This window comes from Phalangium opilio, unplaced genomic scaffold, assembly GCF_054372755.1.
Source record: "Phalangium opilio isolate 3A_F unplaced genomic scaffold, DU_Popi_V2 ptg000329l_1, whole genome shotgun sequence".
NCBI lineage: Eukaryota > Metazoa > Arthropoda > Arachnida > Opiliones > Phalangiidae > Phalangium > Phalangium opilio.
This window is the reverse complement of record NW_028324226.1, coordinates 9,126,957-9,271,135: the sequence shown is the minus strand read 5'-3', so window position 1 is coordinate 9,271,135 and position 144,179 is coordinate 9,126,957. Positions and strand designations below refer to the sequence as shown.

Sequence of the window (144,179 nt, the reverse complement as noted above, 5' to 3'; positions counted from 1 at the left end):
GCGTATGAATTCTACCTTCCTTTTTTAAACTGAACAAAGTAACAATTTAGTTATTTAGCTAGCTTTTTTAAACTAACTAAAGGATCAATCTACCATTACTTAGCCCAGCTTTTGATACTAAATTCAAAAATAACATAGCTCAATTTTTGATATTAAATTCAGAGGCAATTACACATAAACAGCAAGAATTAAAAATATTTTTTAAGGTTAATTTCCACTGATCTTTCACTCTAAAATTATATTTAGAGCTGTATTTAGACGCGACTCTGACGCTAAAATAAGCTAAATCTCCCTATCTAACCGACGTAGTCCAATGAAGAAATAATTCTGATGTCCAATAATGTTTTCCTAGTTAGTAAACCTGACGTGTGAAATTCCTAATCATCGTTGCTGTTTCGTTTTATGACACACTATTTCCCTCCATGCTTGTAAATCTCCTTAAAGATGTCCATGCAGTATCTCCAAAAGGTTTTCAGATTCAGTGCATTATGTTAAAAGAGTGTCACAGATGAAATATGATATGGATTATGATTAAATTAAAACTTCTTGATAAGAAATATAAAAAGACCAAACTTACACGGACGCGGCACTAGAGATCGGATTGGGAGCTGGCCAAGTTAATAATGCCCAATAAAATGTTTTAACTTTTAAACGAGTCTTAACAATCAAACGCAAATAGTGATAAAGATGGGATCAAATAACGAATCAATAAAGAGTTCGCAAAACAGACCTTTTCTCACGATGTCATCAATTACAAGCCCAAAAGCTTTTGATCCTGGAACAGATTCAACATCTGCATGTAAGAAGGATTTCAATACTTCGCCTTTAGCCGCGAATTAAGTAGCCGAGTTTCATGGGATCAGCAAGTCAGACGAATCTACACGACATTAGAATTAACAGGAGCGACCTAGGATCATACTTTGAACGTTATTTTGAAAGCATTTGACAAGTGCTTGCCCCTTACAAGACAGATCGTTTTCATCAGTACGCTTTCATAACGACCAGACTACCTCCTAAGCAGACGTTCGACGACTTCGAGGCGTATGTGGACCTCAAAACTGAAGCACAAGCCTGTGAACTCTTAAGACTTACAGAAACCTCGACTACGCACCATAGCTGGAATTAACAATGAAGAATTAAGGAAACATTTTCTCAACAAGGGTTACACGCTAGACCTCAACTACGGCGAGAAGGGTTCTTGTCAAACTGAAAACCGTGCATCGAACTAACAATGGGCGACCGTGCTTCAAACTTTTTAGGGGTTCTTGTCAAACTGAAAGCCGTGCAAAGCGGTTCTTGTCAAACTGAAGATAAACAATGGACAGTCTCTTAAATTTTGTTTCCCCGACTTTTTGCATCCCCCATTTAAGAGACTGTCCATTGTTTATCTTCAGTTTGACAAGAATCGCTTTGCACGGCTTTCAGTTTGACAAGAACCCCTAAAAAGTTTGAAGCACGGTCGCCCATTGTTAGTTCGATGCACGGTTTTCAGTTTGACAAGAACCCTTCTCGCCGTTTCCCGGCCTTTAAGAAATCGGAAATTCTTGAACACAAGTAATGTCCTCATCCCAAGCATCGAAAACAACGCATCCTTCAATGCAGTCAATCAACGTAGAGCAGCGAACAATCCACATCCAAGAAACCACTCCTCTCAAAATCGTCACCCGCATTACATACCAAATCGATCCACTCAACCTATTCAATACTCTCAATGACATCAAAATGAAGGAAATCAGCCTCCACAACGTAAACCCAACCAAGAAGGATATCATCGACAAGGGCACACAAGCGGATTTTGTGGTCCTGCAAGGGATACCATGCCCTCCATTCATATGCATTACGTAAAGCATCAGGTACAACCACTTGAGACCAAATAATGCAACTTACGATGTATATTACAACGATTTCCAAGGCGACAACGGAACATTTCTCACATATAGCACAAGTCTAGGCCCTCTCTGCCAACCTACTACGATTCTTTCACATGACCCCTCATGTCATACCAAAACTTCTCGACCATCAGCCTCTTTATCAGACTACTGAACGATGAACTAAACAAATGACTTATACCTCTGCAAAGCCCGTCACAAATTCAAGGTAGAAATTGGATCCCAGGTTAACATAATCACCAGAAAGATGTACCAAGCTCTACATAAACAGCCGACACAACAAAACCACTAGACACAGTGTCATCGTATATCAGCCATTCTATACCAATTGACGGAGTAACCTACCTTACTACCACATCTGGAGTCGCCTGCTTACCCGAATGACCATTTTACGTTACCCCACCAGACCATACACCGATACTTGGAGCACGCGGCTCACAACAACTTGATCTTATTCACCGAACGCTATCACCACTAGGAACGAGGCCTTCGTCATTCACCTCAAAGATAGCCAAGATTCACGCGACATTGAATACGCAAACTTCAACGGCTGTTCAGAAACTAGTCAATCAATACCATGTGCTATTTGACACTATCGGGAAATTTCCAGGGGCAGACGAAATCAAACTTAGAGCAAACGCAATTCCATTTAGGTCCGCACTTGCATGGATGCTCGAACAAAACATAATAACACCAGTCACGGAACCAACAAATTTTATATGCATCGTCGTGGTTACAAAACTTACGAGTAAAGAAGAAGTTCGAATATGTTTTTACCCACGAAATATAAACCGAACTATCAATTCTAATCTGCAAGATTTGTAAAGCATTTACAGTTTTCGTTGCGCCAAGTGCTATCAAATATGGTAACATTATAGATTATAATAGATTGATTAGAGATATAAAAACACCGAACTTAGACGCGGCAAAAGAGATCGGAACGCGAGTTGGTCAACTTAATTCCTAATAAAATGTTTTAGCCTTTAAACGAGTTTTAATAACCAAACACAACAGGTTTGTGTTGGCAAAAGTTCGTGGAACTATGCACAATAAGTCAGTCACTCTTCCTCTTAAATATCGTGCCTTGTATTTTGCTTCTCATTTCTTGAACAGACGACTAAAATCGACTTCATTGAGTAAATTGGGTTTTACCACGAGTTTTCCTTAGCCAATCGTCAATCCTAAAAATTACAACTGTCGAAAGTAGTGATTCTGTCTTCATTTTCGAAAGATTTTGGTTAGTTAGTTTCCATGCCTAAATTTAATGGATATTTAAAATAACTAGCGTAATAAATTATTATTAAGGCCATTTCATGTAAAATGTGTTCCGAAGTTAAGAATTACAAATTTTGTGTATTTTATGAAAAAAATTCTTAAGCTTCGTCAGAAATGTTTTAAGTTTCGATTTTTTTGAACAGTGTGAGCATGATCCCTCTATCAATGGAAAAGGTACAGGATAAATGACGGTTAACGTAAGAAATATAGTTGCTGAACGAAACAAAAACCGAGCTGAACGATATAATTGTACCAACTCTTACTCTCTCAGTTCAAACCCAACCATTTCCTTTCTATGCATTTAAGTATAATACACCATGGATCGTTAATAGAGTAGTTATAGAATGTTACTGATCAGAAATGATAGATTTTGGTTAGGTAATAACCAAATGGAGGTATGCGCTCATTATTTCTATGTTGGTTTGTCTGTCTGTGTGGATCCGAGTACAAGAAGAACCCGTACGTCAATAACTAGCTTTGAAAACTTCTCAATTGGCTTCCAACTCGTATAGGTTAATAAAGAAAGATGCTAAATGTCGTGTTCCAAGACGACTGTCATTCTGTCAAAAGTAAGTTTAGGACTAACGTGCTAGCTTCTCCAGTGCCAATTTCAGTTGAAAATAAAAGTACATCAGTACAACTTTTCAATGATACTAAATGAATGATACCTTTTACTGTTAAGCTAATAGTTTCGGAAAGTTTGCTTTAGAAATTCCACAGAAATCTGAAACACCTTCAATATGGGTATAGTTTTTGGGCAAATCAAAATTGAAATTTGTTAATGTAGGCCTAAGGGTTTATTTACTCTTTTTACGATTTTATTGAGTTTCTACAATCAAAGAGAATGTACCAAGAGGAGCAGAGTTTAGCCTTTCACAAGGCTTTTGAATAGCCCGGCCACGATTTTGTAGTAACTAGATCCGGTTTTTGGTTTTTGGCGTAGCAGCGACGCCTTTTATTGGTTAAATTATTTCGACAGCTTACTTTTGGTGGTGGCAAAGGGTTGATCTCTGGGTTGACCGTTGACGTACAAAAGGTGATTTTTAAGCAGACGGCAGGGTCACGAGAACAACCGGAACTAGTTTCTCCAAATTCAGAGTCGGTCCCTATCTCGAAAGTTTCTGCTCCTCTTGGTATATTCTCTTTGCTACAACTTATGGGAAAAGAAAAAAATGCATTTTTTTTTTGTTCCTTTTCAGCGACGAGCTAGGGCTAAAACAGCCTTACAGCTCCAAAAATTTTTTTATATATTTATACACATATTTATATGCTAGTTTAGGTAATTAATTGACAATAGAAGGTAATTTGGGTAATTAATTAGAAAGAGATAGCCATACAACGAGCGGATTAGAGAAGACCTAAGAATTTTTTGAGAGTTAGTTTAAAGTGTCCCAATGAAGTCGAGGATACCACATCAGTAGGAAGCGAATTCCAGATGGGGATCACCCGTCGGAAGAAAGAGTGCTTCATAGGATCACGACGAGAGGGGGGTAGGAAAAGTTTACGCGAATTACCTCTAGTGACTAGGTGAAGGGGTGCCATGGTAAAGTAGTTCTGATTTTCATTAAGCAAGAGGCGGAAAAGGCTAACTAGTTCAAGATAGGTACGGCGGGTGGCCAACGATTCCCAACCCAGGGTAGATAACCGCACGTTACGAGGCTGGTGACGCAGAGTGAGCGGGATTTTAGATGCACGAGCTTGAACACCTTCCAGCATATTAATATCACAGGTCATGTAGGGGTTCCAGATTTGACTTCCGAACTCAAGGAGGGGACGGACATAGCAATTAAAGAGGCGCGTAAGGAGGCTAGAGGATAGATTAGGGAAATTTGCCTTGATTGTTGCTAAGATAGAATTGGCACGACCGCAGGTACGTTTAATATGAGAGTGGAATTTCAAGTCATGTGAGACATGTATTCCTAAATCCCGACATTCATTTACCCGTCGAATGTTGTTAATACCGAGAAAGTAAGGGGATGGTAGGGCTTCATCAACTTTTGATCTTTGGAGGGAGAGAACCATTGACTTTTGACTATTAAAATTAAGCCCATTATTGGCAGCCCAAGATTCTAAATGGTTTAGATCAGCTTGTAGGCTAAGGACATCCTTATATGAATGGATCACACGAAATATTTTTAGATCATCGGCAAAGAGACCTAGAGGTGATGATAGGACGCTGGGGAGATCATTTATATACAATAAGAATAGCAAAGGCCCAAGGACACTGCCTTGCGGAACACCGCTTAAGACAGGGAGGAAATTACTTAAGGACTTGCCAACACGTACTGCCTGGGTTCTATAAAGGAGATACGATTTAATCCACCGAAAGATGTTATTATTTATTCCTAATATTTGCAGTTTAGCCAAAAGCCGCTGATGAGGCACTGAGTCAAAAGCTTTCGCTATGTCTAAATAGATGACATCCACCCGGTGACCTTCATCAAAAGCTGATAGCCAAATGTTAAAGGCCGATAAAAGGTTTGTTTCAACAGATCGATTGTGGAGGAAACCATGCTGGAAGGCGTTAAGATGGGGTAGGATAAAATTAAGCAATGGAATCCGAAGACACCTTTCCATTACTTTGCAAATTGTCGAGGTTAAGCTAATGGGACGGTAATTACCTGCATCACTCCTACTACCCTTACCCTTATAAATTGGTGTTACATGCGCCACACACCAGTCCGATGGAAGGGCACCTTCTGCAAGGGAAGTCTTGAAGAGTGTAAGAAGGGGCCTTGCTAAGGAAAGAGCACAATTCTTTAAGAGGCGGTTAGGGATATCGTCAGGGCCCGAAGCACTCTTGATGTCCAAATTTTTGAGAGTGAGTGTAATATCTGCTAAATCAGGGAGGAAGTCTGCCATTCTGGTTGTAAGGCTATCTGGCAAGTTAGTTAGGTCAAGCGGCAGTGAACTAAAATTTTTAACTAGAGTTTCGTTTAAACAATTGGACATGTCATAATCAGAATCAGTCTTTTCCCCTGTAGAGAGGCGAATATTTAGACGAGGGGGTTGGCTTCGAATCTGGTGTTTTACAAATCTATAGAAGGCACGGGGATTATTTTTAACAGTTTTTAGTTTTCTCTTATGACTTCTATCAGTAGCGACATATATGAGTGATTTCACTAGGCGCACCTGGGCATTGTATATAGATTTCAATTGAATGTAACGAGTACGGTTTTCAGAACTAGCGGCTTTACGTAATTTTTTCCAGAGTTTTTCTTTTTTTCGCACTGCGCGTTTCGAGGAGCGGGAGATCCATGGACGTGTTTTATTGCCAATGTTGTGGTTGTAAAGAGGGACAGCCTGTTCGACACAACTAAAGAGTGTATTCTTAAAAAACGACCACGCAGCTTCAGTGGGTAGTTGACCCAAGGGGGTCCAATCAAAGGCGAAGAGTAAAGCATTAAGCTTATTATAGTCACCACGACTATAATCATAATCGCGGGTGAATTGCTTAGGAGGGCCGCAAGAGTCAGTAGTAATGAGAGGGTAGGCTGTACGTATTGTAAAGTGATCACTACCACCCACGGGGGAATGAGATGTGACAGAAGGACGCACGTTGGCTTTTGTGATCACTAGATCAAGAGTACTGAGGCTTGCAGAGGCTGATTGACTTAGACGCGTGGGAAAATTGACGTGTTGGTGCAGACCACATGAGTGTAATACATTGAGGAATTCTTTGTGAGCTGCATTTGAACCGGAAGTGGTGCTATAAGTGTCCCAACATATATTGGGAAGGTTAAAGTCGCCTGCGATAAGCAATTCTTTAGACTGAGTTGATATCAATGATATGTCATTTAACAATTGGGTTGTAGCAGTGGGCGTCGAATTTGGTGGACGGTAAATGCAACCGATAGTTAACCAGGATTTAGAGAACCGGTGTTTTACTTCGAACCAAAGAGATTCAGGGTAAGACGTTGGTATAGTTAATTTATGGAAGACATAGCTTCGCTTGATATAGATAAAGACTCCACCACCTGCGCGATTTGGGCGATCTGCCCGTAAGAGATTATATCCTGGGAGTTGGAAGACAGCATCATCGTGGAGAGGAGTTGCCCACGTCTCCGTTACACAAATACAGTCGGCATTCCAAGTGGGGGCAAGTGCGACGAGTTCATTACGTTTACCGTACAAATGTTGTGCATTAAATAATATGACTATAAAGTTGTGGTTAGGGGAAGGAGGTGGAGATGAAATTAGTTTTTTTGCATAGGATAGACCGAGGACCTTTGGTGATTATGCGTAAGAGGTATATCATTTGGGTAGGAAACCGGAATCGGTGACGTATTGTTGATGGCATATTCCGAAGTTGTAGCTGAGGTTGAGCTTATTAGACGACCTTGGCGAATGACAAGGTTAGTTTCGCCGTTTGCGCGTCGTTCGCGAAGTTCTGCGACTAATTGTCTATGGACTGAACGTTGTTCCGCCGTGCGGTCAGGTGCGGCAGGGTATTGAAAGTTTTGGTGACTGCGCCAGTAACCAATGCTTCGTACAAAAAATTGGCGGTGGTTGACCGACTGAAATACAAAAAGCAGGGGGCGATTTCTTTCTTCGTGGTAAGTGCCAAGGCGACTAACGCGTATATTATCACACTGAGAGCGACTGAATTCTAGGTTTCGTAAGATTGAGGTAGCGTATGTGAAGTCGGAATGAGGATCATCATTGTCAGGGACATGAAATAGGAGCGCGTTGTATTTGCGGCGCGAGATCTCAACAGGCGCTTGGTTTAGATTTGAGTCATTACTTAACTGCAGAGTAGGATTATAGTGGCTAGTTTTATCTTGATTCCGCGGTGCGGAGGCTTGGTGGTGTAGAGAAGCCCGTAGGGGGGAAGTTATTGAAGAGCGTTCACTCAGATTTGAAGCGTGAAGATCGTGGGACGGAGAAAGGGGTTGTTTGTCATTGACTATTGACTGTAGTTTTAGGAGCGCATCACTCTGATCCTCGAGTTGTGTTGTAAGTATTGTGTTAAATGCCTTTAGGTCCACGATTTCATCAGAGATGGACCGCAGAGAGGTTAAGTCCTTTTTAATGGATGTAGAGTCTAGGTTGAGTTGAAGAACGGTGCTTCTTAAAGAAGAAAGCTCTTGCGATAATGAGACTTGTTCTGAGTGAAGATCGTTGTAGTTTGGCGAAGCTGAGATTGAGGGAGGTGACTGAGATACTAGATTATTTAAACGCGTTGTGAGCTCGTGGCAGACAGCATCTAGTTCGGAGAGCTTTGCACGGGTGTCACGTGTAAGATTGTCAGTATTGGTTGAAAGTGTAGTAAATTCCTTTGTCATAGTGGACAATGTTTTCAGCATAGTAGGACCACTGACAATACAACTTGGGCAGAAAAAGACCAAAAATTCGCAAGGGTTAGTACAATGGAAGTCGAATTGTGAGTCAGAGACGTTTACACAACGGGTGTGACACCAATCAAGACAAATCTCACACTGGAAAGACTTGTGTGAATCCTCTACTAATTGAGTACATACGCGACAAACGGATTCATTGGTAGAAGTTTTAGATTTTTGTTGTTTAGATCGGGGTGCCAGCTTGGGGGCAGATGTAGTGGTACGGGTACACACCCTTGTAGAAGCAGGAACTGTAGTGGTTTTGGGGCGACCACGTTTTTTCTTGGGTTTCACAGTAGGAGCAGACTTATCACTGGTGACCACTGAGGCTGGTAGCCCTTGGTCATCACAAGAGTTTGGAGGGAAATTTGACTGACTAGTATTAGTAGGTAGTGGGCTTGCACTTGCAAGGAGGAAGGTAGTTGGTTCACGAATTGCACTGATCGAGGATATTGTACTATTTGGATCTTGAGTATTGTCCTGGTCTGGAGTTTGAGGTGGCGTGGTGGGAACCGTCGTAATAGTAGCGGTTTTAACCAGGAGCTGAGATTGGTTTTCAACTGTCGGAGACAGTAGTTTGACGCGGGCTTTGAGGGCTCGTATTTGGGAGAGATCATCGAGCGAGAGCCGTTGCACAGGCGGTGTACGAAACATTGCGCCGCTAAACCGTTGATTGTTGTAAGGGGAAGCACCAGAACCGCGGCGCGCTCACGCACTTAATCAATTTCATCAATGATAAAGCAATATCATAATTTGAGTCTATTTAAGTTACTCTTGTTTCGAATTTATTTGGGAAAGGTGGATCAAGAGATCTTTAGCCGATTCCGTTTGGACCATGGTTCATAAACGCGATTTAAATTAGGTTCAAAATTTAGCACATTGGGCCAAGGCTTAGCATTGACGTAGTAAAATCAGCCTTCTTGACACCTTTTTAATCTATTTCAACCACGTTAAAGATATTTTTAACACATACCGTAACTATTCACGAGTGCATTTGACAATATTACTCTAATATCGAATAATTAATTTCGTTTAAACTTAGAATTAAAAGTTCAAATCGGACATAAGCAGACGCTTCATCAACCGTTTCCAACCTGTTAATAAAGTTCAACTAACCTTTGGAAGGTGTTGGTAAATCGGAAAACAAATCCATCTGGCTTGATTCAAAACTAATTCAAAATTTAATCATTTCCGTTCCGTATTTCAAATTAAAAAATCCGACTTCCTAAATATTTCGCGAACTGAAAATTTACGACGACGCAAATTAATTCCGACGACGCAAATTAATTCGACGACGCAAATTAATGTTAAACAAGAAAGGATCGTGGCCACTGTATCGCGCCGAGTATTTATTGGGAAGGGTTTTTTTTATAGCTTTAGCGAATTGTAGGGTGTTGTACACTCCTAGCACACAGAGTAATTTAAATTATTTTGCCCGTGTTGACTTTCAGGTTGCTATTTGAAGTGGAAATTACCTAAGTATAGTATGACCGAAGTTCATAAATTTGTTATCAAATAGTAGGACCAGGGATTGATTTAATTTTAGAAGTAGGAATGGGGAACAGAGTAATGTGGGCGTGCGTCGAAGTTCCGGACCCCTTCCACCGGACGGAGGGGTATGAAAGAAGAGGCGGCCATAGCGACAGAGGTAGAAAGGAATTACGTATTTTTCGCCGTCCCCGTCAGCAACGTCATCAAAACGTAGTTTAAGTGAGCCAATAAGATAATTTAAACTTTTCGTTACGTGTTGGAGGGAGGGGCTCTATACTGGGCTATGAGTCGGACTGAAGTAAATACTAACCGTTCTCCATTCCTTCTTTCAAAAATAAATCTATCCCTGGTAGGAGATAACAAACATCCTGCTGTTATATGTTTTAGACTGTTTAAATGTTATAACAACCACGCTTTCAAACCACAAAAAATAATTAAAGAGGGAGCATTCTTTAATAAATCATTCCGATAACGTGTCCCAACTATTTAACCTAGTTTATACAGGAAATGATTTTTCTTTTCGTATTTCCGTAAATTAGATAACCGTACTTTCTCTATAGAAACCTCCAAAAAATTTAATAAAATAGCTAAAAATTAGTTTGGAAACTGTCCCTAGGTTTTAATGTCATTTTCACAAAGGTTTTTTTCAAGTCTCCATAATATAGTGTTTAATTTCCGTAGAGCCATATTATTTTGCCAAAAAGGCAGACTGAAAACTAAAACCAGGAAATTCAATGTTTCGTCTGCAATACTCCTAGAATATATCAGCATCATATTTTCAACATTTCTCTCTTTGTTAGTCGAGTAAAATGTCTTATTTTCCTCAAATTTTTTAAAACTTTTATTGCCTTAAGGAAAAATCGAATTGAGAATTTTTTCAGTGTGAAAATGATAGGTCTGTTTATCGAGGGGCCAGTTACTAAGAATAATCGGCACGCATACCGTAATTTTGATTGTGCTAAAAAACTCCTTTCAATATTTTAAAGCCCTATCCTTTGATAGTAGCCTGCTATAAATATATATATATATATATATATCTGTAACTAACTGTTGTAGACCCCGTGTTCTTGACACTTTCCACTCCGTTTGACCCAAATGACTTAACCTTTACCTTATGGCAGACTTATCAGAAACACCCAGTATAGCGGGTGAAAAGGTCCAGTCTCGATACTTCACTTAACGCTTTGGTATTGTGCGGGTGGAATGTGTGAGGGATTTACAGGCGGTTGTAGAGTATATTGTTGAGTTGCTATATCTTATAGTGGAAGAGATCAGAGCAATACCTACCTTTGTGGAAAACCCCCAAAACCCCTGACGGACTACTTCACTGCAGTACATTTTCGAGCTCGTATACAGGGTGTGACATGTGTCATTGTATGCAAATGAGAACGTGCAACAAGTGTCATAGTGAATATCGTTTAATGATACGCACTTTGAAACGTTAAAGACCTACGATTAAGCTTAGGAACTAAGGCATCACACTACAAATTAAAGGGCTGTTTGGTAAACCCATCAGCGTAAATGTTCGATGTGCCTACCGTCGTGGTGTAGGCACTCTTCAAGACGATTGTCCATGCCTTGGATTACGTTTTCTAGCATTTGAGGAGTGATTCGTTCAATTGCGCTTCGAATTCTGGCCTTCAAGTCGTCTACATTTAAAGGTTCTGTTGCATACACCTTCCCCTTAACATATCCCCATAAGAAAAAATCAAGTGGGGTTAGGTCAGGGGATCTGGCCACGGAATTGGTCCACCTCTACCGATCCAACGGTTTGGAAAGTGCTCAATTAGCCATTGACGAACATTGACCGCCCAATGTGGTGGCGCACCATCCTGCTGGAACCACAGGTCCCGCATCACTGCTAATGGTAATGCGTCTATCGCATCACTAAACTCGTGGCTTTGGCCTACTTAGATAAGGAATCCATACGAGGTTACGAAGGTCAGAGTTTTCCGCGGCACTGAGAATTCGGCACATTCAATCAAACGTACGCGTCGTTACAAGCAGCTTAGTTCGTATAAACGTTGTAAGTCCTGTGTCGTAGACGAATGGCAGCCGACTCCAACCGAGAAAAATTGGACATGACGTTTATTTTGGGTGAATGTCGCGGTAACGTTCAACAAGCGGCATTGCTTTATGCCGAACGCTTCCCACACCGACGAAGGCCGGTTCGAAGAACGTTCACGAACATTAGAGACAACCTACGAGATTTCGGGAGTTTCGTCGTGCAAGACCGTCAACGTAGAAGAGACCGTATAATTGGTAATCATGATAGGGAAGTCGACATTCTAGCACGTTTTGAAGCCAATCCTCATACTAGTAGTAGAGCGGTAGGAGAGGAGGTTGGTCTATGCCATTCAACCGTTCCTGCCATTTTACATCGGCATCACTACCGGCCCTATCATATCCACCTCCATCAAGCCTTAACGGACGATGACTACCTAAGACGTCAAGACTTCTGTCTTACCATGCGCGAGCTAATTGAAGCCGATCCATTGTTCTTAAGAAAGGTTCTTTTTTCTGATGAGGCGACATTTCACAGGGATGGTACGGTAAACCGACATAACTTACATTACTGGACCCAACGAAATCCATACTGGTTACGGCAACATTACCATCAAATTCGATGGAAGATATGTGTTTGGTGTGGCATTCTGGGGAACAGAATCATCGGACCTTTCTTCTTCGAGGACAACATTACTGGTGACAGGTATTGCACTTCCTGCGCCACGAGTTTAGTGATGCGATAGACGCCTTACCATTAGCAGTGATGCGGGACCTGTGGTTCCAGCAGGATGGTGCGCCACCACATTGGGCGGTCAATGTTCGCCAATGGCTAACTGAGCACTTTCCAAACCGTTGGATCGGTAGAGGTGGACCAATTCCGTGGCCAGCAAGATCCCCTGACCTAACCCCACTCGATTTCTTCTTATGGGGATATGTTAAGGGGAAGGTGTTTGCAACAGAACCTTTAAATGTAGACGACTTGAAGGCCAGAATTTGAAGCGCAATTGAACGAATCACTCCTCAAATGCTAGAAAACGTAATCCAAGGCATGGACAATCGTCTTGAAGAGTGCCTACACCACGACGGTAGGCACATTGAACATTTACGCTGATGGGTTTACCAAACAGCCCTTTAATTTGTAGTGTGATGCCTTAGTTCCTAAGCTTAATCGTAGGTCTTAAACGTTTCAAAGTGCGTATCATTAAACGATATTCACTATGATACTTGTTGCACGTTCTCATTTGCATACAATGACACATATCACACCCTGTATACGAGCTCGAAAATGTACTGCAGTGAAGTAGTCCGTCAGGGGTTTTGGGGGTTTTCCACAAAGGTAGGTGTTGCTCTGATCTCTTCCACACTGTATTTTAGATTGTGTTGTTTACATGATCCTATATATATAAAAAGTTACCAATTTTCATAATATCTAAAGAATGTTGTGATGTATACTATAGATAGCATTACCAGCAGAAATTTACAAATGTAATGGTCAAGCTTACGGTATAAAAAACAACGTAACTGAAGAATTATTTGTTGTGATCTATAAACCACATTCCTCTAATTTTGAGACCTTTTTAAAATTACTCGAGGCCCTATTAAAAAACCTCGCAAAAATCAAAGGCGAAAAATATATAATGGGTGATTTTAATGTAGACTTCTTGTCTCAAACCCCTTGCGCTACCTCCCTAAAGGACTTGTTTCTTAGTTATGAATTTATACAGTGTATTTCTGATCCCACAAGAGAAACCTTTACGTCTTCAACCTGTATCGACAATGTATTTATGAAGCACGACCCTCATGCTAAAGTACTGAAAGGGATTGACGCGTCCGACCACTACCCAATTTTAATACCTAGGAACCTCAGACAAAATACAACTCCCAAAATAGAAATTCGTAATTTCAGTTCAAAAAATTTGGTAACCTTTGCCGGAAAGATAGCTAAGATGGAATTCAAAGATGTATTTATAACCAACGACGTTAATTTGGCTTACGAGATCTTCGAAGAGAGCATTATCACATCCTATGAGTCCTCATTTAATTATCGAACAATTAAACCCACTGTAGAGACATGGCTCTCTCAAGATATCAGATCCGCGATTATTCTCAAAAGTAAATATCACAAAATTGCTAAGAAGTATCCCACCCCTGAGAATAGAAACAATTATATTAAATCTAGAAATAAACTAAATAACCAAATTAGAAATAAACGTAACTCCTACTTTTACAATAAGCTGAAAGATGCACACACGGTGAAAGAAAAATGGAAAACCCTAAATAGCTTATTAGGAAGAGATTCTCCTGTTGCTACAGTTAACCCAATCGCCCCGGATAAACTAAACGATCATTTTACGAACACCAGCCTATACAATAGTAGTTTGAAACCATCCGCTGCGGTTGAAATAAACCAGCGAACTATGGCACTATTCCCGTGCACCGAATCAGAAATAATCCACTTAGGTAGAACTATCAAAGGCAATTTGGCAGCAGGGATGGATAATCTGCACTCAAAACCAATGAAGTACTGCTTGCCTCTTTTGGCTAAACCCTTAACATATTTGATTAATCTATCCTTTGCAAGTGGAGTATATCCTGATAAACTAAAAAGGACTATCATAATCCCTATACATAAAAAAGGAAATCCACATGAAGTTAGTAATTATCGACCTATCTCTCTGCTCTCCTTCGTGGCTAAGATATTCGACAAAGCGTACTTTAATAGACTTAAAGATTTCTGTGATAATTTCAAACTACTGAGTGATAGACAATATGGCTTCCGTGCAAACAGAGGAACTATAGACGCAATCGCAAGCTCATACAATCAGATCCTCAACTCACTAGACGCGGGGAACAAATGCCTCGGATTATTTCTGGACTTAAGAAAAGCCTTCGATAGTGTCCCCCACATTAGTCTTATAGCCAAATTGCGTCGACTCGGAGTCCGCGGAAATGCCGGAGATTGGATAGAGAGCTATCTACTCAATAGACAATGTCATACAAGAGTGGGAAAGACTCTATCCTCCGACCGTACTTTGCTGGCCGGAGTACCACAAGGATCGGTCATCTCTCCACTCTTATTTAATCTGTATATTAACGACCTGACCTCCATTACTGAACCAAGTTCAATTTTTCTATATGCTGATGATGCCCTATTATTATATTCGGGTAAATGCGTCAATGACATTGTTGAATCAACCAATACAAGCTTAGCTAAAATTTACACCTGGTTGCTACTAAATGGACTAGAACTCAACACAGACAAAACGGAATATATCATATTCTCCAACAACAGCAACGACAAAAACACTTACGAAAAGGTTACTATTAATAGTCGTATTCTTAAACGAGTCACAAATTATAAATATTTGGGGATTTGGCTAAATGAAAACTTAAAATGGAATATTCAAGTCGACATGGTATGTAAGGGACTAGCTAAAGCCTGTGGACTAATACATCACTGCAAAAACTTAGTCCCGAGAGCTACACTATTTGAAATTTACTACTCCTTATTCTACTCAACCCTTACATACGGGATATCCATCTGGGGTTGGACTACTAATCATAACATTAAGAGAATACAAATTATCCAAAAACGCACCATAAGAAATATTTATAATGTTCCTTTCCTTGCTCATACGGAACCTCTCTTCGAAAAGTCTCGTCTGCTAAAAATAAGCGAAGTAGTAAACTTTGTAACATTAACAATATTATATAGAGATTTATTAACGAATTCCTTCTTTACGATCAGAGCTAACAAAATCGTTTATACTAGGTCTAAAGATACACTTAGTGTAAGCAAGTGTAACACCTCGAAAAAATTAAATTCCGTATTTTACATGGGTCCGATGTTATTTAACACCCTTCCCCAAGAAATACGAGATTTGGATAATATTAAACTATTCAAATTCAAACTAAAAGAACTTATATTATTAAAACTGATAAGAATTTAAATTGGGACCTCCTAGATAATAAACCCTTCATGATAATAACCCTTTTCAATTTGGATTAGCTGTTGTAGATTCAATTAATCGAAATAATATAATAGGCTCAACTTTTCTTGATTTTTTGATTTAAACTTTGTTTTTATTATTAACTTTGTTTTTAAATTAATTTATTTATTAATTTATTACCAGTTTTAAATACTAGAATTTTATTATTTGTATTGTTATAAAAATCTATGCGAAGCAGGGCTAAAAAGTCGCTAGTTGACTTAGGCCCTTATAAAACGAATCTAATGTAAACGTGAATTGGAAATAAACTTTGGAAACTTTGAAACTTTGGAAACTATTTCGCACTGGGCTCTTCCTTCATATGGTCTTAATTGTAATATGCGCCAAATTTCATAGTTTTTCGAAAATATTGTGAAGGTCAATGCCGTTGTCGGAAGTCATTTTCCAAGCTAGTGATCAAGAGTAGGGGACATTCAATACAATTTTTGTTCAAGGTCATGTAGTTGCTGGGCTATTGAAGGAAAAGTTTAGGTAAAGAACGGCCCTTTTCTAAATATGAAAGGAAAAATATTAAAAAATAACTGATATCTTATTACAAAATAATTAGAATTTTATTAGTCTTTAAAACGAGGGTTAATGTGCAGCCATTGGTTTACTGGCGTCTGTTAAGTCAAACCACTCACCCCTACGGAATTGGTTTAATTCTAACAGGCTGCGAGAGGTAAGGGTAACAGGTTTGGTTTAGCAGGCGCCACTAAATCAATGGCGCGCAGTAGTCCTCGTTTTTAAGACAAAATAAATGCAAATTAATTTGTGATAAGAGATTATTTTTATTATTATTATTATTTATCCTATTATGGTTACAAAAAGGCCGTTCTCTTAAGGTATAAAGTTATGTTACCTCAACTTTTCCTTTAAATCAATTTGCAATATTTCTCCTCTTAAATTTTGGATTAAAATATTACTCATAGCATTAAATAGTGACAATTTTTAAGTCAATGGACCAAGACTTATTTCCCTCATCTTTAATTCAGAAAACAACAAAACAAAAAGGAAATTGGATAAAAAAATATTATTAAAACTTTTTTGCAATAAAACAAAAAACAAACCAACTTAATTACAGGATTCACGTTAAACGTATATGTACTCGCCTGAGATATACATAACGTTTTACAGTGGAATATGAATAAAAAGTTATGTGTCATAGATTATCCCCGTCTTCCGTCAGATCTATACTCTGTACATTCATTAAAGACTGTAAATGGTCATGTTAGTTGGAGACATAGCGTGTTATACGCTTGGTTTCACAAGAGGCAGGTAGGCCAATAAGGAACCCATAAGTCATTGTTCTTGTTTACAACCTCCTTTCAGAAAATTTTGATCGAGTATGATTAACATCACAGCTATCACTGAAATTATTATTTGAAATTCAACTATATTTATCGCATAGGAAATTCAATTCGATCATACATTTTGTAGATTAATAAAATTAATTGGAGTGGTCATAGAGATACAATTACCAAAAACCATGAATGTTTAACCCATCCAAATGTTCTTTATTACAATATATAAATGTTAAAAGTGTCTTTGAAATCCAAATTTTGAGAATAGTAAAAGGCCTAACACAATCACGTTTAATAAATACAGCCCAATTCAATCAAGGAAAAATAGATAATCGGGATTAAAGTCATCCAGAACTATTTCTACTTCCTCGACAAGTATCCTCTATGCTAATGAAATATTTTAAAAGTGGTCACTGTCTTTTTAAATAGAGGTCAAGACAAGAGTTTGGTAATTTAAACCTGACAATTTCAATATGAATGATTTCAAACATTTTTAAGGATAAGTGAGACAATTGAATCGCAAATTTAATATAAACGTTCATATTTTTTATTTATAAAAATGGCTTTATAATGAGATTTCATTGTTATTTAAGATTTCAAGACATGTTTAAAACCATTTTTAGTGTCTTAACACGTTTACAATGAACTAAAGCATTTAGAAAGTTTTTTTAAATTAAACAAACTGGATTCCTTCCAACAACATAGCCTTCTTTCGTAACAACAAAACAATGCCCCACTAGCAATTAACAAACTTTCAGTTCTATAAATTTTCAAGGTTCGAAAGGCCGAGAATGAATTCAGTGAAATCGGGCTTCAAATCTTAAAATAGCATTAAAGCTTAAAAAACAGGTGCATGGCTTTTGTTTAAATGTAATAAAAATGTATGACGGAAATTAAACAATAACTTTCGAATACCAATCAATTTTATGTTATAAAATTGTTTTTCTAATTATTTAGAACCGAGAAATTAACAATACCAAACTTAAAATGCGAAAAGGTCGCTTTGTATTGCCTATGTTCCAGTATTACACTAACATAACGTTTCAACTTGATATTTTCCTTAAATTGATAATGTACCATTAAGTTTCTATATCTGATGGATCTATAGAGGAATACTCTGTCCCCCTGAGAGGTTAGTCACTTAAATAATCAGGTGTACAAAACCGCAAAAATCGATTACTTGATTTCTAGAATTCTTAGAAAATCATCAGTAATCAAAATCATTCTTGTGGGTAATCAACGGTAATCAGAAACCTTCGATAATAACTGGAAATCACATGAAATCTTGAGAAAATTAGAAATAATCACATGATTTACAAGTAATCTTTTGTAATCACCTCGGAAATCACACAAAATCAAACGAGGAATTCGAAAATCCAAATAAAAATCATAATCAGTTGAAATAGAAATAATCACTGCATTCGTCGAAATTCACGAAGAATCCAGAAGTAATCACGGAATTCACCAAAATCCCCAGAATTCATTGGAATTCAAACAGGAATCACAAGTAATCTGCGGCAATAACGGGAAATCAGTAAACAGATTATGGAAATCACCGAAAATAATCGTAATCACGGAAATCAAGGAATTCGTTCAGTAATCATCGGAATTCATATGAAAGTTCAGAAATCAGTAATCAGGTGAACAAAATTTTAGCGAATGACTAGCCCCTCGCCTATTATCCTTCTCACCCCAACTTGTTATTAAATTATGAGACACTACCGTCGTTAAAGCCTTTAATTCAAAGTACTCTTAGCAAAACACGCGAGAGGTGATGAAAAACCTCTTCTTGATTGCAAGCGAGGTTTTTGTTCCTTAATTTTCTCTCTCCAAATTTTCTAAACAAGAGCTGGCTCGCTTAAAAATATTACGGTAAAAACTTGTACTGTCTGCTAGTACGCCCGTTACAGCTGTCTGCTAATGCATCTAAAAATATCTATAAAATTAGTCTAATCCCGGGAGAAAGTACCCTGAAAACTAGGAATTAACCTCCAGATCTGCTTCAAATTTGTTCGTGAAATAACGTCAACTCTATCTGGTCTCTTGTCAATCAGTTTTGTTCACACCTGACTTTGGAAGAGGTTTTCCTTGTAAGTGTGAACAAGGCTTTTGTCAATTAATGAAAACTGTCATTGTAGACAAAGACCGGAAAGTTTAAAAGATAAGTGTAGAAAATTAATTGTCTAAAGTAACAGATATTCAAATTTTCACTTTTGAAGACATGATTATAAAACATCAATTATTTTAAAAAAATTGTTATCTTACTTTTTTTCACCAAAATTACTTCAGTAAAATATTTTAACATGAAACATGCGCATCATTTTAAAAATAGTACGCGTTTGCATTTTATATTCTCTCAAAAAGTAACAATTAGGTTGAGAAATAGGCCCTGTGAATTATCAGTCTTTTGGACTTAAGGAGATTTGCTCCGATTAATTAATAATTTTGTTTATTTCAAAATTTGTTCTTTATTTCCAAAAAAAACCCTTAAATTTAAATTCTAACGTAAACTCTCTTTTGGAGAGGACTCCTTACAACCTTCTTAGTCGATAAAATTTTGAAGAGTGATCTTTACCTTCGAATATTTTATGGCAGTTCTATTCCTACATCTACTGGTAGCTATATCCCTTATTGTAAGGAATTCATGATTTATAGCTATCAGGTGCTCTTTGCAAGAAGGAACGTTTTACTTATGGTGAAACGTTAAAGTTTTCCTCTCGCGAACTCTTACATTTATTTTCAAAGAGTTGGTTTTTTTTTGATGAGTCAAATAGAAATGCCTTTGAAAAGAATGTTTTTGCCATATTGTTTATTTTATTTTATATTTTGGACTATTTTTTAGTAAAGACCTATTTTTAAGAATTAATTTTTTGCCCGTTCACCAATTATTTTAAAGAAAAAAAAATACAATCAAATTTAAAGTATTTTACAAATGCAATCAAAGTTAAAGTATTTGACAGGCCCTATAAAGAGAATTAAATGGACTGAAAATCGTTGAGAGCTAATAAAATAAAACACGTTAAGAGTTATAAAGTTTTCGAAGTTTTAAAAATTAACGTGCTGTATAGCTCTCAAAAGATGACGATCAATCTATAGATCTTTTCGACACTAATAACTAAATCACAATGAAAAGGCCTATGTTATTTTCCACTTCGAAATACTCGCGAAATATTTCCAATTTTAAAATATAAAAATTTAAACTCTTCAAGCGAAATCTTTTCAGATATCCAAGTATTTGAATCTCCTAAAAGAAAATGTTAGTCGAAAGTAAAACCTAGTATCAAGCTAAAATCCCTTAAACTCTTGTAGGTGGCATTTCTCTTGGAATACTATTGAGAGAAAAATACTTGGGTAAAAAGTGGTGAAAAATATTTTGGGCAAATGAAATTTTGGTGAAAAAAAGTAAGATAAGAATTTTTTTAAAATAATTGATGTTTTATAATCATGTCTTAAAAAGTGAAAATTTGAATATCTGTTACTTTAGACAATTAATTTTCTACACTTATCTTTTAAACTTTCCGGTCTTTGTCTACAATGACAGTTTTCATTAATATCTGTTACTTCAGGCTTAATAATAATTAAAATTGTTAAGAAACCATAGGAGAGAAAAAGTCTTAGGGTCTCGCGCGTCCATCGGTAATCTAAATTAATTACCAGTAGTCGGTATTCGGGCTTAATTACCAGTCGTCGGTAATCTAGCTTAATTACCAGTCGTCGGTAATCTAGCTTAATTACCAGTCGTCGGTAATCTAGCTTAATTACCAGTCGTCGGTAATCTAGCTTAATTAACAGTCGTCGGTGATCTAGCATAATTACCAGTCGTCGGTAATCTAGCATAATTACCAGTCGTCGGTGATCTAGCTTAATTACCAGTCGTCGGTAATCTAGCATAATTACCAGTCGTCGGTGATCTAGCATAATTACCAGTCGTCGGTGATCTAGCATAATTACCAGTCGTCGGTAATCTAGCTTAATTACCATTCGTCGGTAATCTAGCTTAATTACCAGTCGTCGGTAATCTAGCTTAATTACCAGTCGTCGGTAATCTAGCTTAATTACCAGTCGTCGGTAATCTAGCTTAATTACCAGTCGTCGGTAATCTAGCTTAATTACCAGTCGTTGGTAATCTAGCTGAATTACCAATCGTCCGTAATCTAGCTGAATCACCTGTCGTCGGTAATCTAGCTTAATTAACAGTCGTCGGTAATCTAGCTTAATTAACAGTCGTCGGTAATCTAGCTTAATTAACAGTCGTCGGTAATCTAGCTTAATTACCAGTCGTCGGTAATCTAGCTTAATTACCAGTCGTCGGTAATCTAGCTTAATTACCAGTCGTCGGTAATCTAGCTTAATTACCAGTCGTCGGTAATCTAGCTTAATTACCAGTCGTCGGTAATCTAGCTTAATTACCAGTCGTCGGTAATCTAGCTTAATTAACAGTCGTCGGTAATCTAGCTTAATTAACAGTCGTCGGTAATCTAGCTTAATTATCAGTCGTCGGTAATCTAGCTTAATTAACAGTCGTCGGTAATCTAGCTTAATTAACAGTCGTCGGTAATCTAGCTTAATTAACAGTCGTCGGTAATCTAGCTTAATTACCAGTCGTCGGTAATCTAGCTTAATTACCAGTCGTCGGTAATCTAGCTTAATTACCAGTCGTCGGTAATCTAGCTTAATTAACAGTCGTCGGTAATCTAGCTTAATTAACAGTCGTCGGTAATCTAGCTTAATTAACAGTCGTCGGTAATCTAGCTTAATTAACAGTCGTCGGTAATCTAGCTTAATTAACAGTCGTCGGTAATCTAGCTTAATTACCAGTCGTCGGTAATCTAGCTTAATTACCAGTCGTCGGTAATCTAGCTTAATTACCAGTCGTCGGTAATCTAGCTTAATTACCAGTCGTCGGTAATCTAGCTTAATTACCAGTCGTCGGTAATCTAGCTTAATTAACAGTCGTCGGTAATCTAGCTTAATTAACAGTCGTCGGTAATCTAGCTTAATTATCAGTCGTCGGTAATCTAGCTTAATTAACAGTCGTCGGTAATCTAGCTTAATTAACAGTCGTCGGTAATCTAGCTTAATTAACAGTCGTCGGTAATCTAGCTTAATTACCAGTCGTCGGTAATCTAGCTTAATTACCAGTCGTCGGTAATCTAGCTTAATTACCAGTCGTCGGTAATCTAGCTTAATTACCAGTCGTCGGTAATCTAGCTTAATCACCAGTCGTCGGTAATCTAGCATAATTACCAGTCGTCGGTGATCTAGCTTAATTACCAGTCGTCGGTAATCTAGCATAATTACCAGTCGTCGGTGATCTAGCATAATTACCAGTCGTCGGTGATCTAGCATAATTACCAGTCGTCGGTAATCTAGCTTAATTACCATTCGTCGGTAATCTAGCTTAATTACCAGTCGTCGGTAATCTAGCTTAATTACCAGTCGTCGGTAATCTAGCTTAATTACCAGTCGTCGGTAATCTAGCTTAATTAACAGTCGTCGGTAATCTAGCTTAATTAACAGTCGTCGGTAATCTAGCTTAATTACCAGTCGTCGGTAATCTAGCTTAATTACCAGTCGTCGGTAATCTAGCTTAATTACCAGTCGTCGGTAATCTAGCTTAATTACCAGTCGTCGGTAATCTAGCTTAATTACCAGTCGTCGGTAATCTAGCTTAATTACCAGTCGTCGGTAATCTAGCTTAATTAACAGTCGTCGGTAATCTAGCTTAATTAACAGTCGTCGGTAATCTAGCTTAATTATCAGTCGTCGGTAATCTAGCTTAATTAACAGTCGTCGGTAATCTAGCTTAATTAACAGTCGTCGGTAATCTAGCTTAATTAACAGTCGTCGGTAATCTAGCTTAATTACCAGTCGTCGGTAATCTAGCTTAATTACCAGTCGTCGGTAATCTAGCTTAATTACCAGTCGTCGGTAATCTAGCTTAATTAACAGTCGTCGGTAATCTAGCTTAATTAACAGTCGTCGGTAATCTAGCTTAATTAACAGTCGTCGGTAATCTAGCTTAATTAACAGTCGTCGGTAATCTAGCTTAATTAACAGTCGTCGGTAATCTAGCTTAATTACCAGTCGTCGGTAATCTAGCTTAATTACCAGTCGTCGGTAATCTAGCTTAATTACCAGTCGTCGGTAATCTAGCTTAATTACCAGTCGTCGGTAATCTAGCTTAATTACCAGTCGTCGGTAATCTAGCTTAATTAACAGTCGTCGGTAATCTAGCTTAATTAACAGTCGTCGGTAATCTAGCTTAATTATCAGTCGTCGGTAATCTAGCTTAATTAACAGTCGTCGGTAATCTAGCTTAATTAACAGTCGTCGGTAATCTAGCTTAATTAACAGTCGTCGGTAATCTAGCTTAATTACCAGTCGTCGGTAATCTAGCTTAATTACCAGTCGTCGGTAATCTAGCTTAATTACCAGTCGTCGGTAATCTAGCTTAATTACCAGTCGTCGGTAATCTAGCTTAATCACCAGTCGTCGGTAATCTAGCATAATTACCAGTCGTCGGTGATCTAGCTTAATTACCAGTCGTCGGTAATCTAGCATAATTACCAGTCGTCGGTGATCTAGCATAATTACCAGTCGTCGGTGATCTAGCATAATTACCAGTCGTCGGTAATCTAGCTTAATTACCATTCGTCGGTAATCTAGCTTAATTACCAGTCGTCGGTAATCTAGCTTAATTACCAGTCGTCGGTAATCTAGCTTAATTACCAGTCGTCGGTAATCTAGCTTAATTACCAGTCGTCGGTAATCTAGCTTAATTACCAGTCGTTGGTAATCTAGCTGAATTACCAATCGTCCGTAATCTAGCTGAATCACCTGTCGTCGGTAATCTAGCTTAATTAACAGTCGTCGGTAATCTAGCTTAATTAACAGTCGTCGGTAATCTAGCTTAATTAACAGTCGTCGGTAATCTAGCTTAATTAACAGTCGTCGGTAATCTAGCTTAATTAACAGTCGTCGGTAATCTAGCTTAATTAACAGTCGTCGGTAATCTAGCTTAATTAACAGTCGTCGGTAATCTAGCTTAATTACCAGTCGTCGGTAATCTAGCTTAATTACCAGTCGTCGGTAATCTAGCTTAATTACCAGTCGTCGGTAATCTAGCTTAATTACCAGTCGTCGGTAATCTAGCTTAATTACCAGTCGTCGGTAATCTAGCTTAATTACCAGTCGTCGGTAATCTAGCTTAATTAACAGTCGTCGGTAATCTAGCTTAATTAACAGTCGTCGGTAATCTAGCTTAATTATCAGTCGTCGGTAATCTAGCTTAATTAACAGTCGTCGGTAATCTAGCTTAATTAACAGTCGTCGGTAATCTAGCTTAATTAACAGTCGTCGGTAATCTAGCTTAATTACCAGTCGTCGGTAATCTAGCTTAATTACCAGTCGTCGGTAATCTAGCTTAATTACCAGTCGTCGGTAATCTAGCTTAATTAACAGTCGTCGGTAATCTAGCTTAATTAACAGTCGTCGGTAATCTAGCTTAATTAACAGTCGTCGGTAATCTAGCTTAATTAACAGTCGTCGGTAATCTAGCTTAATTAACAGTCGTCGGTAATCTAGCTTAATTACCAGTCGTCGGTAATCTAGCTTAATTACCAGTCGTCGGTAATCTAGCTTAATTACCAGTCGTCGGTAATCTAGCTTAATTACCAGTCGTCGGTAATCTAGCTTAATTACCAGTCGTCGGTAATCTAGCTTAATTAACAGTCGTCGGTAATCTAGCTTAATTAACAGTCGTCGGTAATCTAGCTTAATTATCAGTCGTCGGTAATCTAGCTTAATTAACAGTCGTCGGTAATCTAGCTTAATTAACAGTCGTCGGTAATCTAGCTTAATTAACAGTCGTCGGTAATCTAGCTTAATTACCAGTCGTCGGTAATCTAGCTTAATTACCAGTCGTCGGTAATCTAGCTTAATTACCAGTCGTCGGTAATCTAGCTTAATTACCAGTCGTCGGTAATCTAGCTTAATCACCAGTCGTCGGTAATCTAGCATAATTACCAGTCGTCGGTGATCTAGCTTAATTACCAGTCGTCGGTAATCTAGCATAATTACCAGTCGTCGGTGATCTAGCATAATTACCAGTCGTCGGTGATCTAGCATAATTACCAGTCGTCGGTAATCTAGCTTAATTACCATTCGTCGGTAATCTAGCTTAATTACCAGTCGTCGGTAATCTAGCTTAATTACCAGTCGTCGGTAATCTAGCTTAATTACCAGTCGTCGGTAATCTAGCTTAATTACCAGTCGTCGGTAATCTAGCTTAATTACCAGTCGTTGGTAATCTAGCTGAATTACCAATCGTCCGTAATCTAGCTGAATCACCTGTCGTCGGTAATCTAGCTTAATTAACAGTCGTCGGTAATCTAGCTTAATTAACAGTCGTCGGTAATCTAGCTTAATTAACAGTCGTCGGTAATCTAGCTTAATTAACAGTCGTCGGTAATCTAGCTTAATTAACAGTCGTCGGTAATCTAGCTTAATTAACAGTCGTCGGTAATCTAGCTTAATTAACAGTCGTCGGTAATCTAGCTTAATTACCAGTCGTCGGTAATCTAGCTTAATTACCAGTCGTCGGTAATCTAGCTTAATTACCAGTCGTCGGTAATCTAGCTTAATTACCAGTCGTCGGTAATCTAGCTTAATTACCAGTCGTCGGTAATCTAGCTTAATTACCAGTCGTCGGTAATCTAGCTTAATTAACAGTCGTCGGTAATCTAGCTTAATTAACAGTCGTCGGTAATCTAGCTTAATTAACAGTCGTCGGTAATCTAGCTTAATTACCAGTCGTCGGTAATCTAGCTTAATTACCAGTCGTCGGTAATCTAGCTTAATTACCAGTCGTCGGTAATCTAGCTTAATTACCAGTCGTCGGTAATCTAGCTTAATTACCAGTCGTCGGTAATCTAGCTTAATCACCAGTCGTCGGTAATCTAGCATAATTACCAGTCGTCGGTGATCTAGCTTAATTACCAGTCGTCGGTAATCTAGCATAATTACCAGTCGTCGGTGATCTAGCATAATTACCAGTCGTCGGTGATCTAGCATAATTACCAGTCGTCGGTAATCTAGCTTAATTACCATTCGTCGGTAATCTAGCTTAATTAACAGTCGTCGGTAATCTAGCTTAATTAACAGTCGTCGGTAATCTAGCTTAATTACCAGTCGTCGGTAATCTAGCTTAATTACCAGTCGTCGGTAATCTAGCTTAATTACCAGTCGTCGGTAATCTAGCTTAATTACCAGTCGTCGGTAATCTAGCTTAATTACCAGTCGTCGGTAATCTAGCTTAATTACCAGTCGTCGGTAATCTAGCTTAATTACCAGTCGTCGGTAATCTAGCTTAATTAACAGTCGTCGGTAATCTAGCTTAATTATCAGTCGTCGGTAATCTAGCTTAATTAACAGTCGTCGGTAATCTAGCTTAATTAACAGTCGTCGGTAATCTAGCTTAATTAACAGTCGTCGGTAATCTAGCTTAATTAACAGTCGTCGGTAATCTAGCTTAATTAACAGTCGTCGGTAATCTAGCTTAATTACCAGTCGTCGGTAATCTAGCTTAATTACCAGTCGTCGGTAATCTAGCTTAATTACCAGTCGTCGGTAATCTAGCTTAATTACCAGTCGTCGGTAATCTAGCTTAATTACCAGTCGTCGGTAATCTAGCTTAATTACCAGTCGTCGGTAATCTAGCTTAATTAACAGTCGTCGGTAATCTAGCTTAATTAACAGTCGTCGGTAATCTAGCTTAATTAACAGTCGTCGGTAATCTAGCTTAATTACCAGTCGTCGGTAATCTAGCTTAATTACCAGTCGTCGGTAATCTAGCTTAATTACCAGTCGTCGGTAATCTAGCTTAATTACCAGTCGTCGGTAATCTAGCTTAATTACCAGTCGTCGGTAATCTAGCTTAATCACCAGTCGTCGGTAATCTAGCATAATTACCAGTCGTCGGTGATCTAGCTTAATTACCAGTCGTCGGTAATCTAGCATAATTACCAGTCGTCGGTGATCTAGCATAATTACCAGTCGTCGGTGATCTAGCATAATTACCAGTCGTCGGTAATCTAGCTTAATTACCATTCGTCGGTAATCTAGCTTAATTAACAGTCGTCGGTAATCTAGCTTAATTAACAGTCGTCGGTAATCTAGCTTAATTACCAGTCGTCGGTAATCTAGCTTAATTACCAGTCGTCGGTAATCTAGCTTAATTACCAGTCGTCGGTAATCTAGCTTAATTACCAGTCGTCGGTAATCTAGCTTAATTACCAGTCGTCGGTAATCTAGCTTAATTACCAGTCGTCGGTAATCTAGCTTAATTACCAGTCGTCGGTAATCTAGCTTAATTAACAGTCGTCGGTAATCTAGCTTAATTATCAGTCGTCGGTAATCTAGCTTAATTAACAGTCGTCGGTAATCTAGCTTAATTAACAGTCGTCGGTAATCTAGCTTAATTAACAGTCGTCGGTAATCTAGCTTAATTACCAGTCGTCGGTAATCTAGCTTAATTACCAGTCGTCGGTAATCTAGCTTAATTACCAGTCGTCGGTAATCTAGCTTAATTACCAGTCGTCGGTAATCTAGCTTAATTAACAGTCGTCGGTAATCTAGCTTAATTAACAGTCGTCGGTAATCTAGCTTAATTACCAGTCGTCGGTAATCTAGCTTAATTACCAGTCGTCGGTAATCTAGCTTAATTACCAGTCGTCGTTAATCTAGCTTAATTACCAGTCGTCGGTAATCTAGCTTAATTAACAGTCGTCGGTAATCTAGCTTAATTAACAGTCGTCGGTAATCTAGCTTAATTAACAGTCGTCGGTAATCTAGCTTAATTAACAGTCGTCGGTAATCTAGCTTAATTAACAGTCGTCGGTAATCTAGCTTAATTACCAGTCGTCGGTAATCTAGCTTAATTACCAGTCGTCGGTAATCTAGCTTAATTACTAGTCGTCGGTAATCTAGCTTAATTACCAGTCGTCGGTAATCTAGCTTAATTACCAGTCGTCGGTAATCTAGCTTAATTACCAGTCGTCGGTAATCTAGCTTAATTAACAGTCGTCGGTAATCTAGCTTAATTATCAGTCGTCGGTAATCTAGCTTAATTAACAGTCGTCGGTAATCTAGCTTAATTAACAGTCGTCGGTAATCTAGCTTAATTAACAGTCGTCGGTAATCTAGCTTAATTACCAGTCGTCGGTAATCTAGCTTAATTACCAGTCGTCGGTAATCTAGCTTAATTACCAGTCGTCGGTAATCTAGCTTAATTACCAGTCGTCGGCAATCTAGCTTAATCACCAGTCGTCGGTAATCTAGCTTAATTACCAGTCGTCGGTAATCTAGCTTAATCACCAGTCGTCGGTAATCTAGCTTAATCACCAGTCGTCGGTAATCTAGCTTAATCACCAGTCGTCGGTAATCTAGCTGAATTACCAGTCGTCGTTAATCTAGCTGAATCACCTGTCGTCGGTAATCTAGCTGAATCACCAGTCGTCGGTAATCTAGCTTAATCACCAGTCGTCGGTAATCTAGCTTAATCACCAGTCGTCGGTAATCTAGCTTAATCACCAGTCGTCGGTAATCTAGCTGAATTACCAGTCGTCGGTAATCTAGCTGAATCACCTGTCGTCGGTAATCTAGCTGAATCACCAGTCGTCGGTAATCTAGCTTAATTACCAGTCGTCGGTAATCTAGCTTTATTACTAGTCGCCGGCAATCTTGCTTAATTACCAGTCGCCGGTAATCTAGCTTAATTACCAGCAGTCCTTAATCTAGTTTAATTAACTTTAATTGGTAATATATTTCAATTACCTTTAATTGGTCATTTAGTTTAATTACTTCTAATTGGTAATATAATTTAATTACCTCTAATTGGTAATCTAGTTTAATTATATTTAACTGATAATCTCGTTTATATATCTTCAAAAGGTAATTAAGTTTACTTATCTTTTATTGGTAATCCAGTTTACTTATCTTTTATTGGTAATCCAGTTCAATTAGCTTTAATCTGTACTTCGCAACTAATTTAGTTGGATAGGCAATAGTTAAAATGTCCTTTAAGCTAGCTATTTGCTCTAAGAATTTGACTATATCCGCGGTAAAACGACGAAAATCCAAGAGTGGCTTTCTAAACTACAAAGTCGTAAGTTCCACAGCTTCAGGGTGAACCACGTAAATCAGAGCATGTAATTAAAACTATGAAAAACAATACTTAAACTTAGTTTTTCTTAATGAAAAAAATAGGCGCCAATTATGATAATGGGGCTTTCATTTAAGACCTTTTTCAAATCTATCAAATGTATAGTTATTTTTGTAAGGGTATAGACAAAATGGTTAAGTTTGGAAAATTTCCCATGTTATTTCTATGAAGATTTTCCAGTTTTTCGTCCAAATCTGTGATTAATTTTATGGAAATGAAAACCACCCTTAACAACTTTATTTTTTATAAAACTAACTATTAGATGGATCTCTTTGAAATTTTAACCACAAAATTAGGGTCCGAATTTTAGTTCACTGTCAAAATTTCAAAGCAGTAAACACAATATGAAAAACGTTTTGGCCAATCAAAAAACCATCCTTATACATTAGAGGCAGTATGAAGTCTTATCTAAGAGAGCTACCGCTCTCATAGAATAGATTTTGTTTAATTGCTGAAATAATTACTTTGAAGATGGTATTGTTACGAAGTCAGTTTTCATTGCATATAATGAAAGCTGGGCTCAAGTGAAATATTTGTAACATCCATTGAATAAATTTTAAAAAATGATACTAACAATAATACGCCTCCTTGAATTATTAGTCTTAGTGGCATTAACTTGGATTAATTAAATAATTAAATCTCAACTGTAAAACTATTAATAGGACTTTGAACATAAATATTTTTTTATGCTATTCAAGCGTGTCTTTAACACATTTTGGCACCCATCTTGTGAAAGTTCTCCAGATATTAGAAAAAGTAAGAATACATGCATATTCAGCTACCTAAAATATTTTTAATAAGTTTGCATAGTTGGGTTGAAGTGTAGAAAATTAATAACAAATTATAAATAATTCCGCATTTTTATCACTAATTGGTGTTACGAGAAACTTCCCTCCAGGAATTTACCGACAACTTTCTCTTCCTGTTCGAGTTCTATATTATCGATCCCCATCCCCCATACCCAGAAATTTCCGAAACTTCTTGAATTAAAGTTAAAGAATCAAGTTTAAAATCTCTTTAAAATGGATCCACCTTGTACATTAACGCATTATACTTGCTTATTAATGAAACTAACCAAGGGGACCAGCTGTTATAAACGACAGGACTTCAAAGCCGGTTTCTCTTCAAGTACTTTATATGGTCAAATAAATACAATGTGCTCCTAAAAGAATGGTAAGACTGAAGTATAGTGGGTTCTATGGGCGATTTTGAGTCAAAACGTTTCAATGACATTTTCCTCTAGGCAACACCGTTTTCAAGTTATGGTAAAAGTGTTGTAAGGATGATCCCTTACTTAAAGGGAATGCGAATTTACAATTTCATATCATATTTTACCACGAAAGTGGTATTATGTTACACTTTCAAGTTTTTACTATCAAAATATCAAGTTTTTAATATAATTGAACCAAATTTTCTATTTTTAAAATCCATTGAAAAATCACGAAAACTCAGTTTCGATATATCAATAATTTTGTCTTGTCGAGATTGTTCGCCCGTTTGATGACATCACTATGACGTGGGGATAAAAAAGCACGGGAATCCTATACCCATCTCTAGCTTCTTGCCTGTCAAAACTCTGGGTCCGATAGCGGAGATAGTGGCACCATCTCACGTGCAAGATATATCTGTGACGTCAGCCTACGGGAAACGTTTTAGCCTTTCATAAAAAGTGGATTTCGAATAATTTCATATGAAGCATTTTCAAATGCATATTGCCAAATAACCAAAAATTGGAGAATTAAAAGCTTGATATTTTTGAATTCACAGAAATTAATTCTATCTTTTGTTATATAAATCAGAGGTTTTTCAAACTAAGCTTCTCATTCAGTTTAAATATATGGGGTCATCTGTAAGCAATCCAATCATAACTTACAAAGTGTGCCCTTGACGGCAAAAGTCCATGGAATGTTTTCGACTCACAATCCCACATACTTCTGTCCTACCTCTCTTTTGGAACACCCTGTATATTATAAATTATAAATAATTATTCCTCTTCAAAAGGCGTCGAATTTTAACGTTGTCCTTTTTGAATGAATTTAGTTTGAGACGCTAGAGCGTAAGATTCAGGTCTTCGTGTCTAATATTTCTTACTAGAACACCCATATACAAATTTAATAAAAAGTAACATTCTGGGGCGTTCAGGTTGACTTGTTTAGAAAAGGAAAATCCCAGGTTAAAAATCGGACGTCTGTTAACGACGGGAGGCGTTTTGGCGGATGCACGCAGACCCATGATGATGTAACGATAAATATCGCTCATAAATAAAATTTTCCGCTTCAAATTTGATTAACTTATACTTTTGACTAGAAAATACAGAAAAGGAACAGTTATTATGAAAAGCTTAATTTTGATACAGTTATTTCGCAAGGAGAATATAAGTACCGACGTCAAACTATATAGTTTTAAAATTAAATGTCAACATCCTGTAGGCTTTAATAGTAATATATGAAACTAGCATACGATCAAATAGCTTACACTTTGCTTACACTAACTTCACCTTAAAAGTCAAATTGTTCGTTATAAAAACTAAAAGTACTCCGATTCACTGAGTCCAAAAAAAGGTAGCGGAGGGTAAAAATATTTTAAACAAGTCAGAAGCACGTGACCGTTCAAAGAAACCCTTTTATTTTTAAAATTAGCTGCAATATCGAGAAAAGAGGACTATGTGTCCAGTTCCACTTCATAAGGAGTCTTTGAATCTTATCATCATGTGGTGCCTGCTTAGGGTTCGAAAATGACGGTAATTTTGGAAAATGGTAAATTACGCGGTAATTTACCGCGTAATTTACTTTAAATTCAATAAAGCTGTATCATTAATGATCCATTATTTCTTGTTAAATATTGTGATACTCTAAAACTCTGAAAAAGTCAAAGAATTAAAATTTTGCGGATGTGTCAAGATTTTGTTTTTTATTCCATGTATTCATTTCAAACAAATAGTTCTGCAAATTTAAGTATAAAAGAGAATAAATAGCCACACGTTGACTAAAAATGGGTCTTAAATGCCGCTGCGATGACAATGTGGGTAATTATAGTCTTCCACATCTATTCAACGTTTATGTTCAAACTTATAAAGATTTAATTTATATTAACACGTGAAACTCGACCCCCTGCTATTTTAAAAATTAAAACTTAAAAATAAAAGTAAAAACTAGAGCCCGTTTTCAAATATAATGGAAGCGATTTTCTAAAATAGCTTCTGTGGTAGTTTAAATAGGCAAACAGTTGCAGTTTCTGAAAGTAGCTATATCACAACTTGTCTCACATTATTCTAAAGCTAATTAGTTAACCCAAAATAGTTCTCTTTTAACTTCCCCTGAAATCAGATAAATATTGCAATTCGGAGAATAAATTTAAACCAATGGACTAATTAAGAATGAAAACACGTGTTTCCGAAAAATCATTATATTTATTTTTGAACAATCCGTCACGGGCCTCTAGTTTTGATCACGATAAAAAATATTGAAGTTGAAATTCTCTCCGTCCGTTAAGACAACTGCTCAGCTGTGGGTTACCAATGTAATATCTCATAGCTAAGATCCAATATTTGGAGCAAAAGTCGGAAATAATTAAACCACCGTCGTTTGAGAATTTAAGCCCTCCCCCCAACAGATATTTATTTTAATTAATATATTTTTAGTTATAGAAGATGATGATACCTGAATTATCAGAGCGGAATGATAATATTGATGTGATTAAATCGAAATGTATACAGTGTACATGTATAGACAACCTTGAGAAGCGTGTACATTAATTTAATAACGAGTAGCTTTGGGTTTCACTCTTACATAGGTAGTGCTGACATTACGTGAGGTTCAAGAGTCGATTTTGTATTAAATAAATAAACTACCGAAGAAAATATTTGCTTAAATCCTTCCTTCGAATATTAATTTTAAATTTTTTTTAGATAATTTTACAAAAAAATTAGGTTTATTCGCTGTTTCGAGGAAAGATCAAGGCAGAGCCAGTCTTCATGTAGCATTTTACTTAAGAAACAAATACAGGGTGTTACAGAATGCGTGATATGACTGCTGGAGTTCCATGGGGGATTTTTAGTCAAAATTTTCTATGGCATTTTTCCGTCCGGGGCACCGTTTAAAAGTTATAATTTGAGTGTTTTACGGATGACTTATTAAAATTAATAGTTGCTTGAAGTACAGTTATTAAAATTTTCAGTTTAAAAGATATGATTATAAAACATCAATTATTTTATTTTCCTTTAGTAAATTTTCCTACCGTTCTCTTAGAATTAAAATCGGCTTACTTGAATTTAAGGGGTCATCCAATCATTACTTGTAAACCGGAAATATGTCATGAGGCATTTTCGACTCAAAATCGCCCATAGAACTCTGTAAAACTGTCGTTCGCGGTTTCGCTCCCTTAATTAATAAAACGAGTGAAAAAAATTATAATGAAACGAAATGAAATATGGGTTTATTGTACATGGAAAAAGTTGTATACAACTCACGAGAACATGCACATTTCAGAAAGAAAATCATAAAACATAAGTAACAATCACAAGTAAGTTAATAAATATGTTACTACTACAAAAATTATTCTTTGCAGCCATACAGAGGTAATACAGCGTCAATTAATTGGTCAAAAATAAAAACTACAGAGTATCATGAGAATAACACAAGAGAATTAGTAACGCGAACAAATTTAAGAATAATAAATTAAATCATTGAACTAAATTGTTTTTTGTTTGTTTAGTATTGATTAATGTCATCTCATATATTTAAAACATTAGTAACCATCTACATCCACAGTTAAGTTAAAAATTATGAAAACACTTTTCAAAAATTACTCTTTACAACCATACAGAATAAGTTGTTTGACATCAATTAATTTGTCGAAAAAAATGTCAAATTTATTAGTGAAATTATTGCATATTCTTTGCATTCGGATAATTGGATTAATACTTTTACGGGGAATATAGAATGTATGCACATTTCGTAGTCGTTTGGGAATTAAGATATTAATTGATTCTAGTAGTTTTGAGAGTGTTATACGATTATTTAATAATTTATAAACAAAGGTTATATCGTTAAAATACAAGATGTCCTGAAGTTTTGGAAGATTTAGTATATTTAACAAGGAATCATAATTATAATTTGCTCGAGGTATAAAGAATGTATGACAATTTTCGCTAAATTTCCGCTGAACTCATTCATATTCATACTTTTAGTAAATAGAACTGAACTTGTTTCTGTTACACAAATATTTTATTTAATATAAATCATGTTAAATTAATTCAACCGAAATTAATTTTCCATTTTGATCTCTGTAACAATGTTTTAATCATCTTAGGAATTGTTCATCATATACCCAAAAAAATACTTTACAGTTACAAACTGGTAAACTAGGTTAAATACGCCTATTAATTACTTTCTTGATCTGTATGATACACCTCTTAAATATAACTTTAAAGGTGGCACATTTAAATTAATTTTAATAGCCGCCCTTCTCCGCTTTAAACCGGTTAATCATAGTTTCGTACGAGAGATGGTATGTTTTGGTCACTGCGGAACGAGGGGTCGGACGTTTTGGAAAAAGTGTACGGGATTTCGAAATCCAATTTGATTTCTTCGGATTTCATTTGATTTTATCGGATTTCACTTGATTTCATCGGATATTGTTTGATTTCAGAATTCGATAAAATCCAATGGATTTCGTCGAATTTCGAGATTTTTCCCGTGAGTCCGTCGGATTTTGCTATTTTTTCCGTGATTTCGACGGATTTTTGCGATATTTGCCTTAATTTCGTTGGAATTTGAGGTTTTTCGCATGGTTTCCTCGGGTTTTGAGATTTTCTCCGTGATTTCGTCTGATTTTGTGATTTCTTTTGAGTTTGGATTTCGTGAATTTTGTAATGGATTTCACGATTTTTGACTGATTTTGTTTCTGATTTTGTGATTTCTTTACTGATTTCGTGATTTCTTTGTTGATTTTGTGATTTTTTACTGATTTTATGATTTCTTTACTGATTTTGTGATTTCGTTGCTGATTTCGGATTTTTTATGGGATTTCGAAATCAGCGTTGATTTCGGATTTCTTAAGTTGGATTTCACGGGTAGCGTACGAGATTTAATGAATGACCGACCCCTCGCTGCGGAAGCCCTAAAAGAAATCCAAGATTCTCTTTATTTATAGTCGCACGCTTGTTCCATTAGTTTAGGTGGAAGTTATTTACCCAAATTCGTGAAAGTAAGCTAACATTTATTAAGTAAGCCCCAAGGGGAAATTTCATTTTCTACGAAAATTAACAATGCTTTAAAAGCGTTTTATCTTCTTACATAGGTAGAGCGATCCTCTTTTCAAATGCCGGATGTAAAAAAAAAATTAAGAAAAAAAAACAGGTCAGTAGCTACGCCGTAGCAGTTACTAACGTAACTGCATCTCTATCTTCTTATAATGAGAGACTGCCCACTACCGGCTTATACCATTCACGTATTCAGTGGAGATACCTACTACCTATTTCTCATTTTCCTTAAAAACAATTACGAAAAATAATATAAATTTTAGTTAAAGACGGATGGTTTCAGGGCAATCCGAATCACCCGGAAATTAATTGAATTCGAAAAAAGTGCGCTGATTTTAATATTACATAAAATGCTATGGAATAAATTCCTTGATCTTGAGTATATGACGAGTTAATTATAGTTTAAGGCATAAATATGATAATTAATGATAATGGAATTTTTACAATTTTAGAAAGTGTTTAATTTGCACCTCTGCCACTCTGGCAAACTTACGTTTCGCTAATATACTAGCCAATATTAGTTGATATTTTACCATCTTAAAAAATCAATTAAACTAACTTAATTATGTTAAATATTAATTTTACTATTGAACCTTTGAGAAAATCAGTATATTAAGTAAATAAAATTTTTTTTAATTGAAATGTATTTGATCTTGCCACTACTATGGCCTCTTATACGCGTATGAAAATTAGTTTATTGTTGGCAAAGTTAATTTTTATTTACAAAGACATTTTTTATTAATTATTATAACAAATAAAATTCTTCTGATCCAGTTAGCATTATTTATCAATAATAAACCCCCAATAAATGTCTACTGATTTTACCTGTGGAATTGAAAACTGGTTTGAATATAATGCATAAAAAATGACATTGTTCATACAATAAGTTATCTTTTACGTCAAGGTTATAGTTGGGTTCATTTCAAGTTTAGTTTTTCAGAAATTCTTCCCCGTTCATTATTATTAGTTTTTATTATAATAAAAAATTAAAGCTAATGGAGCAGTGTTTCGCATGATTATAAACCGAAACGTGTTAAGTATGGTTGTGACGAATTGAAGATGTTTTTTCTTTAATTGTCTTTGTTAGCCATAAATGAGATGTTCATTCAACGAAAATTTGAATAAACCCTTAGAAATATTTTGAATAAACAAATAATAATAAACAATTCTAATTGATTGACAGATTTGACACAGGAAATCAATACAAAAATTTACAGCATCGCAAACCTGGTTCTTACAAATAGACTGCGTGATTTTATAAATAAGAATTCCTTCGTATTGTTTATATTTATTTGAATGGGAAAGTTTTTGGGAAAAACATATCCGCGTTGCTGTTTAATGGCCGATCGCTTTACGGTATCTGCATGCCAGTCAAAATAAAACTTTACCAAAAATGAAACGTTACATAGACTTTCCTGATTGATGTAATTAGTTTATACATGCCACCGTGACTAATAAGTTATTTCGCTTTGTAAGCAAACAATATTTGACTTAATCTACTTTTTTATGTGAGCTAACTCAATTTATCAAGACGGTTTTACGTTCTGTTTTTAAACAATAAACAATGGTTCAGACGAATTTAATAGAATTAGAAACCACGTAGTGTGTGAGCTTTCCAACTAATTCATAGCGAAATTGCGGGACCAACAATGCAATAATTTAAGTAGAAACAATGCAAAAAAAGAGAGTTTCTGAGGCTCTGGGCCCAACCCTTCCGAAATTATAAATCAAAAACCTTTTTCATGTGGAAAATGTTTTTGAATGTAAATTTTAAAATTGAGCTATGGTAAAATTAATGTATTGATAATAGTTCAATATTCGCTAGTTATTTTAATTCTATCACCAATTTTGATACTTGAAAACAACGTTAGGAAAAAAAAATTCCATTTTCGATTTCCAAATCGTTGTATTATTTAGTAAATCTTTAATTCAGAGATTTGTAATGATCTTATATTACAAAAAATACATGTTTTTTTCTGTCTTAAAAATAAAGGTCGGACTTATTTACTCCAGTTATAATTCGTTTCAAGAGAATTAAATTTTATTCGAAAATTAAAAATATATTAAAATTGTAATAATTAATGATCAAGGCTATGAAGCTATAAAAAGGTTTAATAAATAAAATGAAAAATGAAATGACGTTTTTATTTGAAAGTCGGGAAAGCGGTTTATCCAAAAAACGTGACGTAGCGATCCCCAGTTGAAACGTATCCGTGGTATAATTAACAATAACCTCATTCTTTCGAATAAAAACGAAAACTGTTCTTGTTTATTGGGGCTCGCTTTTAAAGGACACGCGAGGCCGCTTAGATACACCCATATACTTTTAATATAAATACGTATAGATATATATCCTTTTTTTCCTTCTTTAAAATATTCAACATTCAATTATTTCAAGAATATTGAAAGCTCTGGAGGAAATAGTTGAATCGATTAGAAAAAAATACATTCTTAAGAATGCCTGTAGGGTCAAGTTAAAGGCCCGAAATTTAAAGATAAGAGGCCACAACATATAACTTTATTCCTTTCGTTATATCTTTAAGAGCAACAATCTTCTTTTTATTTAATTTCCTAACTAAGGGAAATAAATTTTCAAAAAGTAAAGTATTTAAAATTGTTTTTGAAAAAGGTAATTTTTACTTATAAACTTGTCCAACTTTCTTTGCATAATTTATATTATACAATATAAAGTCCTTAATGTTTGGTAATGAATACAGTATGAAAAAAAAAAAGGTTGAAAAACTTTATTTTCACAAAATAAGATTCGTTTTTAGTTAGTATGCACTTTTGTGTAATATTGGCTTTTTATAGGCACTGAAATTACAAAATATCGCTTTGAAATGCACCCACATATAAATATTGAGGGTAAAACGAAAAAAAGAAAACGTATTCTCGCGTTTCTTGTTATCTTAAACCTGAAAGCGCGGCTCAAACTTCATTTGTAATTCATATCGACTTGTAGCAAAGGCTGTTGGCATCTGCCCGTAAATTGATACGACATGACTATAGAAAACGTCTTTTCACTCCCTCTCTTGCTTCTTTTCCTTTTAGTTTTTGCGGTCTTGAAGGCTTTCTGAAGTATTAGGCCAACCCTTTCAGGGTGGCTGAGAGCCGCGTCTAGAAATAGTGAAGTTATATGCAGTATTCTGAAGTCCCCATAAATGTCCCGGCAACAGTCTCTAAATTAATATATATTTTTCTAATCGTCACATATATATAGGCAGGAATACATACAGCTAATAGGAATAATTATGGAGCCATATTCTCATCGTATCTAAGCTGATTTTGTATGACTATTTTTACCCCGCCAATAACCTATACCGCTGCGAGAGTGCTCGTTGCACCTTGCGCGCTTCTGACCTCGTGTTGTTACCAACAATTGAAATCACAGCTAGAAAGACTTCAGATTTATGAGGCGTGACGAATAGTACTCAAGTTCGGCCCAGAAGAGCAGCATAGAAATTCACATGGGAGATACGGAAACACTATGATTCTTATTTTCTGTATGTGTTCTTGATACAGGCATATTAGTTAAATAATGAAACGTAGTCATTTGATGTGAAAATAACATATGTATAACTAGCATAAAGTGAAAATACATATTTAAGTAAATATACCTTTTATTGAAATAATTTAAAAATGCTAATTAAATGCTTGAGAGGCAGCACATATGTGTCATACGTATAGGGCTCTTCTTGTTAGTACTTCGAGCGAAAGGGTTTAAGTTTTTCTAAATAGATTAAAGGAGCCACAACAACAGTGAAGCGAGAAAGGGGCGAAGATAGAAAAATTTAAACCGAAGGAAAAAAAAGTATGATCGAGACCCATTTTTTTCGAGCCTGTCTGGCGCCAACCACCATACTCCCAAACTGGTTTAAGTGAAGTTTTTATATACTTCAAGCTAAGCTTAGGGCAGGTATATTGAAGTATAAAAAATTAATTAATTACTTAGAACAATACATACAATGAAGCCTGGTTGTAGAAATGACTTTAAATTGAATTCACATGCTGTTTATTTATTTTTAAATAAAAATACAAAAGATTCTAATACTTTCAGATTTCACATTGCTGTTTTATTGACACGTAAAACGTGATATGTTGCATCGGGAAAAATATTCTGTATAGACAATTAAATGGACAATATATGTATGAAGTTCATTGGCATATCTTAATTCAAGACTCAAGAGGTGTATGTTCATTTTGGTCACTTAAAAGGATGTGTCAATTGCAAGGTGATTTGATATGTATTGTTATGGCTAAACCTAATTAAACCTAAAATAAAACAATACTGATTTTGGCGTTGACCTCAAAGTTTAATTGTTTAGTTTTTAATGAAAGCCTTTTCAGAGAACGATGACATTTGAAGAAACAAAAACATAGTCTTTTGATCCCTATTGCCAAACAGAACTAGAAAAAACTGTTTTCTAATCATCGGTCGTAGTATCAGCTGAATGTGATCTCACTTTTGGTATCCACATCCCATTCTTATTCGTAGGATAAGGTGGATAATTTCAGATAATTAATCTGCCGTTATTATACTGTACGGTCATAAACTTTAACATTGGTTTCTATGTTCTTAAAAAAAACATACTAACAGAAAATATAGAATGAAACTATTTTTTCGAGCAACTTTCATAATTTTATCATATAATTGCATACTGTGATATACTTCAAATAATTGAGAGCATTAAATACTGGGGACCCTCTAAATATATAGAAGTAAGTTAAAATAAAATATTTTTTAAACATAAAAATATCATTCTACCAAAAAAAAAACGAATAAGATTTTCAAAATAATTTTTTTTAATTATGAAATTGGCTATTGCTTTATAAATCAGACCAATAGTGAGTTACAATTACAGTAGGGGTGTGCGAATACCAGTTTTTGGGTATCGAACCGGTTATCGAATACCAAAAAATTTTCCTTATCAAATACCGAATCGAATAGTTTATTCCATATCGAATACCGAATAGTTGGGCCTTGGTAATTTTTTCCTTCCCGATTAATCGGGAATAGTTAAGCCTAGTAACCGCGAATATTTAACCCTAATATTCGCGAATACTAGGCCAACTATTCGCGGTTAATCGGGTAGTAACCCTAATTTTCGCCAATAGTCAATACAAAGCAAGGAGAAGAACATTTAGAAGCTCCTAAATTTCAAAATACCTCTCCTCATTGGTGGTCAAGTATTTCTTAAAATTTTCCTATGCACTTGCTGGTAGTTTTTGATGGTAGAGAAATTAAAATTGGGATGATATTTTTTTAAATAAGGTGGGTCTCTCTAGTGCCAAGGCCCAAGGACCTAAATTTATGGTAGTCGAACTTTAACCGAATAGTCAGTTCGGTATTCGATATTCGAATCGAATAGTGAAAATGGACTTATCGAATACCGAATCGAATTATTCGGTTCGGTATTCGATCGAATTATTCGATTGAAGCGGTTAACCGCACACCTCTAAATTACAGTATCCATACACATTAGATATACTGTAAATCATCTTACTTGTAGTTCACCCTTTGTAAAAAAAACTTTCTTATAAACCACTCTGAAAGTTTTGCCCCAACTAGATCATGCCTTTCACCAACTTGTTACTTTTGATTACATCTATAGGCCTAACTTCAAAACCCATGGTTTTAATCGCTTATTAATCTCCCATCCAGGGTAAAAATGGCAAAAGGCAACCACTTTTTCTTTTTATATATTATTATTTCTTATATATATATATACATATTTTTGTTTCTTTTCGGCTTAATTTTTATACTCCGAGGCAACTTGCCATCTCTCCACCGACCCACCCCCCTTACCTAACACGAAAGTATGGGTGACTGACTTTACATCACTTCACTTTTTCTCTCGAATATCCTCAGACCCAGTTTCTTCGCGCGTAGTTACCTTTTTCTTGGTATTAACACAAATAACGTGTTGTGATACCAATTTTCTTCCCCTTAGGGTATTTTTCTGTAAACTCCTCCCTCTGTGTTTATAAAGTGAAGACCCAGATCGAAAATTATTCGATATGAAATTCCAATGAAGCTAAGGCGGGAGTGTTTGTTATATAAATACACTTTATTAAAATACTGGTTTCCTTTTGAACGCGGTAGATTCTAAACTTAGAAAAGCTACTTAATTCGTTAAGCCCAACGATAAAAATTCTCAAAACATAAACTCGATCTGCATGGAACAGCGTCACGTTTTTAATTTTTTTTTCGCGTTGAGTAACCTTCGCTTCGAAAGGAGAGCACTTTTTACTGTAATCGAGATCGAAGGCTTTGATCGCTTGCTCTAAATATTTTTTCTCGTCTTGACTCGACTTTAAGGAAACATTTTAGAGTACAATGACCAAAGCAAGTGTTTTTTAATTCATTTTTATTTTGTTTTTCCTTATTTTGCGAAGTTATTTTTTTGTTCTTAACCCTCAATAAAGTAGTTTAATGGAAGGCTAGTAAATTGTTGTATATTGACAAGTGTAGGTGCTGGGTGCTATATTATTATTTAAAAAGAACAATTCCCAAAATATTCTTGCAAAGAACACTTTTTATTTTTTCGTCATTTTTGATATTTTAAAACACTTTTTACAAAAAACTGTTATATTACAGAAAACATTTGAGTGAGCTTATCGTTTTGACTCACTGTCGACTATATATACAACCACGCGAGTATCATTGCATTTTTTTTTTAAAGTCAATGAAGTGAAAACATAAAAACTATAGTACAATAGGGATGATTTTGAAACGATCGTAAATTTTAAACATCCTTTTGTCTAATTTCATGCGTTTAATTTACATCTAAAACAGCATCTGGGCGGATTACTTGGGAAGATTATTATACATTATGAAACAATCTTCGGGATGAACTATACGAAGTTTCTCATCACATTCAGAAAAATTGAGATTATTTACAAAAGCTTTTGTGAATTTTTTGAGGGGAACATTCTGATACTCGACGTCTTATTAATAGATTATAATATAGAGAGTGGAGATCAGCTTTTCGAGCGCCGTTTTGGGAAAGTTAGTTCGAAATAAGTTAAATTTAAGGGGGTTTTCGGGTGTTTGTTTACTAGAATTTATAAATAGCTTTAAAAGAAATTTTTGGAAAATTTAGACTGTCCCTGTTGTATTAGTTTAAAATCTGTAGTCCGAGTATTAGTTAGGTATGGTCCAAATTTCACTCTAATATATGGGCACAGCCTTTTTTGTTTTTCTGATTTCAAACTGTCCTAAAAACCGTAGAATTTATATTTTTGGAGTATTCAAGTTCTTTGATAATTATTTTCAGCATGTTGTAGACTTTACGTATGCGTCATTTGAATTATTTAACCTAGTGGAAGAGTTCTAGTTTACCAGTCCCAAGACTTCTTCTTTTCGTGAACGCTGTTAACCGGAAAGAAAAATATAAAGAACTTGTTAAAAAGTAATATCTTTACAATCTTTTATATAAAAAATAAAGCCATTTAATTATTGAGGGAAATAATTTATATTCTACGCTATTTGAAACCAGGAATTTTATATATCGTTTAGATACGACCGACTTCATTTTTCTTTGAAGAAGAAAAAATAGCACCCATAACCGTTTTATCGAACTGAAGAATCGTACTGTCTTTGAAGATGCATGCTAATAAGAAATTCTTTCCTTGTTTCTACGCGTTAAAAATTCGTTCTGGCAATCTAGATCCAAAGAAGTACTTCCTACTTTTTAACGTTGCCAAAAACTTATAAACAAGGATTTATCGCTTCTTTATGCTAGTTATATTTTTAGACATAAACGGATATAAACTTAAAACTTCTGTTATATTGAACGAAATTAGGCTAGATTATTTTAGTTTCAATTCAAACTCGACCTTCTCGCGCTTAGCTGATTTTTTTTGGTTTTACACAGATGAATGACGGGGCAAGGGGTGACTCATGCTAAAACTATTCGCACTAATATTTGGTACCTTAACGATTATAAAACTAAATCTATGTTCTTGCTTGATTTAAGGTCTATAATCTTGGGGGTCTGCTGGTGCGGTGAATAATTTTGTACTTACACGATAGGCACGTGTTTCTTGATGTAGACGGGTTGTTCTTTGTAGACGGATACTTGAACGGGGACGGGCTTTGGCACAGGAACTGGTACGTATTTCTTGATGTGGACGAGATAAGGCTTAGGGACCTTGACGTGGACGGGGTAGGGCACATGCTTGTGGACTGGTACGACCTTGGGAACAGGAATGATGATTGGTTCGATGACCTTAACTGGGACTGGGTAGTGGATGGGCTTCTTAATGATGACAGTCTTGGGGATGTGGACGATTTTGGGAACATGGACAACCTTGTGAACAGGAACAACCTTGTGGATAATGTGGGGAACTGGGTATGGCTTGGGGACCGGGTAAGGTTTGTAGACTGGGACCACCTTAGGGATCGGAATGTACTTGGGCACTGGGTAAGGGTGTGGAACGTGAACGTGCTTGGGAATGTGTTTCACGATGAATTTGACTTCCGGCGCGTGCCACCCGTGTCCGGCTTGAACGTAGCAGACAGCTGCTAAAAGAACGGCGCAAGCTGCTAACACCTTCATGATTAGCTAACCAGATAGAAATAAATTTTTGAAGAAAAAAATTATTAACAATCACATTGTTCACTTAGACGCGACTCAGTTTGCGCGCAACTTTTTGGATTATTTGGGAACGATTTTTAAATCGTATTCTTTAGTATAGTTAATCCATTATTTTGTCATCAGACGTGATCGTGACAAGTTTTGGTGTATATCCAAATCCAAAAAGTGGGCCAGGTTGGTGCGATTGGTTTCAATCTCGAAAATTTACACGCATCCACGTACGTTTAAAATAAAAATACGAGCCTATATGACTTGCTTACCTGATCTTAGTTAATCTTCAAGTGTTGAAGAGGAATCTAACGTTATATATTTACAGGAGCTCCCGATACAAGCTCCGTTATGCGAGAGAGGGCTGAATGTTATGATTTTCTTAGTCGACTACCTTCGGTATTTATACCAGGGCGCTTTGGATCGGACAACACTGACCTAGTTGAGGGGACGGTTCACCACCACCACGCGAGAGTTTTCTTTTCCACTATACACGCACCATACTCAGTTGGCGCGTATACGTTGGCTGCCCGGCTTAAGGGAAAGTAGGCCAGTACACTCTCCATTCCTGCTTTAGAGAGCGAGAGCGAACTCGAAATTATCTTGGTTTTTTTTCTTTTCGTTTTTCTTATTTTATTTTTTTGTCTCTGAACTTTCCTATTCTCTCTCATTTAATATTACGCGTTTGTTATATTAGATTCACTCTCTATTCCAGGTAAATTTAACGGTTAAAATCAAGTGAAGGCTGGGCGGGGTAGAAGACCCTTTGCAATCGGTCGTGCCAGGAACCTTAAAGCTTTGACGAATAACGTCTCCTTTCCTGAAAGGAAGATTTTCTGGACATTGATTGCTAAGCTGTCATTTTTTCTACAGTTTTCTCTTAATAATGCAAAATAAACATGGTCGTCGAGTTAAATTTTTCTTGAATTAAAGGATAATATTTTTTGTTATCGCATTAAGAATATATTGTTAAAGTCAATCAGCCCTGATTAGAGGAATAAGTGCTAGTAATAAGTTGACAAAATATATTCAAAAGTTTTGACACAGAATGCTAAAGCTTCATGGTCGAAATGGACGCCTTGCCGGATGGTTTAGTGAATATTAAGAACAGACTCAAAAAGTTCTTGAAGCAAAATATTTTTTAACGTACTCTAGCAAATGCATTGGTGACTTTGTGCTGCAGACTAAAGTTTCGTTTTACACAGTCCGCAATAATTATCATTATGGTATAGTTTTGGACTTTCTTGAAAATTTCAACTTGTACTAATTACAATTAATTGACTATAACAAATTGTGGAAGACAATTTAATACCTCTTCAATCAGTCATTGAAGGTTAAATCTACATTTAAAACTTGGATTTTGAAGTTAATAATACGCGACCTTGTCTGAAATTGTTTTCTAAGGAAATTAACAAAGATCATGGCTTTATTTAAGTTGTCCAATTAAGTTCTATGAATAATGAAATTTTATCATCGATTTCTTTCGGACTATTTTATTTTCATTCATTCAGCATCCGATGTTAGGTCAAATTTTTAAGAAAAAAATTGCATAACTTAAATAAAATTGAGCCAGACACCAACGTAAGAGTTCCAGGCAGGGTTCTTGATTTTTTTATTTAAATCGGATTTTTTTTCATTTTTATTGATTTATTTGATTTTTATTTAACTACTAGTTAGTAAATTACCAACATGAAAACTTGTGAGTCAAAATTAACCTAAAGCAAAATAATCATGACATTTAAGCAGCTATTTGAATTTCATTACGAACTGTTAATCGGATTTTTAGGCTGGGTCTGTGCCAATATAAGGATCCTAGACTAAACCTTGTTCACAAATCCCACGCATTGACATGTCAGAATTTGAACTAACAGTGACATTAGTGTAACTTTTGCGGCCACCATTTTAAATTATGGCGGCATGTTTAACCCGAAAATTCATCACACCCGTCCAAAAAATGTTACCGAAAATTTTTTAAAGAGGACGCTATTCCGAAAGTTTATCTATTTATAAATTTATCGCCGCCATTTTTGAAGACAATACTTCTTGATGTGCACCTACGACTTAAGAGCAGTGTCCCTGCAAAATTTTAGCAGCGAGACATGTTGTTACTTTTCGGTCTGCCATTTTAAAATATGGTGGCAAGTAATACCCCTAAATCCACAAAGCCTTATATTTGATATCGTGAGCCGGTGTGTTAGTGAAATTGGTTGAAAAGCGTAGACATTATTCCATTAAGAAACTTAATATTTCTTGACGCTATTTTTCAAGATGGCTACAGATTAAAATCAATTTCTTTTAGGTCTTTGCAAAATTACGCAGGCACGATATGGGCTGGGTATTGATTATCAGTCAGTTAGGACTAGTACTTAATAACACAAAATGTATATATTTACTTCCGATAACACGTTGTCTTCGTAAATCTCATAGAATAATTTCAATAGCTTGATTATTTAACTCAAGACGAGCTAAATATAGAAGGGCAGCCATTTACCTTCAGATTAAAATTCTTGGAAGCGACGTTACTCGAAACGAAAAGAGTGTACCTTGTATCGGCAATTATCAGAAGAGTAGTTCGAGAAATAGCGATTCCCAAAGAAAAACAGCGACGTTGTTCGAAGCTACTGTTTTGGGAAGATGCAGTGTTTAACTCGAGTTTTGAACAATTCTTAGTCCTGCAGTTCACCTTACCAATCAAGTACAACTATAGAACATCATACTATTGGGGTTTAATATAAATCCTAATACAACTGGGGTTAAAATAACAAAACCTACTCTAACATGACCTAATACTATTGGGGTTCAAATAACAAAATACCACCTGACCTAATACTATTGGGGTTCAAATAACAAAATACCACCTGACCTAATACTATTGGGGTTCAAATAACAAAATACCACCTGACCTAATACTATTGGGGTTCAAATAACAAAATACCACCTGACCTAATACTATTGGGGTTCAAATAACAAAATACCACCTGACCTAATACTATTGGGGTTCAAATAACAAAATACCACCTGACCTAATACTATTGGGGTTCAAATACCAAAACCTAACCTGACCTAATACTAGTGGGGCTCTAATAAAAAAAAAACCTAGCCTAACATGACCTAATACTAATGGGGTTAAAATAACCAAACATAATCGAACCACACTTAATACTATTGTTGTTCATATACCAAACCTAACCCACCAATATTTTGGTTCATATAACTAAATCTAACTAAAAATATTTTGGGTCATATAACTAAACCTAACATAACAATATTTTGGTTCTAATAACCAAAATTAACCTCACCTGACCTAGTTTGATAACCGAACCTACACCATCATAAACCATTCACATCCCCGTCGTACTGCTCTTTAGAGATCTGCTGTAACGGTACGCCACATTTACTAGATCAGCTGTATAGGGAATTGCCGTAACGGGTAAACTGCGTTTTCGGGAAACCGCCCTCTAGGGAACAAGCTACAGCCAAAATTATACCTAGAGCTCGATTTTATAGCCACTTTGGTTTCACTCTCTTTATACACAAGTACATCCCATGATCCCGCAGGAGTGTCCTCTCTGCTGGGATTGTTTGTCTTTTTTCGAAACTCAACATTGTTTCCTTCCTATCTCGGGCCCCGCTCTACACTGCAACAGAAATAACCAACCTATTTCCTGGCAGTAAGTGAAAAAAAAATAAAAATAAAAATACATGGTATCTTTATTCCTAAATATGCCCTATTAAGAAAATACCGTTAGGGATTTTCTATTTATGCTCAATCCGAAATCGTAATGCTAATCTCTATGGAGATAGATGTTTTTGTTGAAAAATGTCTAACATAACAATTGTTTGAACTACGCAAATAAAAACAAATTTCCCATATCGATTAAACTTAATTTCAAACTGCAATACATATAATAATTTCTAATTTCTGGGCCTTCTTGGGTTTCAAAAAGTGTCCTTGTTTCGCCAAGAATAGTGTATAAATGCAGTTTTTTAAGGACTGCGAAGCAAAAATCGTTTTTATATAATTTGAAAATAGTTTTTTTTTTCAATGTTTGATCTTTAAGCACAATGACAGTTCGTTACCAAATTTGACCAATTTGCATGTTTATATCATGGATAAAGAATGCGCGTGAGGAAATTTGTTTTCACTCTACAGGATAGGCAACTCCCTATCTCGAGCGACAGCTTATTCTGTATATACTCTGTTACAACATCGGTTGTCAGCACGCGCAAAGCTGGGTCTCTATGTAATCTAGCCTTGCGCGTGCTGACAAGAGACAAAAAACTTCAGGATATTTTAAACGATTTTAAATCCTGAAGATCGTGAAGTTTTTTGTCTCTTGTCAGCACGCGCAAGGCTAGATTACAAAGAGACCTAGCTTTGCGCGTGCTGACAACCAATGTTGTAACAGAGTATATACAGAATAAGCTGTCGTTCGAGATAGGGAGTTGCCGATCCTATAGCGTGAAAACAAATTTCCGCACGCGCATTCTTTATCCATGTTTATATCATTGACATTTTTGGTGGTGGTCAAGGTTGGGTCCGCGAAGGCCTAAAGATTAAGCCTGTAAAAAACGTAATAATAGTTTAGCTTTATGAATAACCCCTAATTAAGCATTGAGTGTAAAGTCTATTTAGTGTCTACGTAGATAGGGAAATTCTTACATGGTTTTCAGTCCCTTTAAATAAGTGAAAAACGCTGGATAACTTAGAAACAGGCGGGTAGAGTCTTAGAAAGGAACTATCAGCCGACTCTGTTTAATTTCTCGCAGTCTACTTTAAAGTGGCAAGAAATCAGTGGCGTCGCTAGGCCTTTTTTGGGGGGGCCATAGCCCCCCCAAATTCCAAACTTAGTCCCCCCAAAATAATCCGTAAACCCTACCAAAAAAATTGCTGTTAGCAACCTAAAATTCTGTAGCAATATATAAACAAGTTGGGAAACCAAAATAAACCTCTCCGAGCCGAGACGAATTTACTTTCTAAACACAGGTCCACCAGCATATGAGAAAAACCGGAAATACATAGTTCAAATTGGCGAAATATTCCCAAGGTCTTTAGCAAAGCCTTAAGCGTTAAACAATTTCCTTTGTATCCTCAATTATTCTAATGAGGACCTAAAATGTATCACTGAAGGGTGTATTTTCTTTCGGCTCACTCTGAACCGTTAACACCTCCTATAAGAGGAGGCGAAACAAGGTCATTTCTAGTTTAAATCTAGAGTATCTTATTTCACAGACCCAATCGATTCAACACTTGTGGATAGATGAAAAAATAACATCCATATTATCTAATGAATATAAAAAATGCGTTTACACTAAATAAAAATGTAGTAAAGCTGAATTAAAAAGTAAACACCAAATTTGAAATGCTAATATCAAAAGATGTTCTTGGAATATTAAGATGAAACGGAGCTTTATAGCTACACAACTACTTAAAGAATCGTAATGCCGAAAAATATTTAAAATATTTCCATTTAATATTCTGCAAAAAGGAAATGTTATCGTTTTGTAAGAGATCTTATCATCCTACTCGCTTTATATTAACTTTGATGTGCGTGTAGTGTTTCGATTCGGATGCAATCTTCATTACTCGTTCTATATAAACTCTCACTTGTGTCATTACATAGAAATAAGTTTATCTTAAATAATTAATTAAATATAAATGATATTAATTATTTTAATCGCCAGTAAATAACTTTAAAAATAGTTAAATCGTTTAAAACAAAGTTGTTCCTATTATCTTTCGAAACTTTGCTAATATTGACGTTTAAAGTGAAGGGTACCCCTCTTGCCCGCTTTCTTCAAATTTTGGGGTATATATACGATTTGTTGCCATCATAATAATAGATAGATAAAAACGCATTCGCGTGAACCGATGGTGGAAGCCCTGCCATTGGGAGGCTAGACGTTTCTCGTAGCCCTAGCCGTTCGCCGCGTATATCTTGAAACCAATAATAGATAAAAACGCATTCGCGTGAACCGATGGTGGAAGCCCTGCCATTGGGAGGCTAGACGTTTCTCGTAACCCTAGCCGATTGCCGCGTATATCTTGAAACCAAGTGACGAAGGAAAAGAAGCCGGAATGGACTGGCTGGCGTCCATGTGGAATGGACAAGGACCTGAAGATGGTGGTGCATAGAAGCTGGTGTCAATGTGGAATTGACGAAGAACAGAAGATGGTGGTGCATAGAAGCTGGTGCAAGGTGAAATTGACGAAGATCAGAAGATGTTTGTGCTAGGAAGCTAGCAAGTACAGACTAGTTGTAAGGAGATTTAAATTATTTATAATAAAATATAAGATAGGGGTTGAATTATATTCATGACGGTTTAGAATTAACCCACGTGGTGGTTGATAGTCTCCCTACAAAGGTTTTAATAAAAGCCCGGGTAACCGCTAAGTTTTCACTATTGGGACTTGCGGGGTAGATATAAATTGTCTAGGGGATGATTTTGTTTAATTAATAGATATAGTGAAATAACTAAGAAGTTTCAGGGTTGCCAAATAACATGATAAAAGTTTAATACTAATGATTGAGAGAAATAAAAATAAAACTAACGTACGTACGTGTCTTAAACATATATACAGGTGGTTATCCGAATCTTAAGGATCCGGATTAAACAAATATAAAATAATTGATTAAAAATAATAAAAATAAGATAAACCCGTGACCGGGGAGGTACTCATTGTTTTTAGGGTTGAGAGTCATCTCTACGGTTTTGTCCACGTTGGCCCATGGCGACTCCTAGGATTTATTCCAACGCGCAACAAAAGATAATTGTCGCGCACAAAGAGATATTTTCGCGCACAAAGAGATAATTATATTTTATCTTTTAAAATAGAGGATTGTCGTCTATTTTCCATCGACGCGGGACGGTACGTTACTGGGACTGGCGGGTATACATGTTGTAGATACGGCGCGAGAGCCCAACGGACGAAGTCCGGGGCCTGGTTTTAACTTAGAAAAATAGCTTGACCCTGGTCGCGAGACTGCGCTTGGTGATGAACTTTCGTCGTCCGCGTCCAAAAAGAGTATCTCTTCTAATATCTTCTTCGGCCTGGTCCTTTTGGTTCTGGTCCTCTGGGCTTTTCCATTCCATTGACCTTATCCTGTTTTTCAACGACTCCGTGCGTCATGGGTTTTATTTTTCGCGTACGTCAGAGGTATTTGCCTCTTTTTAAAAATATGTTTACACCTTTTCAAACTGCAGGTGTTTTCTTAAACTTACAGCTATACAAAGTGGTTTAGGTTTGGCAACCCTATTTTCTAGTTATTGTACTGGGGCATAAAGTGATAAACGGGGGAGATGGGTAGAGGTTAAGAAACTACTGTCGTAGTATCCCAATAGATGAACTGCGGAACAAATGGGTAACCTCTGCAGCAGGTCAACCACGCCCGTTGAGTAAAAGAATTCAATAGATATTGTTCAGCTTAAGATCCCAAACGACCAGCATCAGGGACCCCGTGACTAAACAATACTATTGGAGTTCTTTGAGCTTTAAATTTAACTTATGGAATTTAAGAATAGTGTTTTTGAAATAATTTGAGTGCGTGAATTTTGAATTTGGAAGAATTTTAAGTCATACCAACATGAATATTTATTAAATTTGGAAAATAATTAATTTGGACGTTACATAGTGTCCATGTGGAGTGGACGAAAACCAAAGCTGGTGGTGTTGGAACTCAAGTAGAATAGCCAGAGGAGACAAACCCAAATTTCTGTGAACTGTCAATGCAGTCCGAAAATCGGGAACACGTTTGCTCCGATACGCAGACTGCGAACGCGGTCACGTGGGGTCTGACAGACAGACACACAGACACGGCCGGTGTAATACCTCTCCGTGACATACGTCACTCGGAGAGGTAAAAATTACAATGATAGATTCGTTAAGTTTCATCTCTGCAGAGATGAATTTCAATATAAAACGGTACAATTTTGAAGAGAAAAACAAAGGTGGAGACAAGTATGTTTCCAGTTCTTTCGAAGGGAGTCCCATTAGTGTGGACTAAAAGCTAACCAAAACTAAAAATAATATTAAAACAAGTGAAAATCCTTCATAATTGGGTTCCGTACTCTTTATCAATAAAAGTTGTATATCTTTAAAATACGAATAATTTCAAGTTGGCACAAATTTACGGATAGTTTTAAAGGTCTACACATTTTCCAATGAACCCATTATGCAAATTTTTTATTAAGTTTTTATAATAACTAGTTTGCCCAAATTTAGCCCCCCCCCCCCAAATTTCAAACCCTAGCGACGCTACTGCAAGAAATAATCCTTGAAGTCAATACCTGATGTTCCCCGAAAAGTGGAATGAGCTGAGTGTAATATGTCTAGAACATAGACCCTTTAATTTCCCTGATTATCAATTACTGGATTGATGATAAACGTCTTCCATCTTTGAGGAAGGTACGCCTTGCTAATCCGTTTCGTGAATATGAAAAGCAAGTGACGATTGACGTATCTTTAATGCTGAAGGTTGGCTCTTTTATTAGTTTAAGCAATCTCGCTCGTATGCATATACAACTCAAGTCTTTCAACATCAACAGTTTTATTTGAATTTACTTCTGTCTAATTTAATGCTGTGAGTGTTTTTCAAATTTGGCAATCGAATTCATAGTCTTCATTTAGTCATTGTTGCATTCGCTTTATCTGAGTCCCGTCATGAAAATATTAAAGGGTTACATCTTTTTGGGATATTTGATTAGTGATACTAGGCCTAATAATTGAATGAAGATGACTTCGAAATGTTAATTTGTTAACATCTGTACAAAAATCAGCAACGTAGAACATCATGTACTGAATGGAAAATTCAGTTTTGACAGAGACAGAGTGAATCTTCGAAACAGAAGAACCCAACGAATGTTCAGTTAATAATTAAGCGTCCAACTTCTTTGTACACTAATGCTACTATATTTTTCTTTAAGCTGTCCCATGTATATCCTGCATAAGTTTATTTACAATGCGAGAAAAATTAAAAATTCCTGAGAAAGACTGGCCCGTTAACAATGGATAGGCTCCTTTATCTCTAGATGAAAGGATGTACCCTGTAACCGAAGTTCCCGGGAGACCAGTTTCCGAAATAACAACTGCGGTTCCAGAAGAAAGAAATAAAAACAACAACAAAAAAAACAGCGGTGTAATTCATACGAAATAGCAGAATTTAACTAAAGTTTTCAACAATTCTTAACAGTAAGTCTCTTACCTACATCTTTTCGGAATTTTTAATCGAATTTTTCTTTTAGAATTTATTTATTTTTACTTTCGATTACGTGAATCTTGCAATGGATTTAGCGATTTCGTTACTGATTTTGTGATTTATTTACTAGTCGTAGGACAGAAAATCGGTAATCTCTATGACGTACAATTTCCCTTTCCTTCACATTCATCCTCCCAACTTATAACCTTCGGTCGTCTTTGCAACGCGATCATTCCATTAAATCAATTGAATGATGCAATACGAGGGGTCGGTCATTCATGAAAACCCGTACGCTACCCGTGAAATCCAAGTTAAGAAATCCGAAATCAATGCTGATTTCGAAATGAAATAAAAATCCGAATTCAGCAACGAAATCAAATAAAAAATCCGAATTCAGCAACGAAATCACAAAATCAGTAAAGAAATCATAAAATCAGTAAAAAATCACAAAATCAACAAAGAAATCACGAAATCAAGATAGAAATCACGAAATCAGAAGCGAAATCATAAAATCAGAAGCAAAATCAGTAAAGAAACCGTGAAATCCATTACAAAATTCACAAAATCCAAAATCAAAAGAAATCTCAAAATCCGAAGAAATCAGGCGAAAAACCTCAAAATCCAACGAAATCAAGGAAAATATCGCAAAACCCGTCGAAATCACGGTAAAAATAGCAAAATCCGACGGAATCACGGGAAAAATCTCAAAATTTGACAAAATCCATTGGATTTTTATCGAATTCTGAAATCAAACAAAATCCGACGAAATCAAAGGAAATCAGAAGAAATCAAATTGGATTTTGAAATACCGTACACTTTTTCCTAAACGTCCGACCCCCTCGATGCAATAACACCGAAAAATATCTGAATTAACTGATCTAGTTATTAACCAAAACCATATTCTCAACTTGTTTAATCACCTAAACATAACTGGTTTTTCTACTTTGCATTTGAGGCGCAATATACCTTCAATAAGAAAACAGTCAAACAAGAGCGTGTTTAAAAAGGTCTTACACTGCGCTAGTCTCTTTTATATTCGAGTAATGAAAGGGCATAGGGTCATAAACATAAACTCTAATATCAGACGTGGAAAAAATCTGAAGTTTATTTAATAAAAATTCATAAATTGACTGATTAATTTGGCTTATAAAATATTTGGAAATTTGCAAACTAGCCTCAAAAGAAAGAATAATATGGACCATAAAAGCATCGTCTCCTTGATATAGGGTAAAGGATACAAAAAGGTTAATCGAGGGTAATCATCGAGGGACTACTCACTAAAAATCATTAACTACTTTAAAAGTTATTGTGATTAAGGTTTACTTACTAACGGAATCATCTTAGTACCGTTAAAGATTGAGTGTCAAAAAGGTAATCACTAATTTCGTTCATTTGGGATTTTCATTGGCAATTTTAAAATAAATTAAGATTAAAGGTTACTATGTCTTTGTACCGTTGAAAGTAACGCGTCTGGGGCTACTTACTAAAAAAACTCTTTTTCCATTTGAGTTTATTAAATTAATATGGATTGATTTAACGCTTTCTTATTTCAAAGATTATAGAATGTTTTACAAGAAAAAGGTTCTCGATTGCTACAGAATTATAATCGACGGGGCTCTAATCTGGCTTGTTAATATAATCAGGCGATTGATAAACCTCATTCCTATCGTTTATTTTTACAGCCTTAGATCAAAACAAGAGATTTTTTTAATATCTGTCGCTTTAGTCTTAATATTTTGCTTAATTAAAATTTAATTTTATATCTGTTTGACCGTCATTCACCTGGCTTGTTTTCTAATAACGAGTGGGAAATCTTTGTTATCATATTTGCTCGAACCATGACCAAGAAGTGATATCTAGTTTACTAGGGAGAAGGTATAGAAAAAACAAAGTTATTTTGGACACCCGAACACACCCTCACAGACGAGACACCAACTAAAAGTTAGATTCATGTAGGCACTGGCAGTATGCATATATCTAAACCAAGGATGATGGGGAAGAATGCGAAATCTGAGAGAAATAGGCGAGCCAACTGTGGAGCGGCTCAGGTTGGGTGGTGTTACATAGAGATATTAACGTATTTACTTTAAGTAGATAACGATTTTAGACATATGCTTATCTAATCTAAGATAATGTTTTATAGGCTTTAAAAAAGTAAATAGAACTAGACGATAGGGGGCGTAACCCTCTTGAGCTTGAGAAACGTGGTGATCTAAACTGGACACTTGTAACATGATACTCGAGGAATAAAGTAACTAAGTGAACTGCCTTCGTACTTATTATAAAACTCAACATGGTGATAGAGGTGGGATACTAAACCACCCTCAATTACAAGTAACGCCTTGCGACAACAATGACTTCTTTTAAAAGTCCAGCGCAGTTCATTCCCGGCGCGGATCCGGCTTCAGCATGGTCTGAATACAAGGAAGCTTTTGAAATATATGCCATAGCTGCGAAGCTCAACGCTGAAACGGTCGCGACCCTTCGCAAGACTTTACTGGCAGAACCTGACCTCGACCTCAAGAGAGCCACTAAGCTCTGTCAAGCCGAGGAAATGTCAACGAACTGCGCACAAGCGATGATAGACAAACCCACCTACAGCAATGCGGTAAATACGGTGGACGCTCTACAACAACAGCAGCGACGACAGATATCGCATAGAGGTCGTTTTCCAACAAGACATCGCCAGTTCTCATCCCAACAGATGCCGAACAGACAGTTTAACCAGGCCGCACCCGCACGCCAATCCAGTTACAGACCCGCAAACGCCTCTAGGAGCAATTGTCCTAAATGCGGACTTCAACACGCACCAAACAGATGTCCTGCACGAAACACCACCTGTTTAAAATGCTTCGCCCCTGGACACTGGGCCGTGGTATGCCGATCTACGAATGAATTACAACAAAGGGCCATTTCAAGTTTCTATGAGGACGAGGGCGCTATAGCGGAGGTCGATTTTGACTATGCAACAGAAAACTATAAAGATCAGGATGCCCAACAATACCGTCAGCAGACAAGACAACAACAACAAACCTCGGAGGCAACATTTTTCAACTACTGCCTCACATTGAGCACTCAAACTCTTGATCACATTGAAGTGCACACCCCCCCCCCACTAATTTCTAAGGAGGACGTCCATTCTCGAGAAGACGAAATTTATGACGAACTTTATCTCTATGATACCCCAATGATCTTTAAACTGGATACCGGCTCCCAAGTCAATATCATCACACGCAAGATGTATCAAGCATTACCCTTTCGGCCCTCTCTACGTAAACCAGAGTATACCGTAACTGCGTACTCAGGGCATGCAGTGCCAATAGCAGGTGTGGTGGACATCCCTTGCACGTCACACACAGCAGTCGCAACGTATCCATTCTATGTCACAAACGAAGAACGCACCCCCATATTAGGCGCGTTAGCATCGGTATCTCTCGGACTGATACAGCATAAGCGGCAGCCATTGGGCACACCACCACCGCAAACACTATTCGCGGTTAAAGTGGTTCCATCTCCAACGCACGCAACCAACCCAAAAGAGGATACAAGAACACCACAGCCGGTCGCACTAGGATTCACATTCCAACAAGTCGTCCAGCAATATCCTGCAGCATTCGACTCAATAGGAAAACTACCTGGAACGTACGACATCAAACTACGGCCTAACGTCATTCCTTCTATTGCATCAGCACGACAGATCCCACATGCATATCGAGAACCTGTAAGAAAAGAACTCAATAAAATGTTACAACATGGCATCATAGTTCCTGTGTTCGAACCAGCCGACTGGGTTCATCCGATGGTCGTGGTACCGAAAGCGCAACAAGAGATAGAAGGTCATCAACCAGAGAAGTTACCACTACAAGCAGAACCGGACATAGAAGTAAGAATATGCCTAGACCCAAGAAAGCTCAATACAGCTATTAAACGTGAACCATATCCGCTACCCACAACACAAGAGATATTTTCCGACCTCAGCGGATCAAGAATATTCATTGTTTTGGATGTTAAAAGTGCGTTCTGGCAAATACCACTCACCGAAGAAAGCTCAAAACTATGCACATTTGCAACGCCATTCGGACGCTATCGATTCACAAGATAACCGTACGGCGTAGTAACGGGCACGGAAATATGTCAGCGTACGATGAGGTCCATTTTTCCTATCAACGAGTTCCCGGAAGTGCACATCTCCACAGATGATTTTCTCATTGATACACCAAACGAGGAAACTCACAAAAAGGCACTATTCAAAGTATTGGACAGAGCTATGGAAGCAGGCCTATGCTTTGGCTCTAAGAAAGCTCAGTTTGCATTAAACAAAGTCAAGTTCCTGGGTAATATCATTACTTCAGGAGGTATTCAAATGGACCCAAGAAAAGTGGAAGCAATATGTTCGATGCCGCCACCGACAAACAAAGCAGCTTTACAAAGCTTTCTCGGAATGATCAACTACGTGGTTCGGTTTCTCCCAGACGCAAGCGCGGACACGGCTCCTTTACGTACTCTACTTAAAAAGGATGTTGTATATAAATGGGAACCGGAACACGAACGACACTATGAGAATCTCAAGAAGTTGGCCACAACAGCACCCGTACTCGCTTTCTATAACCCAGAGACGCCTATCACGCTATCGGTTGATGCAAGTCAGACAGGGATAGGAGCAGTCATGATGCAAAATGACCACCCAGTGGAGTACGCGTCGACATCCCTCACTCTCACACAGCAAAGATACGCGCAAATCGAGAAAGAGATGTTGGCGATTGTATTTGCCTGTGAACACTTTCACTACTATATAGCAGGCACGAAGATCAAAGTCCAAACAGACCACAAGCCATTGCTAGGGATAGTAAAGAAACCACTACATATGATATCTCCCAGACTACAGCGACTGGTAATGAGGCTATTTAGATACCAATTGGAATTAGTCTACGTCCCAGGAAACCAACTGTATATTGCCGACATGCTTTCGAGAACACCACAGGAACAAACAGTAATAAACACCGACAACCTGGAAGGTACAACAACGGCAATATTTGCTATGACAACTCTACCGACAACAGTACCAGAACGATACAAACAAGCCACCGCTGCTGACCCAGTAATGCAAACACTAATGGAACTAACCGATCAAGGATGGCCCGTATCGCATAAGAAGATAACAGCAGAAATAAGACCGTACTGGCAGTATCAAAACGAAATCCACAAGGAAGACGATCTTCTGTATAGAGGGCACTGTCTCATTGTACCAACCTGCATGAGAAAAACCACCATGGCACAAATACACGCCACACACCAAGGAATAAACGCGTGTATAGGCAAAGCCAAACTGAATGTGTTTTGGCCACGAATGCAAGAAGATATCACACGATATATTCAAGAATGCGCAATTTGCAACAATCGTCAACGCAGCAATACAGCCCTGCCAATGCAGCCACACCAAATACCGAATTTACCTTTTGAAACCGTGGGCACGGACTTATTCAAAGTGAACTCGCAGAACATAATATTATTAGTGGACTATTTTTCCAAATACGTGGAAGCGAAAGAATTAACATCAACAAACGCGCAGGCTGTAATTAACTTCCTGAATCCTCATTTTGCCAGACACGGAGCCCCGCAACGACTCATTTCGGATAACGGCCCACCGTTTAACTCGCTGGCATTCAAGCAATTCTTGACCCAATGGGGAGTTCAACATGTCACGTCGTCACCGCACTATCCACAATCGAATGGAATGACTGAACGAACGATACAAACAATAAAAAACTCTTACATCAAAGCGAAACAAGAAGGGAAAGATTTGCAATATGTATTAATGGAATACAGAGCAACTCCCAAGAATGATTTACCATCACCAGCGGAGTTATGCATGGGCAGAAGAATACGAACACCGACCACGACAAATACAAAAATCTTGCAACCTCACTTTCCTATCAGAAAAAGTCGTCAAACATTGCAAGAACGCGGACAAAAAATGTGCTCAAATCAAAAAGCCATGACATCGATACCACCGCTCAGAATTGGTCAACACGTGCGTTACTTAGCCGGACATCGCAATTGGTTACCTGCAAAAATAACAGCAATTGGACCCGAACCAAGGTCATATTGGATCAAAACAGAAGATAACAAAGTCTACCGCAGAACACGAACGCACCTACGAGAGAGAATAGACTCACCACGGTCACCAGCACAACAAAGTGAAGAAAAGGGCTTCGATCATACAGTCACTGCCCAAGAAACAACATCAAGGACAGTATCAAGGGCCAAAACTACAATCGGACAACCAAGAAGCAGACAGAGAATGGAGAGAACTAAAGAAAAGACACCGTCAAATGCAACTAGACAACAAATAGACCAGCCACACAGCAGTCAGCAGTCGCATCACTCAGACAGCCAGCAACTAAGTTTCCCACCTGACCGCTTGGACACCAACCAGCAAGCAGATCAATCACAGTATCGCAGACAGATATCTCCAATAATAGGACCACCTAGTCACCTAACGGCATTTTCCGAACAGAGACCCGACAAAGAGATCTGGCCTACAACTAAATCGGGGCGAACGAGCATACCACCATTACGATACGGACAACAAGAATATAAATACTAGATTAAGACTTAAACTAATCATAGATTTAACTTTAAGGAAATAGGAAAGATACATAGAGATATTATGTTAATGTTAAATGTTACAATTGTTTTTAACTTAAACTCTAATGACGAATAATTTTGAACTTGTAATCATTAAGAAAGGAAAGATGTTACATAGAGATATTATGTTAATGTTAAATTTTACAATTGTTTTTAACTTAAACTCTAATGATTAATAATTTTGAATTTGTAATCATTAAGAAAGGAAAGATGTTACATAGAGATATTAACGTATTTACTTTAAGTAGATAACGATTTTAGACATATGCTTATCTAATCTAAGATAATGTTTTATAGGCTTTAAAAAAGTAAATAGAACTAGACGATAGGGGGCGTAACCCTCTTGAGCTTGAGAAACGTGGTGATCTAAACTGGACACTTGTAACATGATACTCGAGGAATAAAGTAACTAAGTGAACTGCCTTCGTACTTATTATAAAACTCAACAGGTGGGACGCCAAAAATGGAGGAGGAGTAGTCGGAATCAATTGTAATTGGTTCGTCTGTAGCCCTTCTTGACCAATGACCAATGCGTCACCTTTGCAAAAGTCCATACGGTCACTCCAACTTACCATTCAACTTTTGGGGAGGCATTGTAGAGATTTTGTGACGCTTCTTGGCTATTGGTCTTAGAGAAGATCCAATTCGACTAAGGAATTTCTTTGCTGAAAGGGTAGAATTTCGATAATTTCCGACGAAAGTTGATCGAAGTGTTTTCGGGTATTTAAAAATATAAATATCTTATGGTAGTCGAAAGAAAAACATTGAACAACTTGCATAATGAAAGCGTAAAGATCCTTTCATATTACGCAAAGTTTATAACTCTTAAAACCTACTTAATAATGATCCACTTGAAATTAGACAGCCACTCTTTACACAATTAATACTAGTGAGATGCCGCTATTGGTAAATGCCTAAGCTATAGTATGAAATTATCTTTAAAGTAGATTTTATTTTCCGCTGTGACTCTTGAGAGCTTAAAGTCAACAAGCGCGACATTTAGTTTCCTGCCAAAATAATGTAGCTTACAAAATTGTGAACTTCTGGCATATTTCCATAACCGTTCCACCACCCCTATTTGTTTCTCCATTATGATTGAGAATTGAGATACCTTATAAGTGGTTTTAAGAGGTCGTTTGACTCAACCATTATTCTTACAATTAGAAGATTAAAACAATTAAAGTATCGCGACAGTTTAAAAATACCTATATGATGCAACATCAGGGTGACCTTGCTCTGAATACAAACGTAAATTCGGCGATGGAGTCATTATTGTTGTATCCATTTCTCTCAGCCTATATTTTGTGAGACTATAATAAATCATTTCTACCCTCGATTATTGCGCTCATTCACTTTAGCTTTCCCCACTCTATTCCGTTGATTTATGTAAAAGTTAGGGTGTTGTAAAAGGTTGACGACCCCAGGTAGAAGAAGCCTGTATATGCTAAACGTTTTTTCGTTGATATGATCATCCGAATTCATTTCAATCAGTTTTTATTTCGTCTCAGTAACACTGAGGAGGGAGGACTGCTTTTTATGATGCGTTACGACAGGGTCTGGTGTGTAATATTTGCACTACCTAAGCTACTCGGCCTCAACCGAATCACTTCTAAAACCCTGCCCAAGTGTTATTGATATCAATCTTGCAGCTTGATCATATTCGGTAAGGAATTGTGACTGACACGTGCACAAAGAACAAATAAACCACTTTCTTAACTGATTAGGTCAAGAATAAAAATGTATTAAACATAAGGTTTATCGGCATGATTTTTAAGAAAAAAAATAATTGATACTACTCAGAAGCAAATAAGATTGCATTTAACGACAAAAACGAAAAGTATTTTCTTACTGGTATTACATTCTCTAATTTGTTTATGTTTTACTCCCACTTCTCAGGAGAAGAATTTAGAATATTATTAATATAGGAAAATATTAGGAGGTTCAACGATTCGAGGCGAAAATTACTAAAAGGAAAAGGGTAAAAATATCAAAAAACAATGCTTCACGTTATTTGTATCAATTGTTTCACGTTTCACGACTACATTGTTTGTCTCAATCGCTTCCTTTCTGGCCTTATTTTTGTCTTGCCTGGTGCGTAACAGCTACTTCTCGCAAAGTACTTAAAGTGATTTTTAATGGTCCCTATTGATTTTGAGTTCGAGTTTTTGATAGCCCGCGGCTCTTTCGTAGAATTTTTTTTCTTGAATTCGAATGAAGAACAGTGTTTCTACAATTTCCCTTAAATAATAACAGTATATTGTCGAACAGTAGTAAGAATGCTTCGGCGGTTACGGTTAGTATGTTAAACACCTCCTGCTGCTAATATACATTGTGGCTGGCTTGCCTAATTTTGGAAAACCAGCAGTCAAGAAAAGAGCTTTACGATAAACATGTAATTTTGATTAGTCTTTGTGTATGACTAAAATATTCGATGATATGGTGCTTCCCCGGACAAGTAATAATAATATTGTCTTATTTTTTGTGACCAAAATGGCTTACGCATAAGGAAAAAAAACATAGTTAAACAATGGTCAACATCAACAAGTCATGAGAGAAAACTATTATTTGGTAGTATGCCTACATTTATGTTTGAATGTAAAGTTTGGATTTTGCGGTCAATATCTGAAATTCTCTGCCTAGTTTGATAAAAATGGAAAAGAACCATTTTTATACTTCGTTGAAAGTTATCTGTTTTAAATAGGAGATATTGTAAGATACGATCGTATTTTCTTCTAGCTTATATACAATATTTTACTCTCAATATCGTTCTTTTGTTTTCAATATTCAATACTTTTCATCTTGCACTAAATCGGTTTCTTTTGACCAACTTATGATACATTTACTCTCAGTAATTAAGGTATGCACCAAACATTAAGTGAGAAGTTCTTTCGGTTTACATAGGCTAGCTTCTATAGGGGAAGGGGGAGACTTCAGAACGATTATCCTCCACATGATATGCACCAGAAATAAGTTGAGACTAGAAGTTCTGAGCTAACCAAATTCTTCACTTGGCGAAAGTGAATATTCTTGATAACACACCAACGGTTGGCCCTCTGGTAGCGGTTTCTGAATTTTCCCTCCAAAACGTGAGACGCTCGTGGCGGTAGACGGCCGAACTAGATTCAAGCACTCGCGTCCGTGTTCCGCGGCTTTAGGTTGAGGGGAAAGGGGTAGGAAATTTTTTGGAGCTCGACCATTTTTTTTCTCTCTATGGTAGGCGCGATGGAAGCGGCATAAAATCCTCAAATTTGTTCACTAGTGCCAATGCTAGAGCTCTTTACTCCTAGTCTCATCTTACTTCTGTATACACTGATAAAGATAAAGCTATTTTTCAAACTGTTGCAAACTCAGTGTCATTTGCCTCAGCGTTGAGTTATTTGCCGTAGTTTTACACAATACATGCCTTTTCTGCGTCATTTCATCGTATTCGCATCGTCTCCTAGAGCAGACAACTTTTATATTTTATCCTTCAGAAAGCTCTACCATCCGGAACCACTCTAAGTTGCTTACGTCAATATGATAATAAGGATTGAAATTCTAACGGTGGTTATAAAACAGGTGCACTGCCGAGAACTTACACTTTTGCTTCTTATTATACACGACTGCTGCTAAGAAAAGGATGAAACGGCTTCTGTTCTTCAGTTTTTAATTTTTGTTTTCTATATGATATTATGTTAGTGAAGCTGGGGCTAGTTCCCTACGCTAAGAAACTATCCCATTAACTGTTTCCTTGAGAAATATAGGAAACTTCTTTTACTTAGTAGGCCTAAACAATGAAGGTGGCTTTAACGAGTACAGCGCCAAGAAACTATGAGCTGTAATATCAAGATCAATATCACATTTCTTCATGTTTAATCTGTTAGTTTCCTATATCATAACTACCTTGATTATTCGAAAGGTAACAACACAGAATCGGATTTATTGTTTTTCTACCAAAAGAGAATAGTATAAAAGTGAATTTGGAATAAAAGTCCTTCAAAATGTATATGATAAGTTGTCAAAATTAACTGGATGAAGCCATAGCTATTCAAATATTCAGTTCTAAAGGCACTATTATAATTTTGATGAAAAAATATCATAAGTCATTTTTTTTAAATAATTGATTTATAACAATGCCTTTAAAACTGCAAATATGAATATCTGTTAATTCCGCCAATTAATTTTAAGCACTTATCTTTTGCTTTTTCAAGGTATTTTTTTAAGAAAGTGATGCCTGTTATTATAAACCTTAAAAATCTAAATAAATACTGTACTATGGTACCATAAATACTAAATTACTATATGCACTATAGTTACTATAAATAAATATATATTATAAATACAATATTACTATAAAATCTAACCGTTTATTAAAATTTCGATTTGAGCAAAGTCGAGGGTAACAGCTAGTGATTATATAATTGTATAAAATAAAGAAATTTAAAAATAAAATAAAATTATATTATATTAAAATTGCAGTAAAATTCGGCTGGTGTTCCGACGGTATTTAAAATTTAAATCAATAGAAGTTTGAAGACGTAGTCTCAATTGAAACCATTTTTAAATACAGAGAACTTCAAAAATATATTGTTTTCAGTGTCTTTTTTATGGTTTAAAGTTATAAGTTTTACGCCCTGGACGCTCTGTCAACAGCTAAAGCCGCTGTCACTTATCCCTCTTTTATTTCGGGAACATTGCGTGCCATGATAGCGACCGCTTTTCTTGATTTTATAATTTAGATTAACAACGACCCCGAAGAATAATAGAAAAATATAAATAAAGCAAATAAGAAAAATATTCGTTATTTTTAGCTGTTTGTTAAGTCTATTCTTTTATACATTAATTTCTTATTCATTCTAGTAATAACTCGAGCATAAATTCGTGGCCCTCGGGCTTTATTATATTCTCGTTTCAAAATATTAGTTCCTTAATTCAATAAATTTTATTCTTTGATTTACTATTAAAGATTTCGATAGAATCGAAAGTACTAGGGGTTATAAATAGTAAGTGCAATAGTTTTGAATTTTTTGTGTATAGTATACTTCTAATTTTTACACTCGCGTTTGATGGCTACGTGCTAGTAGGTGTACAAGTTTGAAATTTTTGGATCAGTTACGATTTCAAAATAATTTAATAGTAGGTTATTATCTTCAAACTGAATTCCATAAACATCTCGTGACTTCCCAATGCTATTTTTTGATATAAGGACGAAATCCGCAGAAGAGTTTGTCTGCGTGTAAGCAAGAAATTTGTTGATCGTATTGTCATTAATAACATTTTCAACAAAAGTATCCAACTTTAAATTGTTTTAATGGTAATTTGAGCGGAAACCTATTTTTGTACCACGCACTATAGAGAAGTAGCTCAGGCAGAACGGACAACTTTAGCAGTCCACGGTTTATTCCGTGATCACAGCACGTGAGCACGATTCACCCCAAAAATATGCAGCGGAATTAGCGGCTACACGCATTTAAATAAAGACGAAAAACTACGGTTGAAGGCTATCATTATATTTTCGGTTTCATTTTCTTGCTTCATTTTGATTCAAAGTAAACAAATTGTAATTAAAATATTTGCCAAACTGCTTCAAGTCACCCATCAAACTATAAACGTTTTTAAGACTTATTTAGCTTACCTAAGCCTCGGTCACTCGAATGAAACTTCCAAACTACAGGAATTTGCAGCCACAGAAAAATAGAGGAAGTTTACCTTGAACGTCCGGTGACGTTTTACTCTAGCGGAAGTGAAGAAAATTATTGAAACTACTCATCTTAAGGTAGATCAGTGCGTATTAATTGCGGAAATGATTTGTACTCATAATCTGCTTAAAGGCATACTATAAATACTAAAATTTGTTAACGGTATGTTTGTAAATAAGCAGACTTTACCATAAACATCCGCCAAGCTCTCTCAGAAGCAACCACCGAATTCGGCTTATCGCGAAATGGTTTGCGGAAGTCACGTCAGAAAAGTGCTACGTTACCATGGTAACGTTTTCATAGGTGTTGCCTTAGGAGAAACGAAAGGTCAATATTTTTTCATCATTATATTGCTACAAAACCAACGAGTCAGAACAGATCGTAACATATAACAAAGTGAAAGTGTACTGTTTATTAACTTGAATGCTTTTTTTTGCTCTTTAGGAGCGTTCCACCATTCTGAAAGCTTTCCCTGTTGGGAGAGAATTATTTTGGTTTTTAACCTGAAGTTGAAACCTCATAGCATGATTTTAATCATGCCGTTAGGAGTGTATTGGAATAGCAAGGCTCTCGAGGTATTGCTGAGACACTGACCGGTGCAAGGACCATGAGAAACGACTTGCTCCTTTTTAAATTTTCCATATTTTTAATTTTACACGGACGCCATTTTTTTTAATTAAAGGCCAGTTAAATTTATAAAATTGTATAGTTAACGATTTGTTAAAGAAGTTGGCTTAATCGCTATATATGATAAAATGAACGTTTTTACGAAGACAATTAAGTCTAAGAAAATCGATTGGTTGCTATTGGTGCATTTTCAACAGAACTGGTAAGCCTTGGTCTCCACAAATAGCAAACAATCTATTTTTTTTAAAACTTTATTGTATTTTAATTTTTATCATGTAAGTAATGATCAAACCGAACTTTAACAAATTCTTCGGGAATATACATTTTTAGAAATTTAACTTGACAACACAAACGCCTTCTTTCGAAAAAAAATGGCGTCGAAAAAACTTCTCCTAAACCACGCCTATGACGTCTCACATTCGTCTCTTCCTATTGGCCCCCCGCTTGTCTTTCTTTGGAAAAATAGAAACCCATTTCCTAGATTACCGCCTAGAAAACGCGAAAGTTTGCGGCAAGTTAGCGCTGAGAAAACGGTGCACTACGAGGATTTTCCTGCGTTTTGGGCCAATGAAAACCAGCCTTAACTCAACACAAGGTAATAAATATATTTATCACAAAATTGATCAGGCTTCAATTAGCAAACCTTTTTCCTTAAGGAGTGTAAGTTAAAAAATTGAACAAATAACAATTTTCTCTTTGATCAATCTGTAGCGGTAACATAGTTAAATCAAGAAAGTGCAGTATTATAAATAATAATGTCGAAAATGTTGGCTATATTAGCTTTGTTGAGTAATGAAAGTCAGGCTACACACTAAATGGTGCATTCCCTTAATAAGAACTTCATTGTAATAGAAATATGTGTGCATATATACTGCTTAAACGGGAGCCATACGAAATGGACTTGCACGGCCATAATTTTGAGATTTGATACAAAAATCAAACTAGTTGACTTATGTACCGTCGTTGGAGCTGCTACATACGGTGGGCTTTGCTGCAATTATCAGCATTTTTTCAAAATAATCCCTGTACATTATAAACTGCGAAAAAACAAATACACTTCTTAACACTGTTATATAGACTTTGCAATTATTACGGTCTTCACTTGACCGAAAAAACTACTTTGCAGTTGGACGTCAAACGTCAGACTTGTTTCTTACGTTGTCGCGCAGCGTTATAGCGTAGTTCATGCAAATAATGGAACCAAGGCTTAACAGATAAACTGAACACTGCACTAATTGCGGCCCATCTATGTCTTTCTTTTTTGCAATCTTTGTTTCTACTATCATACAGATTTGAATTGTTTCTAATCTCTTCAATAAACCTTTCAGCATTGAACTTCGGCATTCTCAGGGATTTGTACTAATTACTGACTCGATTAGGAACGAAATAAGTAAAAACATGGCGGATCACGGACGGTCTCTTCCGAACACGCGTGGTCGAAAATAACGTCACGACTCTAGCTTATTGCTGGTTGGCTCGCGCTGAGCGTTAACGTTGAACACGGCCGAAAAAATAGAAAGCTAATATCGCCACACTCGACGTAATTTCTGTCCAGCGTAACTATGTTTTTTTTTCGGTTGTCGCTTGACGTCGGGCGAAAAGTCGTGATTTACGCCAAGTGAAAACCATGCTTAACACTGTTATACCAGAAGCCGATTAGGCTTTACACATGAAGTACGTAACATGTGCCTTGGGGAGCTACACGATATTCTCTATGCTCCTAGGAAAGAACCTCCCCTTACGCGGAGGGAAATAGTTCAGTAACGCGGCTCCTTCGGATCCATCGGATCCTTCTGCCTAAAGAACCGATTTACCACGTACCTAAATTCGAGAACTACTATAAAGACTGAGTAGGGTATCTAAAATATTCTTTAGATAAAACTGTTCACAATACCAAAGATTATTTGGGAGTAAGGCGTTAAAATGTTATCAATCTGGGTAGCTTTTGCTTGGACTATTTAAGACGCCAGGCATCTGTTTTTTACGAGGAATGTTTTCTGTTCTCGCGGTTACGGCGAGCTCGGCCGCCGGCGGTTCGGGAATCGGGATACCGCTGTTACCTAGACAAGGCCTAGTGTAGTTTTAGAGTCTATTATTGTTCGCAGAGCTATTTTTCTGTTGAAATTAGGGAATTAGTATAAATATTGAGTAGAGTGTCTGAAATATTCTTTAGTTAAAACTATTCACAATACGAAAGATTATTTGGGAGTAAGGCACGAAGATCCTATCAATCTGGGTAGCTTTTGCTTGGCCTATTTAAGACGCCGTGCATCTGTTTTTTAATGAGGTATTTTTCTGTTCTCGCCGTTACGGCAAGCCCGGCCGCCGGCAGCTCGAGATGCGCCGCTCGGCCTCAGCCGCTGATATCTAGCCAAGGCTTAGTGTAGTTTTCGTGTCTAATTTTATTCGCAGAGCTATTTTTCTGTTGAAATTTAAAGAAAATCTTATCATATTTAGTTGAAGACTAAGTAAATGTCTCAAAACATTTCGAAACTTGAGCTTTAAAACGTTGAATATTTTATAACGACTACGGAACGGTACCGCAAATTCGCCTTCCGGGCCTCCCGGTTATGTCGAGGGCGAGATCGAGTCGAGGTCCCATGCAAGAAAATAGTAATAGCCGTCGCCTATTGGTCTGGCATTAAAGAGGTTATCTATGGTTAGGGGGATCATGATTGGTTAAAAGCTTTTTTGTTCGTCTGCTTAGTTTTTACTTCGGGAATATCATGAAATCCATGATCAAAGCTATGGAAAAGTGGGACTTACGTACTTTATGTGTGAAGCATAATCCGCTTTTGGTTATACTGTATAGACTTTTGTAAAAGTAAGTAGTGGTTTTTCATGGAAAGGTAGCGTACCTTTCCAGTAAGTAGCAGTGTTATTGGTACACATTCGTATAATCTGTGAAATAGAAGAATAAAGAATTATTGCTTTGTTAAATTATGTGTTGGCCTTCACTTGGCTAAACTTTTGCAAAATTTAGCTTTTAAGTTTTCAATGGAAAGTTTTCTTTCAACACTGGATCATTTTATAATCTTACCATCATGAAAAACAATTACCTTCATTAACTAAAAGACTAAAAAATAGTTCCTAAATAATAAAGAGTTTGAAAAAATATAGGTTAGCACCCGTCATTAAAAAATCCTTATGGGAAAATGTGCTGTAAACAATTAATTCCGAAATTTCACTTTTAAAAACAATAGAACAATCAACATAAGCTAAACCCATATCGCATTTTAGAGCCGGCCTCCTGTATTCTTAAGCGTGTTAATTAAAAATGTCTTTCCAAACAAAGACTTGAAAAACTTAAAAATAAGTGAAAAAATGGATTGGCTCATAATTTTAGCTTAAAAGACAGAGTATAAACATCAGTTAATTGAAAAACTTGTTAATATTTTTTTTATTTTCCCAAAAAATTATTATACATGGAAATTTGGAATTATTTTTCATATTTTCATGTTCTTTTGCGTCTTACCAAGTAGCACGCGTTGATAAAGAGAAGAGCTATTCCCTCATGTTCAATTTTTTTTTGAACCATGTTTTCGCTTATTTTTCATAGATTCTTTCTTTAGGAAATATTCAAGAAATTAAATTAAAACCAAATTAGATCTCACTCACAATGAGTATTATATTCGTAACTTGTAAGATACTCAGGGAAAGGCAGATAAAACCAGACAGAATTAAGATAGGCAGCAAAAGCTATACGCTTTTGGCAGCGCAAAGAATCTAAAGTGAGGTGTCGTGCTATCGGGGCAGTCTCTCTTCTGGTCACATCACAATTCCTTCATTTTTATGAAAACAACATGGCGATTCAGTCACAATTTTGGTCTTAAGATTTAGCAAGTATGGGTTTTCACACCTGTTTTAGGTGTCATTGTTTGTAGTCACGGTCAATAACGAAACGTTAAAATGGCGAGTCAGCATTATTAAGTTCGTTTCATTATTTGAAATATTATTTTCAGGTAACAAGGGTGTGCAATTTCTTAGAGTCTTCCTTCAGAAAAAGTCTCTATGTACTAACAATTTCCGTTTCCTAAGTTTTTCAATAACGATTGTTACCGAAATATCTACTGACGGCACCAGTATCAGCAGAAGTGATATGAGACCAGAAGTACTGAGCTAACCAAATTCTTCACTCGGCGAAAGTGAATATTCTTGATAACACACCAACGGTTGGCCCTCTGGTGGCGGTTTCTGAATTTTCCCTCCAAAACGTGAGACGCTCGTGGCGGAAGACGGCCGAACTAGATTCAAGCATCCGCGTCCGTGTTTCGCGGCTTTAGGTTGAGGGGAAGGGGGTAGAAAATGTTTTTGGAACTCGACCAATTTTTTTCTCTCTAGTTTTAGCGCATGGGAAGCGGCATAAAATCCTCAAATTTGTTCACTAGTGCCAGGATCTACTATCAATGCTAGAGCCCTTCACTTCTAGTCTCATCTCACTTCTGGTATCAGCCAAATATCAACTGACCAACCCAGTTTCACTCAGCCATTAAAAAACCATGTAAGTTTCATCCAAACATCAAGGGACGAAGCTAGTGTCATTCCATCATCACTGACGAAGCCAGCATTATTCAAACATCTACCGACGAAATGCCTACAGATGAAAACAAAGAGAATGATGTCGAAAGGTTACGGAAAACAACCAATATATTAGGCAACAATAATGTTACTGAAATATATGGACAATCTCGTTCACTATCGAAAGAGCTATCGCTTGGTTAATTATCTGCCAGTTTATACTATATACAGTCCATTTGTACTGGATTTAAAAACATTTTAAACCTTTTCCTCTTTTAAAAGTAAACCAAAATCCACTACCAATGAACACGAATTTCCATGCTGCCAGTTAATTAAGCGAGATCGCCTTGGAATTTTCTTCCGTACCGTCACAGTGACATACTTCAAAAGGGAACTACACTGTTAGAAAAATGAGTCCAATGACTGTCCAAATTTGCACAAAGTAATCCAAATTTGGATGGCAAGTGATGTAAGGGTCCAAAAATGGTAGTTTTAATCCAAAAATGGATGCTTTCGATTCTTGGTGCTTAAACTATCCAAATTTGCACAAATAGTCCAAATTTGGATGGGAAGTGATGTGAAGGTCCAAAAATGGTAGCTTTAATCCAAAAATGCATGTCTTCGATTCTTGGTGCGAAACCCATCCATATCTCAACATAAACACCCTAGACTCGAACAAAGAGGGGTTAATGTATATAAAAGGGTTAAGGTAAAAAAGGGAGAGCGAAATCATATTTGAGGATCTCCTACATAAATATTTACCTATTTCTCATCAATCATTTCTCTTTATTGATAAGCAACTGCAGAAGTTGAAACAAAACACAGACAAGAAAGCCTTCCCCCAGAGAGGTAAAAAAATACTGCCCTACAATATTTCAGAGAGTCACGCTTGAAACATCTTTTGGTCATTTACCTCAAAACTTCTTTATTCCGTTTTTATTAACTAACGATATCAATACTCGTCATACATTAAATTTGGAAAGAGCTTCATGTCTTAATTACTCGCTTTATATAAACTATGAAATGTATCCAGTGACCCAATCTTCCTTACTCGTCCCATATAAACTTTGACTACAGATTTTTTGGTTAAGATAGGTTTTTCTCAAATATTTTATTAAAATTATTCGATATTATTTATTTTTATCGAGAGTTACTTATCATACTTTTAGTTGTATCGCTTTAAGAGAGGTTTACCCTATTATCATTTGAACCTAGCTATTATTGACGTTTGACTCCTAGAATACGCCTCTTTCGCGAGTGTCTGAAAGACCAGAAAATGGTGTAGTTAGATTGGGGACGACAGAAAAGAGAATAGTGGTCAGTGTAACTTCCAATATTCCACAATTCCGCTAACTGTGAATTTTGAACACATGAACTGTGAAATTGAGAACACTTTTGTTCAGATTAGGAATCTGCGAAAGCAATCTCTTGGGGTGTAACGACAGACAGATAGGCACACACAAAGACAGATGGATACGTCGAGAACAGAACCTCTCCATAGCATACATCACTCGGTGAAGTAAAGAATCTAGCATCCATATTGACTTCATATGAGCCAATTATTTTTCGACATTTGTCCAGTGTTGGTTAGGTATTACACCAATATGGGCTCGATATTACTCCAATATGGGCTCGATGTTAGCCCAATATGAGCTTGATATTAGTCCAATATCGTTTAGAAATTTGTCCCATCTTGTCTTGAATTTAGTCCAATATTGGCTTGATATTTTTCCAATATTGGCTTGAATTTAGTCCAAAATTGGCTTGATATTAGTCCAATATTGGCTTGATATTAGTCCAATATAAGCTTGATATTAGTCCAATATTGGCTTGAAATTAGTCCAATATTGGGAGGATACTAGAACATTTTTGCCCACTTGCGTAAAAATTGGATGACATCCTGACCATTTCTGGGTAATAATTGATCCCTTAATAGATGATTTTGGATCCAATTTTGGATGAGACTCCAAATCTGGCTTATCATTTGACCGTCCCTTTTTGGACGCAAATTACGTTATCCAAAAATAGACGAAAAACTGTGCTGTCTCAGAGTCAGCCGTTTGGATCCATTTACATCCAATTTTGGACAACATTTTTTAACAGTGTAGAAGGCAATTTAAATTTTGGGGGTCACAAACGCTCGTGACGGTATTGGCCACAACATTCCCTAACATCTGTTAAACATGTTTTAAAAATGTGGTAATTAAGTGATCCATCTTAAATCCTTTAAGTATAAAGAGCAAGCTTATTATGCAATTATTTTTGATGTTCGCATTTAAGCGCCCAGGTTCATGTAAATTTAAACTAAGGAAAACCTGTAAAGTTCATGTAGATTGAAAAGTCTTCATATCTAAAATTATTGGATACACACGCCAGATGTTCTCTCTTAAGAAAACAAGGCGATCAAACATGAAACTCTACTTTATCCCAGACTTTTGAAAATGGTCTATTCCCCATGTTAATTTTATGTTCGTGTTTCGAGGTCAAAAGCTGTGAGTTTTTCTGAAACATAAAACCAGCCTTGGAAACATTTTTTTTTTTCAAATTAAAGGAAGGTAAGAATTTCTCTCAAATATTTATCACTCTTTAAATAATCATTCTTTATTAAAGTCGTTATACATCTATCTACCAAAGGGATGTCCAGTTTTCCTAGAATTATTTTGTTTATGGACGAAATACATACCCCGTTTCATTTATTCGAAAGATTGCCATTCCCCACTTAACCGCGAAAAAATTAGAAAACTAGGGCTTTCATACAGCCGGGCTGCCAGATATCTGGTGCCGATACCTGTGCAAAAGCGGTCTATGTGGTTTCGTGCACTGAACGCATTGCCACTCTTTAGTGTAAGGGCCACTCACTCACTATTTCCCAACGTCAATAGTTAACAAATCAGTAACGTATGAAAATACACTCTTCTGGTGTGATTTTATAGTTCGGAATACCAAAAATAGTTCCTGTTCCGCATTATTTGAACGTTTTTCCCTAGGATCCCTGATATTATTTAGATAATCCTTGGTTAGCTGAGACGTAGCCACAAAACCGATAGTAGAAAACTAGAAACGTGGTGTAACAAGGATAAGACGTTTTCAAAAACGCAAAATAATAAATAGTGTAATGTTTCTTGTCAAAAATATTTACTCTTTGTCAACTGTTACAGTTTTCCTACCCCCATTAATTTAACGGTGTATCTAATGTTAAAGTTGTCTTTTTAAAACCTTTGATCCCCATGTGAAAGAAACAATTTCCTTTTAAAGCCTTTTGCTAAGTCATATTTTCCAAACTGTATGAAAGCCATGTAAGGAAAAGACTTTTATTGGTTTTAAAAATGTAAATAAACGCAAAAAAATATATTCCCTAAAAACAAACAACATAATCAGAAAAGGTGAATATCCTTAAACTGGTTTCTATTCGCCTTGAAATACATATAACGTAAACTACTTACCTTGAAAATTGTATTGATAGAAATGAAGCGTTCCTAAAAACAAGTAGCATTACGTATTGTAAGATCTGCGTGTGTTAGTGTAACTATAAAAACAATGTCAACAAATACCACAGCAGAGAGATTTCAATTAAATTTCAGAATTTATAAAAATAGAAAACATAGTCAACTCTAAGAACCTGCAGAAAATAAAATGGATTTTACTTATACCAGAAGTGGTATGAGACTAGAAGTGAAGGCATAGATAATATACACAAGGATCGGAAGGTATGCCTTCCGTAGTGCATCTCTCTTTGCCGCGCTTGTGCAGGGGGGCCGCGCGCCAAACTTCTGCAGTTGACTTCCGCTTATGCGCAGACGAGGTCTGCCTGCTCGTTTTTCGCGCCGCCCCGTGGCACCCGTGTGACCCCTTAATCTAAACCGAGGCTTAGGATGTTTTTCAATAATTATGGAAAATACTAAACCTGACCTTTAAGGGTTATGTTTCTTTTGTTTCTAGTAAGTAGTTTATAGTCAGTTAAAACCATAGTGCCAAGATATGCTCATATGATACTATAAGATGATAACCGATAGGCCTAATGTTTATATAAAAACTTTAAAGAATGCACGTGGGAAAATTTGTTTTTCCACACGTGCATTATTTAACCATGATTCTACGCTGTACGCATGCGCTGGTTTCCGGAAGTAGAACCTACCCACTTTGTACAAAGCGCGGCAAGCTCTGCCCCGACCTTCTGATCCTGGTGTTTATTATCTATGGTGAAGGGCTCTAGCATTGGTAATAGATCCTGGCACTAGTGAACAAATTTGAGGATTTTATGCCGCTTCCCACGCGCTAAAACTAGAGAGAGAAAAATTGGTCGAGTTCCAAAAACATTTCCTACCCCCTTCCCCTCAACCTAAAGCCGCAGAACACTGACCCGGCTCCTTGAATCTAGTTCGGCCGTCTACCACCGCGAGCGTCTCACGTTTTGGAGGGAAAAATTCTGAAACCGCCACTAGAGGGCCAACCGTTTGTGTTTTATCAAGTCTTTTCACTAATGCCGAGTGAAGAATTTGGTTAGCTCAATACTTCTAGTATCATACCACTTCTGCTTATACGTATAATCACCTTTCCATGGAAATAGGCTTCGATCCAGCTCTTATTTTAAAGGCCGACTTCCAACGAAAACGGTTCTAGCTAACTGAAAACGGAGCATCGAGACTAACAATGAAGCGACCGTGCCGATTTTCGAATCCCCGCTGGGTCAAAAGTTGGAAGGGTTCTCGCTAACTGAAAGCCGTGCAATGTGGTTCTAGCGAACTGAAGATGAACAATAGAAATCCTTTTAAATTTATTTCCTCTCGAATTTTTGCTTTCCCCTTAAGGAAATTCTCTATTGTGTATCTTTAGTTCGCTAGAACCACATTGCACGGCTTTCAGTTAGCTAGAGCCCTTCCATCTTTTACCCCAGCAGGGATTCGAAAATCGGCACGGCCGCTCCATTGTTAGTCTCGATGCTCAGTTTTCAGTTCGGTAGAACTGTTTTCGATGGAAATCGGCCTTTAAAGCATGGTTTTCACTTGGCGTAAATCACGACTTTTCGCCCGACGTCAAGCGACAACCGAAAAAAAACCTAGTTACGCTGGACAGAAATTACGTTGAGTGTGGCGATGTTAGCTTTCTATTTTTTCGGCCGCGTTCAACGTTAACGCTCTGCGCGAGCCAATCAGCAATAAGCTAGAGTCGTGACGTCATTTTCGACCACGCGTGTTCGAAAGAGGCCGTCCGCGGTCCGCCATCTTTTTATTTATTTCGTACCTGATCGAGTCAATAACTAGTACAAATCCCTGAGAATGCCGAAGTTAAATGCTGAAAGGTTTATTGAAGAGGTTAGGAACGATACAAATATGTATGATATTAGAAACTAAGATTGCAACGAAGAAAGACAATAGATGGGCCGCAATTAGTGCAGTGTTCAGTTTATCTGTTAAGCCTTGGTTCCATTATTTGCATGAACTACGCTAAGTGAAAACGCTATAACGCTGGGCGACAACGTAAAAAACAAATCTGACGTTTGACGTCCAGCTGCAAAGTAGTGTTTTTCGGTCAAGTGAAAACCATACTTAAAACCTAACAATAGCTTAAAATTTCTTCAATTAGTATAAGAAATTTGGAGACGATATACTTCTTGAAGTGTGAATCTCTTACACTATTGTAGAGGTGCAAAATTAGTATAAAATTCAGAAGCGCTACTAAAGCTAATGTGAACGATGTACTTGTTCCAAATCTTCCTTTCCCGATACGAGCTTGAGCCGGTATTGGAGCTTATTTTAACCAGTTCCTAACCAAACTTGTTATCAGATCTGTACAAACATACACACACACGAAACTCCGTCCATGAAATCTATGTTGTATTATCAAACGTGGATAAGAATCATTTATTTGAAATATTTTAAACCCAAAATAGGTTTGCTTCAGAAGTTAATGTTCTAAATCTGAATACATGTGAAATCTCTACTTACTAATTGGCCAATGAATTTGGCAGTTACTTCTAAGACCGTGACTAGATCGATTTTTGTTATTGGAAAGTATATTCTAGGTGTTCCGAAAAGGTGGTAGGTCCGAATTGCAGAGGGTTCTTTTTAACTTTTGTTCTCAGACATTTTGCCGTCCAGTTCGCCGAAACAAGTCATGATTGGGTTGTTTTACCAACAGAGTCCCGTACTAACTATTACCATTAACTTCAGCATGTTTCGATGGAAAATAGAAACCGGGTAACTCCCCATAGGCATACTCCTTTAAAGTTCTCTCCCCACTGTGCTAGCCACCATCCTTCTATACATTGTAAAGATGTCCACCTATTGAGAAGCCACATGCATAGTGCGAATATAACTTCGTAGAAAAAGCTTAAATTCTTATTATTAAAATATTTATCATCTCAAGTTTTCATAAAACAGAAAAAGTTTTAGATGTAATTTAGATGAACTTGCTTTTAGAAATTTGCATCTAATGTTTTTAAAATTCAGAAAAAAATCCAATTTAATCCAAATTAAAAACTGTTAGTTCACAAATTATCATCCTCAAAGTGTTCATCGTTGTTCGGATAATTTAAATAATCGTTCGCAAAGAATACCCCATCTTATGGGTATAAGAAATATTACACTTTGATATATTGTAAATTTGTTTTGCTTTTGTGCTAAATTAAAATTAATCAAAGTTACTCGTGTGAGACCGTGCTTCACTAATAAGCGAGAAAAAGATGAAATTGTTCAGACTAAAAATTGAAGTATATGCGCAATTAATTTTTGGGTTTATACGGCTGTTAAAATGCAATTAAGAAACGCTCTTTTTCCCAAAAGAGGTTCACCATTGATAATTGATGTTGAAAATCAAGGCTATTGTTTTTGTTTTCATTTTTTTGTCACGTTTTATAATGAGTTCTACCAGGGATAGATTTAAATTTAGAAGTAGGAATGGAGAACGGTTAGTATTTACTTCAGTCCGACTCATAGCCCAGTATAGAGCCCCTCCCTCCAGCAAGTAACGGAAAGTTTTAAATTATCTTATTGGCTCACTTAAGCTACGTTTTGATGATGCTGCTGAAGGGGACAGCGAAAAATACCTAATTCCTTTTCACCTCTGTCGCTATGACCGGCCTCTTCTTTCATACCCCTCCGTCCCGTGGAAGGGGATCCGGGTCTTTGACGCGCGCCACCATTACTCTGTTCTCCATTCCTACTTCTAAAATTAAATCTATCCCTGGTTCTACATTTTAAAATAAATTTTAGTAGGTATGCATTTTACATGTTACATAGCGATGGAATTTCGTGTTGTTCAAGTAAGCTAACATTTTCATACAAAAAGAATGAATTGGTCAAATATGCAAGAGTAAGGTAAGCTTTGCCATATGTCGGAATATTTAAATTTTTTATTTATTTTTAATATTTTCGAACTCTTCTATGCTCTTGGTGCTTACAGAAAAATTAATATTCAATGCCCCAACGTTTTATAACTGCATCAGCGTTAATGCCCAGAGGTTCTAATGCCAAAAATACGCAAAAAATAATTAGTACCAATATTATTCAAACTTGACCCAATAAACGTAATATCCCATTACAAAACGATGAATAGGCCTTTATAGAAAGTTTTTACGGCTTGCGCACCTTGTTGATTTGTCCCGCCGCGCCTGCGCATTATAACAGCCATACGTCACCGAAATTCTCTCGGAAGTGACGTCACTAAACTCAACAACCAAGGCTTAGATCAAAATTCTTAAATAAATATACTTTACGTTAGATCTAATCATTATAAATTCATACGAGTATCAAATATCAACATTAGAATAGTTCGGCATAATATGAATAAGATTTGCTGGCACAAAGTAGAGAAACACAAACGAAGAACAAAAGCTTTAAAAAAAGCCCACCATTTTATCAGTCTGCTTTATCTCTCCAAATCTTGCCTCCAGTTCGTGTTTTTTATAACACAAAACTGGCTGAACTGAACTGACTCAGTTTGAACTACAAGAGGGGACAAGTACCCATAATTCCTTTAGAACTTTCTATAAAGGCCTATTTTCCACATTCTTACCTTAAAATTTACCGCTCAAAGCTGTTAGTTAAAGATTATGAAAGTGAAATGAACCCAATGAAATAAATTTAAAAAAAAAGAAAACGAGATTTTTCTGATTATTTCCCCCGTTCGATATTGCGAAAGAAACCGAACGTAGGCGCCTAACAGTCAACGTTTTTTCGGGAAATACCTGATGTTACTAGCAGCGGGGGTTCGTTGACTTTTGAATACGTGTTGTGTACATTTGGGTGAGATACTTTCTTGAATATTCGCATTCCTTCATTTAGCCGGCCCTCTTCGTATTTCAGATTAATCAGGGAAACGTATCTGAGATACAAAAAAGAAAATGTTTTGTACTAAAAATATAATTAAGATCAAAACACTGCTTTAAATTACTTTTCGTGCGTTTCTTATTTGACCTTTCCGAAAGATGAACTACAAAGATAGAAAAACCATGTTTAAGAATAACCAAGTTTTGATGATATTAACTTAAAAAAACCATTCTGTACCTGGCTACGTATCAGTATATAATTTTTGCAATAGAAAATAGTATACTGGTCTCAAACCAACTACAACATGAAATTCGCAACTACTGTATATACATATTTTACATGGTTTATCAAAATAAATTGGCCAGAATTGTTATTGTAGCTTTTGTGTAATGATTTTATCCCGCAAGAGTTCTCTAAGATGTATTATGTTCTAAGTTGTGCAGCAAAACGAACAACCATACTTATCATTGATTATATTTTATTTTATCTTTCATAATAATCCTTCTTCAAATTGTTGATTATAAAGCGGGCAATGGAACACACGTATCTTTTATCGTAGTCTCGACTATTTTTTGTTGTACGAAAGACGATTTTTATACATGGCTGAAGTCAAGAATCGTGATCCGTTTTTCAATAAGAAGGAAAATTTTAATATAATTTTGCTTTCTTCGTGCGTCTCGTAATTTTATAAATTAACTGCTCGTATTTTTATACACCATAATTCATTGGCATTTTATTTTGGCTGATAAATAAACATCCGTAGAGTTAACAACTGATAACATTAGGAAGGAATCGTAGTGTATTTTGAAAATAATTTATCGTGTAGGTAATAATCTGAAATTTTCAAGTAAGGTCTAACACTGTTGAAAAGTACAACGTTACTTTAAACATAAGTTTATAAGATATGTTCCATAAGTATGACACTACATATGCTTCGTAATGCAAGAGAATTACTGAATTGACTACACTCGGTTTGGTAATCAATAGTCTGTACTAAGCCTTTGACAGCGTCTCACCAGGCTTCGCTTTATGAGAATCTATGACGTATCACCTACGTCATTTCGTGACAATCTCTCAGTAGCCAGTGACAAACTTATGGAACATATCTTATATATAAATAAGAAAATGGCGGCGCAGTAGTTCCTTTTTTTTCATTTTAGAGGGCGGTCACACAGGTGCCTTACTGGCTCAGTGACCACGCATCACCTCGCCACTTGTTAAATAAATAAAAAAACTTATGCTTTAAATGGTTTATAATTGGGGTTTACATTGTCTGGATATGGCGGGAAATGTAGCGTATTATAGAACTGTTTGAAAATATTGCGTATGTTACATATGTTGAGTCAAAAATGCAGGTTTTAGAGAACAAAATAAATTTATTAACAGTATCGAATCATCTTAACGTTTAGAAACATCATTAAATTCTCCTGATTCATAGCTACTAATACTCACCAGTACTAAGAATGTGTTTTGAACAATATTTAATATTGCCTTATACGACCAAAATATTTATCGAAAATATTATTTTATAGCCCATGTTAAACAAGTTCACAAAACTGAACTAATAAAGTTATGAGATTTTTAGGCCAATAATTACTTAAATATTTTGGTAATGCCTTCACTTTCATAGCTCAATTTTTTCTATGAACCCATATGTATGATTTCTTGACTCTAGTGTGCTTATTATATCAAACTGAGTGGAAAGTGTCAAAGAACATGGGGGCCATGACGCTTAGTTACGGAGATTTTGGACTCCCTAAATCAAGGAAATAGTCTTACTGGTGGAGGAGGAGGAAGACACATCAGCCTGCCCATCTTGTTTAAAATATTAGACAATCTCGTTCGAAAGACGGCTCGTGTTTGTATTAATGCTGACGGTGGACATTTCGAAATATCGATGTTAACAAAATGCGAATAAAAGGTACCTTACTCTTGTACGTAAGGCTAACAGATGTTGAAATACTACAACACTTTCAATTGGCTTTGCTTTATCAATGTAGGCATACTTTTATCCATTCAACAGTACACATCTACTAGACAAAGGTTCAATAACGTTCCAAGCTTGAAGATCTTTGAAATTGTAAGGCCTAAAAAATTGGGCAGACTGATGTCTTACTCCATGTTTCAGGAGCCAATGTATGAGGTCCCATATCTCCGTAACTAAATGTTGTAGATCCCATGTTCTATGACACTTTCCATTCAGTTTGAACCAAAGAACAAACCCTTTCATTTATGTTATGCGTATCAGAAACACCCTGTGTTTACGGCATAGATGTATCACCAGAATGAATACTAAAGTTCAACAACTCTCATCATTACAACTTCCGCCAAAAAGTACTAATTATCGTTTTGATTGATTAGTAGGTGGCTTACCTGGAGCTACGATTATATTTCCGCACGTGGCTTCGTTTCCGCTTATTGAGAAAAATTACTTTCGGCAACTTATTTTATTTCTTCTTCCAACTTTTCCGTCAATTTTGAATCTAATTATGGACTGTAATACCTTGATATTAAATTTCGAGATGTGGCTATAAGTCAAATAAAATCCTCTTTAACGAGTCTCCCGCGGGGTGCGGCGCCACGTTTACTTCAATTTCCGGAGAACTCTACGAGTAATAACTTCAATTGAGGAAAATAAATATTTGGATTTAATTTCCAATTAGTAACGTAACTGATAAAATATTTTAGAGTTTCAAATGAGAGTGAATGTGTTAGACTTCCATGTATTTTAACTTAATAAATCAGCTCATAAGTTGCGTATTAATTAGAGTCCTTTAAATCGCTGTTTAATAGCAAAATAGCAAAAGTATATAGATATAAAAACAAAAAGTACACATCTTGGAAACTTCCTAGCACCGTGTAATATAGAGAAGCCCTCTTTTGTATCAGAATAGTGCCGACCCTTCTCTGCCGTGGCACAGGGAGCAAGCCGTGTGCCACGGTTCATAAAGTAGCAGACACTAGCTCTAGTACCAAATATTAACGTTTGGACCGCCAGCGTCATGTACTTATTTCTATTAACCTATGACGTCAAGAAGCTCTTAAGTTAACGTAGGTGGATGAGCGGAGGGTATAGTTTGCTTCTCAGTTACATGTCGTCTACAGTCAAAGGCAGGGAATTGATAATGAAGTGCACTTTTTGTTTTAATTCTATATACTTTTGAAAATAGACTATATAGAATGTTGCCTGTGCATTTTCATGCCGATACTAACTATATAGAGCTATCATAGATAATAAACACCAGGATCAGAAGGTCGGGGCAGAGCTTGCCGCGCTTTGTACAAAGTGGGTAGGTTCTACTTCCGGAAACCAGCGCATGCGTACAGCGTAGAATCATGGTTAAATAATGCACGTGTGGAAAAACAAATTTTCCCACGTGCATTCTTTAAAGTTTTTATATAAACATTAGGCCTATCGGTTATCATCTTATAGTATCATATGAGCATATCTTGGCACTATGGTTTTAACTGACTATAAACTACTTACTAGAAACAAAAGAAACATAACCCTTAAAGGTCAGGTTTAGTATTTTCCATAATTATTGAAAAACATCCTAAGCCTCGGTTTAGATTAAGGGGTCACACGGGTGCCACGGGGCGGCGCGAAAAACGAGCAGGCAGACCTCGTCTGCGCATAAGCGGAAGTCAACTGCAGAAGTTTGGCGCGCGGCCCCCCTGCACAAGCGCGGCAAAGAGAGATGCACTACGGAAGGCATACCTTCCGATCCTTGTGTATATTATCTATGGAGCTAATCACCTGTTCTGGCCGAGTACGACGCTAGAGTTCAAGATAATTACTTTAACTATTGTGCAATAGACACTTCGGCCAACAGTTCCACAGATTAAAACATTTCATAATCGTTAAAACAAATTCTAAACATCTTCAAAACAAATTGGGACTAAAAATCAGAAACTGCGAGCAGTCAACCACCGTTGCCTTTTTTTAATGGCGCTTATGTGCTAAATCCGTTTAATTTATTATTTGCATGCTCACCTGCCATGATGACGCAATAAACCAAGGACTGGTTATGTTTTCGGTTCAAAAATTTCTCTATAGTTAATGGTGAAAATATGTTTCCGCACAATTACCATTAAAACAATAGGAAGTTTCAACCTTATGGTTATTATGTAACTTATGCTAAAAACTGTTATGATGTTAATTTCGTAAAATCCGTTTTGGGATTTAATGGAACATTAACTTTGGTTTACAGTATAAGAAACATTGTATTGGAAGTAAAATATGGTAAACATTGCATTCAGAAACGATCACCCCTTTTAAATTTATGCTAATTAGGTTTCTAAGAAGCGAGTACTAATATCTTTCGGATCAATTCCTTTACTCTAGATAGCTCAACGGAACCTAGCGCCGATGAGGATAATCATGATTTAATACACAAGTTTTAATCTCGTAGTAATCAAACAGTCGCCATAATTTATACGTCACCAGTTTGTTCAATACACTTTCAAATCACACAAAAACAAACAAATAAATAAATTAATTACAGATTAACAAAAAACATTAGGCTTAATTATCTTTTTCACTGGAGCGATGTCGCGACATCTATTTGTAACCAAACGCTGATCAATAAATTGCATCTTAAAGAGCTTTAAAACTATGCAACGTTTGTGGAACAAAATTGTTATGCTATTTTTGGTACAAACTAATCGCAAATCGCATAAAGTAAACACTAAAATTATTTAGCCATTTCTTGTTTCAAGGCAAATCATCATCGGGCTCAAAAAATACGTAGTCAACTCACATTTTACGAATTTATAATTTGTCTCATCACTACTACATTACCCTTTTATTTAGAACCTAAAAATTACACTACACCTAGGCTATTTCTTTTTGAATTCAAAATTAGAATTTATTTTAAAAACTTTCAATTTGAATTCAAAATTAGAATTTATTTTAAAAACTTTCAATTTGAATTCAAAATTAGAATTTATTTTAAAAACTTTCAATTTGAATTCAAAATTAGAATTTATTTTAAAAACTTTCAATTTGAATTCAAAATTAGAATTTATTTTAAAAACTTTCAATTTGAATTCAAAATTAGAATTTATTTTAAAAACTTTCAATTTGAATTCAAAATTAGAATTTATTTTAAAAACTTTCAATTTGAATTCAAAATTAGAATTTATTTTAAAAACTTTCAATTTGAATTCAAAATTAGAATTTATTTTAAAAACTTTCAATTTGAATTCAAAATTAGAATTTATTTTAAAAACTTTCAAACTATTCTAAAGGAATCAAAAAATTTAAAAATTAAATTTCAAAATATTTTTTTTATATTGGTAATAAATGAAAGTTGATTTTTTTTACAAAAATATTTCGAGTAATGACGAGGTGTTTTTGATTTAAAATTGAAATTTGTAATATAGCCTCTCACTATTGTACTTAATATCAGTACTTCTATCGCGACAATGTATGCATTACCCTTTTAGTGCTTTTAGAGCCTGCTTACTGTTATAAAATTATTCTAAATTCATTTCTAGGGAAAGTGTTCTGCAATACAGAATATCCATTCTGTAGATCATAGAAGGGAACTTATTATTATTTTTTCGGTTTAAATCCTAGATTTTAGATAACGCCACCTAGCTTCTGCAATGCAGCATTTTGGTGTGCATTCATTTTTTCAGAGACATTGTATTTAACAACCATGTTTTAAAGCAGAGGATCACCAAAGATTTTAATGATTAATAATCATGCTGAGTGGAATACAATGTGAGTAGAGGATATTCCATTACGTCATTCGTCTGGAATCGGCAATTCGATAATCTTCGAAATTTATAAAACACTTTTTCAATGGATATGGTCTACTGTCCATCCGTAGTTCAGTTAGAACTTTGTAATTTCCCTTTCGAGTTCTAACTAGTAATATGAATGTAAAAACGTTTAAGTCCTATCTGTTTTATTGGAAATTCACCTTATCTAAGATAATAAAGTTTTATTTAGATGAATAAGGAAATTATAAAATGTTATTTGGAAGATATTAATGAAAAAAAATTTAAATATAAAAGTTAACTTTTGTTTTATTGAATTCTTTCCTACAACATTTGAGCTAACTTATAATTATTTGGCGCATATTTTATACGGTTTCTGGTTAAAGAATTTTTATCCGCGTATATCAGTGTTGTTATTAGTAATTTGTTTATAAGTAAAACTTAAATTTATGTCTTTAATGCTAAAGTTATCTTTTTCAGACAAAATATTAACAATATAAATATTTAGATAACTTAAGATAGTGGTTAAGCTATCTAAGTATCTAAAATTTCATATTACCCGTGTAATAGAAAAATATTACTTGGGGAGAATTATCAATACTCCTATTGAACGAGTGCTGAGCCTAACTGTCGAAAAATCCAAATTAATAACGTTAAATAAAATCTGTCTTAATGTTTAATTTTTTCCACTTACAGACAAGGAAAAATTGAAGATTAATTTTAAAAAAAGGTGTTTTATCTCGGTTGAATGTCTTACTACACATAGCGTAGCGCCACCTAGCGACAAAGAGAATTAATAAGGTGCCATTTTAGAGAAGAAACCTTGAACATGGAGACCTCATAAATAGGAATAAATTAATATCTAGTATTCACAAGAAGACAATCAAGGCGTATCATTACTGAAATTTCGAAGTCGTTCTTCTTAATTCCCAGTTAAATTTTCTTACTTCAAAAATAATGATTTTCCAAAATAAAATCTTCATAGATAGAAAGCGTAAGCGAATTAGTTTTCTTTTTTCTAACAGGTTCCAAGCCACCGATGAAAAATTTAAAATAGATAATTAAAAATATAGCTAAAGTATTCTTAGTTGCATTTTGTAAATTGTAACTAAAAGTGACGGGCAACATGATCAGAGCCATTAAGAAATGTTAAACTTAAGGAAAACGTCACATGCCCTGGAGAGGTACTAAAAGTAAAACTCTTTATACGATATATTTAAATATATTTAATTGATACAGTTAAGCGTGTTCCGCTCCCTTTTAAAATTACAAATGGATGCTTTTAATGCGCCAACTAAACGAAGAGCATGTATTTAATCTTTAATGAGGTTCTATTTTTAAATTTTCCAAAATTGGTTTCTATATTGCCGTTAGAAACATAATTTTCTTTTTTAAATTTTCCAAATTTAATATAACTTCAGGCAATCCATTAAGCTGTAAATTATAATGGAACAAAAATTTGTATCTCAAGGAAGGAATCCCATCTCTCTTGAAATTTGTCGTAAGGAGTCGTGAATGCCCGAAAGAGAGAGGAAAATTAAATAAAAATTGCCTGTATATTTTTTTTCTGTGATGATCACATACCGCTTTCACATGAAAAGTCAACTTCATAAAACGCCAGAACCGAATATAATTTGAACCTAAATCTTCACATGAATAATTATGTGTATTTAATCATCGTAGTGGTCGACCAATTAGTGAGTGGTTCACCAATCTGCAAGTCCGGAATTTCATATGGTTTGTGTATTTGATAAATAGCTAAGAGAGAAAATGCTCTAACAACTTCGTAAATTAATTGATCTAATCTTAATCTGTCTTAAACATAAATTAATAAAACTATTAAAATAAAGGAATATGTCTCAATATTTTTTCTCACTCTTTGATAAGGAAAATTACTGTGTAATTAAAATATATTTTAAAAAATACCATATGCCTAAAGGCCGTTTCTAAATTATATGAAAGAGTATTTTTAGGGTGAAAATTATTTGAAAGAAAACATTGCCACCCTGTTTATCTGAATTTATTTTTAGAAAAATATACTTTTACTTCTTTATTTCGTGGATGTGATTAAAGGGCAATTCACGTTCAACCGCTTTTACATGATATTTCATGAACGTTTTCCCATACCGTACGACAATTTAAGTGCTGGCAAATTATTTTTCTTTTCCAAAAAAAATTGGAGCATTCACTAAATTTTTTTTTATTTTTTTTTGTCCTTCCTCGCTTTTCATTTTCAATTAACTTGTTTGTTTTCAATTCAAAGAGAAAATATATACCTCAGTACAATTTAGACTTATAAGGAAAAAACCTGAATGACTGATACTCAATGCCCAGCCAAAACCGCTTTCAAAAGAAGATTAAATTTTGCAGGGACATTACTCTTGAGTAGTAAATACAAACTGAAATAAGATTTTTGGATTCTTGTCCATCTTGGAAAATGGACGCCGGAAATGGAAAAAAAAACCTTTTTTTATGAAATAACGACCCTATATTTCAACCGATTGCATTTAAATTTAGTATGCGAGTTCACTATATGTGCTTTATGGCTTTTCGGGTTAAAATAGCGGCCCAAAATGTAACAAAAATGTCATAACGTGTCAGAACTGTCTAATTTCGAAGGCCTACTTTTTAATCAAGTTCGAAACATGTATTTTTTCATTTCATATTATTTTTTTAAATGATAAAGTTATGAAAAAAAAAATATATTAATTGTGTACAATAAATGCCCTCATTGATAAATAGGATTTTCTTAACAAATCATTGTGCTGTCCATTATTAAAAATTTAATTAATTATGAATTTTTCTAGGATTAATTTTGAATGATTGGTTCTAGCATGATAGCAGTAGGCTATCATTAAAAACAATGACGTACATTATACACAATAACGAGACGACCCATTATACACAATAACGAGACGACCCATAGTGATGTTGCCCTTCATGTTTAAGAACATCTGTTTCTCGTTCGCTTTCGAATTATCATTTACCCAAGAAATTAATTAACCGGTGATAATTATTTCTTGGTGGGGAGTCAAAAAGCGCTCTTTTTTGTCTTCGGGCCATAATTTTTGAAGCTGCTCTGGTAATCATATTTCACTAGAAATACTAAAAGGAGTCGCTATCGCAAAACCATACCGCACTGTGGAGGCTCAAAATTTACAACTCCACAATCAGCGGAAAGCCGAGTCCTTTTGGTGAAGAGGCCTATGCAATTGACTCAATTGAGCGATAAGCTCAGATATTAGTGAAATTTCACTGTATTTCTCTACAAAAAAACCTGGTACTCGCAAAAGTCATATTTTTATGGAAAAATAATAAGACACGAGTATTATTATTAGTAATGTACCCACAAAACTACTGAACTTTGAAGAAATAGTCCAGCTTTGACGAAGCCTAAAACCTGCCTTTGCCAAAAGGTTATATTCTGAAATACGTCGACGTGCATATAACTATCACATTAACACAGAGTACGAGTATAAATTATCCAATCCCTATTAATGCCGATCACCCTCAACTGCGAATCACTCGGTATTTATTACACTAGATGTTCATATTTGACATTATTAAGGGATACACGAACAACGATAACATGCCGTCATTAGCCTTGCAAACATTTTGCAAAATATGAGCCCGAACTTGGCCTAGCTCCTTACTATTCTTCTCAGACTAAACATCCTAGTCATTCTGTCTGGTTTTAAGACCCAGTCACACAGATTTTTTCTGTTTACCAATGGTATCTGCTAGTTATGACAAGTTTGTATGTTATGGCAAATGGAATGTTTATAAAGGAGAGCCTATATATCAGTTTACGACCACGAATGTGTTTTTCGTAATTTGTGCCAATTTAATCCCTAAAAGAAAGATGTATTGAAGACGGTTTGAATCAGAAACAGTAAATATATATATTGCTCATTTAGAACTTCTTAAAGGCCCCTGTCGTTAACGAACCGTGTCCATCCATGGAAATCATTTCTTATGGAGACGCTAACGTTCGTAATACCAAAACGCGGTAAAACGCTATAATCCAAATTCCGAAATTCGAATGACCTTATTTGTTTTTACAAAATTTTACCTGTAGAGTTCAGCTTTTTAGCGACGCCTAGTTAAAGAACATTGCACTATGAAACAGGTCTTCAATATGAAAGCATTAATTTTAGTTAAATTAAGCTGAAATTTAATTGAAATATAATTTAATAATACGGGTACAAAGTTATGAAAGGAAAATAATTATCGCTGGTCACATTAGTGAAGCAACACTAGATGCCACTAAAAGTTGTTTTTTAAACTGGTTTTAAGAACTGGTTGCATCCTGATGTTTATATCGCTTGCTTTATGATTTTTGTTTTACATAAACATTAATGAAAAAGTACGAATTTTACATTAATGTTTGTAAAATGCGTTACACCAGGTGGCAGGAAATAAACAATACATTTGGGCTAAGCATTAATTTGATAGATTTTGACTAATTTGTAGATTTCCCCCACGTGTAGTTTTACTGTAAAATTTTAAAGAGATATTTTTTTAATTTGAAGTCGGTTGGACTTCCAGGAAATGCACGAAATTAAGGCTTTAAGTAGTTATTTCAAATATTACAAGGCATTTAACTGCTAAGGATATGTAAGTCATCTTGTAAAATATCTGCCAGCATCCATAAACGTTTTAAAACCGTTTTTAAGAATTATAATATTACTTGAAATTCACGCTAAATGGTCAAACTAAACTGTGTAGTAATAAGCAAAAATATATCGTTATAATGTGAAGTAATACAAAAACAATCAACAGGTGGGGCTGTTGTCAGGTTTTTATAGTTGTTACTTTATCAGCACACAGTGTCAAGAGCGGAGCTTAAACTTTCCTGGCTAGAAAACAGTAAGACCAGGGAATAATTTTAACAATTTTATTTGTGTGGTCCTGAAAGGGCAGAGCTGTCAAAGAACCCAATAGGCTATCGCGATTGTCCGGCTACTTCAGGTGGTACACAGAGTTTTCACTTTTCACGATCAGAGTTAGAGAGACAAAGGGGTGCGAACCCTTTTATACCATCCTGTAACGCTATTTTGCTACTACCGGCGGACTACTACGCCTAGCGTTGACATTATCTACTACAACTACTATTAAACTTACAAATGGATTAAAATAGGTTATAATAAGGACAGGTTTTTGCCATACCAAGAGTCATGTTTATTATGAAACATAATTATTAAACTACTATTAATACTATGAAGTATTACTTCGACAATACACAAAAACAAAGTATTTACTTAATATTAAATTAAACTACTATTCAATTAAATGGTTACTACTACTACTAAATTATACTACTAAATATACTACTACTATAAAATTACATTACCCCCAAAATAATAACATGCTGCATGCGCTACTCGACCAATGCCAGATTAAATATTACTACTATAATTATATACTACAAATATTAACACTACTATATACACGGCTACTACTACTACGCGTTAAGTCAATTGTACTCATCACTTATCGTTGGTCTCGAGACTTGAAGAATTGAAGAATGTAGACTCGGAGAACAGTGGCCATAGAGTTGAAGAGATGAGATGTAACGATACGAGAGTTAATACGGCGTGGGCTACTACGGGCTACTACGATGGTAGAAGGCAACGGCTGTCCATGAGGAACTTCTGGTGTGAGGAGAGCTGGTCTCAATTCAGGATTCTAAGTATTAGTTTTTGCGGCCAGCGCGGAGACTAAGTCTTTTTGTCCATCCTTGGTCCAGAAGAAGTTTTTAAGTGGTGATGTTGCTGCTTCGGCTCACGAGCTCAGAATGATTTTTTCTTGATGGTTAAATTTCGAAACCCCGTTTTAACCTGGGTCTTCTTAATGCTATTCTTTCCAACCGTGCTTCTATTTCGGCTTCATATGGCCACCAATATCGGTCCCACATGAGCCCTCCAATTAAGGGCGGATGGCGTTCCTTTTTACTTAATGGCTTTCGCGGTAACGCGCTAAAACCGTCTTCCACGAAAAACGCACTACTATCGGCTTAAACTATTATTTGCATTGGTCGGTAGATTCTGGCAAAGGAACGAGTTCAATAGAAATGGCATGCACTTAAATAATAAACCTCTCCGAGCCGAGACGAATTAACTTTCTAAACACAGGTCCACCAGCCAATGAGAAAAACCGGAAATACATAGTTCAAATTGGCGAAATATTGCCAAGGTCTTTAGCAAAGGCTTAAGCGTTTAACAATTTCCTTTGTATCCTCAATAATTCTAATGAAGACCTAAAATGTATCACTGAAGGGTGTATTTAACTTTCGGCTCACTCTGAACCGTTAACACCTCCTAAGAGGAGGCGAAACAAGGTCATTTCTAGTATAAATCTAGAGTATCTTATTTCACAGACCCAATCGTTTCAACACTTGTGGATAGATGAAACAATAGCATCCATATTATCTAATGAATATTAAAAATGCGTTTACACTATATAAAAATGTAGTAAAGCTGAATTAAAAAGTAAACACCAAATTTAAATGTTAATATCAAAAGATGTTCTTGGAATATTAAGATGAAACAGAGCTTTATAGCTACACAACTACTAAAAGAATCGTAATGCCGAAAAATATTTAAAATATTTCCATTTAATATTCTGCAAAAAGGAAATGTTATCGTTTTGTAAGAGATCTTATCATCCTACTCGCTTTATATTAACTTTGATATGCGTGTAGTGTTTCGATTCGGATGCAATCTTCATTACTCGTTCTATATAAACTCTCACTTGTGTCATTACATAGAAATAAGTTTATCTTAAATAATTAATTAAATATAAATGATATTAATTATTTTAATCGCCAGTAAATAACTTCAAAAATAGTTAAATCGTTTAAAATAAATTTGTTCCTATTATCTTTCGAAACTTTGCTAATAATGACGTTTAAAGTGAAGGGTACCCCTCTTGCCCGCTTCCTTCAAATTTTGGGGTATATATACGATTCGTTTCCATTATAATAATAGATAAAAACGCATTCGCGTGAACCTTTGGTGGAAGCCCTACCATTGGGAGGCTAGACGTTTCTCGTAACCCTAGCTGATCGCCGCGTATATCTTAAAACCAAACGATAACGATGGAGAAGAAGCCGGAATGGACAAAGACCTGAAGATGGTGGTGCATAGAAGCTGGTTTCAATGTGGGATTGACGAAGAACAGAAGATGGTTGTGCTTACGGGCCTGCAAGTGGAGGCTAGTGTCCATGTGGGATGGACAAAGACTAGCAGATTGTGGTCCTTAGAAACCAGTTAGTAAATACTGGTGTTGGCAGAGGAATGGCCAAATTTCCGTGAACCGCGAACCCGTTCCGGAAATGGCTTATTTGTTTGCTCCGATTTGTAAACTGCGAACGCGGTCACGTGAGGTCTGACAGACAGACACACAGACACACACACAGACAGACACGTCCAGTGCAATACCTCTCCGTGACGTCATCGTCACTCGGAGAGGTAATACATTGGATACAATATTTCCTATCTTAATTTATGACCCCAGGTATGGCTTTTATGGTATAACGAGAAAAAGGAGCGGTGACAATTTACGGGGGTCTAATGGCGACGCTAAGGTATTGAACTTCGCCGGTATACGATTTTCACCCTTTCACATTAGGCTTTATCTACTATTCTCTACGGATCTCTACTATCTTTCCAAACTGTACGTAGGCATGGGTAGAAGCAATTATACGCCGTAGGCATGGGCAAAAGCAATCATACGCAGATGGAAAGGAATATTTCTTGGAATTTAGAAATATTTCGTTACAATCCATTGAACGCAGGTAAAAATCCAGACAGTTATTCTTCTGGATTGTGACATGACTGTCCCAATCTTGTGTTTATACGCAAAGACTTTGTGTACTTCGAAATGCGTCATATACCTGGGGTGTAATACTTACAGAATTGACAATCCATTTTGCACCAAACAAACACCTAATTACCAGCAAATCTTTCCGATTTCGTTACAACAACAACCTAGTCAGGAGCGCGGGTGGTGAAATACCCCAAATCCCCCCTCCTTCACCACCCGATTAAACCTCAAGTACTTCACTCGTAACTCTAAAAAACCCAACTGTGGTCAGGAGACCAACTCTACATGTTCCAGTTTGCTAAAGTTAAAACCCCTCAGGACGGAGCACAAAAAGACTGATAGTTGATCAACTTGTTTCTGGAAGTAAATACAAGAAAACAATATCACTCATCATACTTCATTGTCTGAGCTCACAATTTTTACGTGTGGATGAAGCTTCTCGGATAACTCACATAGGAATATCCACCATTCGGGGGCGGTAAACTAGGAAAAGCAGCGGCTCGTCCAAGTGGTCATCAAACAATGAGATCTTGGATCTTCAACATAATCTCAAGAACCTGGCCATTGTTCTGAAATATATCGCGTTGCAATAATTCCGGCTCGAGAAGGAACAGTACCTATAGCCTACCTTAAAAGGGATACTCTCAAGTCTCAATCTTTCACGACTATTAGATGCCTACAGTTTTAGTTCGAAACATTTAAATAAAATTATCCCGATACCAAAAAAATTAGACTTGAAACGTTTAAAATTACGAATAGTACGTTAGATAATTTTTGAAATTCAAACTAACAGCGAAATATCGACAGCTTGTTTTCCCTGATATTATTCATTCATCTCTTAACTCTTAGTTACTTGGGTGATTTGTCCACTTTGTTACGGGTGAAGTCCAAAAACTGCACTTTATGTCATTTGGCTATTATGGGACCGTTACTGTGTTTCTACTTCATAATTTAAAACTTAAAATCGAGGAATTATCTTATGTAGAAGAGTTTCTAACTTCTAACTCGTTGACGGTAACTTATTTTTACGATTTAAATGAGTCTGGTCCTTCAAGGTCAGAATATGTACTTTATATGTTGTTTTATTGTAAACTAAGCTACTCGGCGTGATAAGGTAGTAAAAACTATTACGTCTTCTAGCATAGTAACGTAAAACCAGCTGTATTTACTGGTTAGAAACACTCGTTTATAAGGTATGTTCCATAAGTATGACACTACCTATACTTCGTAATGCTGAGAGCTAGTTGGAGAATGAGGCGAGAATTGACTACACGCGGTTTGGCAGTCCATCTATATATTCAGTCTGTCCTAAGCTTTTGACAACGCCTCACCAGTCGTCGCTTTACGGGAATCTATGACCTTTAACCTACGTCACATCAAGGCTAGCTCTCAGTAGCCAGTGACAAACTTATGGAACATATCTTATGAACTTATGATAAAAATAACTACTAAAATTCTGCATTTGGATATTGCTATATTATCGAAAGAAAAAGAATAATAATGAGCTTTTCCACGCTCTAAGGCCACAACAGAGGCTTGCTTTCAAATTTCAAGCAGCATACTCTAATAAGTTACGCTTTCCAACGTCCTAAAGTGATTAAATGACTGTGCTGTTCTTCTTTTAAACGTGCTACGTTTTTTTCGGCATACTAAAAGTTTCATTTACTTTGCTTAAGCCGGTAAAATCCCTTAGACTAAATCTTAATTTTCTAAAATTAATGAAGGTAAAAAAACTCAGAAATCATAAAACTGTTCAAGAAATTCTTAAATATACTGTAATTGTTTTTGTCTCATAGGTAATTCACTCTGAGTTTATAAAGCTTTTAAATATATATGATTATCCAAACCCGACTGAAGCTCCATATACAGAGGAGGGCTATTTACTTCTGCTATTATAAATTACAATTAAGAATTTTTGTAGACTTGTATTTAATTTTGGCGCTTAGCAATAAAAACCCAAATGATCGAAATTCCTTTTTGTTCATATTAATATGTTGAAAAACATTTATGTAATCTACGTATCAAAATATTTTTATCATTAGACATTTTTTGGGTTTTTTCCAAAGAAATTAAAATCCGTGGTTTTTGATAATGAAGATCGCTTATTTTCAACGTAGTCCAAGGATTTCCAGCTCAATTTAAAAGCCAATCACGCCTTGATATTTTCCCTCGGGAAAAAACCTACGAAATACCTTTAGATGTGGTCGTTTAATCGGTGTTTTCCATCTCACTGAAATGTATATAGGCCTATATATATATAAAACCAAATTCATAATGTAAATTAGAGTCAAACTGTCCTTGACTATAACTTGAAATGCTTGAAATGACATTCTGTAGTTAGACTTCGGAAGAAAACAACGTTTTTAAACAGCCCTTATTTTCTTCATTACATCAGACAGCATCAGGTAATTCGATTTTTTAACACTTTAAACATTTCCACGCATAATCCAAGATTCCAAATACATTTTTTAATTGTTACGCTTAGAAGTATAGTATAGTTTTGCACGTCAATTAGCAGAAATAGCGCCTGTAATGTAAGAAAAACACAGTGATCTGTTTAACTAATATTTAGATTTTCCAAAGAATATAATTTATAACTTTTTGACATTGAAAATGTGTGATGAAAGTTTTGTTAGACATATTCATGTTAGAACTACCATTAAAGTGACAGTAACATAGCAATAGATCATTGCACTTTCGATTGAATTATTAGATTTCAAATTGAATATACAAATGTATAACTTAGCACCCTTATTTCAACTAAATAAATGCATCCACTTAGTTTTGATGTATATATATATATGTATATATATATATATATATATATATATATATATATTACGATGTAAATAATTTTGACGACATCCTAATGTCGCCTTGTGGCTTAAGCTACGGCATAACACGCAGCACGCTCTACAGCTTTGAAGTAATAATTATCGCTTCTGTTTTTAGTTCAAGATAGAGCAATAATGCATTAGTTGTCCAATAAGGAGCGCAATAACTATTACATTAGTCCAAGAAAGAGCACTATAACTCTTAAATTTTTTAATCCAAAGCTTACATTATTAGTCCAAGATGAAGCACGCACTATTCGTGAGCTACAGATATTTTTCACTAGTTAGGACGTCACCAATCTGTCAAACTGCCTAATTAATTTTAATTTTCGAAGTGTTTTCAATTTTCAAATAACAAAAAAAGTAGTTTATCTTAGATTTCAGATTTTCAAGTACTTAAACCAAAATATTAAGGCAGTCGAACTTAATGACAATCGTTTTTATTTTCCATTTAACCAAAGACAAGTGAAACAGTTCCAATATTGGGAAATTTTATCAAAACATAATCAAGCCCATTTAAACTATAACTTCTTCAACTATGCGAAATGCCATTTAAAATTTAAAAATTAAAACGGTTAACTTATGGCTGGTTTTCACTGGCCCAAAACGCTGGAAAATTCGCGTGCTGCGCCGGTTTTTCAGAGGTATATTGCCGCAAATTTTCGCGTTTTCTAGGCGGCAAGCACGAAATTGGTTTTCTATTTTTTCGCAAATTTTTACAGAAATGAAAGCTGTGGCCAATAGGAATCGAGCAAGCTTAGTTTTGGTCAGCTCGCGAAAGGTTTTTTCGAGGAATTATACGCACAATTATACGGAATTTTGTTTAACGGTTCCGTGAAATTTGGTCGGTGAAAACCAGGCTTTAAAGGGAATGGTATGAAGCGGGAAGCAATTGACAGAAAAATCCGTTATGGAATGGCTCTGAACTTTTATATCACAAGATTATAAATAAAAAGCTAATTTTATAATTTTCTAAAGTGTTAGGTTTCTTTGAACCAATTCTATCTTCGTCATTACCTTGTTAGGTACGTCAACTAAATTATATCACCCTCCATCGCCTTCTTTCCAGTCCCTATTATGTTTTTCTATATACGGGAGCAGGGATAGATTTAATTTTAGAAGTAGGAATGGAGAACGGTTAGTATTTACTTCAGTCCGACTCATGGCCCAGTATAGAGCCCCTCCCTCCAACACGTAACCCGATGTTCAAATTATCTTATTGGCTCACTTAAACTAAGTGTTAATGACGTTGCTGACGGGGACGGCGAAAAATACGTAATTCCTTTTTACCTCTGCCGCTATGACCCGCCTCTTCCTTCTTACCCCTCCATCCCGTGGAAGAGAGTCCGCGACTATGACGCGCGCCCAGACTACTCTGTTCTCCATTCCTACTTTTAAAATTAAATCTATCCCTGACGGGAACGTATCTCTTGGAGAAAACTTTAAGTGTATTTGTTTGACTGCAGCTTTCCTAAGAATGCTACCGTACCTTGATTATGTATGTGACTATAATCAGTGATTAATCTTTCAAATATGACTTCTATACTCTCAGTTCATTAATATTTTAAGAGTTGCCAATCTTATCTTAACGAATGAAAATGATTGACAATCATTATTCTGGGAGTAATTTAAAATAAAATTTATCATAATTTTGTTTCTAGCCTATAAAAAGATGAAAATCTCCATTCTGCTTCAAGTGTTTGCAATTGTTCTTATGATTGGCTTGTGTCTACAAGTAGATACGGTTCATTCCGGACGTGTTTCAGTCAGAGTTCGTGGATACCATCCATACTACCCTAGACCTTACTACAGAGTAAAATACAGATCGTAAGAACCTTTTTATTAACGTAGACTCCCTTTGGTTATACCTACAATTTTAGTATTTAATCAGACTAATCTTTAATATTCAAAAATAAGCGGCTCACTTAGTACTTAGTATCAAGTGCAATATCTTAATGTCTTTCTAAAAAATAATGCAAATTTAATTTCATAATAAAGCTTTTCGGCCAACAAAAGTTTGACGAAATAAAATAAGATTCTCAGTTTTTCGAATAATGCATGTTCATAATCATTGAAAGCGAAAATTTATATCTGTGCCTTCTTGTCCATCCATTTCGTCCATATCTGATCTATTCAAATCCTTGTCCACAAATTTATTTTTAATTAATTGAATTATTAGTTGTGACATAATCACGAGGGGCCACCATAAACGGTGTACCTATAACTGTACTGAAGATGTTAGGCGTAATATTTAAATGAAATACCCTTGAATATGCTAATATGATTAAACCAAACCTATAATCTGTGTACAGTGGTAAACATTTCGGCTAATCACTCCCAATGAACGAGAATCTAGAATAAAATTATTTCAATCCGATTGTTTGTATTCTGGAAATTCCATCGCTATGTAACATGTAAAATGCATACCTACTAAAATTTATTTTAAAATGTAGAACCAGGGATTGATTTAATTTTAGAAGTAGGAATGGAGAACAGAGTAATCTGGGCGCGTCAAAGTCCCGGACCCCCTTCCACGGGATGGAGGGGTATGAAAGAAGAGGCGACAGAGGTAAAAAGGAATCGCGTATTTTTCGCCGTCCCCATCAGCAACGTCATCAAAACGTAATTTAAGTGAGCCAATAAGATAATTACTTTTCGTTATGTGTTGGAGGGAGGGGCTATGAGTCGGACTGAAGTAAATACTAACCGTTCTCCATTCTTACTTCTAAAATTAAATCTATCCCTGGTACCTCAAAGAGTCATAAATTCTTCAAAAATAATGTATAATAAGAGCCTGAATCAAAATCAGGCTTCCGATTACTGAGCTGTACTTATTTGCAGAATTTTAAAAAAAAATTTAATTACAGATACGGCCCTTCATACTACTATCGGGGTTTCTATGGAGGTCCATATTATGGAAAGTACAAATACAGGTACTGGTGGTGATTATGCTGTACGTTGAATACGGCTTTCTTTTAGGTGTTTTGTATTTGACAAAATTGCTAGGACAAGATTGTTTGTATTTCCAAATTCTGTACTTTGTTCATTCTTTAAATAAATCTTTTTAAGTGTAAATAGTTTGGTTTTGAATACTCTTCCAACACGTTAAGATATGGCTAAAAACCCGTTCAGACGACACTCTTTTTCTCAGCGTAGCAAACTACATAACAAAGAGTGACGTCATTATCGGAAGCACTCTATTGGCTGTGTCGAGCAAAGAGAGAAAAAAAGTTGAATTTTTTCAACTTTTTTTCTCGCTTTCCCAAGATCAAGAATGAGAAAAATGTGGCCGTGTGAGCAGTGCATTTTCTAGAGGCTGGTGAAGCCAGAAAATCTGATGAGCTCAGCACAGCGAGCGTAGCGAGAAAAAGAGTGTCGTCTGAACGGGCCTTAAGTCCGACCTGGCTTAATCTCAAATTCAGTGAGGGGTTCTAATTTCGACGTGTCTGTGTGTCTGTGTGTCTGTCTGTGTGTCTGTCTGTTGTTACACCCACGTGACCGCGTTCGCAGTTTGCAAATCGGAGCAAACGTGTTCTCAATTTCCGGAAATTTCGGAAATTGTATTACACTTACAGGCTATTACTCTAACATCACCAGCCTCTGGTCTTTGTCCATCCCACATGGACACCAGTCTGTACACACTGGCTTCTAATCACAATCATCTGCTGCTCTTTGTCCATCCCACATGGACACCAGTCTGTACACACTGGCTTCTAATCACCACCCTCTTGTGGTCTTTGAACATCCCACATTTACACCAGTCTGTACACACTGGCTTCTAATCACCACCATCTTCTGGTCTTTGTCCATCCCACATGGACACCAGTCTGTACACCTGGCTTCTAATGAGATCCCCACCATCTTCTAGTCTTTTTCCATCCCACATGGACACCAGTCTGTACACACTGGTTTCTACACACCACCAACTACTGGTCATTGTTTTTGTCTACCCCACATGGACACCAGTCTCCACACCTGGCTTCTTCTCCATCATCATCCTTAAGGTTAAGACATACGCGGCGATCGGCCAGGGTTACGAGAAACGTCCGGCCTCCCTAAGGTGGGGCTTCCACCGAAGGTTCACGCAATTGCGCTGTTCTTATCCATAGCTGCGATTCGAAACCCTTATATACTACCTATTTTAGTAAGGCGAAGCAACCGGCGTATGCTTCATTTCAAACGCCAATATTAGTCAAGTCTCTCAAGAATGTTTAATTGTTCTTTTTTAAAACGATGTAACGTTCAATAAGGCGAATAACTAACGAAGAAAATATTAAATATTAATTATATTTATTTTAATATTTAAGATAATCTTGTTTTTATATTTAAGATAATTTCTTTTCTCAATTCAAAATTTATACGGAAAGAGTTATAAAGCAGTCTATTTTTTTTGTCTGTGTGTGTCTGTCCGTTGTCACACTAGTGCGCCGAGTTAGCAGTTCGCTTTGTTTTGATGTGTTAAGAAATCCTACAGAACCTTAATATTCACTTTTTCCATAATATAAAGTGAATATGTGGAAATCCTTTTCGTAATTACGATGCATTTTGTACTTTTGTAGCTTTAAAGCTCTGTTTCATTTTGATATTCCAAGGATGTTTTTTAATATTATTATTTGAAATGGCTGTTTATATATTACTTAAGCTATACTACATCTGTATATAGAATAATCCTTGTTTTAGTTATTTTAAGCAGAAAGCTAAGGCCTGGATTCTGTCGGGTAAATCAAGTTTGATCCGCAATAGGCTTAGTAAACCAAAGAGTAAATAATTGAGACCTAAGGTGGAGTAAACTTTGGGTTTTGATTATCGTGTCTGTAATGAAGGGACATTAACGGTTCAGAGTGAGCCGAAAGTTAAATACACGTTTAAATAATCAGATACAGATTTTATAATAGGAGAAAGCATCATGGTAGCATTAGATCAGTGAAAGGGCTAATCGTTATCGGGTTAGTGGTATGCATCAGAACTATTCAATGACTTAAGCCTCGTTAGACAAAACAAAGGGAAAAAATGTTACTCTAGTATTTCGATATTGAGTCGCATACTAGTCTTTTCCCCGACTCGGAGAGGTAATATTTTGGTTTTCCCAACTTGTTTACAGCAAAAACTATCTGAAAACATAGATTATCATACAGGGTCAAAGGTTCGTTAAAGGAGTGGTTGAAGCATGTAACTGTGTGGAAGCGGTTACTGAAATTATCTAAAGGTTTGTGGTAGGCTGGTTCGTGAATTAGTGGCCGCGTTAAGATTCTTTGAGCGATAATAAGCGGAGCGATTTAAATAATAAAAATTAAAAACTGAGTTTATTGCAAAAAAGTGACTATGTTAAATCATAAATAAGTTTAAGTTGAAGTAATACGTTTAAAAAATACTAAGTTTAAAGTTCGACGCGAGGGTCGGTTGTTCGGAGGTCTAAACCCGGCTAGGACCGTTTAAGCGACAAGTCCTAGCGCTGAGTATAGCCAGTGAAAACGAGAGGGGGATTAACCTTTTAGCGAGGTTAACTAAGAGCGAGAAGATGGTTTCTTAGCGAGTGACCAAAGAGTTCTGCTGTCGAAATAGTGGGAGAGGCGAGTTTTTATACTTTTACAGGTGAGGTCAGAGGTGAAACAAGTTAAGGTGTTTGAACTTGTTTTGCCCGTGTGCTTGTAAAAGGTCAGAGGTTGAAAGGGATTATAAGCGATGGCTATTCATAGAGGTTTTTCAAGTTATACAAAAGGGAAAGGGTTGTATAGAAATCTTTGAGAATAACACTTGTAAATTTAGAATTGTACGGTAGAAGTTTATAATGTGAAGTGAGGAGCACGTTTTGTGTAACTAAAGCGAAACTTCGAATATTAGATTCGACAAACTGAGCAAGAGCTGCAAGATATCTACTATAGATGTTCGGCCAGCCACAATATCTAGGGTTTAAATCACGAAGTCTTAACGTAGGGATTGTCCTTAAACATGGAACAAATTTTTAACTTTTACGAATACAATAAAATAATTATAAAATTGCAATTGATAGTTGCGATTCCATAAAGAGTAAAACCATAAGTTGCAATATTTCATAAGTATTACAATATCTATATACTTCGTAATGCTAGAGACTTGACAACGACGCGAGAATTGACTACACTCGGTTTTGCAGTCCATCATTCTTTTTTGTCTCTACTAAGCCTTTGACAGCGACTCACCAGGCGTCGCTTTACGAGAATCTATTATGTTTCACCTGCCTTACAAGCTCTCAATAACCCGCTCGGCTCGGCTCGAGTCGAAAAAACGGCGACTCGGCTCAACTCGAGCTGTGTCTTGGCTGGGCTCGATTATTTTCCCACGCTATATTTCATGTAAAAATACAACGGAACGCTATTGGTGGAGAGAAGAAGGACTAAATGGAAAGCACTATTTCAGTGACTAAGCTCGCGAGTCATAGTGGCTCGATACCTATCGGCTCGGCTCGGCTCAACCTTAAAAAAGCTCGCTCGTTAATTAATCGAGCCGCCAAAGTGTCGGCTCGGCTCGGCTCTCTCGTCACGAGACCGAGCTGGCTCGAGCTGGTGAACAGTCCTAATCTATCCTTTGGTCGATGTTGCGCGTGCAACCTGCGTGATCGAGTGGGCTGTGGCTTGACAAAGTATTAACCAAATACAAGCCTCACATACTGAAATACTATAAGTTAATTTCCAGGATTTACCTTCCCACTCCTTTACATAACCCTAACGAAATTAAGTACTTATTAAAAATAATTAAAAAAAGACCCGACTGGAATTCAAACTGATGAATCCTTGATGAAAGATCTGGCGGGGACCAGGCAAGGAAATAAGACTAGTTTACTGGTCAAAAAAGTTTATTAATAGCTTGGACCAGTTTTTTTATTCAAAACGTGAGACTCACTGGTCCCAATGAATAGTTTTTTAATTCTTAATTTTATTAAAGTTCATATAGGGACTACTATAATTATTTTAATTTTAACATAAACTTCGACTCCACTCCAGAAGTCCAGCTGTGCATTTTTGTATACACCCCTATGCCCCTAGGTTGAGATTCGAGAGAGCCCAGAGAGATTTTTTCTTGAAGGAGAGAGGAATGGAGTAGTAAACCTCATACCTATAGCGTTGCCTCTGTACCCCCACTTACGGCACCGTAATCCTCCCAGCATCCTCAGCGGTTAGGTAGGGTCGTACCGGACGAAATTGTAAAGGACGCTCCCTCTATCTTAAAAATTGTAACTAGTTCTCATACAAATAATATGGCGCTACGCGGCAGCACTTAGCAATCGCCTACCGAAGGCCAAGAGGAGAAAGAGAGGGAAGTACAAACGCGCTTTATAAAATCAGCGGAAAAATTGGAAAATAGGGGGGGGGGGGGTTAGAAAAAACAATTTTCGGTACGTTTAGTTTTAGGACGCACATCCTTTGCGCATGGGGATTGACCTCCTCGCCTTATCTCTGTCATCCCCTACGTCAACTATGCGCGAAAGAAAGCGCCGCGGTGTACCGTATATTTACCCCCGTTTTCACGGTATAGTCCCATTGGACCGAAACCGCCTTTTGGTTTTATATGGAGAATATATTTAATTTTCCAGCCCAATGGCGGGTTTCTGCTGAATGGGAATTTATTTGAAAGAATTAGTTAATTAAATGTCTGTGAGGATTTCGAATCACCGCAGCAGCATGGTAGAATATCAGGCTCTTAATTCAGAGGCTCGGGTTCAAACCCAGAGAAGGAAATTGTAAGTTCGGTTAGGTTAGGTTAGGTTATTATCCTATGAATTAGCTGCCACCTTTTCCAAAACATTCTCCTACCTATTAGCTGCAACTTTTTCCAAAATATTCTCCCAATAGTTAGCTGCCACCTTTTCCTAAACATTCTCCTACCAGGAGTTCATAATAACCCGAAGTACGAAACTGGTTAAAAAGCCCGTAACAACAAAGTTTCGCCATAAAGCTCAGCGGATTCATACACCGCTTAACTCCCAAAGAAATAGTTACCTCATTTTTTAGCGCCCACGCGCATTAACTTACACACTTCCGGTTTAGCACTATTTTTATCTTGCGATTTTGGGAGCGAAAATGGCTCACGTCTGCTTCTGTCGGAACGGTGTAAATTAAGCCTTGGCTAAGAAGTTGGCTTTTAGAAGTTTTAGTCGGGGTTTCTAGTTTTCTACAAAACATTTAAACGATCGTCAATGATGTTTCGTTGTGATATGTGTGAGTGAGAATTCCGTGGTTAAATTAAAACGGTTAGGACAAATTTATTCCCAGTATCATTAATATAAGAATTGCAACGTGTTTCTACGTCCACCATATCGCCATTTTTCTTTTCGACGGAGATCCCAGCCAACGGAAGTTTTGTAGCGAAAACCAAGGAGCATAGATACCACTACGATATACTGTAAGGTTGTATGTCCATAAACAGGCTAATCCTTTCTATGCGCAACGACAAAATCTTGTTGTTCGCGATTTTTACCATTAGCTCTATGGCCAGTTTCATACTTCCCCCCCGAAGGGGGGTTATTATGAACTCCTGCTCCTACTAATTAGCTGCCACCTTTTCCAAAATATTCTCCTAATAGTTAGCTGCCACCTTTTCCAAAACAATGGTTCCAATAATTCGTTGCCACCTTTTCCAAAATATTCTCCTATTTATTAGCTGCCACCTTCTCCAAAACATTCTCCTACTAATTAGCTGCCACCTTTTCCAAAATATTCTCCTAATAGTTAGCTGCCACCTTTTCCAAAACAATGGTTCTAATAATTCGTGCCACCTTTTCCAAAACAATGCTTCCAATAATTCGTTGCCACCTTTTCCAAAATAGTCTCCTATTAATTAGTTGCCACCTTTTCCTAAATATTCTCCTATTAACTAGCAGCCACCTTTTCCAAAAAATTCTCCTACTAATTAGCTGCCACCTTTTCCAAAATATTCTCCTAATAGCTAGCTGCTACCTTTTCCTAAACATTCTCCTACTAATTAGCTGCCACCTTTTCCAAAACAATCACTCTTAAAATTAAATTTTGCTTTTTAAACATCAATATATATACAACGAAAACTGTAGGGTAAAAAAAATTCCCTAAAAAAAGTGAAAACGTTTGCTTTTTAGATTTTGATATATATTTTCCCAAAACCGCACATTTGGGCTGTTTTCGGTTGAATGGGAAACGCGTTCGGTCGAATGGGACACAAGGGTTTTCACCACGCATGGATCACGGCTGCCTATACTGATGCTCCCTCCGTCTTTCCAAGGATGATGGGGGAGGATACGAAATAAGTGGCTTTTCTCGTTCCCCACCCGTAACAAGTGACTCCCACAGTTGGGAGGTAAGAGGGATAGAAAATGGGGGTGCCATCCTGGTAAAAGATATCACGTGACCAATTGTCAAACACTTTATGTCTCCCTCTCTCCGCGGCTACAGAAAATAAATTTTCAAAATATTTCGGCGTAGTTCATCAACATGTCCCAAGGCGGGCGTATTCGGTGTTGGGATTTTACGGTTTACCGTTCTAGCTACCTCTCTCGTCTAGCTCTTTTCATTGACGTCATACGTGGGCGCCAAAGAATACGCGAGCTGTCTTATATGAGATATAAAGTTTGTATGTCCGGAAAAAGGAGAACGACGTTAAAGGCCTTCATATACATGTAAACATGAAGGTCTTTTTGCATTCAAAATTGCTATATTTAATAATGTTCACCGTTATTTAGGATAATTATAATGTACCCATAATAGACCTACATTTAAAATGAAAAGACCAAGTATTTTGTAACAAATTTTATTTCAAGTAGTAACTTTTTACATTTTCATTTTATCATCGTCAGCTTTGAAAGGTGATGGCAATAATTCATTCTTATAATAGTTCGTAGATTTGTAAAACCTTACATTAAATTAAAAGTTCATGGCGTAAATAATATTTACCTTTCAAAAAGAATTTAGCAAGTAGTCCACTTAGCCTTGCGTAACCGTATCGTTACCGTTTTAAGTTCGTAAATCATCCGAAATAGGGCGCCCATTACTTAAGTCCGAAAGCGTCGTTTAAGAAACGCTATCAGATGGCGTTCTGTACGTATTTGGATAAGTGACGTTACGTTAACGGTACGGTTTCACAAGGCTTAGTGGACTACTTGCTATAATCGATCTCGCCCTAAACCGTGAAAGTTAGGTATACAGACCTTGAACATGTCCCACCGTTTGACGGTAGATTTCTGTCGTATTTATTCTTAATTATACGGGATAGTATTTGATTCCTTGTCCATGGGTAATTTTAGACGAATAATAATTCTTAAATCCTCTATAAACGCAATATTTTCCCATTTTTTTTAATTTTTAAAATAATCGTAGTTAAAAAATGTACTTTCCTCGTGTAATTTTAAAGACTTAATATTCAACGAACGTTAAGGCCTAACCACCTAAAACTCCGAGAGAGACTGGTGTTTTTCGAGTTTTGGCTCTAAATGGCGCCATCTAGCATTTCTTTCACGCGAAGTTTTCGAAATTTTCGTTCAAATTTTTCCAGGCTGCGATCCCCACTTTTTCAGCCCACCCCATCCTCCCGTTGTGGGAGACTCGCATCACGGCTCTGGTACAAGCGCGCCTCTCATTTCGTATCCTCCCCATCATCCTTGGTCTTTCTCTCCTCTTTGCAGTAGGTAGGCGCGTGCGCGAGGTACACTGGGAGTGATGCGGTGCCGCAGGTCACCCATCATCATTTCCAATCCATCTCACCTCCCTTATGCCTGATTTTTTTAGAATACGTCGTTTACCAGGCAAATTCCAAGGGGGCTGCCATTGCGTCTTAGTAGTTTTTGAAACCGCCATCTAGCGTCGAAGTAAAGCGTAAAATTCGGTATTTTTGTCTCTTTAAACGTCGGTGTTTAAAGCCATCTAGCGTTCAAAAGCAGGAAGTTCAAAACCATCGTCTGAAATCCTTTGGCGCGGTGAATCCGGTTATTTGAACATATTTTTTAATTCTCATTGGTAATTAGTATGTTTTGAAAAATAAAAGTGGCAAGTTGGGGTAGAACATGTTCCGTTCTTGGCTGTAAAAGTAGTGATAGGGATTTAAGGGAGTGGAGATCGCGCGTTTGCAAACTTCATTCGGGGCCTGACAAAGGGTTAACTCTGTGTCATAAAGATTGTTGTTGTCCGCGGCCATTTTTAAAATACGGAATAAAATCAAAGTACAGAATTCGCTCACTAGATGGCGCTTATCAAAAACTACTAACATTTAAGAAGTGGGAGGTAACCTCGTACATCGCGTATACGGCCACGGCGGCTAGGCCTAGGTCTAGAAGTTCTGTGGGAGTTTAGGGAGCGGGTACTCGGGAGACGTCACACACACGAATGACTGCCAGCATAGCCCACTCGATCACGCGCTCCACGACGCAAGCAATATAGCGCGAGCAACTTGCGTCAGGGCTCTACATAAGGCACTAGTCAAGGCATTTGACTACTAAAAAAATGCCTTGACTACTAAAATAAATCGAAATCTGGGGGCTCACTAGTCAACTTGACTAGTAAAAAATGTCCCAAATATTCGTAAACCATGCGTCTCACTAGTCAGTGACTACTAAAACAAATTAGGATAGGGGGGCTCACTAGTCAGGCTGACTACTAAAAAAATATCCTTATGTCGAGCCCTGATCCCTGCTCGCATTCTTTATAAATGATAACACTACATTAAAGTATTTGCTTGTTTCCTCCCCTGTTTTTGAAGTTTGAAGGGTTAATTTCGTCTGCTCCGCGTTCTGTTGTAAAAACGGGTTTTTAGCATAGATGGGCACTATCATATCATTTGATAGTTTTACCACTTGATACGATAGAAAACTAAATCTGCCCCTATCAAAGTATCAATTTTGATAGTTATTTTCGAGAAAAATTTGAATTATAATGATCGATTGAGTTTGATAGCTTAGAAAGTGCACTCGAAGTTGATATGATTCATTGATTCGTTGAAATCTTCTAGAGAAAAATATCGATTCTCAACGTGATCTGGCTACTAACCCCATCTTTTAGAAATCATAAAAAATGATAGGCATTATTCCTTGAGAAATAAATTGATTCTTTTAGTGAGTTTATTTGGCGACATCTGTTTTCTGATTTCATTTTAAAAAATTATGTGCTAATATTTGATAGGCAATTTTGATAGTTATGAAAATTTCTGGAAAGATAAGTCGTTTTTTGAATGATATCGAAGTTTTTAATATATTTGAACGTTAGCAAGTGTAGGTTTATTCTATAAGAAGATTCTGTACTTGGTGGTCGTTATAACCCTCTCAAACAAATAAATAAAAATAAAATAAACGATGGTTCAACAGTTCAAACTGTGAAGACGGAGCTTCTTGTATATAGAAGCTCCGTGCTGTCACTGATGTGAACGACTACTCGAGGAGGAAGAACGATTCCACGAAATCATCCAAACGTAGAATTAGATAAATTAAAGTGTAGATTTTCTGATTTTTATTACCCACAGTTTTAATTGCAATTTTTGCCTTTAATTATTATTAGTTAACCGTTTATAGTAGATGGTTTAGATTAAATCAAGGGCGAATAATTTGAAAAAGTTTGGATAGTAGCTTTTGAACTATAGACAGTTAAAAGTCAAACTTGAGAAATGAGATTATGGAAATTATATGAATATTTGAAAATATTAGAAATTCTACAAAATCAGGAAATATCAGGAATCGATTAAACAGAGTAAAAGTAGGTAGAGCCCAAATCAGTTTGATCGAAAACAATGAAATTTAAAGTCCGGAAATTAAATAATCGATTAATTTAGTCGTTCCTAAAGATTTCAATTTGATTTGATAGGCAAAAAATCTATCTAACAATGAGAGCCAATCTAACATATTGAAGGAAGATTTGATAGTTTCACCATCTATGATTTGTTGAGAGGGAAAAAATCTATCTAACAAATAATGCCCGTCTAAAATATAGCTAGAAGAATTGATAGTTTCGCCAAATATGATAGTTTGAGAGGAAAAATATCTATCTAACCAGCAGTGTCAGTCTAAAATATAGTCAGAAGAGTTGATAGTTTCGCTATCTATGATAGTTTGAGAGGAAAAATATCTATCTAACCAGCAATGTCAGTCTAAAATATAGTCAGAAGAGTTGATAGTTCCGCCATCTATGATAGTTTGAGAGGAAAAAAATCTATCTAAGAAGGAGTTCCACTCTAAAATATAGCCAGAAGAATTGATAGTTTCGCCATCTATGATAGTTTGATAGGAAAAAAATCTATCTAAGGAGGAGTGCCCAACTCTGGTTTTTAGAGGAAAAGTACTTTGAAAATTGAAACTGCATGGAAGTTGGAAGCGTATTAAAACGTTATCTTAGAACTTAAAATTTAAGGTAATATCGATTATTTGAATATTAATTTTTAAATAGGTACCTCATTCGCGAAGACTGGAAATTCCTCTTTGGCTGTCAGGGCTGATTACCTAATTAATTGGACCCCTCCTTTTCGCAATCTTATGGTAAGCTGGATAGATTACTCAAATTAGAATGTTGGGCTATTTCCTTTTGGGTAGGATTAGCCAACATACCTCATTCAATTTACGTGAATATTAAGTGTTATCGTGAGATGTTTATGTTATTTTAGCTTTATTGACAATCTCGCTCAATATCTACTGTTCAACAATGATGTAAAATTTGCCACCCGATTCAGATTTCGATCTAAAAGACCTTTGGATGTTCATGTGAAAACCTGTATGCCCATAAAATCAAGTATCTTTCCTTTCAAGTATTTACATTGAGCTCTTAAGCGTTGCTATTGAATGACTTTTTGGTTCATTAGGGAAATATGAAGTTCAAGTGTGAACAGTGCGGTTTCCAGACAGGGAGAATCTCAGTCTTTAAGAATCATCAAGTAATTCACAGCGACGAGCGTCCATTCAAATGCAATATTTGCGAATATCGTGCCCGAAGGCGGGGTGATTTGAAGCACCATGTTGCGACTTACAGTGATGAGCGTCCATTCAAATGTCATATTTGTGAATATCGTGCCCAAACTAGCTGCAATTTAAAGAAACATGTCGTGACTCACAGTGAAAATCGTCCATTCAAATGCGATATTTGCGAATATCGTGCCCGAAGGCGGGGTGATTTGAAGGACCATGTCGCGACTCACAATGACGAGCGTCCATTCAAATGCGATGTTTGCGATTACCGTACCCGGAAACGCAATGATTTGAAGATACACAATGTGACTCACAGTGACGAGCGTCCCTTTAAGTGTAATTTTTGTGATTTCGCAGCCAAATTAAAGACAATACTAAGAAAGCACATTGCTAAACTCCATCCATCAAAATCAGGAATTGAACGAAAAATTCCAAAAAGTATTTCGTCAAAACGGGAAAACCAATACAATCAGTCGCCAAGCAAGCGGAAACGTGCTTCTGCGAAAGATAATGCTAGAAAACCCGATAAGGCAGACGTGGCATCGAAATTATCAGATTCCAACAAAGTTCAATCTGAAAGTAGATCAAATGATGTTGCAGAATTTGTGTTCCCATTAAAACAAAAGGCAGACGACAAACGAAGAAGTTCGCAGCTAGAACGAAGTGGGCCAAATACAAACCACGATTCTCCTAATGAAATTCCTCAGCCAAAAGAATTGGAAATTCATTCTGAATCCGATCCCGATGAACCCAGAAACGCAACCGAGTCTAATTCTACTCTTTCAGAATCTGTCGGTTCCAACTTCAAACAAGGGATTTCATTATTGGGCGAATTTAATACCATATGTCCAACCATAACCTCTGAAAAAATTAAGAAAGAACCCGAACCTTTATCGAACGATAATTTTAGTTCTGAATTTGACTTAAATTGTGTCAAATTGGAAAACGAAGCTGCAACGCCTTTTCCATCAAACGAAGTGATATATGACCCAGACGCATCGAGGCTGAATTCCAATGTGAAATGGGAAGAATCAATTGATCACCTGAAGAATGAGTTTGGTTTTCATAACAATGACGCTGTTGACCAAGACACTCAGTTTACCAACAAACGATGTTCTATTATTTTGACAAGATTGGGAGATTCGGGGAATTATCATGGATGCTATCACATCAGAGTGAAAGATCCGCCTTATCTTTACGAGGCTGTTAAAGTTAATTTAAACTCCGTAATTTAATTCCATTTTGATCTACTTTAGCGTGATTAAAGAGTCAAATGCCGGTTTTCCAATTGAGTAATCGTCACAATTACAGTGATCTCATATTATTTAACAATCTGCATGTGTTCCCTACCTTATTTTTTTCAAATAAGGTTACTCGATTTGATGAGTTGCCTTGCTTTTAGAATCAATATTGTAAGAAAAGGCTGCATAACAGCTTATTTCTTTTCTTTATCAAATTAATTTTCATGTTTATTGGCTTTGATTGAGATGGAACATAGTAAGTTAAAACCTTGCGTTTTAAGGGCGTTGACGTTTCTTTATAAAACAGTGTATCTTAGTAAAACAGCATAGGTCGAGATTCGCCTAAAAATTATAACAAAAAATAAAACTCCATTCTTAATAAAGTTTTCGTCAACTTTAAAGATGGGTCATTCATTTATTTACCTTATTCATAGCATAAATATATTTTTCATAGGAAATGTGATATATATATTTTTACTGTAGTTGTTTTGTAACAGCGGTGAACATTTGGCTACTAGAGAAATAATTTCCCAAGTTATTTCAACTTATTTCTATGGGAATATTATCAGTTTTTCGTCAAAAGATGTGATTAATTTTATGGAAATGAAAACAACCTTCAGCAACTTCATTTTTATAAATCAAAGTATCGAAAATTGTATCCACATATAATTTTGTTCTTTGTAAGTAATTCAAATCAGTAAGCGCAATAGCTTTCTTTCATATGTGACGTAGATGGTCTAATTAAATCGTCACGCGCTTAGCTTTGGCAGTGGGCGGCCATGTTTGGTACAGCTTTGGTTCTATGGGCAAATAGCATGGGTGACGTCACACTAAGGCCTCTGATGGATACCTCTATACGAAAACCTTTGTCCAATCATAGAACCATATTTTACATTGAAGAAAATAGTAACCCAGGTCTTTCATCATAAAACAATACATGAACATGATTAAATATTTTAATCGTGTTAGAAAAATCTTTTTCAACTGCGTAGAATTTTTTTTTTCTTTTTTTTCCAGAACCCCCAGATTTCAATCAAAGAAAGTAATTTAATTATAGCTGAAAAATACCTACTGATAGTGACATAAAAGGCTAGCCATAATAAAATTATCCTGCGTCTATGATTTTAATAACTCAAACCACTTTAATCAGTACACACCAAACGGGCGGACGCGGGAGTTTTACCAGGTGGTTATACGAGGTTCATGGCAGGGTGAGAAATAAGGCGGTGGCACTGGGCAAATGACCAGTTTAAATTTAACTTAACCCCCCCCCCCAAGAAAGTCTAAAGTACGAAGAGGGAAATTGCAGTGCAACCTTTCTTTCATAGTCGTGACATTAGAAATGTAGCATTTCGATATACGAAATTAAATGTATGAACTCGTGCAACACCCTGGTTTGGCATCCACTATTAAATATTTACATTTTCCTTTCGAATTATGTCAAAGTTCGCTTGGTCTTTTCAAATATTCTATATTGATCTCTCAACACGTACCCCCTTCAAAATAATTAATTTCATGATAAAATGTTTTCGGAAAATGTAATTGTTCCTGAAAAAGCGTAGATATGTAATTTTTTCAATTAATTTAGAGGGAATAGATCGATTAACAGTAAAATCAGTTGATTGAATTTAATATTGATTAAGGATTAAATGGATAAAAATAACTAAAAAAATTGCAATATCTGAACTTCAGCCAATTGATAAACCTCACACATATCGTTTGTTTTTTCGGCCTTGGTCCAAACCAGACGTTTTTTTATAATTCTAGAGGGCCGGTTCTTATCTAGAGGGCCGGTAGGCCCTTCTAGATAAGAACCCACACCCTCCCGTAATGGTAAAGAAATAATTCATAGATTTTAGGCTTAGCGTCCCATAGAAAAAGCATGGGATTTTTGGTGTTCCACTCCATCTAATAACTCAGAAACTACTGCGAAGTTAAGGTTCGGAACACTTTTGAATTATCAAGCAACTATGGAATGTTGAACTTCTGAAGTTTGATTAAGAACAATTAAGTCTAAGTATTTTATTTTAATTAATTTATAAATCATGGTAAAACCGTTACATATATTACACTGTTTGCATAGTATTATGTTCTGCGTCCAACGGGTTTGTGGCGAATAGGATAACGCTTCTGCCTACGGAGCAGAAGATTGCAGGTTCGAGCCCTGGTAAGCTCGGTGTTTATTTTTACAGATCTTTTAGACATCATAAAAGAAATAATCCTATAAATACAATGTTTTTTTTGTTGTTACAAATACGGGCATGTGGCGTAATGGATAACGCGTTTGCATTCGAGGCAAAACATTGCAGGTTCGAGTCTTGGAATGCTCGTTGTCAATGTTTGATGAAGATTCTTAGTATATAGAAGGGAAAATTCTTAAATAACAAACTTTCAATGAAATGTGAGCGTGCTGGCGCATGATTTTGAAATAACGTTTTTTGAAACCTATAGAAAATGGTTAACTAAACTTTACACTGAGAGATGTGCCTTTGCTAATCTATTGCTGTAAAGTTTTGTTGTGAAAAAAGTGCACACCCTTGGTTGCGAAACCTTGGGTCTAACTCTGAAAATTCTTTTCACGTGGTAATGTTAAGCTCCGTAGAAATTAACATTAAGAGTTAGGATTGAGTGTAAATAGAAAATCCCTGACGCGATTTTCTAAATTATGGGTCAGTTAAACATTTTATTGGACAAAGTTTAGTGTGCTGTTTTTATTTCCGGCCCAGGTCAGGATAGGTGAAACTATCTCAGGGCCGTAAATAAGCACAGGACACTGGACATTGTCCAATAAATATTGAAAATGTTCCATAATTTTTATTTAAAATTAATGGGGTCACCGGACGGTTGACCAGTAAATTTTTCCGAAGTTTTGATGGCTTGACCATTGATAAAGGATGCGCGTGAAAAACATTCGTCGCTCTATAGGATGTGCAACTCCCTATACTAAAAAGTAGACAAGTAGATACTAGCGCCACCTGGCAACCAGTGCTGGAAAGCATCGCGTGAAAAATAAAATTTAATTAATACAAATTAAGGCTGAAGGAACAGATATTATATAAAAAGGCTTCGTTTGCCCAAGCCTTAAAAACAAAACGATAAGAGTTTTTCCAGTTGACTGAAGCGTGGATATTATTTTTTTCTATTGAGTTTTAAAGACAATCTCTATTTTTACTACTCTTTAGAATTTAATTCAATCACCTGATTTTACTGCTAATGGATTAGTTTCCTATAAATTAATTGAAATAAAAAATTACTTATCTCAGATTTTTCAACATCAATTCCATTTTCCTGAAACATTTTATCGTGCAGCTATTATTTTGAGGGATAACGTGTAAATTTAATCAAATTGACACTTTCTTTTTTAATTACCGGGAATTTTAATTTCAAAAGGTTTTAAACACATCAAGTTTTCATAATGTTGTCAACTAAACAGCAATGAACCAACACTTCTAAAATCTTCCCCACAAGTACTGATATACACAGTTCAATAATTGTCACTGTGCTTAAAGAAACGGACCCCTTTATCAAATATAAGAAAGGTGATAACAGCCCCCTTTTGTTTTCGAAAAGACCGCATATAATACATTATTAATGAGAGTATTATTTGAAAGTTAAAGTACGTTCTCCCTTGAAAAGGGAACATTTCAGGAAAATGGAATTGTTGAAAAATCTGAGATGAGTAATTTTTTATTTCAATTAATTTATAGGAAACTAATCCATTAGCAGTAAAATCAGGTGATTGAATTAAATTCTAAAGTGTAGTAAAATAGAGATAGAGTCTTTAAAACTCAATAGAAAAAAAATAATATCCACGCTTCAGGCAACTGGAAAAACTCTTATCGTTTTGTTTTTAAGGCTTGGGCAAACGAAGCCTTTTTATATAATATAATATGTTCTCGTAATAACTTAACTTATTCATGTCAAATAATTAAGGCGAACAAATACAAAATGAGCTTTAATTTTTCAGGGTGGAACAAGGTAAGAAGAACACTTATTTCGATTAAACTTTCGCTTTACTACTCCTAAAATGAGGCCCGTCATTATGATTTGTGACTTTAAATGCAGCGTCGTATTTCTGACATTTATCATACATTCAGAATAAATGTTCTCTATACGTGTTGTTACACCCTGTAAGAGTTTTAAACTTCAATTTGAATTCGAGTCATAAACGTCCTAGATTTTAAGGCCGGGAAACGGCGAGAAGGGTTCTTGTCAAACTGAAAACCGTGCATCGAACTAACAATGGGCGACCGTGCTTCAAACTTATTAGGGGTTCTTGTCAAACTGAAAGCCGTGCAAAGCGGTTCTTGTCAAACTGAAGATAAACAATGGACAGTCTCTTAAATTTTGTTTCCCCGACTTTTTGCATCCCCCATTTAAGAGACTGTCCATTGTTTATCTTCAGTTTGACAAGAACCGCTTTGCACGGCTTTCAGTTTGACAAGAAACCCTAAAAAGTTTGAAGCACGGTCGCCCATTGTTAGTTCGATGCACGGTTTTCAGTTTGACAAGAACCCTTCTCGCCGTTTCCCGGCCTTTTAGCTCTTTGTTCCAAAACGTCGCATTTATACCCGTTTTTGTTGTAAAATTTCTAATCATAACAAATGTTTGAACTACTAAAATAAAACCAAATTTCTCATATCGATTAAACTTAATTTCAAATTGGAATAAATAAAATAATTTCTAATTTCTGGCCCTTTGAGGGTTTGAAAAAGTGTCACCAAGGATTGTGTATAAATGCAGTTTTTAAGGACTGCGAAGCAAAACTCCTTTTTGTATAATATCTGTCACTTTTTGGGGAGAAACGTTATTTAGGAAAAATTGGTACTGGAATTGTCAAGCTCAGTCGTCCTTTTTTTAACAATAATTATATAGTATTTCACTAAATCGTAACTTACATTTGGAATGGTCGGAAAGTACAATACACTGTATTAAAAAATTTTATGCAAAATATTCGATGAAACCACGTTGGTTAAAGTAGCTGATAATTACAAGAATATTATAAAATTTCTCCATCTATTGCATTGTGATCATTTAACCTTAGGCTTAGAAAGACAAAAATAGGCCCAAAAGGTTTTAAAAAATCACGTGAACTTAATTAGAGAATCAAAATGGTGAAATTAAGCGCGAGATTTGAATTGAAACTTTTATTGAAATGCAGCGCGTGCTGGCGCGTGATGCTAGCGCGTGGTTTAAAAATAACTTTTTTAAAACCTATACAAAAATGTTTAGAGATACTATACCTTTTCAGCCTTTGCTAGTGCTGTACTGTTAGGTTGTGAAAAAAGTGTACCCCCTTGGTCGCGTAACCTTGGGTCTAAAAATTTATCCACCTCGTAACTCCATAGAGTTTAACATTATGATTTCGGACTGAGTATAAATAGAAAATCCCTCACCGGATTATCTTAACAACAGAAAAATGCACATTTTGTTTTTTAATTTGTAAAAATTACAAATTAAAAATGCTTCTTTAAATTCAAAGTGTGGAATGAAATAATTTTCATCGAAAATTTTAAATGTATACAACTGAAAGACTAAAACCAAAACTACAAAACATAACTTCATTAATAACCTAATTAATTATTGATGAAAAAGGAATAGGCAATGACTGAAGGAAACTTTAATGATAAATAAATGTTAAAAGAAAAAAGCATATTTTGTAGCATGGACCCAATCTAGTTACAAAAGTAACTAACTTCATTAATAACCTAATTAATTATTAATGAAAAGGAATAGGCAATGACTGAAGGAAACTTTAATGATAAATAAATGTTAAAAGAAAAAAGCATATTTTGTAGCATGGACCCAATCTAGTTACAAAAGTAACAAAACATAACTTCATTAATAACCTAATTAATTATTAATGAAAAGGAATAGGCCATGACTGAAGGAAACTTTAATGATAAAAAAATGTAAAAAGAAAAACACATATTTTGTAGCATGGACCCAATCTAGTTACAAAACATAACATCATTAATAACCTAATTAATTATTAATGAAGAGGAATAATATGACTGAAGGAAACAAACTTTAATGATAAAAAAATATAAAAAGAAAAACACATATTTTGTAGCATGGACCCAATCTAGTTACAAAACATAACATCATTAATAACCTAATTAATTATTTCTGAAAAGGAATAATATGACTGAAGAAAACTTTAATGATAAAAAAATGTAAAAAGAAAAAACATATTTTTTAGCATGGACCCAATCTAGTTCAGGTTTAACACTTGCATTATAGTTTAAAAAGTTGGGTATAAAATATTATCTTCATGTTGTACGGTCCATTGTAGCCAAGCGTCAAGTAAAGCTTTCTGTTCCGAGCTTAGTCCACCAAAATTTTCAGGATCTGCTGTAGCAGCGTCGGCATTACATTCAAATGGCTCGGATTGCGTTTCAACATTTTTGGAAGGAATATTTTCCACATCATGGCTACTTGATGATTCAATATTTAGCCCCAGTTCTGGCATCTTCTTCTTGATGACGCGTGAAGGTGAGGCGTTAGGGTTATTTGATGTCAGTCCAGGCATCATCTTCTTGATGACGTGTGAAGGCGAGGCGTTAGGGTTATTTGATGTCAGTCCAGGCATCTTCTTCTTGATGACGCGTGAAGGCGAGGCGTTAGGGTTATTTGATGTCAGTCCAGGCATCTTCTTCTTGATGACGCGTGAAGGTGAGGTGTTGGGGTTATTTGATGTCAGTCCAGGCATCTTCTTCTTGATGACGCGTGAAGGCGAGGCGTTAGGGTTATTTGATGTCAGTCCAGGGATCTTCTTCTTGATGACGCGTGAAGGCGAGGCGTTAGGGTTATTTGATGTCAGTCCAGGCATCTTCTTCTTGATGACGCGTGAAGGTGAGGTGTTAGGGTTATTTGATGTCAGTCCAGGCATCTTCTTCTTGATGACGCGTGAAGGCGAGGCGTTAGGGTTATTTGATGTTAATCCAGGTGTCTTCTTCTTGATGACGCGTGAAGGCGAGGCGTTAGGGTTATCTGATGTCAGTCTAGACATCTTTTTCCTGATGACGCGTGGAGGCACCGTTTTAGGGGTATTGGATGCCAGTTCGGGGATATTTGATGCCGGTTCGGGGATATTGGATGCCGGTTCGGGGATATTGGATGCCGATGCTTGACTTGAATTACCATTATTCAATGAGCAGTTTATTAAAGTTTTGCAGGGTTCATTGGGCAATGGGTGTAATATAACCATGCATTTTTTAATCTGCAGTAACTTATTTTTGAATGTACCTTTGTATGCAATTTCTTTCAGCTTTAATGGCCTGATTATAACAGAGCAAGGCTTGATATTGTATTTATTTTCCATTAATGTTTTAGGATCCAACGAGGCAGCTTTTATAGGAGATAATTTAACAATAGAGCTTTTCACTTCAACACTACGTTTTTGCGGAACAACTCGGTTTGGTGTCAAATTTTCACGTTTCATAACTTTACGCCTTTTCACACGCTTAACGGCACACCTAATTTCACGTTTCATGTTTAAACTTGGAAAATTACGATTAAAATAATGTAACTCAGTTATTTTACACGAATAAAAATAAAGAATTGGTTGGATTGTTCACAATTCAGACCCTTAATCTTTGCCAACACACTGATAACTTTAAATGTCAATAAAATTAATGTTTCTAATTTAATTTTACATTATTGCTCGTGAAAACACAATAACACATCCCTTCCTGCCGAACTTAGCTTAACTTGAACCGTCAAAATTTGAAAAACACAAATAAATGCAGACGACACTTACTATTATAAAAAATAACTAGGATAAATAATTTATGGAGTAGAAATGATAGATTCATAACTTCTTGTACGGTATATTATTGATAAATTTAAATTTAAAACACTCGTGATGTTTGTGAAATTTTGAAATTTACGGTACCATGTCGAGCCCTAATTTTTCTAGGCGAATTTCCCGATACAAGGTTCGATTTATTGTGAAATACTTCTTGTTAAACACCTAGACTTTCCACCCTCATGTCTCTAATCTGCCCGTAAAACAAGCTCCAATCAATGTGTCAATTATAGGAGAGCGGTAGCAGACTTAGAAATTAGGATAATTTTTAAACTAGTCCTTGGGACCAGTGACCCCCCTAGTGTCCTAAATAATAAACTGGTCTCCGGAGTGGTCCCAGCCTTTGTTCTCCTATAGATTTGCAATTAATAAACTGGTCCCGAGGACCAGTAACCCCCACTTTTTGTATTAAAAAACTAGTCCAAGCAAATGAAAATGGCCAAAAGTCGCGAGTCATCAGAGTTTCGCCGTAGTTGACCGTTTTATTGGCGTAGCTATACTGGGCCTGTTCAGTGTTCACTCTCTTAAAATAGGTCTTGTGTAAGTTGTGTTAATTCGCGGTTACGCGGTTACCGTCGTCTGCTATTGTGTATGTTAGAACTTCCTCGATTTGTGTTTGTAGTCAGGACAGAGTAGCTGGTAATGTTTTAAAAGGTATTTGAAGGTATAATATGGATTTTAGTAAGGTTATCGAAGCAATCGAAGAGCACATAAAACTAGATACGTTTAAAACAAATCTCGGTAATTTAGCTATAGCGCGAGCAGCTTGCGTCGTGATGCGCGGGATCAAGTGGGCTATGGTTAAACCAAGGAGCATAAATGTCTGAACTACTTTCAGTCGCGAGTTTGAAAGTCCATCAGTCACTAGTAGACTAAATAGTTATTGGCGAAACTTTGATGTCCGCGTTTTTTAACACAGGCTCTATAGCCATTGTCATACTTTCTCTCTCATCCACATTTGGTCCAAGCAATTAATAAACTGGTTTTGGACCAGTGGACGTGTGCTATTTCTAAGTCTGAACGGTAGCTCTCTTAGACAAGACTTCATACTGCCTTAAATGTATAAGGAAAGTTATTTGATTCGACGTAGCTTTTTTGTGTTCCACAGTCCTTAATATGTGGCCATAGCCCACTCGATCCGCGCTCGCGATCGCTGTGCTGCTCCTCGAGCAGCTTGCGTCGTGATGCGCGTGATCGAGTGAGCTATGATGTTGCTAAAAAAGAGATTCATTATTTCATCTAATTGTTTATTTTATAAAGGATTAGAGCTAATCAAGCTAGATTACTCATCACAGGTAATTAAGCTAGATTACAGATCACTGATAATTAAGCTAGATTACCGATCACTGGTAATTAAGCTAGATTACCCATCACAGGTAATTAAGCTAGATTACCGATCACTGGAAATTAAGCTAAATTACCGATCACTGGTAATTAAGCTAGATTTATACCGAACACTGGTAATTAAGCTAGATTTATACCGAACACTGGTAATTAAGCTAGATTTATACCGAACACTGGTAATTAAGCTAGATCAACGAACACTGGTAATTAAGCTAGATCAACGAACACTGGTAATTAAGCTAGATTACCCATCACAGGTAATTAAGCTAGATTAGCCATCACAGGTAATTAAGCTAGATTACCCATCACAGGTAATTAAGCTAGATTACCCATCACAGGTAATTAAGCTATATTACCCATCACAGGTAATTAAGCTAGATAGGTATGACATGTTTCGGTGCATAACTATATGACATGTGTCGGTGCACAACTTTAAGACATGTGTCGGTGCACAACTCTGTGACATGTGTTGGTGCACATTACTAAGATATGTGTTGCTACACAACCCTAAGATATTTTTTGTTACACAACTCTAAAATATTTGTTGTTACACAACTCTACGACATGTGTTGGTGCACAACTCTACGACATGTGTTGGTGCACAACTCTATGACATCTGTTGGTGCAAAACTCTATGACATCTGTTGATGCAAAACTCTATGACATCTGTTGGTGCACATGTCTACGGAATTTGTTAGTTAACAAGTTAAAGGAATCTGTTTGTAAACAGGTCTGCGGAATCATGTTTGTCCACAGGTCTATGACACATGTTTGTCCACAGGTCTATGACACATGTTTGTCCACAAGTCTGTAGAATATTCTTGTGCACATTTCTATGACACATGTTTGTTCACTAGTCTGTAGAATATTCTTGTGCACAGGTCTATGACACATGTTTTCTCACAAGTCTATAGAATCTTTTATTGCACAGGTGTATGACACATGTTTGTTCACAAGTCTGTAGAATATTCTTGTGCACAGGTCTATGACACATGTTTGTTCACAAGTCTATGACACATGTTTGTTCACAAGTCTGTAGAATCTTTTTGTGCACAGGTCTATGACTTATGACAGTGCATACGTACGACATTCGATTGAGCATAGGTCTATGACTTATGACAGTGCATACGTACGACATTCGATTGAGCATAAGTCTATGGCCTTTGTTTGCGCACTAGTTTATGACTTTTGTTTGTGCTTAAATCCATGGCATCTGTTTGTGAACGTGTCTATGACACCTTTTTTGCACAAATCAATGAAAGCTGTTTTTGCACTAGTCTATGGAACCTGAACACAGGTCTACGGAATATTTTTATGCAAATGAGTATAAGTTTTATTGAGTATTGTGGTATGGAATGTTTTTATGCAAATGGCTATGCAATTTTATTGAGCATTGTGGTGTGGAATGTTTTTGTGCATATTGATATGGAATGTTTTTGTGCGTAAGTCCTTGAATATTTTTCTGCACAGGTCTTTGGAATATTATCTGCACGGGTCCTTGGAATATTTTTCCGCACAGGTCCTTGGAATATTTTTCGCACAGGTCCTTGGAATATTTTTCTGCATAAGTCTATGACATAGCAACTGTTTGTGCACAAGGCAATGGCTTCTGTATGTACACGGTATACGGACTAAATACCCCCAAGACAAAAGACCCCCAGTCATAATCCCCCCATTTTTGAAAACGTACAAAATCCCACCCTCTCTCATGACAAAATCCCCCGGTCATAATCCCCCGACAGTGTATAATAAAAAGGTCGTAAAAAATACAATATCAAAATTATCTAAAACACTAGAGGCCTCGGCGATCTGGCGGCATAGTGAAGAATCGGGGTATTTTGGCCCCTTAGCTTTGGCTTGGTCTTCTCTTTTCTGGTTCTTGGGAGGGCTGGGGATTGAATATTACGGCGGACTGAAACACCGCAATATTGTTGTAACATTCCAAAGTGTCAACTGGTATTGATTAAGTTAAAGTTTTTGTTGGCGAAATAATTTAGTTTTATTTTCTTGAACTCAAGTTTATTTTGTTGCTCCGCTTTTGCAGGAGAGTGACCAGTTAGGTCCTACCGAGAGTACAGTTTTTTGGTATTCTGATTTTTGAAAAAAGGTAAAAATTCTCTCTCTCCCTCGCCCGCTCACCTCTTAGCCTTTTGTTAATCCTTCTACAAGGTGGCCCTTTGGGTACTTTTCCTCTCTTTTGGGTTTTTCTATTTACGAAGTAGAGGTGAGCTGGCCAGAGAGACCGTTTTTCCGAAACATCCAAAGTTAAAAACACTTTTACAGAAAAAAAAAGATTGTTTACATTGATAAAACATGGATACAGGTTTTGAAGAAAACATGGAAAGTTTTAGCTTATATACAATGGAATAGAAAAGATTACAAGTTTACAAGATTACTTTAAATTTTATAGATGAGAAATTATTTTAGGTAAATTTAATTTTACATAACAAGCTTAATTGGTTAATGACGCTTAGTTATTTTACACTCCCCCAAGTAATATTTTACAAATTTTAATTTTAGAGTATTACTTAATCGTTTAGTTATCATCCACTTCTAGGTTACATAAGTGTTTGATTGAGCGTCTAATTGTACCACTTGGGATTTTAATTATGCAAGAGCGGTCAATATCGTCTCTTCCTTTAATAATCTCAGTAATGCGGCCCATTTTCCACATATGACGTCATTTTCTTTAAATACTTTTGAATTTTTAGTGGGATCAGCGTAGCGTGCGGACCTTAGACCCATTATGTATTAGTGGCGAAACCGATTCCAAAATTTGCTAACTAATGTGTCCCTATATTTTAATCGTTTAGTTAATTCCACTCGCGATGTGGTTACATTTTTAGACTGTGATTTAAAGGGGGTAATGACGTAATTCTACGTCCTATTAGAATTTCAGCCGGCGACAGAGGGGAAGGCTCACCTATGTCATGGTAAACATAGGTGTTTGGACGCGAGTTAATTATTGCTTCCGTTTCTGAGATGGCTGTTTCCATTTCAGGGTAAGTGAGGGAAGATCTTCCTGCGTTATTTTTTAACGCGGTTTTTGTGGATTTACCAAGATCTCCAACCACCCCCCATACCAGGCAGCTCTTTCAATGATGTATTTCCATATGATACAATGCCTTGGCTTCCGAAAAATTCCCTTAAAATGTCCAGATTAAGATGTTGCCATATAAATTTTAAAACCGGCATCAGCCCGTTTGAAAGTCTTTGCGTTGTCACTATAAATAGTATTAGGAAAGCCCTACGTGCTATTATGCGTCGGAACGCTAACATGATATCATCCGTGCTTAGCGATGGTATCAACTCCTAATGTATTGCTCTTGTGACAGCGCAGGTTGTTAAGCATATATATGCTTTTCTAGTCCCATAATTTTCTTCGATTAGTAGGGGACCCGCAAAATCAATCCCAATTACGGAAAATGGAGGGCATTCATTGACAGGGTCATGGGGCGGGGGAGCTGTTGGTGTGTGACCGAACTTAGCACTATGTTTTTTACATGTCAAGCATTGCTTGACTATTGTGCGCGCTAACTGTTTTCCAGCTGGAAACCAATACCTTTCACGTAGTTCGGTTATGGTGTCGTTTATACCACCGTGTTTTACTTGAAGATGGCTTCTAGCCATGAGTAATTTAGCTAGCGTTTCACTTTTACTTAAAAGGATAGGGTGTTTTTCCCTATAGCTCGTATTGGCTTCTTCTAAACGCCCACCCACGCATAAAAGTTCGTTTTTATTAAGAGCAGGTTTTAGTGATAGGATCTTAGAATAGAGATTTGTTCTCCATTTTTTAGGGTGTTTACTTCCGTAGAATATATTTTTCTTTGTATATTATTTCGGCAGATTTCATTTCTTCGGCAGTTAGGGGCCAGTAATTTTTCCTAACCCTCTTGTTATTTTAACGAATCTCAACACGTAAATTGTAATTCTTAAGTTTTTGTTTAATGAGTTGTGCCTAGCTAGATCGATTACATTATAAATGCCTGTTTTTTCAGTTGCATTGAGAGCTAATGACGTAATTTTTCGTCGCTCATGGACCACTGTTTCTAAATCTATATTGGGGTTTACTTGTGGAGATTTAGGCCAATTTTCTTCATTTTCTTTTAACCATGAGGGACCATGAAACCAGAGCTCGCAACTCTCTAAATCCATCCCTTTTATTCCCCTAGTGGGCAAATCGGCTGGGTTAGATGTTCCAGGACAATGAAACCATGTCTTTGGGTGTGTCAATTTTTGAATCTCAGTAGCGCGATTAGCAATATATGGCTTCCAAACTTTTGGGGTTCGAGTGACCCAAGCCAGCGCTACTGTAGAGTCTGTCCAAAAACAGGTTTTCTCTACGCTTGGTCCAAAGACTGATTTGACGTAATTTGCGAGTCTAGCTCCTACAAGGCAACCTAACAATTCTAGTTTGGGAATTGAAAGATCTAGTTTTAAGGGTGCAACTCGCGCTTTGGCCACTACTATGGGCTACAAAAATGTTTCCTGATCAAGTTTGGTATCTAACGTAAACTGCAGAAGCGTACGCCTTTAAACTAGCGACGCAGAAGCAATGCAATTGAAGATTTGTGATCTCATCATCGGCTTCCCAAAAATAGTTTCTTTTTATCCTATTTTTTTCTAGGAGGGGCACTTCGCTCAGGAAATGCTCAAATTCTTTTGCTAAATCGTCTACAAGTCCAGTATCGAAATCAAGTTTCGCTTCCCATAGTTTTTGAAAGAGCATTTTCGCTTTAATAGAAATTGGGGATAATAATCCAGCTGGGTCGAAAATTTGGGAGACCGAACTTAAAACGCATCGTTTAGTATTTTTCATATTTTTTAAACCTTCAATTAAGCTGCTAAGGTTATATCCGAGTGTATCGGACTCAGGGTCCCATTTTAGCCCTAAGATTTTGGTTTCTTTGGTTGAAATTTCCTTATCGAAGAGTGCATTTCCCCCTTGTTGGGTGTGCTTTTCCCAGAACTCCTTCGAGTTGGTTCCCCATTTCCTGAAACGCATCCCCGCTTTTTGCATGGTTTCTGCAGCCATTACAGATCCTGATTGTATTTTCTCTGTAGCTTCACCCGAGGGACCATGTAGCGCCCACCCTAATATGGTTTCAACACAAACCACGCGTTTGCTGAACCTTTCGGTCTTCCCACTAGCTATTTCCCAGTAGATATCGCCTCCAATTAATAAGTCGGCTTCCGTGCTTCGTTTAGGGGATCGGTTGGGTCATATGACATTTGTAAACCCATTCTATCCATAAATGTTTCAATCTCCTTGCAACCCATGCTAACAACTTGGTTGCATACGAAAGGCGATTCAACGGCGATAAATTCTATGCTCTTTTCGGGGAAGGCTGTATTTTCTAACCTAACTTTGACCTTTTTGCAAGTTACGGTTTCAGGTTCCCTTGAAGCGTATTTGAATATGTCGAGGGATGTTTCCCCAACTATTGGTAATTTTAATGAGCGTGACAGGTCTTCCCTAATTACGCTAATCTGACTCCCCCATCTAAGACACACCTTACTTTTAATTTATTGTTAGGGTTAGAGGGGGTTTTTGCGATAGCTAAGGCAGTTTGAAGTTGTACTGTGTTTTCCTTGTTATCGGTAGGAGTTATGGCAGTTACTACACTCTGTCTCTCATCTTCCACGGTATCTCTTACTAGATGCTATTCGTTTTTATCGCAAACAGCAAAATTGTGGCCTTTGAGGCATTTTTTACATTTCCTAAATTTTGTGCGACACCTGTCGGAGGAATGACCCAATCGGAGATAAATGTAGCATCTACCTCTCTCCCTTACGTTATCTCTCTTTTCTTCTAAGGTAAACTTATTGCAATTAATTGACTTATGATCATCGGTTGCGCAAAATATGCAATATATGTTTTCTGGATATCTATTATTTCTAGGTTTTTGTTTAACACTAGTTGCTAGGCTAGCTACGGAAGGGGTATGCCTTTTTTCCATTTTTCGCCTTGATTTTTCTTGGGCGTAAGTACCAATTTTTGACTGGGATTAGTTTTCTTTTCTCCCCCCCATACCTTCCGGAAGTTGAACCTAGGATATCTGCCATTTATCGGCACTCAATTTGCTCTCTAAGGAACGAAAGTAGTTCATCCGCGTCCCAACTATCTAAATAGGTAGCGGCGTTTGGTTTTGACTTTCTTTTTAAGAGAAATTCAGTTCTAATGTCTGCGCCCGGTGCGGGCAAGCATTTTAATAAGGCTGGACATAAAAAGGCGGCCTTTTCAGAAGGATCGAAACCGATAGACCTTAAACTTCGTACACTAATTTCGCAAGTGGTCGATAAATGACGTAGCGCAGGGACATTTTTTCAATTAGTGACCGGCTGAATTTCTTGGAGCTGACTAATATGGTAATGAATAGCTAACTCGGTTCGCGCGAATCTTTTATGTAATTGGTCTATTGCTTCATCGTATGCCGCTTCAGTTTGTTCAAAATTTTTAATTTCTTCAAGAGCTTCCCCTTTTAGGTAAGAGGTTAAGTAAATAAGTTTGTCAACCTTGTCAATCCTGGAGCTATCGTGTATGGTGACCTTGAAACGTCCCCAAAATTGGTTCCACTTGGAGAAGTCGCCGTCGAATTTGGTTATGGCAGAAGTGGTATGATACTAGAAGTATTGAGCTAACCAAATTCTTCACTAGGCATTAGTGAAAAGACTTGATAAAACACAAACGGTTGGCCCTCTAGTGGCGGTTTCTGAAATTTCCCCTCCAAAACGTGAGACGCTCGCGGTGGTAGACGGCCGAACTAGATTCAAGGAGCCGGGTCCGTGTTTCGCCGCTTTAGGTTGAGGGGAAGGGGGTAAGAGATGTTTTTGGAACTCGACCAATTTTTTTCTCTCCGCGATGGAAGCGGCATAAAATCCTCAAATTTGTTCACTAGTGCCAGGATCTAATATCAATGCTAGAGCCCTTCACTTCTAGTCTCATACCACTTCTAGTTATGGTGAGCGGCGGACATTTAATTTCCACCTTTTCTTGCAGAGAGTTCACACTGTTTTGTACTAATTGTCCGTTAAGTCCGCACGTGGAGCCGTAGATTGAAGTTGTGGACGATGGTAGGGTTCCACCCATCTTCTTTATCATCCTGGTTAACTTTAGTTTGATGGCCATGATTTCTTCTTTGTAGGTGAAAGCCTCGTCCTCATCTTTTTCCAGCTCCACTTCGTTGTCGATCAGCGGTTTGACCAAATTCTCGGCGTTGGTTATATAGGTCCTCTTCTCGTTGAAGTAGGATAGCTAGACCATCCTCCAGGTCGTCGATATCAGGAACAGTTGCTGATTTAAGAAGATTTTTGAGTTCGTTTACTTTTTTCGTTGCAGCGGAACGCGCACTTTTTCTTGTCGCTTTGGCGAGTTTTAGATCCTTTGTATTTTTGGCCGGATTGGTATTTCCTTGGGTCGCTTGACCATTTGTTTGTCCATTTTGGCCGGCTTGAACATTAGATCCTTGATTTTGAACGTTGGATACAAGCGATCCGGTTCCGTTTGCGTTTGCGTCCGCCATTATTTCGCGAAAGTTCAGTTTTCACTTTAAATGAATCCAAAAGTCACGCGGTCGAGGCACCATGAAGAATCGGGGTATTTTGGCCCCTAATAGCGTTTTCCTTTGGGTCCTCACGGAGCGCTCCCAAGGAGCAATAAAAATGGTAGTAGTAGTTTCCAGCTTCGTTGAAGACTGTTTTTGAAGAATAGGATCTCCTAGTTTTATTCCTCCATGGGAGCGCTCCGCGAGGACCCAAAGGAAAACGCTCTTAGCTTTGGCTTGTTCTTCTCTTTTCTGGTTCTTGGGAGAGCTGGGGATTGAATATTACGGCGGACTGAAACACCGCAATATTGTTGTAATATTCCAAAGTGTCAACTGGTATTGATTAAGTTAAAGTTTTTGTTGGCGAAATAATTTAGTTTTATTTTCTTGAACTCAAGTTTATTTTGTTGCTCCGCTTTTGCAGGAGAGTGACCAGTTAGGTCCTACCGAGAGTACAGTTTTTTGGTATTCTGATTTTTTTAAAAAGGGAAAAATTCTCTCTCTCCCACGCCCGCTCACCTCTTAGCCCTTTGTTAATCCTTCTACAAGGTGGCCCTTTGGGTACTTTTCCTCTCATTTGGGTTTTTCTATTTACGAAGTAGAGGTGAGCTGGCCAGAGAGACCGTTTTTCCGAAACATCCAAAGTTGAAAACCCTTTTACAGAAAAACAAGCTGGCCCAGTAAGACCAGGACATTTTTGCACACCTAATAAATTTATAGGACATTGGTCCAGCCAGGCAGTGACCCCTATAGGTTATTATAATTTATCTTATTTCCGTCCCTGCTAAAAAGAAGGTATCGTTCCTTTCAACCGAATTCCCAATGGACCGAAATCCCATTCGACCGAATATCCCGCAATGATTTTAGATTTCCAGCCCAATGGCTATATTCCCGGTGGACCGAAATCCCAATCGTCCGAATATGCCCCTAAAAAATACATGAATATAACTTGAAACACTGTAACCGTCAGCAATTCGGTGGTGTAGTGGATACGATGTTGGACTGCGAAGCGATAGGTTGTTGGTTCGAATCTCCGAAAGGTATGTTAATAATATTAAAAGTAAATGTTTCGTGATACTAGTTAAAACGCTCACTTTCATTCCTTTCAAGGCAAGAGATATATAGAATTAGTAATCAAATTGTGCTTAAAATGAAGTACAGTCTTAATGGTAGTTCCATCAATGTCTTTAAATTAAAATTTTAATATTTTGGTTTCGGGTGGGTTAGGTTAGGTTAGGTTAGGATAGGTTAGGTTAGCTTAGGTTAGGTTAACTTAGGTTAGGTTAGCTTAGGTTAGGTTAGCTTAGCTTAGGTTAGGTTAGCTTAGGTTAGGTTAGGTTAGCTTAGGTTAGGTTAGGTTAGGTTAGCTTAGGTTAGGTTAGGTTAGGTTAGTTTAGGTTAGTTTAGCTTAGGTTAGGTTAGGTTAGTTTAGCTTAGGTTAGCTTAGGTTAGGTTAGGTTAGTTTAGCTTAGGTTAGCTTAGGTTAGTTTTGGTTTGGTTCCAATAATTCGTTGACACCTTTTCCAAAATATGCTTCTTTTAATTAGCTACCACCTTTTCCAAAATATTCTCCCTTTAAATAGCTACCACCTTTTCCAAAACATTCTCCTATTAATTAGCTACCACCTTTACCAAAAGATTTTCCTATTAATTAGCTGCCACCTTTTTCGAAATATTCTCCTATTAATTAGCTGCAACCTTTTCCAAAACATTCTCCTACTAATTCGCTACCACCTTTTCCAAAACATTCTCCTATTAATTAGCTGCCACCTTTTCCAAAATATTCTCCAATTAATTAGCTACAACCTTTTCCAAAATATTCTCCTATTAATTAGCTGCAACCTTTTCCAAAACATTCTCCTACTAATTAGCTGCCACATTTTCCAAAATATTCTCCTTTTAATTAGCTACCACCTTTTCCAAAATATTCTCCTATTAACTAGCTGCCACCTTTTCCAAAAGATTTTCCTATTAATTAGCTGCCACCTATTCCAAAATATTCTCCTATTAATTAGCTGCAACCTTTTCCAAAATATTCTCCAATTAATTATCTGACATCTTTTCCAAAATATTTCTATTATTGCTAATAAATTGTTCGTGGTAAGAGGCGGGCTTTTAATACTCATATAAATAATCTTTTTACCTCCAAACAAGGTTGGGTTGGGTTAGGTTAGGTTACGTTGGGTTAGGTTACGTTGGGTTAGGTTAGATTAAGTTAGGCTAGGGTAGGTGAGGTGGGGTTCGCCGTAATTAAAACGTAGTTAAAATAAGTGCAGTAATACATTTTCAACTCACATTTTTTTAACAATAATAAGTTGTGAAATTAAAAATATATTTAATGCAAACCACACAGTATGTCTTCTTCCAGTTCAATAGAATTTCGGTCCAATGGGACTATAATAAAATCGCACCTTTGGCTACGTTCGGTCGAATAGGACCCCAAAAAAAAACCCCTTCTGTCGAATGGGAATTCGGTTCAATGGGACCAAAGCAAAAAGAAAACCGACATAATACGCGCCAAGGATTGAGAGGTTAACTAGCACGCAGCGCCTCTATCGGACTGAATTTAAAACTCTTGGCGTGAAGTTCGCGAATGGTAGATTGGCAGTTTACAAATGGGGAGCGCTACAATAATAAAATACGTCGCATTTTTAGCATTAGAAGGTTTGCAAAATTATTTTAGGGATTCTACTCGTCGAAAAGTCTAAAATTTAATAAAAACTAAACACATTTTTAACGTAAGAGATGTTTGTAAACCAAACGAAGTTAATACCGTAGGCTCAGGGAAACTTCTGTAACTAAGCAAGTTTATGATATTACCATCTATGTAAGTGTTCAAATTAAATAAATATGTTTATATTGTAAGTTAATTAAGTTAGCTTGCAAGTGCTTCCAGACAGATACATTTTTGAGGTTAACTGTACCTATTTACATCTCGTTTAATTTGGGTGTTGGGATTACATAAGATAATGGCTAAAACACTTACTTTTTCTCTTTAAGCGCGTTAATTCACTCATTTCTTTAAATGAAATGAATTCTAGAACTTCAAAAAGAGGTAAAATTTCATTCCTTCTAGGGAATTTCAGTAATAATTCCTACAAGTAACTACACAACAACCCTATGGCTTCATTTAAAGACGCGGTCATTTTCCCACCAATTCGTTCTTCTAAAATCCGCTAGGTGGCAAACGCGGCGGCTCGCTCGGCGCTTATAGGCAGCGTTCATACAACATTGGAAAACAAATTTCCCTGAGATTTCCAGGTTTTTCCCCATATACTTCCCTGAGTTTCCCAGATTTTTCCCGTATGGAGCAAATGTTAACGAAGGAGGAAGGGTAAATAGGACAATTACATAATCAAAGGGCATCCCCGTATCTCTAATATAATCAGAGTTATGAGCCTCCAAAGTATACTGTAATGTTAATCCTATGGAGGGAATATTCACGAACATTTTGCTTAATTACTCGACCCCTGTTTGACGAAATCCCAAGGTTTTAGTATCGTTGGATGGGGGGGGGGGCAAATAAGATTATAACATACTCGAAGGACATCCCCTTATCTCTAGTAGAACCAGAGCTACGACTCTCTACAGATTGGAGAAATATTAATTCAATGGAGGGTATGTTCACGTCATGAACATTTTGCTTAATTACTCGGCCTCTATTTGACGCAACGTTCCCTGATTTCCCTGAATTTTACTAAAAATTCTAAATTTCCCTGAGGTTTTTGTCAACTATTTATTTCCCTGATTTTTTCAGGTTTGTATGAACCCTGATAACTCACAGCAATAGCAAATACTCCTTATTAAAATTTTATGAAGAAGTTTTATCAAATTACGTATTATATGTATTTTATAATATTGTTTTTGTAAAGTAGGTTTTAATCTTTATTTTATGGTGTGGTATTGTTTAATTTATACACTTTTCTTCTCGATAAACTATCAGGTAGATATTCTCCAAAGGAATAATATGAAGGAAGTAAACTTTAATGATAAAAATGTAAAAAGAAAAACATATTGTGTAGCATGGACCCAATCTAGTTACAAAACAAAATTTCATTAATAACTAATTAATTGTTGATGAAAAAGGAATAGGCAATGACTGAAGGAAACTTTAATGATAAAAAATGTTAATAGAAAAAAACATATTTTGTAGTTTAAAAAGTTGGGTATAAAATATTATCTTCATGTTGTACGGTCCATTGTAGCCAAGCGTCAAGTAAAGCTTTCTGTTCCGAGCTTAGTCTACCAAAATTTTCAGGATCTGCTGTAGCAGCGTCGGCATTACATTCAAATGGCTGGGATTGCGTTTCAACATTTTTGGAAGGAATATTAATTGGAGATTCGTCGCAATCACTAACACCACTCGACGACTCATCAGTTTCTTTATCAGAGTCACCACCCGTTTCATCCGTGTCCATTTCCTGTATCAAACAAGTTTGAAAGTTTTCTACGTCTTCCATTAACGGAGTTGTTTTCTCGCAACTTTGGTCAGTTTCCACCAAAGGCTCGTTATGTTCAATGTCCTCGAAGGTAGTGTTTGAAACTTGGTACATTTCATCTATTTGTAAATCTGCCGATCGCGTAAGGTTATTTCTTTTGGGTAACAGATCGCATTCGCTATCGTAATTCGAGTTGAGCCGATTATCGTTGATAGGAACGGAAAACGACGACAATAGAGATGGAAGTGTATTACTAAGAAAACTGCCGAAATTCGACGATCTTTGACTTGAATATGATGAATTTTCCACATCCTCGGATTGGCCTACTAAATTAGACACTGTCGGAGTGGGATCGTGTTCTGATACGCTTTGCGGAAATCTGTTTAAACTCGACATATTTTCTTGCTGAGCATTTAGTGTTGCCAATTTGCGATTGAACATTGTTATTGGTAAAACAATATTGCTTGGAGATTTCGTTGAGTTATTGCCAGTCACCGCCGCAGCTCTTGGTTCTGAAACGCTATTTTCAACTAAGTGCCGAGACAAAGTCGTGTTACTTTGTTGTACTTCATGGTCAACGTGTGTTTGAGAAGATGGCATTATGGCATCATTTGAAGGACTTGGTTCGGGTATCATTTCTGCGTCGACGCAAGATGGTGTTTCAAAGGAGGACTTTAATGACGAGTAGCTTGAAATAAATTGTGGAATCTTATCCAAGATGACGCGGGGTGGCGTGACGATGGGGACCAGGACTTTGTTACTTCGCATAACTTCAACATTTGTCGTGGTATTAATGACATTTGAAATGAATTTCGGCATCTTTTCGGCAACGAAACGGGGTCTCTTTACGACAGATTCAATTACTTTGTTTGATGGAGCTTTATGAACGCGGCTTTGCGATGGCGTCGTGGAAATCCTTGTAGCGATTCTATTTGGTGCGCTAGAAGGAACAGCTGCTTTGAAGGCTTGCGTGAAGACTGTCTTTTCTTGGCTACTTGATGATTCAATATTTAGCCGCAGTTCTGGCACTTTTTTCTGGATAACGCGAGATTGCACGGTGCTAGGCTTATTTGATGTCAGTCCAGGCATCTTCTTCTTGACGACGCGTGAAGGCGCGGTTTTATGGTTTTTTGATGTCAGTTCTGGCACTTTTTTCTGGATGACGCGTGAAGGTGAGGTGTTAGGGTTATTTGATGTCAGTCCAGGCATCTTTTTCCTGATGACGCGTAAAGGCGAGGCGTTAGGGTTATTTGACGACAGTCTAGGCATCTTTTTCCTGATGACGTGTGAAGGCGAGACATTAGGGGTATATGATGTCAGTCTAACCATATTTTTCCTGATGACGCGGGAAGGCGAGGCGTTAGGGTTATTTGACGACAGTCTAGGCATCTTTTTCCTGATGACGCGTGAAGGCGAGGCATTAGGGGTATATGATGTTAGTCTAGGCATATTTTTCCTGATGACGCGTGAAGGCGAGGTGTTAGGGTTATTTGATGTCAGTCCAGGCATCATCTTCTTGATGACGCGTGACGGCGAGGCGTTAGGGTTATTTGATGTTAATCCAGGCATCTTCTTCTTGATGACGCGTGAATGCGAGGTGTTAGGGTTACTTGACGTCAGTCCAGGCATCATCTTCTTGATGACGCGTGAAGGCGAGGCGTTAGGGATATATGATGTCAGTCTAGGCATTTTTTTCCTAATGACGCGTGAAGGCGAGGCGTTAGGGTTATTTAACGACAGTCTAGGCATATTTTCCCTGATGACGCGTGAAGGCGAGGCATTAGGGGTATATGATGTCAGTCTAGGCATTTTTTCCCTGATGACGCGTGAAGGCGAGGCGTTAGGGTTATTTGACGACAGTCTAGGCATATTTTCCCTGATGACGCGTGAAGGCGAGGCATTAGGGGTATATGAAGTCAGTCTAGGCATTTTTTTCCTGATGACGCACGAAGGCGATGCATTAGGGTTATTTGACGACAGTCTAGGCATATTTTCCCTGATGACGCGTGAAGGCGATGCATTAGGGGTATATGATGTCAGTCTAGGCATTTTTTTCCTGATGACGCGTGAAGGCGAGGCGTTAGGGTTATTTGACGACAGTCTAGGCATATTTTCCCTGATGACGCGTGAAGGCGAGGCATTAGGGGTATATGATGTCAGTCTAGGCATTTTTTTCCTGATGACGCGTGAAGGCGAGGCGTTAGGGTTATTTGACGACAGTCTAGGCATATTTTTCCTGATGACGCGTGAAGGCGAGGCGTTAGGGTTATTTGATGTCAGTCCAGGCATCGTTTTCCTGATGACGCGTGGAGGCACCGTGTTAGGGGTATTGGATGCCAGTTCGGGGATATTTGATGTCAGTCCAGGCATCGCTTTCCTGATGACGCGTGGAAGGACCGTGTTAGGGATATTTGATGCCAGTTCGGTGATATTTGATGTCAGTCCAGGCATCGCTTTCCTGATGACGCGTGGAAGGACCGTGTTAGGGATATTTGATGCCAGTTCGGGGATATTTGATACTGGTTCGGGGATATTGGATGGCGATTTGGGAATATTTGACGCCAGTTCGGGCATCTTTCTCCTGATAACGCGTAATTTTGCCGTGCTAAGCGTATGCGATGTCAGTTCGGGCATCTTCCTCTTGATGACGCGTGATGCCCCGGTGGGACTCGAAGGCTGAGTCGCAGTGGTACTTGGACCATTAGCGTTAGTTACTTCCCAATTATTTTTGGGCGTCACTTTTGGTTTATTATTATGAGCATTACTGGTAATTTTTACAAATCCACTGGAAATTTTATTCAGTTTTATGACTGCTTGACTTGAATTACCATTTATCAAATGCAACACTCGTTTTGATTCTGTCTTTGAGTCAGCAATCTTAGGAACGTTAATTTGTTTGTTGCGCAAAGATACAGACACCTTAGCCTTGCGCAACAAAATCGTACGTTTTGATGGTTTGCGCAAGTTGCTTTTTGTATTCGCCGCATTTTTGCTTTTTCTGCCTTTGGCATTTCGCTCTGGCAATTTCTGCAAGAGTATCTTGGATGGTGATAAAGATCTTGCGGTTTTGTGTGTTAGCGGATTCAAAGCAACTGAGCAATTATTGAGACTAGGCTCCTTACAACAATTGCACACTGGTACCTTTAAAGGTCTTATTCTGACCTTTGACGCATTAATTTGATTCTTGGCACTTTTTGTTTTGATATTCTTTGAGTGTATATTTTCCCTGAGTGGTGGAGTTACTCGTAAAGTTTTGCAAAGCGCACTTGGCAATGGATGTAATATAACCATGCATTTTTTAATCTCCAGTAACTCATTTTTGAATGTATCTTTGTATGCAATTTCTTTCAGCTTTAATGGCCTGATTATAACAGAGCAAGGCTTGATATTGTATTTATTTTCAGTTAATGTTTTAGGATCCAACGAGGCAGTTTTTATGGGAGATAATTTAACAATAGAGTTTTTATCTTTAACAGTACATTTTCGCCGAACAACCCGGTTTTGTTTCAAGTTTACACGTTTAATCACTTTACGCCTTTTCACACGCTTTACGGCACACCTAATTTCACGTTTCATGCTTAAACTTGGAAAATTACGATTAAAATACTGCAACTCAATTGTTTTTCACGAATAAAAATAAACAAGAGGTTGAATTGTTCAAAATTTAGACCCTAAACCTTTGCCAACATACTGCAATGCGACTTACCCATTACGTTTCTAAAACTGTTAATAAAATTAATGTTTCTGATTTAATTTTACACTATTGCTCTTGAAAACACTGTAACACATCCCTTGCCGCCGAACTTAGCTTAACTTCAACCGTCCAAATTCGAAAAGCACAAATAAATGCAGACGACACTTACTATGTAAAAAAAAACTAGGATAACTAATTTATGGAGTAAAAAAACTAAAAATGATAGATTCATAACTTCTTGTACGGTATATTATTGATAAATTTAAATTTAAAACACTCGTGATATTTGTGAAATTTTGAAATTTACGGTACCATGTCGAGCCCTAATTTTTCTAGGTGAATTTTCCGATACAAGTTTCGATTTATTGTGAAATACTTCTTGTTAAATACCTAGACTTTCCAAACTCTTGTCTCTAATCTGTCCGAAAAACAAGCTCCAATCAATTCTGTGTCAATTCTAGGAGAGCAGTACCTCTCTTAGACAAGACTTCATACTGCCTTTCATGTATAAGGTTATTTGATTGGATGTAGCTTTTCTGTGTTCCACAGTCCTTAATATGTGACTATTGCTATTGGCCGGGAGTGTGGCGCACTCCTGTAAGCCAAGCTTCTGGGCGGCAAAGTTTGAGGGAATAGGACACATGTCGGCGATCGACTGCCCCTTGTCCGCCGGAGGTGACTTGACCCCCACACCCCTTCCGTCACCTCCCAAGTAAACCTCATTTCCTTCCCTGATTATTCACATACTGAAACCTGAATAATTGCATCCTTGTCGCGGACCTATGGACCCGAGTTACATTGAAACCTCTAAAAATAATAATAATAAAAATATGTGGCTATAGCCCACTCGATCCTCCCAAGCGGACGCTGAGCTGCAGGAGCACCTTGCGTCGTGATGCGCGTGATCGAGTGGGCTAAAATTTCAAAGAGATTCATCTAATAGTTCATTTTATTAAAGTGTTAGTGACATAATTTTCGTCACCCACAAACTTAAAATGCGAAAAAAATCCTTGAAAAATCTAGTTTATTATGATATGTTTACTTTTTTATTTGGTTTCGTAGCAATTTATTAAATTGCAATCAAAGTTTTGTGTTTGGAAAAGGCCTAGTTGAGATTTTCTTTCGTTTGATGACGTAATAAGGAGAAATTTTCACTCTAGATGTCGCTCACGTGACGCGCCTGTTAATGTCGCCGCGCAGCGTTAAGCCTAATTTATTCAGATTCGCGCGCAGACGATAGTTCTATATTTTCTTTGCTCGCGCGCGCGCGCGCAGCATTAGTAGACTCGGGAGTCTCGGGCGCGCGCGCTTGGCACGTGACGCCTATAAGTGTCTCAGCCTAAGTGTTAAGCCTAATTTATTCAGATTCGCGCGCGCGCCGCATTAGTAAACTCGGGAGTCTCGCGCTTGGCTTTTCCGCGAGATGCCGTGAATGACGTAGCAAGGTGAAAAACCCGCCAAAAATCTTCTCCGCAAATTTGCCTTTGTCCCCCAAATTTCAAGTTTTCAAAGTGTTTTTTCTGTGTTTTCCATCATAATTAAATATTATTCAAGCATATTTTTGGAATCAGAAGAGTTTAAACTCTCAAAAAAGTAAGGTTTTCTTTAGATTTGAGATAATTTTTAAATCACGTCGCTATTCCTTTAAAATTAAAGTTGCTGAGGGTGGTTTTCATTTACATAAAATTAATCAGCCCTTATTTAGCTAGATTAGCGATTACAGCTAATTGAGCTAGATTAACGATTATAGCTAATTGAGCTAGATTAACGATTATAGCTAATTGAGCTAGATTAGCGATTATAGCTAATTGAGCTAGATTAGCGATTATAGCTAATTGAGCTAGATTAGCGATTAGAGCTAATTGAGCTAGATTAGCGATTAGAGCTAATTGAGCTAGATTAGCGATTAGAGCTAATTGAGCTAGATTAGTGATTAGAGCTAATTGAGCTAGATTATCGATTAGAGCTAGTTAAGCTAGATTAGCGATTACAGCTAATTAAGCTAGGTTAGTGATTAGAGCTGATTAAGCTCGATTACCGATCACAGGTAATTAAGCTAGATTACCGATCACAGGTAATTAAGCTAGATTACCAATCACAGGTAATTAAGCTAGATTACCGATCACAGGTAATTAAACTAGATTACCGATCACAGGTAATTAAGCTAGATTACCGATCACAGGTAATTAAGCTAGATTACCGATCACAGGTAATTAAGCTAGATTACCGATCACAGGTAATTAAGCTAGATTACCGATCACAGGTATTTAAGCTAGATTACCGATCACAGGTATTTAAGCTAGATTACCGATCACAGGTATTTAAGCTAGATTACCGATCACAGGTATTTAAGCTAGATTACCGACGAATGGTAATTAAGCTAGATTACCGATCACAGGTATTTAAGCTAGATTACCGATCACAGGTATTTAAGCTAGATTACCGATCACAGGTATTTAAGCTAGATTACCGATCAAAGGTATTTAAGCTAGATTACCGATCACAGGTATTTAAGGTAGATTACCGATCACAGGTATTTAAGCTAGATTACCGATCACAGGTATTTAAGCTAGATTACCGACGAATGGTAATTAAGCTAGATTACCGATCACTGGTAATTAAGCTAGATTATCGATTAATGGTAATTAAGCTAGATTACCGAACACAGGTAATTATGCTAGATTACCCATCACAGGTAATTAAGCTACATTTCCCATCAAAGGTAATTAAGCTACATTTCCCATCAAAGGTAATTAAGCTACATTACCCATCAAAGGTAATTAAGCTACATTACCCATCACAGGTAATTAAGCTAGATTATCCATCTCAGGTATTTAAACTATATTAGGCATCACAGGTAATTAAGCTAGATTAACCATCACAGGTAATTAAGCTAGATTATCCATCACAGGTATTTAAGCTATATTAGACATCACAGGTATTAAGCTATATTAGACATCACAGGTATTTAAGCTATATTAGACATCACAGGTATTTAAGCTATAATATTAGACATCACAGGTATTTAAGCTATATTAGGCATCGCAGGTAATTAAACTAGATTACCCATCACAGGTAATTATGCTAGATTACCCATCACCGGTAATTAAGCTAGATTACCTATCACAGGTAATTCAGTTAGATGATTTTAGATTTTAATATTTTTAAAATAGAAAATATTGCGACGCGGAAAACAACATACGCCGTTTGACTGTTATGTAGTTAATAGAGTCGAAAGTATCTGTAGGTTGACCGTGATATTTTGAGAGCTATACCAAACGACAATTTATGAATCTTCGAACACTTAAAATTAACGAACATCATTTCTTAGGTTATCAAAATAATTTTATTTTGTCTGCTATCAACGATTTTCTGCCTATTTTATTCTCCTATGGGTCGAATACTCAAACCTTACTGTAAAATTTTAAGAGAAAACCATGCATAAAACCCTTAATAGTTAACCAAGTTGGTTGAATCAGTGCATTTGGGATTGATTATGTCACGTGTTCATTCATTAATTATATAGTTTTGAGTTTAAAAGAGTACGTTACGTTTCGTGGTGCGCATTCGGTGATGGGTTTTTGACCCACGTGGATTGGACGTTGTAGTCTGTTCTTCCACTGAGTCGGTTTTCGGGGCAAGCTGTGGCTCACCGTCGAGAGTTTAAAATCTTCCGCTGGCTAGATTATCCATCGACCTCGTTTCACTTTTCGTGGGTCCCGATGGCTCTCGGGATCACTCGGCTAGAACTAGCCAGCCTCAGGGCGGAGTCGGCGGACTTGGTCCGAATTGGCAGTCTACCTCTCTCGTCCTCGTTCACTATTCACTTCCGACCTCTCTCGAACCTCGATCACTTCTCCCTTTTCGGGTCGTCTTTTCTCTCTTATATTTTTGGGTCTCTTTCTTGGTAGCCACTCGTTCTCTCGGGGGGAGCCAATTCGCGCCCCGTATTTATTTTTCTCACTTCCAACCGTGGGGGTTATTTTTTTGGAAACACGTGCGTCACCGCACGACGCATTTACACCGAACGCTTTTTCAAAAACTTTCCGAAACACTTTCAGCTAGATCTTATCTTTTTCTTGATACATACAATGGGTTGGCAAACCCTAGCTTGATTTAAAAATAAGAGAGGGGTTTGAAAGAGTAGGGGAGAGATAGATGCGTCATTGCTGTAGGACATGATGTATTGTGGAAGGGGTAGAAGTACCGGCATTTCCCTGGCCAAGGAAACCCAAGTTTTTCAGGAGCCCCAAAGTTTTATTTTTAATCTCTATGAAAGGTCAGCGACCAGCGCCTTTCTTTTCATGGAGATGAATTGTTGCTTTTTAAATTTTTAAAGATTCCTTCATTAGAATCAAGCAATTAGGAAATTATAGGTAATTTCCTAAATCTAACTTTAATTTAACACGATATCATAATTTAAGGGGGAAGTCTAGCGATTTGAAGTACGCAGATAAGGCACTAGAGGCAGCACTTTACATTTTTAGCCACATCGTATGATGTACATCTACGATGAGGCTCTTAGTTTGACCTGCCCTGTTGTAGTAGTAGTAGTAGTAGTAGTAGGGGTGTCACAGTTCTGCCTTTGGCAGTATCAAATTTTTCGTTCGTCATTTTTGAACGTCGAAAGAAAATATTTTCCTTTTTAGTTAACGTTACAGATCACAGGTGGAGTTTTAAACTTAGTGCAGGGAAGAAATTATTTTTTTTAACTTTCCTTCCTCCACGGAGAATCGAACCGCGGACCATTCACTTGCCAGCCCAGTACTATACAGCCTCGCCTAAAATCCCTTGTTAAGAAACGGTCTCGAATAAAGCGCTATACTCGGAGAGAGAGGTTTGTCACAGGCACCGTCCCCTTCTCTCTCTCCCTCTATCTCTTCAACTAGGAGTCATGATCCTATCCGAGGCCAGGAGATATAACTTCGTGGTTGGAGAGGCAAAATCATATTAAATGAATTTTTACCGACCGGGCAGAAGTTTTTATCACTGTTTAGGGTAGGGCATCGAGGGGCTATTCACTCTGATTTTATGCACGGTAAATCATTTAAGCATTGTAAAAGATAGCGTTATTCACTCATTAGGGTAAGGTATAGAGGGGTTATCCACTCATTAGGGTAGGTATAGAGGGGCTATTCACTCGTACGATGTGGCTACTATTACGAGCCCTTGGGTCGACTTGTTGTTTTGCCTAATCGAAAATATAGATGGCTCGAAAAATCGTCTCTTGAGAAGGGCGGTTTGGGGGAGGTGCGAAAAATATCATGTCTAAATAAACTTCATGGGGACAGTCTAAGATGCTTATGCAGGCGAAACTATTTCTATGGAACCAAAATAATAAAGGCTATAACTGTCGAACCCTTCCTAGAAAAAGCAGGGAAGGTTAATCCCTAACAGGACTAAGAAGATGGGGGTGGGGGTTTGAGAAATAGTTGGTATCTATCAAACCATATATGAATAGCTACAAAATTCACCCACCTTCGAGAAAGGCACAAGGTAAAAGCTCACAAGAATAGCTTATTCAAAAAAAAACTCCCCCCCCCCCCATTCAATGGAAGGACGGTGTAGAGAAAGATAATATGACGGTAAAATTTGGGGAGCATGGGGTTATACAAGGGCGTGGACGAATGATTGACAGGAAGGCCTAGAACTCGGCCAAGGTTGAGATAAGGTTTATATCAAAAGCCAACTCATACATAGTGGTGCCATCTTTAGAAAACCTGAAAAGCAGGCTTCGGATTACAAATTTCGCATTTAATTTAAATCTATTTAAGCCAGAGTCACCAAAGCAAATCATTCGCTACAAAGCCTCGGTACGGACCGCTGGCAATTGGAATTTTGCAATTCGAGTGTTTAGAACTGGAGATTCCAGTTCAGGGAGTTCTTTATTTTAAATTAAAATTAACGAATAGTAATTATACTTAAAATATTTTAAAAACTTTATCAATCGCTACAATAGACATTAAATTTATTTTTAAAACAAACCGCGATGTTCTACACTGTTAAAAAATGTTGTCCAAAATTGGATGTAAATGGATCCAAACGGCTGACTCTGAGACAGCACAGTTTTTCGTCTATTTTTGGATAACGTAATTTGCGTCCAAAAAGGGACGGTCAAATGATAAGCCAGATTTGGAGTCTCATCCAAAATTGGATCCAAAATCATCTATTAAGGGATCAATTATTACCCAGAAATGGTCAGGATGTCATCCAATTTTTACGCAAGTGGGCAAAAATGTTCTAGTATCCTCCCAATATTGGACTAATTTCAAGCCAATATTGGACTAATATCAAGCTTATATTGGACTAATATCAAGCCAATATTGGACTAATATCAAGCCAATTTTGGACTAAATTCAAGCCAATATTGGAAAAATATCAAGCCAATATTGGACTAAATTCAAGACAAGATGGGACAAATTTCTAAACGATATTGGACTAATATCAAGCTCATATTGGGCTAACATCGAGCCCATATTGGAGTAATATCGAGCCCATATTGGTGTAATACCTAACCAACACTGGACAAATGTCGAAAAATAATTGGCTCATATGAAGTCAATATGGATGCTAGATTCTTTACTTCACCGAGTGATGTATGCTATGGAGAGGTTCTGTTCTCGACGTATCCATCTGTCTTTGTGTGTGCCTATCTGTCTGTCGTTACACCCCAAGAGATTGCTTTCGCAGATTCCTAATCTGAACAAAAGTGTTCTCAATTTCACAGTTCATGTGTTCAAAATTCACAGTTAGCGGAATTGTGGAATATTGGAAGTTACACTGACCACTATTCTCTTTTCTGTCGTCCCCAATCTAACTACACCATTTTCTGGTCTTTCAGACACTCGCGAAAGAGGCGTATTCTAGGAGTCAAACGTCAATAATAGCTAGGTTCAAATGATAATAGGGTAAACCTCTCTTAAAGCGATACAACTAAAAGTATGATAAGTAACTCTCGATAAAAATAAATAATATCGAATAATTTTAATAAAATATTTGAGAAAAACCTATCTTAACCAAAAAATCTGTAGTCAAAGTTTATATGGGACGAGTAAGGAAGATTGGGTCACTGGATACATTTCATAGTTTATATAAAGCGAGTAATTAAGACATGAAGCTCTTTCCAAATTTAATGTATGACGAGTATTGATATCGTTAGTTAATAAAAACGGAATAAAGAAGTTTTGAGGTAAATGACCAAAAGATGTTTCAAGCGTGACTCTCTGAAATATTGTAGGGCAGTATTTTTTTACCTCTCTGGGGGAAGGCTTTCTTGTCTGTGTTTTGTTTCAACTTCTGCAGTTGCTTATCAATAAAGAGAAATGATTGATGAGAAATAGGTAAATATTTATGTAGGAGATCCTCAAATATGATTTCGCTCTCCCTTTTTTACCTTAACCCTTTTATATACATTAACCCCTCTTTGTTCGAGTCTAGGGTGTTTATGTTGAGATATGGATGGGTTTCGCACCAAGAATCGAAGACATGCATTTTTGGATTAAAGCTACCATTTTTGGACCTTCACATCACTTCCCATCCAAATTTGGACTATTTGTGCAAATTTGGATAGTTTAAGCACCAAGAATCGAAAGCATCCATTTTTGGATTAAAACTACCATTTTTGGACCCTTACATCACTTGCCATCCAAATTTGGATTACTTTGTGCAAATTTGGACAGTCATTGGACTCATTTTTCTAACAGTGTATTGTAGGTTGTGGCCATGTTTCTTGTTTACACGAGCTTTTGAGAGAGAGTCATAATTCAGACCACATTTCACAAACAACTAACTTCTAGTCTTTCTTAATAGAGGCGAAGGTACAAATCTATACTACATTTACAATACGACTCAGTGGAAAATCTGAGGGGGGAAGCAAAGATCAGATTTCCATCTACTGTCGTCTAAACGCAGATTCATGTCGGTATAAGGACATGGACACAGATGACAATACGCTTACAATAATTTTGCTTATTCTGGCGCCTGTGCTCTGTGAGAGTATTGACTCCCATAACGTCCGTTCTGCTGAAATAGGAAATGAAAATCGGAAAGTATTAGTATATCAGTGCCGCTTCAACAGTCCATTAACCCCTCTGACTGACACCAAATTTCCAATTAACTTCCGCACCTGAATAAAACCTTAAACGACCTACATTTAGTTCCGGTAAAACTCGAACTTCCTGCTTGTTAAAAACATTTTTAGGAAAACCAAGGTTTTCTTGAACAATTTTGACCTATTCCTATATTTGATGAAAAATAAGTTAAATAACTATGGCCCTCTATAAAACAATTTTCTCTATTTAATGTGGGCTGTAGGTTCTGTGCAATTATTAATCAAAAATGTCTTGATTAGAATCAAGACCTAAAAAGTATCGATAAGACTGAGGTTGTCACTTGTCTGAATGATCAGATATTAATTTTTCTTTTTAATTGAAACTTAAATGCATGCTTAAGAAAAAACAACGTTCCATTACCGTTTTCCGTTGAAATAAATTATTTTACTGCTAATCAATTTCAAAAATTTACTTATCTCGGCTT

At 36.6% G+C, this 144,179-nt stretch overlaps 2 protein-coding genes across 28 annotated transcripts; one reads left to right on the top strand and one right to left on the bottom strand.

The window, feature by feature from the left end:
* Positions 1-42,295: 42,295 nt before the first annotated feature.
* On the bottom strand, positions 42,296-139,680 carry LOC149610716 (uncharacterized). Of its 25 annotated transcripts, XR_016376539.1 has the most exons (9): positions 139,196-139,663; positions 79,427-79,465; positions 79,221-79,357; positions 70,986-71,111; positions 70,136-70,550; positions 69,376-69,418; positions 66,299-66,362; positions 66,080-66,200; positions 60,567-66,012 (listed from the first exon to the last, which is right to left on the bottom strand). XR_016376539.1 is itself a non-coding variant. In XM_089858901.1 (5 exons), exons 4-5 carry the CDS (start codon positions 44,338-44,340, stop codon positions 43,118-43,120), a joined length of 567 nt encoding a protein of 188 aa, XP_089715027.1. In that variant the 5' UTR covers positions 44,341-44,346; positions 44,640-46,698; positions 46,761-46,832; positions 46,911-48,530; the 3' UTR covers positions 42,296-43,117. The 25 variants fall into 25 exon arrangements, 5 of the variants coding, with proteins under 5 accessions (XP_089715027.1, XP_089715028.1, XP_089715026.1 ...); XR_016376532.1 differs by having other exon boundaries at positions 60,567-65,723; positions 65,827-66,012; positions 66,080-69,418; positions 139,196-139,680; XR_016376536.1 differs by having other exon boundaries at positions 60,567-65,723; positions 65,827-65,925; positions 66,080-69,418; positions 139,196-139,680.
* On the top strand, positions 108,943-110,931 carry LOC149610717 (uncharacterized). 3 transcript variants are annotated; one of them, XM_089858894.1, is made up of 3 exons: positions 108,943-109,149; positions 109,275-109,381; positions 109,470-110,931. In XM_089858894.1, exon 3 carries the CDS (start codon positions 109,476-109,478, stop codon positions 110,805-110,807), a length of 1,332 nt encoding a protein of 443 aa, XP_089715020.1. In that variant the 5' UTR covers positions 108,943-109,149; positions 109,275-109,381; positions 109,470-109,475; the 3' UTR covers positions 110,808-110,931. The 3 variants fall into 3 exon arrangements, with proteins under 3 accessions (XP_089715020.1, XP_089715021.1, XP_089715023.1); XM_089858895.1 differs by having other exon boundaries at positions 109,275-109,399; XM_089858897.1 differs by having other exon boundaries at positions 108,969-109,024; positions 109,341-110,931.
* Positions 139,681-144,179: the final 4,499 nt, after the last annotated feature.

Excerpts from the sequence above, each read along its gene's own strand:
- LOC149610717 (XM_089858894.1), top strand. The coding sequence starts at position 109,476 with ATGAAGTTCAAGTGTGAACAGTGCGGTTTCCAGACAGGGAGAATCTCA.
- LOC149610716 (XM_089858902.1), bottom strand. The coding sequence starts at position 44,340 with ATGAAGGTGTTAGCAGCTTGCGCCGTTCTTTTAGCAGCTGTCTGCTAC. Across the intron at positions 43,152-43,807 it reads AAGAAACACGTGCCTATCGT|CGTTCACGAAAAGAAGAAGT; the intron begins GTAAGTACAAAA and ends TCCGGTTAACAG.